This window comes from Bubalus bubalis, chromosome 6, assembly GCF_019923935.1.
Source record: "Bubalus bubalis isolate 160015118507 breed Murrah chromosome 6, NDDB_SH_1, whole genome shotgun sequence".
Taxonomy (NCBI): Eukaryota; Metazoa; Chordata; class Mammalia; order Artiodactyla; family Bovidae; genus Bubalus; species Bubalus bubalis.
This window is the reverse complement of record NC_059162.1, coordinates 14,288,166-14,427,079: the sequence shown is the minus strand read 5'-3', so window position 1 is coordinate 14,427,079 and position 138,914 is coordinate 14,288,166. Positions and strand designations below refer to the sequence as shown.

The window sequence follows — 138,914 nt, the reverse complement described above, 5'->3', positions numbered from 1 at the left end:
GGTGCAGATTCCTAAGACAATTCATAAGACAAGGATATCATAGGCAGCTGGGTAGGATGGGGGAAATCAGCAAAAGGTTAATGGAAGGAAAATTGTAGGAGTAAAAGCTTGAATGATAGGAAAGTTTTCAAAGAAATAAGGATTGTAGAGCAGGGTTTTTTTTTTTCCTCCACAGAAACTCTTCTTACCCAAGTAAGCTCATCTATTTTCATGTCTTTACAGGTGGCAGTAATAAACATAACACTGACAGAGCACTTATTATGGATCAGAAACGGGTCTTAAGTGATTCATATGTAATATTTATTTAAATCTCACAGCAACCCATTTTACACATGAAGTGACTTGAGTCATGAAGAAGTTAAGGTACTCTTTAGGCTCATGTCTCACAGGCTTCTTTTGCCTCTGGCCTAGCCCTTGTCCTGAACCCTGGCTTCATCCATCCAGGTAGTTCCTTCTGAATATCCACTAGGTAGCTAGTAAAGAAGTGTCAAAAGAAAACCAATGACCTCTAGGGTTGCACTGGGTCTGCCACACCTGACCCCGCAGTTACCCCTGGGCGGTAAAACACTCCTCCCTAACTTCGATGCCCCAAAGAAGACACCAGTGAGCTTTCCCTTGTTCAAGGGTAGCAGAAGTGAGTCAAGGGACTTTCCTGATGGTCCAGTGGTTAAGACTCCACACTTCCACTGCTTCCACTGCAGGGGGCATGGGTTCAATCCCTGGTCAGGGAACTAAGATCCTGATGTGATATGGACACACACAAAAAGACTAGTGAGTCAAGCAGGCCTTTAGTGAAGTCAGGAGATCACAGATAGGCAATACATTTCTGGTTCACCTGATCTATACAATGCAAACCCTTAATGCTTCTTGAGGCCCCGTATGAGTCTCTCCTTGCCCTGCCCTCCAGTCTTCTTCCATGGTCCTTGGAGTTCCCATGTCCCAAGGACAGCTTCACGGGTGACCAACACTATGAATAGCTTCCCTCTTCATTTCTGTCAGAGGGAGCTGGTACTGCCAGGAAGCTTTATAAAATGCAAATCTGATTAAGTCCCTCCTCTACTTAAAATCCTTTGACCAAATATCTCCAGAATAAAATCCAAATTATGGCAATCAAGGCCCTTCAAAAGAAGTTTTCCGCCTCCCTCTTCTGCTTTATCTGCTACACCTTTGACCCATACCACAATATCTGATTTCCTGAATGCACCATTCTCCCTCCATAACTTACATGCTATTCCTGCAGCTGGGAATGCCTTCCCTGCCCTCATTTGTACATGTCTTCAAAATCCAGTTCAAATACCTCCTGTAGGAAGCTTCCTCTGATGCCACAGCCCAGTTACATCCTTCCTATATGCCATTTAGCACAGGCTGCTGACTCAGGTGTTAACTGTTGGTTCGCTTGTCTCTTGTTCCCATTTAACTGTGAGTTGAGAGGCAGGAGCACCTAACAAAGAGTTTCACACTGAGCAGGTGCTTAATAAACGTATGCTGCATTTCAGACAAAGGATAGCATGAGGGAAGACGCAAAAGGGTCTGTCAAGGAATGGACTGTGCTGCCTGGTTGGCCTAGAGTCCAAGGGATGTATGTGCTGTGGAGACGCATGGACTAACCCTGGAAAAGAGGTTGTGTCAGTTCTTTGAAGGCCCTGGGAGCCCTGCCCAGGAGTTTGGACTTATCTGGTGGGCAGTGGAGAACCATGAGATGTTGGATGATTGGTGTTGTGCCAAAGTTGGTAGGATGGGTTGGAGAAGATGAAGGCTGAGGTTAGAGAAGACAAGCAGCTATTAGCTCTATATTCCAGTCTATGACACTGTCGCTTGGGCAGAAGATGATTACTCAAGGCCACACAGCTGGTAAGCAGCTGAACTAGTGCTGGACTGTGCCACATCCAGAGATCTTTGTACCACCACACCATAGCAGGTATGCAGTAGAAGGGGCTTCAAGGTGGTCCCAGTGTGAATGGAGACTCCATTAATCAGGACAGGATAGGTTATATGGCAGACACAATAAAATCTGTGGCTTAATACAACACACTTATTTTTGATTAATGCCAAAGTCCACTGTGGTGCTGGACAACACCTTAAGGCAGCTGAGCCATCCAGGCTGCTTTGATGTGTTTCCACAGTTCCCACAATAGGCAAAGAGCACTCAGAGAATCACCTACCAGCTTGATTTTGGAAGTGACATACATTACTTCCAGTGTAATCCATTGGCCAAAACTAGTTTGATGACCTCACTTGACTACACAGGGACTGGGAAACAGTCTTCTAGTGCCTAGGGAGGGAAGAGGACAGGAGATACTGGTGAGCAACAGTAATGCCCACCCAGGCTTGTGACTATAGATGGGGCAGGCCAAATAGCCTAAGGAACAGACATGGGATATACAAAGTTTTGCTCAGGATTTGTCAAGGCTGTTCTTGTCACAGCCAGCCAGCAGGGGAGCCTCATCTCAAAGACAGTACCTTCTTACCCCTTTCCTGCTCAGCATGGTTCACCTCTGCCCCAGCTGAGGAAGAGAGGCAACATCTGTAATGACTCTGAGAGGGAGAGAGGACTGGTACAGATCACGTAGTTTTCAGATGAGGAGCCCAAGGAATGGAAGCATTCTGTGGTACCTGCATATACAGCAGCCAAAGCATGGAAACCATGGTTTGTGGATCTTAGGCATTTGCAGGCCTGTCTCCGCCATTATACGAGCCCTTCATACTCCATCTTTGCCTCTGCAGCACCTAGTGTGAGCCTGGTACAGAGGAGTGGCCAAACCCTGTTAGTAGTGAGCCAAGCCCTCCCTATGGCTTCCCTGGTGGCTCAGTGGTAAAGAACCTGCCTGCTAATACAGGAGATGTAGGTTCAATCCCTGGGTGGGAAAGATCCCCTGGTGAAGGAAATGGCAATCCACTCCAGTATTCTTGCCTGGGGAATCCCACAGACAGAGGAGCCTGGTGGGCCACAGTCCATGGGGTGGCAAACGACTTAGTAACGTAACAAGCCCTGCATATGCACTCTCCTCCACAGCCCCTGCACCTGCCCCACCGCTTGGCTGTGCAGGGCATGGGGCTGCGAGAGTATGAGCCACCAGCCTCTGCCAGCCTCTGCAGAAAGGCAGGTGGGGAAGCCCTTTGGGGTAGCGAGGAGGGCAGAGAGAGGCTCCACGGCACTGTTAAAAGCACTTCAAAAGGAAGGGGTGGGGCAGCTGCCCCTGCTGGAGGGAACTCTGGGTGCTGTGAACGCGGAATCCATCTGTGCCTAACGTAGTGCCTGGGCAAGTTGCTCCCGTGGAAGAATGTTCAGTAGGCGAAGGTCTCCCTCTACCCCACTCCTCCTCCACCACACACTCCAATCATTCCTGACTTGGCCTTGGGCAGTACTGGTTCTTCCCTTCCCTGCTTCTAACCAGACAACCCCCCTTAGTCCTTGGGCTGCCTCTGCTTCTGATAGAGCATCTGGAAGAAATTCTCACCTGAAACCCCCACCTCAGATATGCTGAGTATCTGGCAGGCTAACCACCTTCTTTCCTGCCAAGGTGAAGCTATGGTCTCTCACCGTAACAGGGCCACTCAGCCCTTCCTTCCCCTCCTCAGCCGACCGCACCAAAGAAACCAGAACCCAGGCCAAAGTATCAGAAACGTGTATTCTTTTTCTTTTAATAGTAAACCTCTTTACAACAAATATAGTGAAAGAGTTTTCAAACAAAACTCGTAAGAATCTCGAGGACTTTGTCTTTTCTTATTGTGTAGAATACTAAGAAAGCATCACCATACAGCACGAAAAGAAATATTGAAAACAAATCAACAGCCACACACTTGGACTCGCCCTGCCCAGGACCCAGGAGGAGCCCCAGGAGTGTGGGTGATTGTCGGGTTTGGGGGTGGGGCACCTCCACGGCCTGTCTCCCCCTCCCTCTGCCTCCCCGCCTTCCCTCTGGAACTTTAGTGGGGAAGACAGAGAGAATCCAGATTCTCCATATAACATTCCAGCCCCTCCTCCCCCCATACAAAGTCCCATTCCTTCTACCAATTGCTTAGGGGATGGAGAGAGGTGGTAAGAGGGGAGATGAGGCGTTCCCAGGCTCCATGTCGCCTCTCCTCCATGAAAGCCTAATTGCACCCCCCACCCCACCCCAGGGGATTCCAAAGAGTCAGTTAAAAATATATAGATATAGATATTTCTAGATACACTTTTACATCATTTCTGTCTCTCCAAACAAATAAATAATCAGCAAGAGAAGGTGCATTACTTCCTTCCTGTTCAAGGTGGGAAGGGCTGGATAAAGGTCAGGGGTCAGTCTCGCTGCATTGTGTGCACTGCTGGGGAGAGGAGAAATGGTGTGTTCCATTGTGGGGGGTGTGTGTCGGGGGGAGGGTCCTCTTGCCCACTATCCCTGAAAGCTGTGGGAAACCTGGGGAGGGGAGGGGCATTGGATGACTCCAGTGATTACTTTGGCAAATGCCCAGTTCTTTGGAGGAAGGAGTGGGTGGAGGCAAATTTGGCTTGTGAGAAGAAATGAAGTCTCTATTTGAGATCTGGGTTCTCAGGGACCAGCTCATTGGGCCGGCCAGGAGCCCGCTACCCCCAGGAGAAACTCTGGGATACTGACTTGCAGAAAGGTCACATATTCAATCACGGATCAGCTCCTGCCCCCAGGGATAGAAAGAAAAGGAAACATACACATCCACTCATGGTAATCGAAAGCCAGGTTTGCCGATACAAGGCAGAGGGCAAAACTGGTGAATATTGCACCGTGAACTGCAGGGGCCCTCACCCCCATCCTGGGTGGGCTGATGGCGGGAACAGCCTGAGAGGGAAGGCCAGCCATTCAGCGCTCACTGAGCACCTGTCATTCACCTTTCACCCACTCAGCACTTACCGAGCGCTGGCTATGTGCCAGGCACTGGGCAAGGCTCTGGGGACACACACATGCATGCACGAAACTACACCCTGGCTTCTTCCAAGGTCCTGATCGAGTCTCCTCTATTCCTGACACTCCCCCTAGGAACCTGCAGAAGACTGGGCATGCTGTGTGCGTGCCCAGCTGGCAGGGGCTGGGGGGGCAGGTAAGCTGTAAGGAAGATTGACTGCCCCAGCATGGAAAAAGCTTCAGAGAGGAAGAAGAACTTGAGTGTCATCCTAAGAGCAGGATGGGGGTGGGGGGAAGCAGGGACTCCAGGAGAGGGACCTGTGCATAGAGGTGTGGGCACTAGGTGGACAATTGTGCGTGGAGCTGCAGGAGAGGTAGGGCTACAGGGAGAAGCGAAGAGGGCCAATGCCAGATCCCCCCGAACTGAAGTACAAACATTAGAGTTGAGGGTGGGAACAGGTGATGGAGCAGAGAAAAGAGAGTGGGGCTCAGGAAGGAGGGTCACAGAGCAGGAAGCCAGGGCTGTATGGCTGCAAGAGCCATCTGTCCCTCTGTAAACACACACTCAGGCACACACGTGCACATACACAAACACAAGCACGCGCGTGCGCCCTCAGAGCTCAATTCACACGGAGACTCACATACATGCCCAGACGGGCTCAGAGACACAAAGGCACACCCATGCAATCATACACACACATAAATACAAAGGTACACTCAGACACATAAATACCAGGTGCCCTCATAAACACACTCAGGTACCTGTGCGGTCACACGAACCCCTCTGCTTCTGTTTCCTTCCCTGCATCAAGTGTCAGAATACTGCAAGCGGCTGGATCGCAGAGGCAGGCAGAGACTCACCTACCACAAAACCAACCGGGCCTTGTCTAACTCTACTTTCTCATCGGGATGAAACCCCAAGGGAGCACTGCAGCCCTTGGGCAGAGGAGCTGGGCTTCTGTGAAGGAGTGGGGCAGGCCCCAGTCTGCCTGCCCACGTCACCCCAGGCCAGGCCCTGGAGGGCAGGGGGTGGTGGTGGGTTGCGGGCCGGGGGCCTGCCCCCTCCAGTTTGATCTGTGATCCAGCCTGAGGTCCCTGGACCCCATGTTCTGGCCGCCCCCACTGGGGAGGCAGCAGAGAGGGTGGACTTGGGGGGAAGGGAGGGGAGCAAGAACAACAGCAGAAGAATCTCGTCTGTACAGTACGGGCCGTTTGAGTCATTATTATTACAATATACTTTGACAAAAATAGAATCTCATTTCATATCAATACAACAACAACAAAAAAACAGTTTCCTGGACTGTTACACTGCTAACGTTTTCCAAAGGTTGCTATTTACAATTACAGTAGCCAAGAGGGAAGGTGGGATGCGGCCTGGGGGTGGTGGGGCAGGAGGTAGCGAGACAATGAGGGCGCCAAGAGCAGGGAAGGGGGGCCAGGAGCGGAAGGAGCTGGGAGGCGGGCAGGAGAGGGGCAAGGAGGAAAGAAGGGAGGCAGGCCTTCTTCGGGCCTCCTCTGTTCCCTCTCCCAGCCTCGCACACCACCCCAGGTCCACTCCTCTGGGGATGTGTACGTGCAAGGAAGAGCGAGTCCCCTCACTCACTCTAGTCCCTGGATGCAAGGACCCCAGGGTGCCTGAGGCGTCTCCTGCGGAGCCACCTCCCTCTCCCGGTTCGCCCTGCACTTCGTGGCCAGCTTTGCTGGGCTGGTGTCAGCTGAGGGACAGGGAGCTATTGCACTGTATATCTTAGAGAAAACGCTGGGGAAGGGAGGGGGCCCAACTCACCCCCTGCCCCAGCCCCTCGGCCCCTCCTCAGCTCTCTCCTCATGGCTCTGTCTCTCTCCTACTGTGCTTCACAGGGGGCCCCACCTCAACCCCCTCCCCGACAGCCCCGGATTCCCAGGCAGCCTTCCAGCCCCAGTGCTCGCTAGGCCAGCACCTCCACACCTTGGAGGCGCAGCTCACACAAGAATGGGAGAGTGTGCGTGCGCGTGCACAGGGGTGTTTGGGACCCAGGCCTGGGTATTCTGCCCCATGTGCCCGTGGCCACAAGAACAGCCCGGAGGCAGAGACCCTTTTCAGAACCTCTGCCTCCCTTTCCCCCTAAAACACAACACCACTCATTGAGCCGACTTTGGGGTCTCAGTCTATTGTAAGGGGTTTTTGTTGTTTGGTAGTTTTTTTGGTTATTTCCCTCTATCTGGGGGATGGGGTGGGAGGGCTCCGCATGCAGGGCTCGGCGCCTGTCCTTTCCCAAGGCCTATCGGGCCCCCCACCCCCTCCTGCAGCATATGTGTACAACGTGCAAAGTGTCCCCCCCTTCCCACAAAAAAAGAGCCCCTCCCAGCCAGTGAAAATGGCGGGGGGTGCAGAAAGAGGGGATGGGCGCATCCCCTCTCCAAAGCGAGAATCCAAATTAAAAAAAATATAATAATAATAATAATAATATAATAATTATACACAAATGTAACCGTCAACAGGACACGGAGCACAAGAAAGGAAGTGGGGGGTCGAGCAGGAGGAGCCCAGGACAGGGAGGGGTGGGCGGTGAGATTGTCAACTCTTCATCAGGGAGGCAGAGAGGAGGGGAGTGGGGATCGTCACTTTAATGTCTGTGAAGAGAGGAGATGGAGAAGGGGGTGTGAGGGCGTGGCCCAGACTACGGGCTCTGTGCCCCCACGCCCCTCTCCCAGCAGGGCCAGGACTCTGGTGGCAGGGCCAGCTCTGAGGGGGAAGTCATCAAGCAGAAGGACTGATGCTGGAGGCAGGGGAGATGGGCCTCTGGCGGGGGGAAAAGGGTGCCAGTCCTGCCCTGTGAGGGCTGATGGAAGGGCTAGCTGGCCACAAGGCCTTGTGGGTGGGAGATGAGACAGGCTGGGGGGCTTATGGGGCAGTCCCTGGGTGGAGCAGACAACGGCAGACAGGAGGGGTGACGCTACAGTACCCAGGTGTCGAGTCGCATCCTCTTCACAGCTGAGCCCTCAGCCTCAGGCTCTGGGGCTGGGCGCAGCAGGCCCAGTGTGGGCCCGAAGTCCCCCCGTCCATCATCCCGGTCCCCCGTCTCGTAGGAGCCCCCAGCCGGGCTGCTGAGAGCGTCGCCAGGCTCAGGGCGGGTAGCCGGGAACACAGCTGGAGGCGGAGGCGCAGGGCTGCGCTCACGGCTGGGGGACACTGGTTCCGACTTGATGCTGATGTGGGGGTGGGTGGTGACTGTGAGGGCGGCACCCACGTGGGGCAAGGGGCTGCCCGGGCTGCAGACAGGCAATGGGCAGGGAATGCAGGGGGCAGAAGAGAGGACGTGAGTGACAGGAAAAGTGAGGGGCGGTCACAAGACAGAGAAAGGACAGAGAATGAGAAGATGGGAGGTGGGGTTGGGTTGGGGACAGGTGGATGGAGAAAGAGACAGAAAGGCAGGGGGGCCGGGGGTGGCGCCGAGAAGGGAAAAGAAGAAGATAAGTCGTGTTAGTTTTCTTTCTAACCCATGTCATCTTCTGCAGCCTGGGGGGGCCCCCACCCCTGGGCTGGCTAGGGGAGAGGCTCAGCTGGATCTCCCAGGCCCCACCAGGGATGCCAGGGCTGCCACTTGGTGGCTCGCATGCTGTCCACTGACAACAACCCTGAAGGGATCTCAGATCTCTGAAGGCCTCTCCTCTTCCCGCCCGTCCCTCTCCCACCACAGACACCGGCAGGGCGGCCCCCAGGACTCACATTAGGTTGCTGAGAGACACAGGGACCAGGTGGGGCTGCTGCTGAGGTGGCTGTTGTGGCTGCTGGGGTGGCTGGGGCGGCTGCGGCTGCGGCTGCTGCGGAGGCTGCGGCTGGGGCGGCTGCTGCGGCTGCTGCCAGGCAGTGACGTTGCTGAGCGACAGCCCCCCAGGTGAACTGAAGGCTGGTAAGGAGGAGAGCTCTGCACTGGTCAACTGGTAATCTGTACAGGGTAAGGGAGGAAAGTGAGGGGGAGTTTCCCACTGTGGGAAAGAGGATAGAGGCTCCCACGCCCTGGGGAGCCGCCTCCAGTTCTATCAAGGTAGGGGGAGTTGTTAATGATAGCTGTGAATAATTAAATCAGCCCATCTGAACTCAGTGAAGACGGCACTCAAAGAAACGCAAATCTTAACCACGAGGTGCTGCTTTTTAACAGGATGTAAAAGAGAGGTGGTTTTTTAAAACAAGTGTTGAACTTTTTTTTTTCCCCAGCCATGTGTAGGTATCACTTTTAGAATGCCAGTTTTAAAAAAGAAGGGGAAAAAGGTAGGTAGGGAAAGTCTAATATATGTCTAACTGTCATCTCTTCGACTGCCAAGTTCCAAGTGCCTTTCTGGGACAGAGGGGAGTCGAGGGAAAGGCTAGGTGAGTGGCGCCTCTGAAACGAACGACTGGAACCACCATTCCTCACCCCCAACACACAGGACAGGTGGCAGCAAGGGTTCCAGCTGCTGCACCCACAAACTCAAGAGGATGCACCTCTGCTGCCCAGGAGGGCTTGTGAGGGAAACGGGCCTGAGGGACAACCGCCCGGGGTCTGGTGATTTCCCCATGAGGTGGCGTGTCTTGTTTTCCAAAATGCCTGTCTCAGTGAAGAAACTGTGATGTTTGCACTGTCACAGAACAAACAGAACCGTGAAATGTTTCACAATTTACACAGCCCTGTTGTATTTCATGCCGCAGCCTGTTTGGGACTGTTTAGAAAATGTCTCCCCTGAGGAACAGGGCCGGCAGCACTGTGCTGTGGTTGGGGAGGGCGTGCCGACCAGCCGGCCCCCTGCCACACCTCCTGAGGGGCTGTCTGCTGCAGCCTCTGGAGCGGGGAAGACAGGATTATCTGTGCAATGGAACACATAGGAGCAGGATGCGAGCCATGGGGTCAGACTTCCTGGCCACCTCCACTCACAGGCCATGTGACTTTGGTGAACTCATTCTGTCTGTAAACTGGAGGCAATAAACCTGCCTGCCTCACACAGCTGCTTTGAGGACTGAGCGAGTTAATGCATATGAAGCTTAGAGAACAGTGTCTGGCACATAGTAAATATTCACAGGATTTACCTGCTGTTATTATTCATTCACCAACGAGGCAACTGCAGCCTCAAGTTTGAGGAACTCTCCCCAGGTCACAGTGAAAACCAATGGCAGAGCTCAGACAAGACCCCAGGCTTCTTTATTATCTTTGAATCTCACTCTATAGAAGGTCTATGCTTGCCTCTGGTCTTACAACAGTGTTAGCCAGGAGTGTTGAGACACTTAAATTTAAAAGGCAGACCAAGGGCAGACAGGAGCCCTGAGGACCAACTCTTTACAACGTTCATTTCAGAAACAAGGACACCAACTCTGAGGAGCGAGGTGCCTTGCCCGACGCCCCCAGCCAGTGACTGGTAGGGACTCAACCCCCAGTCCTGCACTTTCCCACCACACTCCCGCCCTGTCTACCTACAGATCTGACTCCCCACCGGCCCCTTGGTCTGCTCCTAGAAGGACCACAACCAGACCTCTGCAGCCACTGTCAACAAGGGGCCAGGCCTGTCCCTTACCCGTGGTATTTCCAGAGGCAGATCACCCCCAGCTGGAGTTTGGAAGGGGCCAGGGACTGTAAACAGTGAACAACTAAACAGCAACGTGTTCACTGGGGTTCTGTTTATATACAGAGGGTCACCTGAAAACACCTGCTGTTTAAACTGAGATCTACTTAACTACTGCAGCAGGAGGAACTGGAGCCCCTGGTTTTCGAGAGGATGTGAGAAAGCCCAAACACTTCCCAGCAGGGCTCCGAGGGCAGCCCAGGGTCAGAATCTCCTTTCTCACCAGCCTGACAAATAGAGTCTAAAGTCTGGCTTTGCTGAGTGTCTGTCCCAGGTTCAGGGACACTGACTAACCTCCCTCCTGCTCCACAGAGACCGGCGAAGGACCTGAGAAGACGGCAGAAAACCACCACCATGGGATTCTCCAGTCAACAGCAGCTCCTGAGCGCTGCCCTCTACCAACCACCCCGGCTGCCAGGGCCAAAAGGGCCTCAAAGACCCTGTCCACCCACAACTCACTGGAGAGAACTCCTGCTGGGCTCCAAGGGTGCAGCCATCTGAAGCAGTCCTCTCTAAAGCTGCCCAAGGACACGACAACTCAGGAGTGCACACACACAGGAGCACGTGCAAGGGACAACGGGCTGCACAGACACCCGGTGGTACACTCTGGACCCCCAACACACACGCCGAGTCTGCCCCTCAACATGGGGCAGTCCCTCCAGCTCTTCCACCTGCCTTAAGGGCCTTTCCTACACACAGGGCTGGGTTCTGGATTTCTACATACAGGGAAGAGGTGGGATTCTGTGGCTCTCTCTACTGGTGTCTGGGACCTACGTAGCATGATTCAACTCTGGAATGGGGGCTTAGAGAGTGGGGAGAAGTTTAGCGGTCTCTGGTCTAGTCTGATTTCACTGCAGAACAGCCCTGATGCAAGTCACTCACAGCTGAGAGAAGCTGGGGAACATAAGAGGCTCGCCTCAGTGAGAAAAACAGACCAGGGTCACAGCCACATAGATGCTCTGAAGCAAGGTGACAAGGCATTTCTGCACTGGGAAGTCCTTCTTGACACAGCAGCTTGGAATGCAGGCAAGGATGTTCCATCACAGACTGTTCCTGGGAGGGTGTGAGTGGGTGACAGAGGCCGGGACAGCCCTGGGGACCCAAGACAGTCCAAACACTGGGTGTCCTTTCTGAATTCTTCTACCCAGAGACCTCCCTCACGTCACCAAGTGACAAGTCACCTTCAGATCCCCTCCCCCACCTTCATCGGATTTCCTCCTCCCTTCCCCCATCATCATTCCACCAAGCCAACAACAGGGTGAGAGCCTGCTTCTTCCTCCTCCACCTTGCCCTGGAGTCCCTACTTGGCTTTCCCAGGAAGCTGGATACACCTTCCTAACCATGCTTTCTCTCGGGCCTCCACTGCCTCCCTCTCTCTCATTTCTTCATCCTCCTCCTTCCGGACCTGGACATGCTTCCCTCCCCACTCCCCGACCTGGTCAGCCTGAGTCACCCAGCTGCTCAGCCCACCTCAGACGGGAGCTGCCCAAGGACAGGGCTCTCCATCTCCATCAGATCCTATGTAAAAATAAGGGATACTCACACTCACTCAAATTTGATTTTTCAGACGAAACAATGAATAATTCCTCCGTAACTATGTCTTGGAGACAGTTCCAGGAACACCAGCACCGTGTGAACGGCATCTGATGCTGCGATCTGCTAAACCTGGCACCCTTAATTAGGCAGTGTGCTGTGTGTGTGCCCATTCATGTCCGGCTCTGCGACCCCATGGACTATGCAGCCCACCAGGCTCCTCTGTCCATGGGATTTCCAGGCAAGAATACTGGAATGGGGTACCACTTCCTGGGGGCTCCCCCAAATCAATGGCCTTCCTCAGATTGGGGCAGCCCCCAGAGAATACATTGTGTTTCCTCTGTGGTCCCACCCCTGCCCCGAGGTCAACTGCACCCGGCTACATGTAACATGGACACTCACCTGTATTGTAGGCAGTGGGCATGGAAGAGAAGGGGAGGCCCTGGCTGAGTAAACTCGGTGTTGCCACGGAAACCACTGGGGTGGTGAGCGAGTGGGTGGACTGGGAGACCCCAAGGCGCTGGGCGTTGTTCTGCAGGAGAAAACAGTCTGTTAGAGGTGGCAGACGGGTGGGCTGCTTTACCCAGGGCCCCACTCCAAAGCCCACCTGGGCAACTCAAGGCCCAGGTGGGCTGCCTCAACATGGGAGGCCCCAGAGACACACACAGGTGCATACAGGGGCGCTGAAATCCACGGGAGAAACGTGCACGCACAGATGTGCCCCCACCTGCACATGTTCAAAGGGGAAGGTGCACATGCGGCCCTGTAGCCCCAGCACCAGCCGGGGCGCCACCCCCGCTCTCCTCCCGGCTGGCCCCTCCGTCCGCCACACCGCAGCACACAGCCTGCTCGAAGCGCGCTGGCATGTGTGATGGGAACGCGGGGCCGGCGTGGCGTGTGCCTGCGTGTACGCACGCACGTGTGTGGGGCTGTCAGCTCCATCTGCCGCTGAGTCACTTGTTTATTCCAACTCCACACTGGGGCCGAAACTGCCGCCGTGTTGGCCGCCAAAGCCTGCCTGCCTTTTCCAGCCTCTCTGGCCTCCCGTCAGGGAGATGGGCGGGGAGGGGTGGGGAGGAGCCCCCGCCCCACTCCGGCTGAGGGTGAGTATGTACGTGTGTGTGCGTGTGAGAGAGAAAGAGTGGCTGTGTGCGCCTCTGAGTGCCTGTAAGACAGGCTGTATGCAGGAAGGAGCACACGGAGACGGGGGAGGCAGGGAAACCCACAGCCAAGGACAACTCTGGCCTTGCCTGGCCTCAGCTTCCCCAGAAAGCCGATTTTCCTGTCTGGCTGGCACTCCGCTGGAGGGCCCTGTCCTGGGTGGGCCTGAGTGGAGTCAGAGGGCAGGGGCCTAATGCAGGCACGCTGGACACAACGAGATGGGACCCCTGAGGCCTGGGGCAGGCCTGCGCCCCTCTTACGCACATGTGCACGCACACGCAGAGATGAGTCTGCACGAAAGCAACATCACAGGAAGACGTCCACAGACACTCAGGTACACACACGTGCGTGTGTAACACCCCCACTGCATTCACTTCTGTACCCCACCTGGCACCAAGCACAACTCCTGGCAGCTAACCGAACACCACGCGCACACACAGGTAAAAGGACAGGGCACACACAGCACTCCATGCTGGGGCCACAGAGCAATGGGTTGGCCCGGGATTCAAAGCCACAGCAAACACCTCACAGCCTCACTTACCAGATCTAAATGGTCCTCAGTCTGGGAGCAGAAATAAAACCAAGGGAATGGTTCAGTCTCTGGCCTCTGCCCTTCCCTCACACCCCTGCCCCCATGGCCATCCCATCTACCTCTGCATCAGAGCAGGGCAGCTCTCTGGCCCAGAATGAGAGAGCTCTTCACTGATCTCCAAAGGTGCTATCTCCCAGAGCCCACCAGGGAGGAAATCCTCACAGGCTAACCCGCGTCCCTCTGCTGTGACGGCAAGTCCTCCTCTCATCCTCCTGTTATCACCAGGAAACCTTCTCTCCACCTTGTGTCCCGTTTCACCCCCTGTGAGGCTGGTAATTCTGTGTTCCAACCTCTCGTAAGGCCCTTTGGGAGACAAAGAGCTCATAAAAAGCCACGATTCCCCATTCTCTCGGGAAGCCCTGGCTGCTGGTTAACTTTCATCTCTTCCGCTGGAGGTCAGCTTTGTCCTCCCTCCCCACTCTCCCATTCCTCGGCCCCTGCCCTTGGTCCAAACACCCCACTCACCAAGTGATGCATTAACCCCTTTCCTCCCTGGGAAGTGATGACCCTCAGGTCAGGCTTGCGGCTGGGGGCTCCAAGCTGGGCGCTGTGGGCGGGTGGGGGTGGAGACTTGGCAGGGATGACCTTGTTTAGGCTGTTGCCGTTGGCCACGGGGAGGAGGCCAGGGGAAGCCCGAGCACTGACATAGCCATTCCCTGGAGAGGTGAAGAGAAAGGGATAAAAGGAAAAACATGGACCTACCACTTATCCTTATTAGCTGTGCCAGAACGCCTGTCACCCAGAACTTCTCAGAATCATGCTCAGGTTTTGAGTAGGGGCTGAGTTCTCTAATTTTCCCCTAAAACCACCTTGTCTTGGCAATAGGGGGAGAACACCCCTTACTCCTCAATCATCAGGTTCATCCCCATGCCTCCAAGCTACATGTGATGGGGCTAGGTGATAGGAGCTGGTCACTGATGACAGGAAGTCTACCACTTGCCCCCAACCAGGCCCATAAAGACACAGGTTGTGCAAAGGTGGCAGCCTGAAAGCTAAGACTCAGTGCGGATCCTGGTCACAAGATCAAATCAATACTCAGACTGCTCCCCTTGCCTTGAGCTGGGAATGCCGGGAAAGACGCACCATGAACTTGTCGTGGTGGTGTTACTGGAACTAGCGGGCTGGTGACACAGCTCCCCCATAATTAGACTGGTAATAAGCAGAATAACCATCTTTTACACTTGTTCCACACTCCATAACCAACACAGGGCCTTCACATACATCTCAGCGTATTTAATCCTCACACTAACCCTGCAAGATGGACAGGACACGTATCATTAGCCACATTTACAGAAGCAGAAACAAAGCCCACTTGGCAGAGGTGTGATGTGTCCAGAGCCACACAACCACTTTCTACTGCTGTGCTTGAGGGTCTACAAGGATCATTGTTCCTTAAGGTCTGCAGACATTTCTCTGGCCCTTTCTCTGCGGGGGGAGGGGTATTCACCCATTCCATGCCCCATATATAGCTCTTGCCAAGGAGGTAGTAGGACATGGTGCCTGGGGAGTTCTAAATCCCAGAGATGTGGGAGTGGCCACAATCAGAGGTGTCACCTTGCTCTGTCTCCTGAGAGCACACTGCTTCCCTGGAAGTGTGTGGCTGCCTCCATCCCAATTCCCGGATCACTCCGGGAATGGCAAGAATGTCAGGGTGACGTCAATGGTGACATTCGAAGTCACAGTCACCAGCGGACAACGGCACAGGCAGGAGGGGCTGTCAGCTGCTGGGGTTGGGGGTGGGGGGCGCACGGAGGGAGCAGCCTTTCTTCTGTGGTTCACAGATGTGTGCTCACAAGTACACATCTATTGTCTGGATATTCCCGTACAAGTGAGAATGTCTGTGTGTGAGAGTGTATGTGAGTCCATGCCTCTATCGTCGGCAATGTCAGATATTCATGTCCTCCAGACCCCAACCAGACACACCTAACTCAACTGAAGACCCTGGAACCCCTCCTCCCACTGGAAATGTTGGTGAGTTCTCAGTTTGCCCTGAATTCCCAAAGCCTACATCTTTGTTGATCATCCGCACCAATCACTGCTACAGACAAAAAAATCCAGGGGCTTAAAAGTCCTCAGACTCTGTATACCACCAACTCAGGTCCTGGGATCTTTCTCTCCTCTGACCTAGGTCCCTCCTGGTCCCTGGACACCTGAAGCCACTGAGCAGGCAGACTCTGGCCCACTCCCAGACAGAAGAGCAGCTTGACTCACCAACAGGGCTGGGGCAGGCTCCGTTAGCACTGCTGAGGTCTCCCCCCAGCATGGCCCCTGCAGGAAAAAGAACCATTAGCTGACAGGATGCCCCCTTCCAGGGGGAGGCCTGGGAACTGAACAGGGAGAGGAGTTGCAGCCCCTTCCCTCAGGAGCCCCGCACATGGGACAGCGCTGCAGTGGGGGACGTGGGACAGTCGCTGTGGAGACAGAGTCCCCACGTCCTCACCACACCTCACTGCCGCCTCCCCCAGCCTGTCGGCTCACTCACCTGCACTGGCTGGCCGCTGGGGCAGGCCGGGAGACACGCTGCTCCTCTGCAGTGCTGGCTGCTGGGGGGACAGGAGCCGTGGGTCCGTGAGGGACGACGTCACCAGGGAAGGGGTGGCCAGGGAGCCGCTGGGATTGCTGAACTGCAGGGAGCTCTGACTGGACACGGGCACCGTGACGGGCATGGCAAAGTTGGGGGCCGGGACAGCTGACTAGACAGAAGAAGGAGAGGCAGGGTCAGGCCAGGGTGACCCCTTAGCCTGGACCCACTCTGCCTGGGAGGGCAGGCCGGGGCTCCTCTATAGTCTCTGGGCTGTGTGTCCTGCGGCCAGCAGCAGCTCGATCTCTCTGCTCTGGGCCCCCCTGGAATCATGCCTGCCCCTCCCACCAAGAAGTACGTAGGCTGGAGTGCTTTGGGATCCAGTTCTGGCCCAGAGAATGAGAAGAAGACTCTGCTCACTGCAGATGGACCCGGGACACCTAGAACCCCCCTAGTGGAGGTGGGTTAGTCCTCAGCCAGGCAGGACACACAGAGAGCAGGTTAGAGGCCCTGAGTATAGACCCCAACTCACACACAGAGCTGTTAAGGCTGAGCGCATGGGTCGGGGTGTCACCTCACTAGTCGTCTCTCATCCGCCCGCCTGCTATAGAGGGTGTTCACCCACCTCACTTTCTTCCCCTTCAGCAGTCTCTGCCTCCCCTCAGCAGTGCGACTGAGTATCTTGGGCTGGGGTGTCAGAGCAGGCTGAGAGGGGCCTCTCCCCAAAACAGATCTGGACAAAGAGCACATTCTCTACTTTCTAGTCATCTAAGGATCTCAGGCCATCTACACACTTCTTGCTGGTGAGGGGGACACTCCAGGACTCTCCCAGCTTATGCTCCATGACAAGGGTCACGGGTTTATCACAACCAAGGTCAGAGGGTCCTCAGTGGTCACCAACAGCCCCACGCGGCTCAGAGCAGAACATCCACCAGAGGCCGCCGAGGGCCGGGGCGGGGCGCAAAGCCACACCATGCACCACAGGGAGGCGCTCCTCCATGCGACTACTCACGGCCAGTCTATAACTCTGCATCATTTTATCAAATTCCTCGTCTATCTTTTTATATTTCTCCTCCGTCTGGGGGGTCAGGGCAAACACCTCGTCCACCTCAGGGCTCTCACATTCCCTGTGCTTCTTGTGCAGCGCCTGGGGGGGAAGGGGCCGGGAGGGGGGCCAACAGAGAAGAGAGTGAGTGGGGCTCACCCCGTAGCGCCGGAAGAGCCCGTCCAGCTCCTCGCTGGCGCGCCGGTACTTGTCCTCCAGCAGGGGGCTCTGTTCCAGCGAGTCCTCCCCGTCGGGCTCCGGGCTGTCGCAGCCGTTGAAGCCCTTCTTCCTCAGGGTCTGTAACCGCACCACCACCGTCAGCAGGGGTGAGGGTCCTCCCCTGCCTGCCCTCTGGCGCTCCTTCCAGCCCCTCCCCAAGACTCCCCTACTGTCTCCCCACGTCAGGGTTCTCAGCCCCCTCCCCTCACAGTGGCCCACCCCTCCTGGGGCACCGTGTGGCTCTGTGGTTAGTGGCAGGGCAGGGCATTTCTGGGGGATGGGTTGAGGGGCCAGCCCTGAGCTGGCGGTGCCTGTGCAGCCTTAGGCGAGCCCCGGCCAGAGGCACAGAAGGTCCTCAGGAGAAGGCAGCTCTAGGGCTGACTGCCTGACTCCACCCCTGGGCTCTATTTAAAAAAAGAACGGAAGAGAGAAGTAGAGACTGAGACAGAAAGGGAGAAGAATAAGAGGGAGAAAGGCAAAATCGTTCCTTGCATTTACTGAGTTCCTAGCATGCACCACCTTGTGCGCTGTCCCTGACCGAAGGCTCATGCTTTTCTCGTGCATTCATACAGAGCAGGGCACGCACGCCTGGTGCGTCTAGAGGAGACCCCCAGGCCGCCCTCTCCACGCTCAGAACATCTTCACAGATACTTGCTTTGTCTTGGAAATGAATGTAAATTTTACTTTCTAGTCTAGAGTAAATCTGTTTTCTCTAATATAAAAATAAAGGAATTTCCTCCGTATCTGTTGAAATCAAGTCTTGCTCCCAGAAGGCAGGCCTGTGGCTTCCCAGGCGCCCTCTTCATCGGCACAGGTCCTGAACCCCCAGTGAGAGAAGCAGACACTGCGCTGCCTCATTCAATTCACAACACTCTTCAAAGCAGGCACTGGCCCCATTTCATGGGGGTGGGCACCAAGGCTTGCGGAAGCTAAACCACCTGCCCTAGGCCACACAGCCAGTAAAGGCCAGAGCTGGATTCCAAAGCCCATGTTCTTTAATGGTTCATCAGGTCGGCTCTCTCTGAAACAGAAAACAGAGCCACGGGGACCCACAAAGGGACAAAGACAGAGCAAAGATGGAAACAAAGAACGAGACAGAGAAAGAAAGAGTCAGATGCAGGAGCACATCAAAAGATGGAGAAGGAAGAAAAAAGAGAGAGAGAATCTGAGAGAAGACAGAGCAGAGATGTCATGTTATACCTGACAGATGTGAAGAAAATGGCTCAGAGAGTGCTGGGTGGGCGTGGGCTGAGTGGGCAGCCCCAGCTGACAGCTACCTTGCTGCCCTCCTTCCTTCTCGGGCCCGGGGTTTGTGTGAGAGGATGTGGGTTTATACGCGTGTGCACATGGGTGAGGGGGCTTCACGGGGCAGGTGTACACGTGTGTGTGCGTGGGCGTGGGGTGTGCAGTTGCAGGCGGGGGCGGGGTCTGCGCGCGGCCCACCTCGATGATGTCAGCATTGGTGCGGCTCTCATGGGGCTCGTTGTACTCCGTGTACTTGAGCAGCACCTTGTCCATGTCCGTGCTGGCGTACTGGAACAGCTTGTTGGAGTGGTTGAAGATGATGAGCGCGATCTCGCAGTCACAGAGCACGCTCAGCTCGTACGCCTTCTTCATCAGCCCGAACTTCCGCTTGGTGAACGTCACCTGTAGATGGGTGGGTGGGCAGCGAGGTATGGCTCAGTCAAAGGCTGCCCAGAAGTCCCACCCACAGGCAGCTGGACATAGCCCCTACCTCAGGGTAACACAGCCCTGTTCTTAGGAGCCCCTGTCTGGGGAAGGAACAGGTCAGCACCTCTCTGCCAACACATGGCCAAGACACAGCCCGGAGCCAATTCACTGAAGGCAAAGAAGTCAGATGGACAGAACTCCACACCTCTGGGCTGTAGGCTATGAAGAGGTTAGGGAAGGAGAAAACAAGAGCTTCCAGGCTCTTCCCTTGGGATAGGAGGAGGGGAGGGATTCATCCTGTGAAAGGGGAAGTGCCTGGGCATGTTCTGAGGCCTGCACGCTGAACATGGGAGGGACACAGGTCTGCCTGGCCGCAGCAGCAGGTGAGTCCTAGGGTTCTAGGACACAAGACTCTTAAGAGATGCAGGGAGATGGGGGTTCCTCTTCTCCCAATTCAGCCCTTACCCTTCCATAATAGACTCCAGAGCCCCCTTATTCCAGGAAGCCTTCTTGGAGTGGCTAGAAGGATTGGAGGCAGAGGCCAGCTCCCTACCCACAACCACTCTGTGGGGCTCCAGGATCCCCTCACCTGTCGGTTCCGCTCATCGGTGATTCGCTGGATCTGAATCTTTTTCCTCCCCATCTTTTCTGGGGATCCTCAGTGCCAGGAAAGGGAGGGGACTGCTGGGTGGCGGGTCTTGGCACACCTTACACTGTGCTCATGAACGGTCTTGGACCAGCGCTCAGTTCATGGTCTGCAGGACACCTTCTGCACAGCCTCCTAGGTGGGGAGGATTACAAGAGGACTGTCAGCCATGGCAACCCGCAGCCCAGCTCCCTGGGCACACCAGCCAGGCTCACAGCACCCCTGTGAGAGGCTGGCAGCATCTGAGCCCCATCCACAAACCGAGGAGATGGTGGTGAAGAGGTGATGGTACGCCACAGCCAAGCACGAGCTAGAATTCACTCAGGCCCAGGACTCTGCTAAAGGCTTTCCCCACACTATCACAGCTGCCCTCAGGCTTCAGGTCAGACAATATACACTCAGGAAGCTCCCTGACTTCCAAGGGTCTGGGTCCTAGAGAATGCCTCAGGCCCTCCTTTCTTCCCAGAGCTCACCCAGAGCAGAGACACCTGGGCTCCCCGGCTGCCCCACTGGCCGAGGATGGCGGTTCCCGTACGGAGCCTGGTGCAGAGAATGGGCCGAGTGAACACACTCCAAGAGTGTGAACAGCTCACACGGGGTACCTGCTACCAGAATGCCAGTGTGTCTGTGCCCCTGGCTCAAGAACATACCAGTGCAGGTCCAGAGCAGTGGGTCTCACACCTGACTCGGAGCCCTGGAGCCTGCAGACCCAGAGCAGGGCTCAGGCTGCAGAAGCCCTCTCTCCCTTCAACCAGGGCTCCTGGACACCAATCTGTTCTACTCAGTGGGCCTTGGCCTAAATTTCAGGCTTGAAGAAAGGATTCTGCTGCTTTAAACAAACAAACAAACCCTCTAGACCAGAGGTCTGTGAATTTTTTCTTTAAAAAGCTAAATCGTAAGTATTTCAGGCTTCGCAGGCCATACACTACTCAACTCTGCCACTGCAGCGTGAATGCAGCTGTGGACAATACAATTAAAGGAATGAGTGTGGCTGTGCCCCCAATAAAACTACATTTTTAAGAACAGGCGGCATGGCCAGATTTGGCCCAGGGGTCATAGTGTGCACACTCCTGCTCTAGAGGAATGGGCCATGTCTAGAGCCCAAGTTCAGACTAAGAGCAGTGCCCCCCAACCTTGCTCAACTCCAAGCAGCAGATAAAATATAAGATCAGTGCCATACAGGAAAGAGGCTGCTGGCAGCCAGGGGACACAGGCACCAGGTAGAGGGACCCCCGTCTCAGGACACCTACAAACCCATCACGGCCCGCTGCTCAAAGAGCTCCAGTTCCAGAGCCGGGAGGGGAAACGGAGCCCCACACTGAACAACATGAGGTAATGGAATGGAGGGAGGCACAGAGATGGCAGCCATGCTCGAGCCAGAAAAGGTGCATGCTCGGGGTGGACAGCGCTCTAACAGGCCGGGCGGGGTTGGGGGAGGGGGCAGGAAGGGCCCGGGATGGAGGCACAAGATGACCCCAGGGCCCTTCCAGCTCTGATTCCAGAGATGAAGCAGTAGGGAATGGTGGCAGGGGGCCCATACCTCCTAAAGCCACTCTGAAAGGGTCCTGGGAGGAGTTCCGGCCACATGCCAGCCCTCCTCCCGAGTTCCCCTTCCGCAGAGTCCCTGCAGGAGAGCCCACCAGTGTCCAGGGGGGCGGGCTCTCACCTCTCCCACCCAACTCAGACAGAGGTGTCACTGGAACCCCCTCCCCAGCCCCCATTTCAGTGGTTGCTGAGTTTCTCTGGAGCCTTTACATATCCAATCAACTGTGGCCCCCTGGGTTCCACAGCAGGTGCCCAAGTTCTGCCTTGGCCACAGAGGGGAGCAGAGAGGGCCGGCAGGGACTCTGTGGACTTGGAAGGAGCCAGGAATATCCCTCCCCACTCTCTCCCACTACCAGGACTTTCCCTCAGGCCTTCCCTAGCTCAGTTAGCTGGGAAGAGCACTTCTGCTGAGTCCAGGTATCTCTGGAAAACAATGTAGCTCCCTCTCCAATCCAGGAGGGACCTTCCACCTCTCCCTCTCTCTTCCCAGGGAGAAATCCCCAAACATTCCTCCCCGCTTTCCTACCCTCAGGGTGCTCCATCAACCCTGGGCCTTCTACGGTCCACCTTCACGCATGCCCTAGGACATCACCAAACACAGCCCAGTCAACCCTGAGCTGGCTGAGCCGACATCTGGACCCAGAACCAGCTCCAGCCATCCCATCCCTTGCCTGTGACCCCAACCTCTGCCAAACACTGGAAAGGCTCTACTCCAAGGATTTCAGCTCCTCTGCCTTCCAGTGCAACCCAAAGCCTGTATTTTCCAGAGTTTCAGTGGTATGGGCTTGGCAGTGAAATACTGAGGGCAAGGGAGGGCTTTCTTAAAATTTAATTATTCGAGAAGAGGGCTTTTAAAACAGGATTCTCTGATCTAGCCTTGAAAACCCCAATCCAGACTGGTAAATTCAGTCACGATAACCCTCCTCTGGCTTGTAGCATCCACCTGTCCCTCTCTCCTATTTTACTACCTCATTCTTGTCACCTTTTGTTCACCAGCAAATTTTTGCTGAGATATAACCACTTTCAGCTTATGGCCCATGCTCTCTTTGCTCTCATGATCCTCAGAAAAGTCATTCCTACAATCTAACTTCTTTCCTTAGGTCCTCCCCAAATTACTGACTCTCGTAGTATTCTAATCTTTTCTTTTTAGCACTTATCGTGAATATGTGTGTTTGTGTGTGTGTGTGAGAGTCACTCAGTCGTGTACGACTCTTTGCGACCCCATGGACTATACAGTCCATGGAATTCTCCAGGCCAGAATACTGGAGTGAGGAGCCGTTCCCTCCTCCAGGAGATCTTCCCAACCCAGGGATGGAACCCAGGTCTTCCCCATTGCAAGCAGATTCTTTACCAGCTGACCCCCCAGGGAGGACCAAGAATGCTGCAGTGGGCAGCCTATCCGTTCTCCAGTGGATCCCGACCCAGGGATCAAACGGGGTCTCCCGCATTGCAAGTGCAGTCTTCACCCGCTGAGCCACCAGGGAACCCTATCATGAATGTAAATAATCATCATTCCGTGCTTCTGTTTAATGCCTGGCTCCCCTATAGGACTGAAGCTTTATGAGGGCAGGAACCACGTCTATATTCTTCACCACTCTATCCCCTGTGAAGAGGAGCTCAAGAGATGTCTGTTGAAAGGAAGGAAGGGCTGTTTTATTGCCATGACCCTGTGAGAAGTTCTTCCTGGGGTCTAACTTCTGTTAGTCCTGCTGCAGGACCAGGTCCCCTTACGCTGTGCTCTGTGGAAACACAACTCTTCCTCTCCCAGCTGCACCAATAGCCTGCCTGTTTGGACACCATCTACCCTCCAACCACTCCTGCCACTTCAGTCCTCAACCCTCCCTACCCTCAGGTTGGTTGGTACAGAGGGTGAGACTCTGAAGTCTTCTAAGGAGCAGCCCTGAACACATGGAGATGGAAAGGATGGGGTTGCTCAGGCAACTGTCGCCTGGCAACCAGCTCCCTGGCTGATCTCCTACACTGCCCCCCCCCCCACCCCCGCCTCATGCTGGGGGAGCTGGGATGCAAGAGGGAGCAGGACTGAGAAGACAGGGAAGGCACCGAGGCCCACTGAGCCTTGGCTGACAGAGGAGAGCCGGGTAAACAGGCCAGGCCTCAGCCACCCCCAGTCCCTGCTAAGGCCCCAAAGCACTTTCGTGACTCCAGGTTCCCATGGCCCCTTCCCCATTGCCACTCTCACCTCTGTGCTAACCGCCCAAGGAGAAGATGCCCCTCCCACGGGCAGTCCTTCTTCCTATCTCACCAGGAGGCTCCCATAAAGCAGGCTCAGTCTGTACTCCTTTCCCCTTCTGCTATCCATCCATTCTCTGTTGCTGCAGAGTCTTGGAAAGCTTGGGGGCAAGAAAATGAATTCAGCCCTTACTTTGGTAAAAGGGCTGGCTGGGGCCTGGGTGGGCATGATGAACCCTAAACTGACCCTCCATATCCAAGGTATGGAGGCCTACCTTGTCCAAGCTTCCCTCCTAGCCAATTAGGGAAATTTTAATGAACACCTGGATCTCCTTAATTAGCCCTCTGCCTAATTACCTAACCAACTGCCAGGAGCCGGAGGCCTGCGCATCTGTTATCCAGATGTGAGCCTTTTCTTCCTCGCCCAGCCCAGCCCCACTCCTCTTCCCCTCGCTAGTCACTGCTCCTCCAGGAAGCCCTCCCAGATGACTGGCTTTTGGCTGCTTCTCCTGGAGGCCAAAGGCTTGGGAGGGTGGAGAGCTGCTATGCAGACAGGGGGCTGTCCAGGATGGCCTTTCTGCTCCGATGGCCCCAGGGCCGAATCATTCCTGACCTCAGGCCACAGCTATGACTCGGGCTGGCAGCTGTCACTGAAAGTCTCCCCTCAAAGGCTCCAGCTGACTCTGATTCACCTACTCTGGGTAGTGCTGGGAGGACAGGACTGGAGGGTAAGTGGGAGCAGACAGAGAGAGGGCCTCACCCCACGGAGACAGAGGAGTGAAGGACGAGGGGGATGGCAGCTGAGCTGAGCCCCAGGGAGGCAGGCGAGGACCCACTGTGGAGAAGGGTGGCTGTAGAGAAGCCTTTGCTAGTGGAGTGAGTGCAAAGAGGCCAGGAGGCTTCTCTCACAACACTCTTGACAAGGAGGAGAGGCTGAGTGAGGGGACCAGACACGGTGGGGTTCCAGGAGGACCCCACGGACGACCAGTTTTCTCTGCTGGGCCACAGACCCAACAGGAACATGTGGGTTGTACTGACAAGCAAAGGAGCTGCAAATAATACATGAAGTGTACCCTAAAGGGGGTCTTGGTTTGGAGGGGGCATGGGAGAAGTAACAGGCCCCTGCCTCCCCCAATGTAACACCTCTTGGTACCTGAGCAATATTCAAACCATTCTCGGGTTTCAGAATGATGCTATCTCAGTTCCTGTGTGAGGGTGGCCTGGGGCCAGCTGGAGGAGTGGGGGGAGCGGTCAGGGCAGCCTCTCGGAGCTGCCGTTGCAGCAGGGCTGCCATTCCTGGGGGAGCTGCGGGACAGGCACCTTCCAAAGGTAACCCCCACCTCCTCTCTCCTGTTGCTGTCAGGGGACCACCTACCTCCCCGCTCCCCTTCCACCCAGATCCATCCTCTGTCCCAGTGGCCCAGAGGCTCGGAGGCACTGCAGAGCATCCGCTTTCAGAGCTGCCACACCAGCGCAAGTCAAAATGGAGCAGCTGCCCAGAGAGGCTGAGTGAGCAGCCCCCGTCACAGAGCAACGGGCTTCAAACCCCTGCTCTTCCACAGTGAGAAAGGCAACTCTCATTAAGCAGGCCCTTCATCCCTTCCTCCCAGGCTGCTCAGGGCTGCAGGCTGTGGACTGGAGGGGAAGGCAAGAGGCGCTGGAGACAGCTGTCGTCCCTCCTCCCGCCCCTTCCCTGTGGCTGGGCTGCAGGGCATGAAATAAGCAGCAGGCGCTGGGGGAGGGGGTGACAATCCAATCCACCTGTCACCCCCACAGTCAGGCGGCCTCAAGCAGCCTGCTCACTAACAAGGGAGGAGGCGTGGGTGAGCCAGACACAGAGGGAGGTGGCAAAGGGGGACAGACGCACAGACACAGGAAAAGAGACACAGAAAAAGAAGTAGAGTCCAAGAGGAAGGCAGAGTGAGGGGCAGAGGTGGACAGAGACAGAGAGAGCCAGAGGAGAAAGCAAGAGGCAGGAGACCAGAGACAAAGATTCAGAGAGAGGCGGGTAGAGAACAAGAGGCAGGTTCAACAACTGCTCGCAGCGCCCTGATGGAGGCTGGGCATGGGGGCATAACTCCACAGGACTCCATCCCCGCCCCAAAAACCTGCAGTCCCGCCAAGAGACAGACAAGGGCAGGGCAGGGAGAGCCAGGGAGACCTTCAGGGGCCAGGACTGGGCCCAGACCTGGCCTGGGACAGAGCATCTCGGCTCTTGGGGCTCTGGCTAGGTCTAGGCTTGAGGGCAGGCAGGCTGTGAGAGCAGGTGGATGGAGGTAAGCGTAAGGCCCAGGAGCCCTCTCAACACCCTGGGCACTGCCTCTATTCCCGCCCCACTCCAGGGCTCACAACCTTCCAAGCCACTCTCTCTAAGCACAGACACAGGCTGGGTGGGGGCTCTGGAAGATGGGTGGGAAGGTGAGCTCAGGGACCACTGACAGGTGGGGCCCAGGCAGGAGTCCTGGGGTTTGCAGCCTCAGGGGTATGCAGAGCCCTTTCTTCACAAATGCTGCACTAGTCCTCGAGTTGGGGGCATTCCCCTCCCCTCAAAGTCTGGGCCAAGGCAGGGCCCCTCTCCCTGACCCTGCACAGTCCAATTCTCACACGCCCAGCCAGCTCCCCACCCACTGCTCCCTGGCTCCTCTCTGCTCTCCATTCTCTGCCCCCTCCCACGCACTTGCCCTGGAGTTCTAGGGTCTGCTCTCAAAGGCACAGGCCGGACCCATCCCCATCCTCCTCCTCCTCTCTTCAACGTACTGTTTGGCAGGCTCACTCCCCAAACCCCTGGTTCCCACCATCGTCCCCTCCCTCGGGGACTCCCCTCCCCCAGCCCAGCAGCCTCAGGGCTGGGCAGGGGCTATTTTTAGTCTGGGCACTGAGCTAATTTTAACTCACCGACAGGGGACCTGGGGGCGGGCTGTCGGGCTGGGGGGAGGGAGAGAAGGACCAGTCCAAGAAAGCTGGACGTGGGGCAGCAGGGGCGGGGTGGGGGGGGGTCTTAGGTCCCAGGCGCCCTAAGTGGAGGCAGGCACTGCAGCCCCAGTTGAAGGCACAGGAATTGACCTGCCAAGAGGAGCACCCAGTGTGGAGAGCAGGGCTAGGGGCCCTCCCTCCAGCTTCCGCTGGACAACTCTCCACCCTGGGCTTCCCGCCCTCTTCTCCTTGGCAAGTCTCCTGGGATGGGTCATCCTGTTCTCTGCCCAGGAGATGCCTCTCTCGTGAGGGTCTGTCTCCTGAGCCTCCTCCACTGCTTCCCCACCCCAGCCTGTCCTTCCTGTAGTCTAGCTCTCATCCTTCCTGTAGCAGCTCAGAGGCCCAATGGCTCCCTAAAGAGGCAGCTGCCGACCCCCACTCCCAACCTCTAGCACTTCCCACCCAGCTCTGGCCTTCCATTAGTGGCCTCTGGGCTGGCTCCCAGGACCCACCCTAGTCCCTACAGGTTCGTGAGCCATGCTGCTGACCTCAGAAATAACTGGGGGGGGGGGGGGGGGGGGGGGGGAAGTGGTAACAGGAGATGGAGTCCTCGTAGAAAAGGGAGAGGTGAGGAAGGGCAGTGAACAGCCCAGGGAAATACTGGGACTGTGGGGAGGGATTCTGGGTGCTTGGGTTCAAGTCCCTGCCCTGGCCCTAACTCACTGTGTGAACCTGAGTAAGTCATTGCCCCCTCCAGGGTTCACCCCCCTCCCCTGGCCAGTACAATGAGTAGGTGGCATGGACCAGGTACCCTGGTGCCCTTCCAGCCTAGACATTCTGTTCCTATGCTCTTTATAGAGCCCCAAAAAGAAAGGGAGATCAGGTCTCTCGTGACACCATGGAGAGGTGACAGGGGAGGTGGTCCGCTTATGTGCCGTCCTCCAGCTTAGGAGGGGAGGGCAACGTGGAGGCCAGGAGAGAGGAGGCACAGGCCTGACGAAGAGGGGGTGCTTTCGGAACGACACCTCCACAACAGATGGCCAAGGCTTGACAGAGGCTCATGGTAGGTCAGGGCAGGTGCCAGGCAGGGCACACGAGCCCCGGCGGCAGAGGTTCTGCCAAACAAATCCCCTCACACACACAGAATGCTATCCACCCAGGGCTGGGGCACCTGCTTCTGGTTAGAGCAGTGACTGACCCAAGGTCGCTGTCATGGTCATTAGGGGGGCCAGCTCTGGAAGCCAAGCTGGAGCCTCGCTTCATGCTCTAGCTAGCAGGCTGATCAGTCATGACTCACTACTGCTCATCTGCATGGGCATTTGCATAGTGTATCTGATCTTATTCCATCAACTTCTACTTCCCACTCCAGGGCCTGGGACACCCCCATCCAGCATCCCTAGGCACTCAGGGACCCCAGGTGGAGTTCTTGGCACCTCAGGTCTCCCATCTCATCCTTCTCCAGAAAACATCCCTCACTTGATCCAGTGGTACCGTCTAGAGCTCTCAATCCAACAGGGTCCTCCCCTCTTGTCCAGGCCCCCTGTCCAGGAAGGGATGAGAGGGGAGAAGGTGTAATTACGAGGAGCAACTGAGCACTGGAGCTAGAGGAATTTTACAAGATTCATGAGGTGAAGTGTGATCTTTCCACAACGGCCTGGGGTTCCTCCAGAGAAAAGCCCTAGTCCCCTCTTTAGTGACAAGGCTGGGGCAGCGGGAGGCTAGGGGTGGACTGTCCTTTACTTCTATTTCTGTCTCCATGTCTAAATTCCACTCTCAAGAGTGCAAAGTGAGAGGAAACAGCCTAGTGCAGTGTGCAAGACAGATGTGAAGACTACAGAGAGGACTTCCCAGGGCTGTCTGTGAACTCACAGTCATCTCTGGGGCTAAAATTTGCTTTGTTAGACGTTACTTGACCAAGCATGGGCAGCTGGTTAACTCTTGGGAGGGGATGATGGCCACAGCATTACAGTCCAACCACGGGACCTAGAAGACAGCCGATCCCTTGCCTACCTTGAAGAGGTCAAACTGACCTCTGTTTGTCCAGTTATAATACCTACGCTTCCAGCCATACCCCCTGAAAGAATGAAGTCAAGCAGTGGTCTCCTATCCCAGGAAGTTCTTCCTGCTATCTAACCACCATGCCTCCCACTGCAGCCAACCCTTCCCTGGCAACCTAAGCTCACTCCACTCATCTCCATCAGAGCGATGGCCGGGGGCCCGGCCAGCGGAGCCTGGGCTGAGGAGGTGGAGCGGTTGGGACGGTTAGCGTGTCACCTTCCACCTCCCCACCCAACTTCCCTCTGGGGTCTCAGGAGACAGAAGTGAAAGTGGCAGCTGGGGCCTTGGGGGCGGGTCAGCTTGAGAGCCGTTGGGGTGAGCTTAATGCCACCAGTGCTGGGTCTGGGCTGCCTGCCATTGCAGCAGGTGGGCTGATGGTTAGATCAGGAGAGGGACTGCCCATGGAAATGAGGGCTTGGGAAAACTATGATGTGTGGGCCCCTGGCCAAAGGAAGAGCAAGCTGAAGAGAAAAAAGTGGAGAAAAGCAGGCAGTAGTCTCAGAAGGGCACTCTCTTCCACGGCTGTGGTTTGTTCCCTTGTTTAAAGCAGCAGGGTCCTTTTTTCCCCATCCACAGAACAGGGGCAAGACTGCTCAGGCTGAAGCAGGTGAAGGGACTGCATGTCCTGACTGCTGGGACACGACAGCAAGGAGAGAAGGGAGGGGCCTGAGGCCGGGCCCTCACACTGGACAGCACCAATTCCAATGGAAGGGAAGGCAGTGGAGGAGAATGCAAAGTGTTCACCTACTATTACCGCCAGCACCCCCACCCCAAAGAGGCCAATCCAATCAGGGAGAGCAAATCCTCCTAGAGACATCATGACCTCGGGAAGCCACCGAGGATTTAAAGGGGCCGCTCCGGGTGGCAGCTGGATCTCCTTCTGACTCGAAGGACAGTCCTCTAAGCCCCTGGCAAGGGAGGGCAGGCAGTGCGGCTGCGTGGGCCTGCCGAGGCGGGCAGCCAGGCAGCTCTTACAGGATTACCTTGCTGCTTTCAGGAAAGGTGCCAGGTGAGGTTAAGATGCCCAGCCAGATGGAGCACCCCCCCACCCCCATGGGCAGACAGTGGGGGGGGGGGCGGTGGGGGGGGAAGTACCTGCACAGATCTATGCAAACACTTGCCCCCAAATTTGATCCACGCCCTTCACCGACATGCAGTTTCTCACCCTTTCTTGAAGATATTGTACAAAGACCCCTCTGATTACTGACAGTGAGGATCCCTGTGTACCCAGCTTTCTCTGCCACTTCTATCATCAAGAGTTACCCTCCGTCTAAGGAGGAAGTCCAGTCTATCGTCTGCTCTCAATCCTTCTGCTATACTTTACAACCAGGGCCCCACCCCAGCAAGCAGGTGAGGAGGCCAAGAGGTTCCTCCTCTCTGCTCCCTGTCAGCTCCCCACCCTCTGGGCTGACAGGTGGGGGAGACAAGAGGGAACAGCTGGGCCAGGACACCTGTCCCCACCCAGTCAGCCTGGGCCTCACAGGCCACCATGGGGTATGCACAGGGGAGTCAGCAGAGAGGGGCAGGCAGCTGTGGGGGGTGGAGGGAAGGGGCTCCGAGGCCCAGAGATGTGACTGGGAAGGCCTGAGGCAACACTCTCAAAAGCAGCCCTCCCTCCAGGTCTGCCCCCAACCATCAATACACATAGGCTCTAAAGGTTGAGGTCATCTGCCCCATCCCCTTGCCTCTGTGCTACTTGATCCAGCTGGAGCAGGGAGACTCCACAAAGAGACCAACCCTCCTCTCCCCACCCACACCCACTCCTGCTGTCGGTCTTCCCTTGAGGTCTGAGCATCAGCTCTCTCTTACTCCTCCTTGTTCTCCCAACCCTCACTCCCAAGTATTTGCTGGCAGGGGTGGGGGCAGGGAAATCATGAGAGATAAGTAAGCAGCCAGAGGGATCTGCTAACACTCTGGGGTGAAATGAGGAGGGGACAATTCTGAGACAAGGAGATGTCTGGATGGGGAGGGCAGAGGTGGGCTCAGCTTCCCAAGCCCACCCCTGGGTCTTCTCGAGGCCCTCCTCAGCCCCCCTCACATCAAGTTCCTGCCTGGGACACAGTGTGCCCCTGCCCCACCTTCAGGACCACGGCCTTAGCAGGCAAGTCCAGGGCCAGGCTGGAGCTGACGTCTGGAAGAAAGGATACAGCCACTTTCCAAGCACTGTGTTGAGTACCACAAATTTTCCCATGGAACCTTTTAACCTTTTTTTCCCCCAGGGGAGGCATCTCTGTTTCATAGAGATGGAAACCAACTCAGAGATGGGCAGAGACTTGCCCAAGGTCACCAGGAGTAAGCGGCAGAGGTGGGCTGACTGGTGGGCACAGCGCTTCCCTGCACAACTTGGAGTGAGAGCAGGCAGGGTCTCCCTTCCCGGGAGCAACAACACATTCCTTCCGGGGCAGATTCCCTACCATCAGGCTCAAGTCAGCCATGCCTCTCACCCTTCGCACAAGCCCAGGACTCTTGTGGCTCAAATCTTTCCTGATCCTCAGTCATCTCACATGGCAGCTTTAGAGGGTACTAACCAGTACCCAGGAGGGGTCTGAGTGTCACCTGTTCCTGCTTACATATCCCTGCTTTGGGAACCTTACCCCATGACAGTCAATCAGAAGACCTTCTCAGGGAACAAAGCATGCCCCCCCCCCGCCCCGCCCCCAACCTGCCACCAGACCCTAATCCTCTGTCTTCCTGTCAGGGAATCCTACTGGGTTGGTCCTTCCCTTCAGTGTATCTTCCTTTTACCCCCAGGTCTCCCTGGGCCTTCCTTTCCACTGCCCTTCCTGTGGGCACGATCCTTCCCTTAATCTTAGACAAAAGCCCTTAGCAACTCCTAACTAGGAAAACTTGAGCAAGTCACTTAAATCTCTTACTCAGTCTCCCTAATTACAAAGGAAAAAACAAATGAAATAGTGTATGAGAAATAAATGAATCTTCCCATGTTTCCATGCCCAGCACAGAGCTTGGCACACAGGGACACAATAAATGGAGGTTTCCTTCCTCCAGTCCCCAGGGATCTCAAAAGTTTTAGTTTTTGGTCTCCAAAGCATATTGGAAAACAGGGTGAGTGGGGTCCTGCCCGAGGGTGAAGTGCTCATGACCACGGAGCAAAATAAGCTCCCTCTCTATATGCTTCCTGGGCCTTTCTAACTCCTCAGGGAGTGGCCAGAGCACCAAGCCAAGGTCAGTGACCAGGCCTAGAGCCTGGAGCCTCCTGGGAGGCTGGGAGGGTGAGTTTAAGTGAGTAAATATGGTCCCGCCTGGGTGAGGCCAGCAACAGGCCAGAGCTCCAGACAAGTCCCCCTCCTCCCAGCCTGCAACAGAGGGAGGGACCAGACAGGAGGCGCAACTGTCACCCCCAGTCCCAAGCCCTCAGGGTCTCGTGCAGAGTCAGCAAACGCATTGCCGCCTCCACCCTAGAGAGGATCAGCCAGAAGCATGGCTGGGCTCCCAGGAAGGGGAGCTTGTGGACACAGCCTCAAGAAAAGGGAAAATCAGATGCAAAGGGCCTAGGGGATCGCCCAGGCTAGGGGTCAGCCCCGAGATGCCTGAGGGCTCAGATGTAACCTTGATACCTCGGACTGGCCTTGTTTATCTGGGTGAGTGGGGAGTGCGACAGAGACCAGTGACAAACCACCCAAAGACCCAGGTGCTCTGCTCACCACAAAGCTAGGTGAAACTCCTGTACATCTGCAAAGTGGACTCACCCAAAGACATGCGGGTAGCATGAGGGGCCAAGGCAGGCTGAGCCAGGGCCACAGAGGGACAGATGGTGGCGGGGATGGAGTGGTGGGCAAAGGGCAGTGATGGAAGTCAGCCAGGCCTCCCCAACTCACACGCCATGCTCTAGCTCTAGACTCAATTCCTCGAGCTCCCTTCAACACTCCTCTCTTTAGGGTTCTCCATGCCTCTGCCTTCTTGCCTCCAGTCCCCTCACCCTGTTCTCAGTCTCTGATCTTCTTATTATCTTTGCCTTTCAGTACCCCCACCCCCTACAGGACGCAGTGGCTCCAGCGTGTGACACACCATGTGTATGTGCTGCACACCTCCATGCACGTGTGCCACTAAACGCTATGGACCTGCCAGATGTACCCAGGCATGCTGGTTTCCATAGGACCCCCACTCACCCGCCCTTGCCAGGGGAAAGGGGCCCAAAGGCGAGCCATCCCACAAGTCCAGGACAAACTCTCCTCAGGATACTTGCAGTCCCAGACAGCGCAGGAGAGGAGAAGATAAATATTCCAGGAGCCAAAGAGCACCATCCATACTAGGCCAAAGTTCAAGGCCTTTCAGCAGAGCCACCAAGAGCCACTGGAGAAGAAAGTACTCTGAGATCCGTCTTTCTCCGGCCAAGCTGGAGCGCGCTCTCTCTCCCTCATCCACCTCCACTGTTAAGTCCTTCCTGAAGTCTAAGCTCCATTCTGCCTGCTGAAGCTGTGGGCAGACGGGGACATCAACCGCCACACAGAAAGGGGTTCAGCTCCCAGAAGAGAACTACCTGCGCCCGACGCCTCCCCCTCATCCCATGAGTAAGTCACCAAACTGGGACCGAAGGACAGATGGCTGGCCGGACTCCGGCCCCATGACTGGCTCGTAAAAGCCACTAGCGATTACAGTGATGCTAAGGCTACGCTGGCCCCGCCACCATCTCTTCCTTCCCTCTAAAAGGCAGATAATTGCCTCAAACCAGTTGGCTTGAGAGCCTGGAGAGCCCCAGCCCTGATCCCAAGGGGTGGGGCACGCCTGTCAGCACAGTGCCTCAAGACCCAGAACCTGAGCTGAGGTTCGAGGGCCAGGTCTGATCCTCAGACCCACTTCCAGAACCCAGGTGAACACCAGCTATGACTTGTTCCCGAGAGCTGAGGTCTCCATTACCCATCCCCCCCAACTCCCCTTCTCCAGTAAGGCCACCATGCTCTGGACTAGAGAGACACGGAGGCAGGAGGCCTGGCTCTCAACACAGCTAGGGGAGAAATGCTGGGCCCACCATTCGTTTCTGGCACCTCCCGCCCACAGAGGCACATGAGTGGGAGGCAAAGTGTCCAACACAGGGTCCCATCCACACCAGGCCAGGGCGAGCACTGAGAGTCTGGGCCAAAGCCAAACGGGGAGGGTGGGGGCCTGGCTGGCCAGAAGACGGTTGACAGGAGGAGTAGAGAGGCAGGCCTCTCTGGGGGCACAAGGGCCAGGAAAATCCAAGGCACAGAGACATTCCCAGGAAGTCAGGGGAGGAGGAGGGGCTAGGCCACAATCAGTGAGGGCCTAACCCCAAGGCCTCTTCTTTCCTGTCCTTCTCGGAGGCCAGGAGGCCTCCTCCAGCCTCCTGACTATCGGTTCTCCAGCCCCAACCTTGAGAGTCTACCCTCTGCCTTCTCCCCTCATCACACCTCCCAGGAAAAACCCAGGAAAGATTAAAAAAAAAAGAAAAAAAAAACACCTTCTGGAGAGATTATGTAACAAGCAGCCAGAGAGACGATCATATCTCCCAGCCTATGAGAAGAGCCAGGAGCCAAGAGAGGCAGAGTGGGGAAGCCCAGGCTCCTCCAGCGCAGGGACAGCGGGTACAGAGTAGGGGGGAACGGGCACCCCCGTCACACTCCCAAGTCCTCCACTACTGTGTTCCAGGCACTGGGTACAGCAGACAGAACCTCCCATGCCTATGCCCCATTACAAGGGCCCTGCTTCTCCCCTTGGACCAGGGCCTCCATGGGGAAGGACCGAGTCCTCCTTCCTGTGGTCTCTCCCTGCTATGAAGCCATGCCTGAAAGAGTGGTGGCTGGACTAAAGCACTGACACAGACTTGCTGTGTGACCTCAAATTTAAAAAACAACCTCTCTGGCCTCTAAAGGAGTGTAAGTAAAAGCTCCCCATTCCCACAGAGAAACCAGAAACCCTTCCCTTTACAAATGTACACACACACAAATTTACAAACACCTACCAGTAGTGTTGGGAGAGGGGTGGCATGGAAGTTACAACAAAGAGAATATGACCACTGAGACCCAAGGGTCCATATGTCTGCTGGGCAAAGTGGGGAAAGACTTACACATGAACTCCAGTGATTCCCCAGTCACTCTATCTAAACGGGTACTCAGCCACCTTCACACTGATCCCACCCCACCCCCATCTTCTGCCCAACACACTGGGAAACCACAGGAAGGAAATTCATTCCCAGGCATGCCGTGGGAGCTGGGACAGCCAGGCTAAGTCCTGGGGCGGGTGTGACCCGGCGGCCACAGGAGGGTGGACATCTGTGAATACTGACATGTGCTTTTTTCAACACTCTCCTTGACTACTAAGACTTCCCTGTTGGGGGTTTGGAGGGGAGTGGGAGGTGGACAGCTCCCTAACTTCAAAACACCCAATCTCCTGCTGGCCTGGGCTCCCCTGCTATCTGGAGGCCAGAGCAGCCCAAGGTCACCGCCCCAGACGTTAAACTTCCCATAGTCCAGGCTGGGCCCTGAATTGCCTAGACGACCCACAGAGGGAATGGGGGGAAGGGGTGGGGAGGACCACTCACCCAAACCAAAGAAACCAAGGCTACAGAGACCTCAAAAGGGGGCTGGGCACTGAAAAGGGGGACACAGGATCCACCCACTGTACCCTCCCCCAACCCACCAACAATGAGCTGCTTAAAAGGAGGCAGAGAAAGCCTCCCACTCAAAGGACAAACCTGGGATAACCTAGTCAGTGGTTCCAAGGGTGCCCACACTCAGGAGCCCTCCTTTCATTAGGGAGAGACCTCAGGAGGCCTTTGAGAGATTAGCTTGAATCACTAGGGGAAAGGAGACCCTGCCTGTAAGACCAAACCAGACAGGAAAGGGGCTGGCACTGGAGTGAAAGACTAGATGCATCTCAGTCTCCTTGGCTCTCCGTCCCCAAAAGCCCCTCAACACTCACTAGACCCCCACTCCCAGCCCAGCTCAGCCTGCCATAGGTGAAGAAAGCGACTGGAGAACTCTCGCCCAGATGTTGAACAGCTGCAAACTTCTGGCCGGGGGTTCTCCAGTTGGGTCTACTGACAAACCAGATCAGGGGTCTCGGGAGGAGAGGGCGAGGAGGTCCCAAGGAAAGGCCCTGCGTGGCCACCTCCGCGGTGATTCCGCGTCCCAACTCCACAGGCACCGGGCAAGCCCGGGCCCCGGACACACACACACACACACTCACACACACACACACTCACACACCCCAACCCACCACCCTGGTGTCATCTGAACAACATCCCCCCTCCCTCCCCCGCTTCCCAAACAGCTGCGGCTCCCCCCGCCCCCACCCTCCCGCCGCCCTCCCAGGCCCCCTTCTGCACCATTTCGGGCCAAGGAGGAGGGAACAGGCGGCGCGAGGAGGGAGAGGGAGGGAGGGCCGGCTGTTAAAATGTCAGTCGCTCCCGGCTGTCACCGGAGACCCCTTCTGAGGATGGCGCCCCTTCCCAGACCACTGGGGGGTCCGCCGTAACCCCGGGACACCAACAGACCGGCGCGCCCCCAAGCCGTCCGTCCCCACCCCGATCCCAACACCCAAGGGAATTACAGCCCACTCCACTTGTCCCCGTCAGCCGACTCCCTCACCCAAACAGTCCCCCACGTAATCTCCCATCAACGCCACACGAAAAGAGCCCGCTCCGCGAGTTCCTCCCAGCCCAGGAGGCCACCCCATCCCACCTCTCAGGGGGACGGTCTAGACCACCCTCCACCCCAACCTCAGGACGGGGTGGGGGAGGGGGCCTCTTAAAGCGGCAGGCGCATTATTTTTCTTTACTCACCGGCCCCGCTGGGGGAAGGGAGGATGTCACGGCTGGGAGGGGGTAGCTCTCGCCCCCTAGTCCCGGGGCTCTTCAGCACCTGAAGCCGCAGCTCCGGGCGGGGGGAATAATTAGTGAGGACGGCGTCCGCGCGGGCCCTGGGCGGCGCCGGGGGGCCTGGGCCCCCGTCGTGGGCGCGCGGGCGGGCAGGCAGACGGGGGACCGGGGCCGACCGCCCGAGCCGCCTCGGCTGTTGTTGATATTTTGCTTCCTTCCTCCTTTCGGGCTCCAAAGGTAACTCCTCCAGCCCCCGGGAGTCGAGGCCGACGTAGGCACAGCTCAGCCTAGCTTGAGGGGTGGGAGAACGGGGGTGATGGACAGGCGGGGGGGCCAATGGGAGGAACCCGTGGGGGCGGAGGGGCGGGGCCGGAGTAGGGGCGGTCCCGGAGACGCGGCCCCGCCCCTCGCTTCCCTCGGGCCGGCCGGGCCGGGCAGGGTCGGCCCCCACCCCACCGCCCTTCCAAGCTAGGCTGCGGCGCCGGCAGCGGCAGATCCCTCCGCCTGCCGGGAGGGAGGGAGGGAGGAAGCGACAGAGCGAGGCAAAGTGGAGAGGCAAGACCCAGAGGCCTCTAAAGGGATCAGCCCGTGCCCGTGGTGCCGCTTTAGCCGGCGGGACGGCTGCCTAGCACTGCTGCCACCATGCGCTTGAGGAGGTCCTTTCCGGGGAGGTTCAGCGGTCTGCGCGTATACTCTCCCATGCTCTGAAGCTATATCGACAACTCCCCCAACCCCCAAGCTCCGAGAGAGTTGGAGGTGGGAGTCTTAGTAGATAAATTAAGGGTAGATGCTAGGTGTTGAGAAGATTCCATCTCTCTCACTTAGGGTGTGCCGAAGCCCCACTTAAAGAGACAGGTGCATTTCTAGGGAGTTACCTGGCGAGCTCGTTTGCTCCCTCTACCTGTGACAGGCCCCCTCCCTTCCCGGGACCCGGTTCGGCTGACGCCCAGCAATTTAAAGCGACAGCTCATAGTTCCTGGGTGACCTAATCCGGGGTGCCTGCGGCCCCAGAGCACTTACAGCCGAGGGGGCAATTTAAAGGGGTGTGACCTTAATTTCCCCCAGCACAGGAAACGCCCAAAAGCATCTTATTAAAGAAGCAGTAGTAGCTGTTTTAAAAAGTTAATAATTCCTGTTTGCTCCAGGGTGTGGTGAATCCTCTCCTGCCTTGCAACAGGAGTGTGGGTGCCATGTGTACTGGACAACTGACCCTGTCAGACTTACTCCCCGTTACTCCAATGTCAGCTTCCTACCTTGAGCTTGACGAAATGATGGAATCTGGCTTAGATCTCAAAGAACCTTGCAGAACAGAAGGGCACTCAGTTCTTCACATACTCGGATTTCTACTGGGTCTGATTTACTGGACAAAGAGTCAATTCTAGGTTAAGGGTTGCTAAGACAAATATATCCCTGAAAGGGGCTGCATGTTATGGTGATTAGAGGCATCAACTTTGGGGGAGTCAAGCTATCTTGGTTCAAATCCTTCTTCCACCATTTATTAACTGGAATACAGGCACATTACTTAACTTCCCTGTACCCCATGGGTAAAATAGAGATGATGATAATAGTACCTAACTCATAAATTGGTGTGAAGATTAAATTAGTTCATACAAGTAGATTGCTTTGAATGATAGCCCATGCTGCTTTATAATAAACTCAAGGGCAAGACCCCTTTAGGCCCATTATCCCACAGGAGCCTCAGAGGAGGCAAGTTCAGTGGAATTGCTTTGCAAATAGGTTGGAGGCTTGTCTATGTTTTAAGACAAGAAGCCAGCAGGCTATTTCCTTGGCCTTGGTTTCCGTCTCTTCCACCTGACCACTCCTGGAAACCTGATTTAAACTGTCCCACTTTGTTCCCAAAAGTGGCTTCTTAGTTCCCCATTAGATTTAGGAGTTGGGGCCCCAGCACCAGAAGATGTCTGTCTTCCCTATCAGGCACAGCTGGCTTACCTGAAGGACCTCAGGGTAAGCAGGGGGAGCCCATCTGCCTGGTCCCCAAGGACTGTGAGAAGAACAGAGCCTTGTGCCAGGTTTGGGGCTGTGGCAATAGCACGATGGGAAAGTGCCCCCCCACCCCTCAACTGGGGAACCTCCCCTCACTTGTGGCCTCTATTTTTAGTGCTTCCCCAGGCTCTAGCTGGAGAAACCGTTTAGTCATCAGGGTGTTTATTTTCCGGCTGTTTCCGACGTCGGGAAAGCAGAATGTTGAGACTGGAGAGATCCAGGGCTGCTGGAAAAAGACTTCTTAGGGACGGGCCTGGGAACTAAGCCTTCAGACTATTGGGTCCCAGATCATAGGAAAAAATTAAAGTGGGGAGGGGGGCATCCAGGTCCCAGGAGACCAAGAGAGCTGGGTCAATCAGCCTGCCTTCAGTTTCGAGGCTCTCCCAGCTGAAGACCCTTCTGGCCCCAGATCTAGTTGAAGGATTCTCTCCCAAAACATCAACGGTCCTGGTACAAATTCTTTCCCAGAGCTGATTCCCAGAAGCCCCCTCCACAGTATCCTATATATCTGCGTGGTGAGCCTCCCGCCAGCCGAAGCTCAGCCAATCTCAAGCCTGAGGCAGGCTTGTCAGGGCTGTGATTGGCCAGCTGGTCCTCCCCACCTTGGAATGTTGGGTCCTTAACAAAGGAATGAGGAAGGAAGGTAGGTGAGTCACCTGGGAGGGTGATAAAGGGCCAGGAAGAGCAGGAGCGAGAAAGGAAGGGAGGTATAAGCTCAGCAGAGGAGATGGAGTATCCTGGACCCTGAGACGCTGAAATGATAATCCAGTAGAAAACAGAGTAGGAAAGAGTAGAACAGGCTGACATTACAAGTGGAATAGAATTTACATATACACTTATTTATAGAGAGAACTTCATAGGAAAGGAAAAGTAACAAACATGAGGTCTTGATTTCCATGGAGAACTAAGAAAGGATCTAGGGAGTACTGCTGCAAGTTATACTATAACAAAGACTTCCGGAAAATGACTCACTATATCTTTTTCTTCTAGCCCCTGGACGACCCATCCCAGGATGCACTAAGTGAAAAATGCCTAGACAGGCTCAGACGCCGGGGTCTCCCTTATCTTTCTCTCCCTTTACCAACTCATCTTTCTTAGAGAAAAGTCACCTAATGTTGCCATAAAATCCCCTAGGAGTTAGACAAATGCCCACCAAGGTTCTAAAAAGTGTGTAAACTCCTCTGTACAGTATCATCTTCATCTATTTGTATGGCAAAGGGACCTCAGCAGCTCCCTTGATTCGTGCTTCCCCAAACACCCCTGTACAACTTAATTTGGAAAGGTCTGCCTCATTCACAAGGGCTGCTGCTCTCCTGACTGTTGTCCTGACTATGGAACTCTGGGACACCATTACCACCGTTTCAGCCTCCGGCTGGCTGTTTGGTTAACCCCTCTTGCCTTCTCCACAGCCATCTGGACAATCTCCATCCTCACCTCCATCCATGTCATCCTTTCCATTGGGCTGATCATTCTTCCTCCCAGTTTTCCAGTAATCCCAACAAAGGCCCCCAATCTCTCCCCACATCTTCCACCTTGTTTGTGCCATCAGCACACGTAATATACTGGTGATTCTTCTGTGTACACATTTTCCATGTGAACTTGTGTTTTCCTTTACCTCTGTATAGTGTATTATTTGTATCTACCTCATTAGTACACAATGCATTCATTGTACTGGCATTCTTGGTTTCTAATTTACTGTCTTTCGCTAATTTTGAGCTCCTTGAGGGCAGCAGTTTAACTCAACTTTGAGCTTTGTAGGGGCTGGCATGGTATGCGCTCAGCATTCTGTTGCATGAATTTCTGTGTCTGTAGCTGTGTAACTGAGTTAAGATTACAAAAAACTTTATTGAACACCTCTATTTGTCTATTGATAACTGTGCTAGGCCAGGGATGGGGCTCTGATCTGGGACCGAACAAGTCCCATTCTGAGCTGGGGGTAGGGCGCGAGGAGGAGTCAGGCAGAGAGATGTCCAAGACCGTTGGCAGAGCTGTCCTCCAAGCTCAGTGCCAGGGTGCCTGGGGCCAGGCCCGGGGCAAAGGGCAGATGCCCCACCCTGGAACTGAAGGGGGCAGGGACGGGGTGCCTAAGCCGGGTCCCGGGTCAGTGCCCCCCAACACGAGTTCCCTGCCCCCGGCTGGGCAGGATGTGGTGGCAGCTGCAGGAGGGTGGGCAGGATGTGGGGGTGGGGGCAGCTGAAACCAAGCCTGACAGTCGACTCCCCAGCTCCTCCCTTTTTCCCTCTCCCCACCCCCCAACCGCCCCCTCCAGGTCACGTGGTTCCAGCCCCGGCACCGAGGGACTATTTCCCCCTTTCCGCGGAAGGACATAATCGACATCGCAAAGTCTAGTCACTACAGATTTTAGCTGTACCACGCCTTTTTCTTGTCCCCTAGCGCAAGACGGAAAGTTTTCCAAATACACAAATCTTTAATGCCTTGAGCGCCAACCCTGGAGTGGCCCCTTTAAATGCAAATAAACCGCCCTCCGGTTTTCGCCCCCCCACCCCCATCCCAACTTTGCTCCTCGTGCCCAGACTCCGCCAGCTGCCATTGACGTCACGCGTGCGTCAGCGTCGCCAGCCCAACCAGACGGCACGTGGGGGGAAGAAGGTGGCCTTAAAGGGCCAGACGCTTTCGTCCTGCCGGGTTAGTGCTGTGAGGTTTGGCCTTGAAAAAGAGAAATGAAATGCGAGGTGGGGAAATCTATTGGAACAGAAAGAAATGCAGGATAGACGTTAGGAAGGACTTCCCAGAGTAGGACGGCCGGGCCTTTCCTCTAGATTACCCAGAAATTTGGGTATTTGTCCCTGGGAGAGAACAGAACAACTCTGAGGGTAAAGGCAACTTGGCTTTACGATTCGCCCAATTATAACTTCAGCCTTTCTTCTATCCTTGAAGAGCATGTCCACAGCGCAAGGACTTCGGTCACTTCAGGATCCTCGGCACCAAGAGCAAAGGACGGAGTATCTAGATATTCAGTTTAAGAATTTGTAGAATGAATGAAGTACAGGGCAAAACCACATCTTTCCCTGATTGCCCCCACCCAACCACGCATAGCACATACCCAAAGCTAAAGACAGTCTCGCTCTCTTTTGAATATCCACGGCATTTAATGAACTTACATCTTTCTTTCCTGTGTTAGCCACCACAACGGCACTGGTTAAGAGCACAGAACTTGGAATCACGTGCACACAGGTTCCAATTCCGTTTACAAGCTTTGTGACTTTGGACAGATCTCTTCTCGGTTCTACTAACTGTCAAATGGGGGCTAATGCTGCTTAGACCACAGACTTGTTATGAGGATTAAATGGGACAGTTGCTGCGAAGTTCCTATATGGTATCTAATTCATACTAAGCGCTCAAAAATGGTGGAGAGTAGGTTTTAAGATGGCCATCTTCCTTACTAAACTTAAGGTTTCTTGAGAGTAAGGAGCTTGCCATACTAATTTATTCCCAGCACCAACACAAGGCAAGACTTAGAGTTGTGCTTTTGAAATGTTTGTTGAATGAATAAACACGAATGAATGAGTATAAGTATTTCAGTATTTCCTGAAATCTGACCTCCAAACCCACCCCTGAAATTGTTATCTAAAGGAGAAAACATGACAAGTGCCCCCTCTGTGCCCCAGGTTTTTAAAGCCTCGGGGTAGAGTTGGGGTGAGGCCCTAATCTCTGCGGTTGAACCAAAAGTATTATGCAAACAAGCCACAAATGATTGGTCTGCAATGGAGAACTGAGGGGGCCCTCCCCACCGCTCCCCATTCCCAGCTCAGCTGCTAAAGCTCTGTCCCAGCAAACCCAGGCTGAGCATATGCCAGGAACACAGGACACCAGGGAGCTAGAAGAGGAGAGCTTCTTGCCCCTTCAGAGTTTCTCAGCCCTGACACTAATCCAGCTTTGGTCTTTTCTTCTCTGGAGCCTAGTTCGCCACCCCGTCCCCCAACATACACCCTCAATTCTTCTCTCCCGCTCTGCCTCCCATCCTCCACGCCAGTCCTCATCCCCCCCACGGCTTCCCAACAGATATATGGGGAGTGGGGGTGGAGAGGGACACAAAACCTCCTATCACCTGATTCCAGCTCCTTGGCCAGAGGAGCTGTAGCCACCTCCTCCTGATTCAGTCTGTCTTGAAGCTGCTTATCGATTTGATTTTCAATATCTGTCACCATCTCTGAAGTAGAAGGGCTGACAGACAACAGAAGGGACTTCCTGCCAGGGGTGGAGCTATGAGCAGAAGGCCGAGAGAGCCCTCTCCTTCCTTGAAGACCAGGAAGAAGCGGTGAGACCCTCCTCTGGCTGACAGCAAACCTGTCACCCCAAGGAACCCTGGGGGATGCGGGTGGGTTTCCCCCACAGGAATCTCCCATCGCCGTCATGCTCGCTCCACCCCCTACAGGGGTGGGGTGCCGCCCAGGAGCACTCTGTGTTCTAGAAAACCCGAAAATAACCCACCTTAGCTGTCCGGCTGCTATTTCTGTCCATCTTGTTTAATTATTCAAACCCAAGTTGGGGAGTGAACTATAAAAAGCTCTCCCACTTGGGGACCCAGGAGAGCTGGGAGACTCGCCAGGTTGCAATAGCAGCAGACCACAGGGTTTGGGTGAGGTCACTCGGTCCGGCCTCCTGCCTGAAAGTTCCATCTGCTGTTTGCTGGCTTCCTCTGCTAGAAGGCAGAATCCAGGCCTCCCTCCCTAAATCTCTCTCATGCCCTCATTTCAGCATCCCTCCAACCCAACCCTGCCTAGGAGCTGGGCTCCACCCCATCTTCCTTTACTCTGGAAGTATTTTCTCAGCCATCTCTTTGCTGACTGCTCCCTAGTCCTGGTTTTTAATCCACAGATGATATTGTCAGACCCGAGCCTCAGGGACTGAGGGAGATGGGGTAGGTAAAGAGATCAGGCCAGGTGACACAGACAGGGGGATCGTCGCTATGCCCTGGGAAGGCACTCTTGTCAGCTGGGGCAGTGCTAGGCAGCACTGTTCTGGGTGGGCGGGTTCCTGCCCACTGCAGGTGCTGAGCCTTTGCAAGGGCTTCTCTTTGGGACTCTGACATTATAGCTGATGAGATGGAGGGAGAGCAGCAGAGAGGACTTGCTTTTCTGGAGCCAGTCCTCTTCTGGTTAGCCAGAAGTTCAATGTCAGTTTCCATTGAACCTGAAATGGGGGCTGGCTGAGTGCAGAAAGCCTGGGGGTCATTTCTGTGAGGCACCTCCCACCAAAGACTTTTCCTGAAAAGGTGGAAACAAGGGGTGTGGTCATGGTTGCTAAGGCAACATGGGGTCATCACAGTGATCAGTTTTTGGAGGTGGGGAGTGAGGGGATAAGTGTTAGGGAAGGGGAGACAGACAGTTACTCATTCTAAGCAGGAGGGGCCTAAAGAGAGCCTGGGACAACCACAGAGACCCCAGAGATAGACACCCGTGGACGTGGAGTTACAGGATTACAAGGAATTACCAGGGGCCTTGAACCTCAAAAGAGGAACAGATCACATGGGACAGATCCAGAGACCCAGGGCAGAGAGAGCACAGCAGTGGGGCGAGATGTCCAGTTGGGAGGGGGAATCATCGGCCTGGCAGAAGCTGGGGACAAGGGAGGGTGGCAGGACTTTCTGAGAGTCAGTGTGGAACATAAATGTTAAAAAAGAACCTGGGCCTATTTGGGGACTTTTCCCCACACATTCCCTAGCAGCAGCAGCAGCTCCTGTCAGGTCCAGCCTGGCTCTCCCTGCTGTGGCTGATACTAAAGCTACGGAGAGGTTGCTGAGACAGGGAGGAGAGGCACGCCATTGCTAAGCAACCAGAGGCTGTGTACCTGGCAGCATAGGAGGGGGCCCTGGCACCGTTTGTAGGGGGCAGGGCAGGCAGGGAGACAGTAAGGGAACAGAGTGGCCGAGACTCAAGGCTCCCTCTCCTCATGGGTTACAGAGGAGAAAGGTACTTGTCAATCCGCGTGTTAATGAGTATGTAAGTGTGTGGTCCTTCTCCAGGGTGCTGTGACTGTATGTGCACTTGCCTGTGATATACTCCTCAGACTACCTCTTGAGAGCAGTCAGCGGTGGGGATGCGAGCTAGGGGACAAAGGACCAGGTTAAGCATTTTTCATCAGGTGACAGAAGGGGTCAAATGCCCCATCCGCTTAAAGGAGTTTCTGCAGAAATGCATAGGCCAGAGGGTAGAAATTTGGCAGGAGTTGGAATGGAGAGTCTGGTTGACCCTGCGTTGGCCTCCCAAGTCTGATGAAGGCTCCATAAAGGAGAGGCAGTGTGGTAGTGGGAGTCGCTCACTCGTTCCAGAAAACTGAAGATCTCCAAACTGTTCTCAAAACTGAAGACTCCACTGTATTTCATTATTTTCATTCTGTTACTTAAAATTTGTTTTCAGGTTGGCTGGAGTTTGACAGAAGCAACCATCAATAGGAAAGAGTATATTCTTTCTCCTTTGAGCCCTGTCGCTCATTCAGCCGCACCTCTAACAAGTCTGTCAGGAAGTAGCTCAGGCCTTCATGCAGGGTGGTCTAAGGGCCATCACTCTTCTGCCGCTTCCTCCATCGGTTCAGCCAGCCCCTGTCCCCAAAGAGCACCTTCCTTTAACAATTGTTTATTGAGCACCTGTGACAGGGCACTGGGGAAGCAACAGGGGGTGGGCACCATGGTGGTTCATGCTCAGCAGCCCCTCTGGAGTGCCAGCCTGCCCGCTGGTGTCTTGCCAAACTCTGGTTCTCCCCCTTGCCCTCCACTCACACATGTTGCACATACTGGTTAATAACTTCTGGAGGTCAGTCTGGGTATGGTCCCCAAATTCCATAGGGAACAGGGTGTGCTTCAGCCCCCTCTTGCTCTCAGTTATTATTTATTATTGTTGTGTGCGTATTCTGTGTCTGACTCTCTGCAACCCCATGGACTGTAGCCCGCCAGGCTCCCCTGTCTATGGGATTCTCCAGGCAAGAATACTCGAGTGGATTGCCATGCCCTCCTCCAGGGGATCTTCCCAACCTAGAGATCAAACCCATGTCTCCTGCATCTCCTGAATTGGCAGGCAGATTCTTTACCACTGCTCCCCCTGGGAAGACACCCCCCCCACCCCCAAACATCCACTCCCCCACGCCCGCCACCCCCGCTCTCAGTAAGAGCTGGGAAATCGCTTCATCTCACACACTCCCCACTTGCCCCGGGGAGGCTGTGTTGCTGGGAAGACTCAGAGGCCAATAAGAGGCTGTCTTAGTCCTGATCCATGAAAAAGTTTAAAAATCAAGGATAGAAAAGGTATAAGCTTTGTTTTGTTTTCATTCCTGCCTGATGCCAGGCACTCTGAAAGGCATTAGATGCCCTCTTCTCATCATCCTACAATAGCTCAGCTGACATACAATTATCATCCTTATTTTACAGAGGATGAAACTGAAGCTCAGAGAGTTTAAGGAATGTGTGCATATTCATCCAAGAGGTGGCTGTGGGATTCCAACCCAGGCCCATCTGTGGCCAGTCAAGGATCAGAGAGAAAATGGTTTCACTGTTTCCAAAAGAAGAAACACTGGAGGGGCCCAGGACTCCACACAGAGGAGAGACCTCAGTGGGTAATTGGAACTGTACTCTCGTGAATTCAGTGCTGCAGCTGCTAATGAGGAAGAAAAGCACACTGAGAGACCCAGCATGGTCACAAGGGACCTCGGAATTGCTCAGATTTCTAGGGAGAAAACCTGGGGAGAAGGCTGAGTCAGGCAGATCTGAGATCCAATCCCAGCTAGTCATTTCTAGCAGTGTGGCCTTAGATGAGTCACTGACCCTCTTTGAGCTTCAGTTTCCTCAGTGATGACGTGAGGGTGATACTCATAAACTACTGCAAAGATTACAATAAGTAATGTAAATGTGCCTTGCTACAAAGCCCCTCTCCTTCCATCCCCTACAGAAGGAGAGGATCGTGTGTAACTGAGCCCAGATGCCAGAGTGGTGCAAATCTGTTGGTATAGTACCAGGATGCTCAAAGCATGGCAGAGGTTTCTCTCTCTCTCTCTCACACGGCAGGGTGGAGGAAGGTCATGTTTAGAGCAAAAGTGTCAATAAAGGGCCAAAAAAGAGTCCTCTACTGGAACAGACGGAATAATGATGACAGATGACAGAGGGAACACAATTCCCAACACCCGTTCTCTACCCATTTCTCTCCTAAAGCAGATATTTAAAGTGGAAATGAAAGCACTGAAGTTCTGGAAAAGTGAGAATCACATCTATAGCCCATTCATTCAGTGACTTCTGGTCTCCACCCCATGAAGTTCAGCATCGAGGGACCTTGCACAGATGGTTGTGGTAGCATTTTCCCCGGTCTGTGAAGAATCCTGGAGAACAGAAGGGAAGTAAAGACTGGAGGTGAGAATAGGAGCTTCCAGTCTTTAGGAGGAGGGAAAGATCAGTTTTCAAAACTCCAGGCCTGAACCCCACCCCCACACCATTTTGGAAGGTGAGCAAGGAAAGCAAGGGTCATCAACAGCTAGCTGAGGTTTGGTAACCCCTGACTCAGCGGGCATGGGCATCACCTGGGAGACGGTCAGCACTGCTGAGAAGGTCAGCCCACTCCAGAACTACTCATCACAGCATTCATTTTAACAAGATTTCAGGGGTGATTCGAATGTACATTCAAGACTGCAAAAAACTTCACAAGAGAAAATTGGAACTACATGTGATCGTGGATTGTGCTGGTCATTTCACAATATATACAAATATTGAATCATCATTATGTTGTACACCTGAAACTAATACAATGTTATATGTCCATTGTACCTTAAAAAGAGAGGGAGAGAATTAAAAAACAAACAAACTAAAAAACAACAGATGCCTGTATGGGAAAGGAATCTAAAAAAAAAAAGTGGATATATGTGTGTGTATAACTGATTCATTTGTTGTACCACTTGAAACTAACCATTTTATATCAATGCTATGCTAATCAAAGTTATGCTATGCTTAGTGGTGTCCAACTCTTTGGCCCCCATGGACTGTAGCCTGCCAAGCTCCTCTGTGCATGGGATATTTTCCAAGCAAGAATACTGGAGTGGGTTGCCATTTCCTTCTCCAGGGGGTCTTCCCAACCCAGGGATTGAACCCAGGTCTCCCTCATTGCAGGCAGATTCTTTACCATCTGAGCCACCAGAGAAGCCCAAGAATACCAGAGTGAGTAGCCTGTCCCTTCAGGGGATCTTCCTGACCCAGGAGTCAAACTGGGCTCTCCTGCATTGCAGGAAGATTCTTTACCCACTGAGCTACCCGGGAAGCCCGGATCAACTATACTCCAATATAAATTAAAGCAAAACAAAACAAACAGATAGAGAAGCACTGCTTGACCTGTCCTTAGACCCTCTACAAGGTGATTGATTTGTAAATGTCATCTAAAGCTAGGAGTCTCTTCAGAGGCCTCTCCCTGTATGGAGGTTAGTGAGGAGAGGCACTGGCTTGGACCAGCAGCTTATTTGACTTGTTTTGAACTGTGAGTTTCCAGGAACTCTTTTCCTTTGAAGAGGCAGTTCAGTTCAGTTCAGTCGCTCAGTCGTGTCTGACTCTTTGCAACCCCATGAATGGGGTCAATGGGACCCCATGAATGACTCTTTGCGACCTCCCTGTCCATCACCAACTCCCGGAGTTCACCCAAACTCATGTTCATCGAGTCAGTGATGCCATCCAGCCATCTCATCCTCTGTCGTCCCCTTCTCCTCCTGCCTCCAATCCCTCCCAGCATCAGAGTCTTTTCCAATGAGTCAACTCTTTGCATGAAGTGACCAAAATATTGGAGTTTCAGCTTTAGCATCAGTCCTTCCAAAGAACACCCAGGACTGATCTCCTTTAGAAGGGACTGGTTGGATCTCCTTGCAGTCCAAGGGACTCTCAAGAGTCTTCTCCAACACCACAGTTCAAAAGCATCAGTTCTTCAGCGCTCAGCTTTCTTCACAGTCCAACGCTCACATCCATACATGACCACTGGAAAAACCATAGCCTTGACTAGACGGACCTTTGTTGGCAAAGTAATGTCTCTGCTTTTGAATGTGCTATCTAAGTTGGTCATAACTTTCCTTTCAATGAGTAAGTGTCTTTTAATTCATGGCTGCAGTCACCATCTGCAGTGATTTTGGAGCCCCAAAAAATAAAGTCTGACACTGTTTCCACTGTTTCCCCATCTATTTCCCATGAAGTGATGGGACCAGATGCCATGATCTTAGTTTTCTGAATGTTGAGCTTTAAGCCAACTTTTTCCACTCTCCTCTTTCACTTTCATCAAGAGGCTTTTTAGTTCCTCTTCACTTTCTGCCATAAGGGAGGACACAGCTAAAGATGTTCGAAAATTCTCTATGCTCTGTTATGCAATATCTATGCTATGGAATACTGCACAGCCTTACAAAATATTGAGTGGATCTGAGCCCACTGACACACAGCAGTCTCAGAAATTGCTCAGTGAAAAAAGCAAACCTTGGACCTCCCTGGTGGTCCAGTGGTTAAGACTCTGCCCTTCCATTGCATGGGGCACAGCTTCAGTGGATCCCTGGTTGGGGAACTAAGATCCCACAAAAAACAAGTCTCACTTATGGTGGCAGGGGAGGAAGGAGAGGGTGAGATATACTGAGTAACAAAGAAACATACATTACCATATGTAAGATAGATAACCAATGGGAATTTGGTGTATGACTCAGGAAACTCAACCGGGCTCTGTAACAGCCTAGAGGCATGGGATGGGGAGGGAAGTGGGGGAGAAGTTCAAGAGGGAGGGGTCATATGTATACCTGCAGTGGATTCATGTTGATATTGGCGGAAACCAGCATGATACTGTAAAGCAATTATCCTTCAGTTAAAAGTAAATTAAAAAAAAAAACAAGTCTCAGAGACATCTATGTAATAGCAGGTCATTTATGCAAATAAGCATGTATAGGTGTATATATATATTAATCAATTACCCAATGGTTAGTGGCTTTTTCATTCAGGTCTCACGCTGTCCCACTCTGACAGGGGTTAACATGAAAGCTTCCTCACCTGTCTGGCACTGGGGGTGGGAACATTCAAGCAGGTGGGGTTCTAGTCTGTCTTTGTGATCTCCCTGGCATGGGGGCTTCAGGGTAGCCAGACTTCTTACAGTGTGGCTTACAGCTCTAGAAGTATGAGTCCTAACACAGACAGCCAAGGGGAGTCAATACTGTTTCTTATGACAAGCCTTGGGTGTCAGCTCACATCACTTTTGTCACACCTTAGTGAGGCAGGCAGAGAGGCGTGCTCAGGCGGACAGAGGACAGAACCTCCGCCTGATGGGGTGTGGAGGACAGAACCCCTGCCTGATGGGGTGTGGAGGACAGAACCTCCGCCTGATGGGGTGTGGAGGACAGAACCTCCGCCTGATGGGGTGTGGAGGACAGAATCCCTGCCTGATGGGGTGTGGAGGACAGAACCTCCGCCTGATGGGGTGTGGCAAGGTTTTGAAAGAGCACGTGGGATGGGAAATGTTGTCACGGCCATTTTTGGAAAATACATTCTGCCACAAAAAGTTCATATCCAGGAATGCAAATATATAGAAAGAAGATCTGGAAGAATCCATACCAAACTATCAGTAAACCTTATCTCTAGGGAAAATGGGATGCAAATATATTTTAGCTTACCTTCACACATATCGTGCTTGTTGTTTAGTCACTAAGTCTTGTCCAACTCTCTGCGACCCCATGGACTGTAGCCCACCAGGCTCCCCTGTCCATGGGATTTCCCAGGCAAGAATACTGGAGTGGGTTGCCATTTTCTTCGCCAGGGGATCTTCCTGACCCAGCATCAAACCCGAGGCTCTGGCATCTCCTGCCCACTCCAGTATTCTTGCCTGGAGAATCTCATGGTCAGAGGAATCTGGTAGGTTACAATCCATAGGGTTGAAAAGAGTCAGACACGACTGAGTGACTGAGCATCCATGCAATATACATTATTTTATTCATTTAACGTAAAGGAAACTAAAGAGAAGGAAAAGGTAAAACTTTGCTGTAAGCCTTTTAAAATAAAATTATTTAACAGTTTGGTATTTCTAGGGAATGTTGTATAATGCATCTGAATTTCATGAAAACACTGAATTAGATTGATTATAATATATTTAAACAAGGTACAGAAATATGGGCATTATTATTATTCTCTTTATTGAGCTATAATGACATATAATATTGTATAAGTTTAAGGTGTACAGTGCGATGGTTTGATAATTATGTATTGCAAAATGATTATCCAATAAGGTTAGTTAACGCCACCAACAACCTCACATAATTATCATTTGTGTGTGTGTGTTTTGTGAGAAAAAACAGACACTTTTCTTCATCTTTGCTAGGAGAAAAGTCTCCTAGCAACTCTCAGGTATAAGAATACAGTGTTGTTAAATATAGTCACCATGCTATACATTAGATCCAAGATTTATTCCTCTTATTTCTAGGTCTTTACCCTTTGACCAATATCTCCCCATCTCCCCACCTTCTATGGATAAGATTATTAATTTAACAAGTATTTATTGAGTACCTATGTGTGTTAATTGAACAGATATTCTGAGAACATTTTTGTTCTGAGTCCATTCTGAGCGACATCTCTGGCAGTTTCATCCATTGCCTCATCCTTTTTTTTTTTTTTTTTAAAATATTTATTCATTTATTTGGTTGCACCAGGTCTTAGTTGCAGCATGTGGGATCTAGTTCCCTGACCAGGGAACGAACCTGGGCCCCCTGCTTTGGGAGCTGAGAGAGTTAACCACTGGACCAGCAGGGAAGTCCCTGCCTCATCCTTTTTCACATGGCTATCTGGAAAGAGAAAAGGTAGGCTTGGTATCTTTGTGTAAAAAGACTTCAATATATTAGATAAGAATAATGAAAATGTTCAGCCTCACTCTTGTAGTTATCTATTGTTATATAACAAACCACCTTGAAACTTAGTGGCTTTGAGGGACTTCCCTGGTGGTCCAGTGGCTAAGAGATTGTGCGTCAAATGCAGAGGGCCCAGGTTCGATCCCTAGTTGGGGAACTAGATCCCACATGCTCCAGCTGCTTCCATGCTGCAACCAGGATCGAAGATCTCACGTGCCACAATAAGACCCAGCAGAGCAAAATTTTCAAAACAACTTAGTGGCTTGTAGAGCAGATTATGGACACCAAGGGAGGAAAGGGGGGTGGGATGGATTGGGAGACTGAGACTGACATACACACCACTGCTAAGTATAAAATAGATGACTAATGAGAACCTAATGTTTAGCACAAAGAACTCTACTCAATTCTCTGCGGTGACCTAAATGAGAAGAAAATCCAAAAAAGAGGGAATATGTGTATATGTATAGCTGATTCACTTCTCTGTACAGTGGAAACTAATACCACATTGTAAAGCAACTATATTCCAATAAAATTTTTTTGAAAAAAGAAGAGAGAAAGGAAAGATAAAAAGAAAATAAATACAGAAAGTCAATAAACATTTGAGCTGAGCAACCTAATAAACTGTATTAGTCAGGATTCTCCAGAGAAGCAGAACTGATGGGATGTGTGTATACAGAGACTGAGTTTCATTTGTTTCAGAACATCATGTAGAGTGTGGTCTCATTTGTATACACAATTGAAGAAGTAAACTGCTATGTTTCCTGGAAAGGACATTTACCAGAATCTTAATTGTAATTTTCTCTGAGAGGTGAAATTTCAGGTAATTTTTGTAACATTTATTGGAGGCATATTATGTGTCAGGCATTCTTTCAAATATCTTACATGGATTAAGTTCATTCAATAATCTGAAAAAAACAAAAACAAATCTTAATGGCTTAAAACTTCCTCCTCCTCCTCCTCCTCATCACCGTCATATGGTCCTGGGCTTGACTGAGCTCAGCCCAGCAGTTCTGTCCTAGGGTCTCTCATGAGGTTGCAGACAGACAATGGCAGGAGTCCTCCCAAAGGCCTCCTCACGTGTGTAGCTGTCAGCTAGGACCTCCTCTGGGAGCGTGAACTGGAACACGCTCGCCTGACTCCTCTGGGTCACCTCGGCTTCCTCACAACATGGCAGTGGGCTTCCACGAGCAAATGTTCCATCGAGACAGGATGCAAGCCATGGCATTTGTTATGACCTAGATTTAGACGTCACGTAGCTTCATCTTGAGTGTAGCGCTAGGCCTGCCCCTTGAAGGTAAGGGAACACAGAGGCCACCTCTCAATGGGTGGAGTGTCAATGCCATGGTAAGAAGAGCACGGGGGATGGGAGAATTTGTTATGCCCATGTTAGAAGATACAATCTGCCATCAGTTCAGTTTAGTTTAGTTGCTCAGTCATGTCTGACTCTTTGTGACCCCATGGACTGCAGCACGCCAGGCTTCCCTGTCCTTCACCATCTCCTGAAGTTTGCTCAAACTCATGTCTCTCGAGTTTAAGATGCCATCCAACCATCTCATCCTCTGTCTTCCCTTTCTCCTCCTGCCTTCAATCTTTCCCAGCATCAGGGTCTTTTTTAATGAGTCAGTTCTTCGCATCAGGTGGCCAAAGTATTGGAGCTTCAGCGTCAGTCCTTTCAATGAATATTCAGGATTGATTTCCTTTAGAATTGACTGGTTTGATCTCCTTTCACTCCAGGGACTCTCAAGAGTCTTTTCCAACACAGAAGTCCAAAAGCCATATTCAGTAATTATCAAAGAAATGAAGACTGAACAATCATGCTTGAATTTTTAAAGAAACAATGGAGTCAGTTAACCCAAAGCCAAGTCCTTCCATGTCAGGCCAGACGGGCTAAGATGTGGTGTGGTGACGACTACTCCCCGAATCTCAGTAGCTTAACATAAGTCTCGGTGCCTGTGCCCGGCTATCTCTCCAGGGTGCCACCAACTGGTGACTCAGCTCATGACACTCGTCAAACTGGTTAGTTAGTAGGGGGAGGTTCTGCTCTATGCAGTCACTCAGGAGTGACCCAGGCTGATGAAGGCTCTATCATCTTGTCGCGGCACTATCTGGACTGCAGACACCAACGAGGGAAAGAAAGACCAGAGAATCACAGGTGGGATTTTTATTGCCTCAACCTGGAAGTGACACCTTACACGTCCACTCATGTTTCATCGGTCCAAACTGTTCTTACAGTCCCGTCTAGCTGCAAGGGGCTGGGGAATGCAGCAGAGGAGTTGAGGATTGGGGTGAGCTTGGTCCCTGTCACATCTTGTACAGCCCCCAACAAGGCCACATGTGATCCGTCCTTCCACTGTATCTCTCAGACCCTTCCTCCAGACATCCACATGGCTCACCTCTTCACCTCCTTCAGGTCATTGCTGTGACATCATCTCCTCAATGAAGCCTCTCTAGATCACCCTATTGAAAATTGTAGCCCACCCCTTATTCTCTCTTCACCTGTGTTGTTCCTTATTCTACTTTTTCCAAAGTAGAATTACTTCTTTTTCTCTCTTTTCTAAAAAAAAAATCTATTTAATTTAATTTATTTATTTGAAGTGCGCTGGGTCTTACTTGCAGCATGTGGGACCTTCAATCTTGGTTGCAGCTTGTGAACTCTTAGTTATGATGTGAGATCTAGTTCCCTGACCAGGGATCAAACCTGGGCCCCCTACGTTGGGAACTTGGAGTTCTAGTCATTGGACCACCAGGGAAGTCCTTACTTCTTCTTTTTTTTTTTTTTTAACAAGTATAGCTGATTTACGTATTTTGTTAGTTTCAGATGTACAGCAAATTACTCGGTTTTATATATGTATTTTATTTTTTTAATTCTTTTCCATTATAGTTTATCACAAGCAACCGAGTATAGTTCCCTGTGCTATACAGTAAATCCTTGTTCAAAGCACTTTTTGCTTCTAACAGACTAAAATATCTGTCTTTTTTGCTACAATGTCAACACCATGAGGGCATCAATCTATGTCTGCTTTGTTTAAAGATGTCCTGAGAACCTAGGATAGTGCCTGGCACATAGACGGTACTTAATAAATATTTGCTGAAAGACTGAATTTTTAAAAATACTTGCTGTTGGCAAGGTTGTGGTAAGACTAACATTTCTATGCCCTCTTAGTGGGACTCTAAATTGGTGTGATACAGTTTTAAATAAACTTTTAATTTTGGAATAGTTTTAAATGTACAGAAAAGTTGCAGAAACAGTACAGAGAGTTCCTGTCTATCCCTACGGTTAACAGTTTACATTGCTATGGTACATTTGTTAAAACTAAGAAACCAATATTAACATATTATTATTAACTGAACTCTAGACTTTATTCAGTTTCACCCGTTTTCCCATTAATGTCTTATTTTCTATTCCCGGATCCAGTCCAGGGTACCACACTGCATTTGGAAATCTGTATTTTTTATTTTCATTTATTTTTTTAAGTTCTTTTATTTATTTGTTTCCCTCAGGTTGAAGCACACAGGCTTAGTTGCTGGGAGGCATGTGGGGATCTTAGTTCCCCAAACCAGGGTTCAAACCTGCATTCCCTGCAATGCAAGGCAGATTCTCAACCCCTGGACCAACAGGGAAGTCTTGGCAACCTGTATTTTTTAAATGTGTGTTCCTTGCAGAGGAAGGGGCCACCTATGCTGCATTGAAGGTGGTAGAAGTGCAACTGAGAGGTCTCACAGTCCCGTGAGGGCAGGTTTAGGTTGACTGGCAAGTCATGCTGGGCTTCATGCTGGACCCAGGGCTCCTGGCCCCAGCAAGCTGCACCAGTTTGCTCTCACGTTCTGTGCCCCCTTTCTTTATTAACTGATACTGATTTTCTGGAAGTCGTTAGGTCACATACAAAAAGTACCTACCCTTCAACACGGCATCTTTTTTTCTAGGAATATAGTCTGAGAAAATAAATCCAGGCATAAAGATTAGGTACCAAGATGAATCAGGAAGGAATCTTTGTAAATAATAAAACATGGCACTGAAGAACTTGAGCAAGCAGGGATTGGCTGGGAGATGCCGAGGGGCACTCAGGGTTGTAAGGGGTTAGGTGACTTGTGCTGGGAAAGGTGACACTCTGACCCTTCTGGGGACCTCAGTGCCAGAAACTGGTGGCTGTCTCTCCACCGTGCTGCCAGCTGGTGACTCAGCTACCTCTGGCTTCCCTTCCTGGGTGCCGCCCTCAGAATTCAAATTCTCGTGGCAGACGGGAAGAGAGTCTGTGTCTATTCTAGAACCTGGAGTCCAGTGTCCTGGTCAGTGGGAGGCAGATTCTGCAAATCATTAACCCCATCAGTCATTTGGAGGAAGGGAGGATCAGTTCACTAAAGGAAAAGATCCAGGACTTCTGTGCTAGTCCAGTAGTTAAGACTCTGTGTTTCCACTGCAGGGGACACAGGTTTAATCCTTGGTGAGGTAACTAAGATACTAAAAAAAGGAAAAAAAAGACCCAGAGAGAACAATGTCAACAGAGCCCCTTACAAGGAATTTGCAACATAGCATTCTTTTATATATCAAAACTTAACCCTCTAAATGGTTATTTAATAGTGGGTGGATTAAGTAAATTAGGGTATATCCCGTTTAATATGGTGATATGTTTACAGTGTTAAATGGAACAAGCAGTTAATGAAATAAGATGCATAGTGTGATTCTAATTACAAATATGATGCATCAAAATGTTACAAGTAGCTAACATTTAGTGATGGTATCATGAATTATTTTAAACTTTGTTTCTTTTTAAAAAAGATTTATGTATTTATTTTATTTTTTGTCTCTGGTGGGTCTTTGTTGTTGCTCTTTCTATAGTCGCAGCCCAGGGGCTACTCTCCAGGTGCAGTGCGCCAGCTTCTGACTGCAACGGCTTCTCCTGCTGGGGAGCACAGGCTGCAGGGGCCGGCTTCAGGAGTCATGGCCCACGGCTTCTCCTGCTGGGGAGCGCAGGCTGCAGGGGCCGGCTTCAGTAGTCACGGCACGTGGGCGGAGTGGGTTCAGTAGTGGAGGTGCGTGGGCTCAGATGCTCTGTGGCAGGTGGGATCCTCTCAGACCAAGGTCTGAACTAGTGTCTCCTACTTTGCAAGGAGGACTCTTAACCGCTGGACCACCAAGGAAGCCCCCCTTTTGTTTTTTGCCTTTTAAATCTTTTCTAAATTTTCCAGAAGAACTATATAAAAAAAGATTTTCATAACCCAGATAACCACGATGGTGTGATCACTCACCTAGAGCCAGACAGCCTGGAATGCGAAGTCAAGTGGGCCTTAGTAAGCATCACTACGAACAAAGCCAGTGGAGGTGATGGAATTCCAGTTGAGCTTTTTCAAATCCTAAAAGATGATGCTGTGAAAGTGCTGCACTCAACATGCCAACAAATTTGGAAAACTCAGCAGTGGCCACAGGACTAGAAAAGGTCAGTTTTCATTCCAATCCCAAAGAAAGGCAGTGCCAAAGAATGTTCAAACTACACAACTGCACTCATCTCACACGCTAGCTAAGTAATGCTCAAAATTCTGCAAGGCAGGCTTCAATAGTACGTGAACCATGCACTTCCAGTTGTTCAAGCTGGATTTAGAAAAGGCAAGGAAACCAGAGATCAAATTGCCAACACCCGTTGGATCATCAAAAAAGCAAGAGAGTTTCAGAAAAACATCTTCAGTTCAGTTCAATTCAGTCGCTCAGTTTTTGTCCAACTCTTTGCAACCACATGAATCGCAGCACGCCAAGTCTCCCTGTCCATTACCAACTCCCGGAGTTCACTAAAATCATGTCCATCGAGTCGGTGATGCTATCCAGCCATCTCATCCTCTGTTGTCCCCTTCTCCTGCCCCCAATCCCTCCCAGCATCAGAGTCTTTTCCAATGAGTCAACTCTTCGCATGAGGTGGCCAAAGTACTGGAGTTTCAGCCTCAACATCAGTCCCTCCAATGAACACCCAATACTGATTTCCTTTAGAATGGACTGGTTGGATCTCCTTGCAGTCCAAGGGACTCTCAAGAGTCTTCTCCAACACCACAGTTCAAAAGCATCAATTCTTTGGCACTCAGCTTTCTTCACAGTCCAACGCTCACATCCATACATGACCAGTGGAAAAACCATAGCCTTGACTAGATGGACCTTTGTTGGCAAAGTAATGTCTCTGCTTTTTAATATGCTATCTAGGTTGGTCATAACTTTCCTTCCAAGGAGTAAGCGTCTTTTAATTTCATGGCTGCAATCACCATCTGCAGTGATTTTGGAGCACAAAAAAATAAAGTCTGACACTGTTTCCATTGTTTCCCCATCTATTTCCCATGAAGTGGTGGGACCAGATACCATGATCTTAGTTTTCTGAATGTTGAGCTTTAAAGCCAACTTTCTCACTCTCCTCTTTCACTTTCATCAAGAGGCTTTTGAGTTCCTCTTCACTTTCTGCCATAAGGGTGGTGTCATCTGCATATCTGAGGTTATTGATATTTCTCCCGGCAATCTGGATTCCAGCTTGTGCTTCTTCCAGCTCAGTGTTTCTCATGATGTACTCTGCATAGAAGTTAAATATGTGAACCGTGAACTTCCTGATGTTCAAGCTGGTTTTAGAAAAGGCAGAGGAACCAGAGATCAAATTGCCAACATCCGCTGGATCATGGAAAAAGCAAGAGAGTTCCAGAAAAACATCTATTTCTGCTTTATTGACTATGCCGAAGCCTTTGACTGTGTGGATCACAATAAACTGTGGAAAATTCTGAAAGAGATGGGAATATCAAACCACCTGATCTGCCTCTTGAGAAATTTGTATGCAGGTCAGGAAGCAACAGTTAGAACTGGACATGGAACAACAGACTGGTTCCAAATAGGAAAAGGAGTACATTAAGGCTGTATATTGTCACCCTGTTTATTTAACTCATATACAGAGTACATCATGAGAAACACTGAGCTGGAAGAAGCACAAGCTGGAATCAAGATTGCCGGGAGAAATATCAATAACCTCAGATATGCAGATGACACCACCCTTATGGCAGAAAGTGAGGAGGAACTGAAGAGCCTCTTGATGAAAGTGAAAGAGGAGAGTGAGAAAGTTGGCTTAAAGCTCAACATTCAGAAAACAAAGATCATGGCATCCAGTCCCATCACTTCATGGGAAATAGATGGGGAAACAGTGGAAACAGTGTCAGACTTTATTCTTCTGGGCTCCAAAATCACTGCAGATGGTGACTGCAGCCATGAAATTAAGAATCGCTTACTCCTTGGAAGGAAGGTTATGACCAACCTAGATAGCATATTAAAAAGCAGAGACATTACTTTGCCAACAAAGGTCCATCTAGTCAAGGCTATGGTTTTTCCACTGGTCATGTATGGATGTGAGAGTTGGACTGTGAAGAAGGCTGAGCGCCAAAGAATTGTTGCTTTTGAACTGTGGTGTTGGAGAAGACTCTTGAGAGTCCCTTGGACTGCAAGGAGATCCAACCAGTCCATTTTGAAGGAGATCAGCCCTGGGATTTCTTTGAAAGGAATGATGCTAAAGCTGAAACTCCAGTACTTTGGCCACCTCATGCGAAGAGTTGACTCATTGGAAAAGACTGATGCTGGGAGGGATTGGGGGCAGGAGGAGAAGGGGACAACAGAGGATGAGATGGCTGGATGGCATCACTGACTCGATGGACGTGAGTCTCAGTGAACTCCAGGAGTTGGTGATGGACAGGGAGGCCTGGCGTGCTGCGATTCATGGGGTCGCAAAGAGTTGGACATGACTGAGCAACTTATCTGATCTGATCTGATCTGAAGCAGGGTGACAGCCTTGACGTACTCCTTTTCCTATTTGGAACCAGTCTGTTGTTCCATGTCCAGTTCTAACTGTTGCTTCCTGACCTGCATATAGGTTTCTCAAGAGGCAGGTCAGGTGGTCTGGGATTCCCATCTCCTTCAGAATTTTCCACAGTTTATTGTGGTCCACACAGTCAAAGGCTTTGGCATAGTCAATAAAGTAGAAATAAATGTTTTTCTGGAACTCTCTTGTTTTTTTGATGATCCAGCAGTTGTTGACAATTTGATCTCTGGTTCCTCTGCCTTTTCTAAAACCAGCTTGAACATCTGGAAGTTCACGGTTCATGTATTGCTGAAGCCTGGCTTGGAGATTTTTGAGCATTACTTTACTAGTGTGTGAGATGAGTGCAATTGTGTGGTAGTTTGAGCATTCTTTGGCATTGCCCTTCTTTGGGATTGGAATGAAAGGAGCTGACTGTGGCTCAGATCATGAACTCCTTATTGCCAAATTCAGACTTAAATTGAAGAAAGTAGGGAAAACCACTAGACCATTCAGGTATGACCTAAATCAAATCCCTTATGATTATTCAGTGGAGGTGAGAAATAGATTTAAGGGACTAGATCTGCTAGATACAGTGCCTGATGAACTATGGACGGAGGTTCGTGACATTGTACAGGAGACAGGGATCAAGACCATCCCCATGGAAAAGAAACACAAAAAAGTAAAATGGCTGTCTTGGGAAGCCTTACAAATAGTGGAGAAAAGAAGAGAAGTGAAAAGCAAAGGAGAAAAGGAAAGATATAAGCATCTGAGTGCAGAGTTCCAAAGAATAGCAAGGAGAGATAAGAAAGGCTTCCTCAGAGATCAATGCAAAGAAATAGAGGAAAACAACAGAATGGGAAAGACTAGAGAAAAACATCTACTTCTGCTTTATTGACTATGCCGAAGCCTTTGACTGTGTGGATCACAACAAACTGTGAAAAATTCTTCAAGAGATAGGAATACCAGACCACCTTACCTGCCTCCTGAGAAATCTGTATGCAGGTCAAGAAACAACAGTTAGAACTGGACATGGAACAAAAGACTGGTTCCAAATTGGGAAAGGAGTATGTCAAGGCTATATATTGTCACTCTGCTTATTTAACTTCTATGCAGAGAACATCATGCGAAATGCAGGGCTGGATGAAGCACAAGCTGGAATTAGGTTTGCTGGGAGAAATATCAATAACTTCAGATACACAGATGACACCACCCTTATGGCAGAAATGAAAGAAGAACTAAAGAACCTCTTGATGAAAGTGAAAGAGGAGAGAGAAAAAGCTGACTTAAAACTCAAGATTCAAAAAACTAAGGTCATGGCATCTGGTCCCATCACTTCATGGCAAATAAATGGGGAAACAATGGAAATAGTGAGAGACTATTTTTTGGGCTCCAAAATACTGCACATGGTGATTGCAGCCATGAAATTAAAAGACACTTGCTCCTTGAAAGTAAAGCTATGACCAACCTAGACAGCATATTAAAAAGCAGAGACATTATTTTGCCAACAAAGGTCCATCTAGCCAAAGCTATGGTTTTTCCAGTAGTCATGTATGGATGTGAGAGTTGGACAGTAAAGAAAACTGAGTGCCGAAGAATTGATGCACTTGAACTGTGGTGCTGGAGAAGACTCCTGAGAGTCCCTGGAGTGCAAGGAGATCAAACCAGTCAATTCTAAAGGAAATCAATCCTGAATATTCATTGAAAGGACTGATGCTGAAGCTGAAACTCCAATACTTTGGCCACCTGATGCGAAGAACTGACTCATTGGAAAAGACCCTGATGCTGGGAGGGGTTGGGTGCAGGAGGAGAAGGGGAAGACAGAGGATGAGATGGTTGGATGGCATCCCGGACTCGATGGACATGAGTTTGAGTAAGCTCCGGGAGTTGGTGATGGACAGGGAAGCCTGGCGTGCTGCAGTCTATGTGGTAGCAAAGAGTCGGACACGACTGAGCAGCTGAACTGAACTGAAATTTTCTACAATGAATATGTATTATAATATGGAAAAACCTAATTTTTAAAAATGTTCATACTCTTTGATCTAGCAATTTCTGTCTTAGTATTCTAGGGAGATATTTAGAAATATAAATAAAGATCTTATATTCAAAAACATCCTGGAATGTGAAGTCAAGTGGGCCTTAGGAAGCATCACTACAAACAAAGCTAGTGGAGGTGATCACATTCCAGTGGAGCTATTTCAAATCCTGAAAGATGATGCTGTGAAAGTGATGCACTCAATATGCCAGCACATTTGGAAAACTCAGCAGTGGCCACAGGACTAGAAAAGGTCAGTTTTCATTCCAATCCCAAAGAAAGACAATGCCAAAGAATACTCAATCTACCACACAATTGCACTCATCTCACATGCTAGTAAAGTAATGCTCAAAATTCTCCAAGCCAGGCTTCAGCAATATGTGAACCGTGAACTGCCTGATGTTCAAGCTGGTTTTAGAAAAGGCAGAGGAACCAGAGATCAAATTGCCAACATCCGCTGGATCATGGAAAAAGCAAGAGAGTTCCAGAAAAACATCTATTTCTGCTTTATTGACTATGCCGAAGCCTTTGACTGTGTGGATCACAATAAACTGTGGAAAATTCTGAAAGAGATGGGAATATCAAACCACCTGATCTGCCTCTTGAGAAATTTGTATGCAGGTCAGGAAGCAACAGTTAGAACTGGACATGGAACAACAGACTGGTTCCAAATAGGAAAAGAAGTACGTCAAGGCTGTATATTGTCACCCTGTTTATTTAACTCATATGCAGAGTACATCATGAGAAACACTGAGCTGGAAGAAGCACAAGCTGGAATCAAGATTGCCGGGAGAAATATCAATAACCTCAGATATGCAGATGACACCACCCTTATGGCAGAAAGTGAGGAGGAACTGAAGAGCCTCTTGATGAAAGTGAAAGAGGAGAGTGAGAAAGTTGGCTTAAAACTCAACATTCAGAAAACTAAGATCATGGCATCCAGTCCCATTGCTTCATGGCAGATAGATGGGGAAACAGTGTCAGACTTTGTTTTTGAGGGCTCCAAAAATTACTGCAGATGGTGACTGCAGCCATGAAATTAAGAGATGCTTACTCCTTGGAAGGAAAGTTATGACCAACCTGCTGCTGCTGCTGCTGCTGCTAAGTCACTTCAGTCGTGTCCGACTCTGTGAAACCCCATAGAAGGCAGCCCACCAGGCTTCACCGTCCCTGGGATTCTCCAGGCAAGAACACTGGAGCGGGTTGCCATTTCCTTCTCCAATGCATGAAAGTGAAAGTGAAAGTGAAGTCGCTCAGTCATGTCCGACTCTTAGCGACCCCATAGACGGCAGCCCACCAGGCTCCTCCGTCCATGGGATTTTCCAGGCAAGAGTACTGGAGTGGGGTGCCATTGCCTTCTCCGATGACCAACCTAGATAGCATATTAAAAAGCAGAGACATTACTTTGTCCACAAAGGTCCATCTAGTCAAGGCTATGGTTTTTCCAGTCGTCATTTATGGATGTGCGAGTTGAGCTATAAAGAAAGCTGAGTGCTGAAGAATTGATGCTTTTGAACTGTGGTGTTGGAGAAGACCCTTCAGAGTCCCTTGGACTGCAAGGAGATCAGTCTTGGGTGTTTATTGGAAGGTCTGATGTTGAAGTTGAAACTGCAGTACTTTGGCCACCTGATGCAAAGAGCTGACTCATTTGAAAAGACGCTGATGCTGGGAAAGATTGAGGGCAGGAGGAGAAGGGGACGACAGAGGATGAGATGATTGGATGGCATCACGGACTCAGTGCACATGGGTTTGGGTGGACTCTGGCAGTTGATCATGGACAGGGAGGCCTGGCGTGCTGTGGTTCATGGGGTCGCAAAGAGTTGGACACAACTGAGTGACTGAACTGAACTCAAAAATATTCATTGCAGAATTATATGTTATTGATAATGGAAAACTAACCTATATTGTAGGAATGTTAAATACATGAACTATATGGCCTACATAATGTTTTGAAGAAATTTTAAAGAAATGGAGAACGTTTTTCATGGCTCAAGGAATATAGCAGAATCCAAAATTGCATATATAGTGTGATCTCATTCAGTCCATTCAGTCCCTCTGGTTTAATTCATCAGTGCTAATGCATTCTATGTCGGTTGACTAGAAGTATGCCCTGTAGAACAGTTCTTCTCAAACAGTCTGTAGTAAAGGGCAACTCCTTAAAATTTTCAATCTGTAATCGACTGATATTTTCGTGAAATATGAAAAAACCTAGTTACTAGAAAAATGAAATGAAGAGACCTATAAAATATAATCTCAGTTTTTTATCATTAGAATCATGGGTCAAACTGCAAGCTGTGAGTTTCCAAGTGCTTGCTGTCGATTTCTGCATGTGTCCTAGTAGCTGACCAGGCACAGACTGTGGCACCTAGTTGGAGCATCACTGCTCTAGAACAAGGGCCACGCCACTCCTCTGTGTTGCTCACCCCTCAGTTCTAGACGTATAATGTGTGCTGGCCTTCTTTTCTATAAGACTAGGATACTGCCGAGTCGCTTCAGTCATGTCCGACTCTGTGCGACCCCATAGACGGCAGCCCACCAGGCTCTGCCGTCCCTGGGATTCTCCAGGCAAGAACACTGAAGTGGGTTGCCATTGCCTACTCCATTGTGTGAAAGTGAAAAGTGAAAGTGAAGTCGCTCAGTCGCTTCCGACTTGTAGCGACCCCATGGACTGCAGCCTACTAGGCTCCTCTATCCATGGGATTTTCTAGGCAAGAGTACTGGAGTGGCTTGCCATTGCCTTCTCCGAAGACTAGGATAAGCTCACTCTAATAACAGCACAGAAAGATAATTCCTACTCCCCAAAGGTGGACCACTGCCACGTTTCTCATGTCTCATTCCAAATTACATATGTAGCATTGACAGCTTTTTACATGAGTACACTCAGATCTAGCGCAACCTTTGTTTTCCTTCTTTTAAAAAAATGTAATTATTTTTACCTGTGCAGGATCTTCATTGCTGCACATGGACCTTGCCTAGCTGCAGCGGGCAGGGCTACCCTCCAGTTGCAGTGTGTGGGCTACTTGTTGCAGTGTCTTCTTTTGCTGCAGAGCAGGGGCTCTAGCACACGGGCCTCAGTGGTTGAGGCTCGTGGGCTCTAGGGCGCGGGCTCAGTAGTTGTGCTGCATAAACTTAGGTGCCCCCACGGCATGTGGAATCATCCTGGACCAGGGATCAAACTGGAGTCTCCCGCATTGGCAGGCAGATTCTTTACCACTGAGCCACCAAGAAAGCCTGTGTTTGACTTCCACTTAGCATGTTTTCAAGATTCTTCCATGTTGTAGCTTATTTCAGTATTTCATTCTGATGGCTGAATATTCCATTGTATGGATATATCACCTTTTGTTTATCCACTTGTTAGCTGATGAGCAATGTGATTATTTCCACTTTTTGGCTATTAAGAATCATGATGCTATAAACATTTGTATACAGATTTTTGTGCGGACATATGCTCTCAATTTTCTTGGGATTTATACCTAGGAGTGCAATTGCTGACTCATATGGTAGCAAGGAACTGCCAAATTGTTTTCCGAAGTGGCTCCACGATTTTATAGACTCCTTAGCAATACATGACTTGTAATTTGTCCACAGCCTCACCAACACTTGTTATTCCCTATTGTACTTTAGCTATCCTAGTGGGGGTGAAGTGGTATCTCATGATTTTGATTTGCATTTTTATAATGACTAATGATGTTGAATACCATTTTTTTCTAATGATCTTGGGACTTTACAGCCTTTTTTCTATAAAAAGATTTTGTTTCTGGGTGTGCTGGGCCTCCGCTGTTACACGGGGGCTCTCCAGGTGTGGCGAGCGGGGGCTGCTCCAGTCGCAGTGCCTGGCCTCTCACTGCAGTGGTTTCTCTCGTCGTGGAGCAGGCTTAGTAATTGTGGTCCAGGAGCGTAGTCGCCTCAGGGCATGTGGGGTCTTTCCAGACCAGGGATCGAGCCCACGTTTATTGGCAGGCAGATTCTTAACCACTGGACCACCAGGGGAGCCCTGAGCATCACTTCATGTGCTTATTAGCCTTCCATGTATCTTCTTTGGAGAAATGGATTTTCAAGTTCTTTGCCCATTTAATTGGGCTATCTTTTTGAGTTGTGTAAGAGTTCTTTATACATTGCAGATATAAATCCTTTGTCAGATATATGATTTGAAAACGTCTCCCACTTTTGTGGGTTGTTTTTTTTATTTCCTTGAAGATGTCCTTTGAAGCACAAGAGTTTTGAATTTTGATGAAGTTCAATTTATCTACTTTTGTGGCTTGTGCTTTCAGTATCTAAAGAAACCACTGCCGAATCCAAAGTCATGAAAATTTATATCTATGCTTCTTCTACGAGTTTTATAGTTTTAGCTTTTATATCTAGGTCTGTGATGTTTTAATTTTTGTTTATGGTGTGAGGTACAGGTCCAACTTCATTCTTTTGAATGTGGATATCCAGCGTCCCGGCACCATTTGTTGAAAAGACTACTCTTTCCCCATTGAATTGTCCTGGTACCCTGCACTTAAATATGCATATATTTAAACTATTTATTTGGCTGCACCAGGTCTTAATTGCAGCATGCAGAATCTAATTCTCTGACTAGGGATCAAACCCAGGCCCCCCGCACTGGGAGCACAGAGTCTCAGCCACCGGACCACCAGAGAAGTCCCTGCTCTTGTTATTTCTGATGCTGCCAAATTGTCCACTGAAGAGGTTGTACTGGTATCTAGTCCCACCCATTGGAACTAAGTGCCCGTATCTCAGATTGGGCACCAATAGTTAGGAAAAGAGGAACTGAAGCGCCTCAGGGACCAACACCAGGGTGGAGTGGGGCGGGCTTGAAAGACAAGAGTGGCATGAGAGTGTGGGGTGATGGAAGTGGAAATGTTTCAGAGAAGAGAAAGGTACAGGGGAATATAAATCCGAGCAGATGGACCTGAATTTAAAGACTTTCTTCCCCTTATGGCGGTGGAGCTTGGTGCAGTTATCTGACCCTTTGAACTGCGGTTTCATCATCTATTAAATCAATAGTTGTAGTTGTGGTTGTCCCTCTGTAGTTGTTGTGAGTAGTGCGTATGTGTAAATATCCCAGCAGGCACAGTAGCTATTGGGACTTTTCTATACGTGGTGTATGTGGCGGACATCCTGTGACTGTGGGGGAGCGTCACAGTGGGATAGTGTTGGAATCATTTGGTGAATCTAAGTCTTTTAATGATGACCGATCATGTGTGGAAACTTGGATCCACTGGTACATGTCACTGTCACCCAGAGCGAGGCGGTACTTGAAGTCTTTGCTGTGACATGTTAAGCGGCGGGGGGAGGATGTGACTGAGGCTGAATGTGACAGCAAGACAGATCCTGAGCGACAGAATGGAAAGGGGTGCAGGGAGACAGGCTGCACTGCGCAGACCTGTGTGTGCCTGCCCAGCAGGAGCTGCTCGGGAGTTCCGAGGGCAGGATAGGTGTCCACCTAGACTGTCCCCTCCTCCCAGCTTCCTGAAACCCAGGGGGAAAAGAGTGGGGGCTTTCCTCCTGGACAGGGGATTTGGGTCCGAGTGTAGAGCCCACGATACCAAGAAGCTGTGGCTCAGGCGCCTTTGGTGTTGTCATCCAAGGCTCAGGCAAAGAACCTGCTGCAAACGTGTGCAAGAGTGGAGTAGAGCCTGGACTGGTTTCCCCTCCTCTTGGCTTTAGTCTTCAGAGTGGCCAATAAAAATGGAATCGAAATCTAAGCATTTCTTCCTCCTCTCTGTCCCCTGGGGGAGGGAAGACAGGAATAAACGCCACATCTCATTAAGAACCAATGAGCTCAGGTAGGCAGGGTCCACAGCAGACGCCTGCAGAAAGGTGAGGGGGGCGCTGCAGGAAAGACTCCCCCGCTCACCAGGGCGGATTTATCCCAGAACTCAGGGTCCTGCTCTGCAGGAGATGAAATAAGGCATTAACAACAGATGCGGAGTTAAAAGCTGTTTATATTAAAGTGAAATCAGAGGGGCCACAAGGACAGGAAGTTAGCTCTCAGATACAAGAATCCTGTTGGGTGAGAGAGAAAAGGGAAAGACTGCTTTTTGTACCGTATGAGGCTGAAATAATGAGATTTTAAACACGAGGGACCCAAGGTGACTTTATATACGAGGTATAAAAGATTGGCATGAGTATTAGTTTGAATAGGGAAATGGGAACTCTTTCTCTGAGTTCAGGAAGAAAGAATAAAAACCATGATTAAGGTTGCACAGGAGAGAATAAATACCCTGGTGACCCACATGTAAAACAGACTGTAAACAAGAGAGTGAGATTTGAGGCTAATGGAGGGTCATCTGGCCCAGGCCACCGTGTGTCACAAGGCCGAGCGGGCATTAACGAGCGCTGTCCACCCAGGGTGAGGGTCAGGGGTGGGAGGGTGGGAGGCGTCGCTGCAGCGGAGTGGCCTGGGCCTCAGCAGGACAGAACACAAGCTGCTGCTGCAGTGGGGGTGGGACAGGGAGCCAGCCCTGGCTTGGGTCTGCAGAGAGAAGGGAGGCAGCAGGAATCAGGCCGCTGGGACAGTGTTTGTCGTACAGGGAGGGCAGCAGCAGACACTAGAGCAGTAGCCTTCGCGGGGCAGGCCCTGGGTTCATTCCTTCCCATCAGACTGGAAAATCATGGGATTCTGTGGCTTATAAGCTACATGGCCGGACTGAAGCCAATTAGAGACCCTGCCTGTGGGCCAGGGAGCCAGACTCCTCCCAGCTGGGGAAAGGGCGAGACTCCTCGAGCCTTGCCTGGGCCTGAGTTCTGGGTGTCTGCAGGAAAGTGGAGCAGTGCATTAGTGTTAAGAAAAGCATCCAGTGAGGTAAGAAGGGCTTGGGGAGCACCGCCTGCCTCAGTCACTTCCGCAAGAATTTCTTGTTGAGAAGGAAAATGAGAAGGTTGACGTTGACCTTGGCCTTGTTGAAGAGTTTCATGACAGCCACACCCTCGTACTGGAGCTGCAGGAGGTCCTAGGAGGGAGGGAAGGGGCAGGGAGGGGAGTTGGAGGGGCTCACTGTGGCCCACAGAGTCTACAAAACACTAACATCTTGGAGCCATCCACAGTCATCCAGTGGCACTGGCCGCTAAAGCGGGCGTGGAAACCCCCTTCACAGATGAGGAAACCACGACCAAGAGACAGGTGCAGTGACCTGACCAAATGTCAGCTCAAGCAGAGCCAGGGCTTGAAATCATTTAAAAGGCAAAGCAGCAGAGCGGCAAGATGTGGATTTAAAATCACTGCTTTCCTGAACACTGGCCTATGACTTAGGCCAGCTTCTTAACCTTTTAGCCTCAGAGTCTATAAAACAGGGATAATGCTGGAGAGCTTTGGAGAGGATTAAATGAGGTAATGTGTAAAGCCCCTGACATGGGATAGGGCATCAAGTATTAATCTGCTCTGACACCGCCAGCCCACTCCACTCTCCTGTTGCTTGGCTGTGGGGTCTGTGTCAGGGCAGACTTGGTGGGGAGGCTTGGGCTACATAGACCATCACTCTTGTCTTCAGGAACAGACAATGTAGACCGGATAGGGAACAAAGCTGATACCATCCAAGGCCCAGGGAAGCCAGGCTGGCCTTCCGTCTTCAGGCTAGCACCTAAAGCCCGCCGGGTATCTGGAGGGCTCACGGGAGTGTCCCCTCACCTGGTAGTGGAGCTGAAACCGTTCCATGTCCACACCCAGGAACTTGGCGTTTACTTCAAACCTTCCCGCCTCCTCTCCAGGGGTGATGTCAAAGATCACATTTCTGAAACTATCAAGAACAGGATTCAAAACAGGGACCCCCTGCCTCTTACCAGGGCCACACCTGACTCTTCCACCCAGGGCTGCTCAACCCAGGCAGTGCTGTGCGCCACCCAGAGCCAGGCTTCCCTTGTGTCACGCCCCCTCTCTCTTTTCCTCCTTCCAATTTTACTTCTGCTCAGCACACCTCAGCCTTTTTCTCTGGCTGTTTTCTCTTCCAGGATGCTTTCCCAGCATCCTGTGCCTTGGGGTGTCTAGAACTGTGCCAGGCCACGCCCACTGCCCTTCGCTCTCCGTCTGGAGCTGCCTGTCTTCCCCGTCATAATAGCTCCTTCAGGGCAGGGACCACGCTTCTTCCCTCCCACCCAGTGCCCAGCCCAGAGATCCCCCATCCGCCTCCCAGGTTAGGGCCTGATATTCTGCCCTCCAAAGACACATACTGAGAGGTGGGAAGATCTTCAATTTCCACCAAGACACCCTTCTCCAGGAGCTGGGCAGCCGTGTAGTGGAGAGATACCTGCTTCTTCCCTTTCCCAGAACTCCTGATGAAGAAAAGGCCCAGACAGTTCATTTAACAAACTCTTCAACACCAAAGACACTAATTCTCTCGGTGGCTAGTAGAAGGAAATTAGAGCCTGAGGAAGACTTCTCACTGGTGGAAGACACTAGAGCCCAAGACTTTACAAGGGAGACTCAAAGACAGTGTCGGGAAGGGACCACGCTGTGCTGAGGGGAGATGTCTGTTCCAAAGCTGGTAAACAGTGGGGCAAAGGTCGATATGGGTAAGAGGAGAGGTCACAGGTCACCTTCAGAGTGCAGGAAGGGAGCACCTACTTGGAGCTGGGGGCCAGGTGGTCCAGGCAGGCCCGGATGTACTGACTATAGTAATCGCCCTGCTCCTCATAAAAGGTGGTCTTGGTGCTGAGGCCCTGGAGCGTGGCCTGGAGCTTCAGCAGCTCTGCTTTCCTCCGTTGCCGGCGCTTGCGCTGGTTGCGGATGTCCTGGGGTGGGGGGACCAAGGCAGGGGTGAGTCGACCCTTCCTGGCAGGAGAGCCTCAGGGCCTGACTCAGGCCCAAGAACAACTTACTGTGAGGATCTTCAGGACAAGCCGGAAGAGGAAGACTTCAAGGCAGTTTCTCTAGGAGGCGAACAACCTCAAGGACCCCACCCCAAACCCTCAAAGGATGTTTCAGGGCCTCCCTCCTACTGAGCAGTAACAGGATCAAAGCTTGCTTTTTAGTAAAAGGGCGTTTTAAGAATACTCCCTTCCCTGACTAATTTTGAGACCTTTCCTTCAAAAAGGCCCTTGGAGGTCGCTTGGCCTTCCCCTGGCCGGTGACAATTTTGGGTGGGCACTTCCCAGGGAGAGGCCTGCCCTTGAAGTGTCAACACTATGAACATGTTTACACACACATACAATCTCTCCCTCCCTCCAGACCGTTACCTTGGCCAGTTCGTCCACCAGCCCCTGGTAGCCGTCCCTGGCACTGACCAACCCCAGGCCCTCGAGTCGGCGCAGGTTCCGCAGGACACGCCGCTGTTTGTCTGCCAGCGGCAGGAGGGAGTGGGCCGTCAGTGAGCGGTGTCGTCGCAGCGGCTCCGGGGTCTGGGCTTCACAGGCCTGGCGTCGGCACATCAGCCGCTTGTGGGCTGCTTCCTGGGGGGCAGAGAGGCTAGAGGGGTCTAGCGGGTGCTGACATGCTGCCCCATCCATGGGTCCCCACCCCAGGGTGGTGAAGAACATCACAGTGTACAACTTCATAGACACTGAAGGGCCCCGTGGGCCAGGACAGAGGACGAGTGGCCCAGGAGACCTAGCAGGAGGATGGCATAAAAAGTCCGGTGGACACTGGCTGCGACTCCCCAACGGTGGAGATTTGTGATGGCTTCAGGGGACCTGGGGGCATCTCCCTCCTTCTGTCTCATGTTTTGGGTCAGGCCTCTACTGGCTGTCCCCACCTGTGCTCTGGGAAGACCCTGGCTGAGCCTGTGATCCAGCTGGTCCAGCTTGCCCCTGGCCTCCCACACTTAACCACCTTCTCCTGCCTTCAGGCCCTCAAGCGGCCCATTCCCTATGCTGAGCGCCGGCTCCTTGGTGCTCTTCAAGGGAGTCTGCCCAGTCTGCCTCTCTGCACCCCCGACCCCTCCTCCCACTGACATCAGGGCTGCAGCAGGACTGGTTTTCCTGCAGGGCTCACTCTTGTTTCAGTGGGGAGTAGGGAGGAGCTGCAGTCTTAGGACTCTGCAGCCTGAGGGTCTCTGGGGGTTAAGGGCAGAGGCCTTAGCCCTCCAGAGCTCGCATGACTGGTGAGCAAGGTGTCTGCTTGGAGCCGACTGTGGACAGGGCCCCAGGAAAGGAGCCAGCCATGCTGGAGTGGGGTGGACGAGACAGGACCTGGGAGCCAGGATGCCACTCACCTCCTCCCTGGAAGCCGAAAGGGATAGGATCTCCTGGAGGGAGTCTCCCGAGTGGAACTGCATGATGTCAGCCAGCATCTGCTTGGTGCTGCAGAAGGAGGGGAGCGATGGGGGAGAGGTGAAGGACGGGGGAGGGTCTGGACTGGGGCTGGCGAGGGAGCTGCCAGTAAGTAGCCCTGCCCTGCATGATGGCTGCCCGGCATGGCTGGAGGTAAGGAAAGAGAGCGATGCAGGGAGGTGTTATGCAGAGGACGTAACAAGGAGGAAGACCCAGGGGGACCGATGGCCTGTGACACCGAACTACCATGTCTGAACACACTGTACTCTCTTATGCCTCTGTGTCCTCTGCCTACAACGCCTCCCACAAATGGCCTTCTTTTGGGTCCTTTGGCTGAAGGATGCAGTTCCTCCTCTGTGAAACGCTTTCCCATCCAGGGGCCCCTCTGAGCTCTCAAGCACCCGATGCCTGCCTCCCTCTCGGTGTCCTGACATGTGTTGGCCTCTAGCCTGGCCCAGCTGTGAGGCCTTCCATGGCAAGACAGAGCTGAACACCCAGCTCATTGGTTTATTCAGTGAATGGATGAGTGGAGAGGCCGTCTTGTTGGCAGGGGGGTCAAAGTGGTGACCTGGCTCCTCTCTTGCCTAGATGACCAGCCCAGGCCTGCTGGGGGTCCTGCCTCACATTTGCAGACTTGGGGATGAAGAGGTCCACACCCATCTCCTGACCACGGTTCACAAGGCCAGGGGATTGATTAGAACACGAGTTCCTTCACCTCCTGGCTGTGGGACTTCAGGCAAGTCACTTAGCTTGAGTTTCTTTCCTCCACTGGAAGGCAGGGAAACCATCATCTATCTCATTGGTTGTCCCTTACATTAAATGACGTGTAAGAAAGCATTTGGGGGACTTCCCTGATGGTGCAGTGGCTAAGACTCTGTGCTCCCGATGCAGGTGGACCAGGTTCAATCCCTGGTCGGGGAACTAGATCTTGCACGCCACAACTAAAGATCCCACATGCCACAAAGAAGATTTCGCATGGTGCAGCTAAGATCTGGCACAGCCAGATAAACAATAAAAAAGGCAAGCATTTGGTAGACAGCACAACAACATGCAAACAACCATGCTGCCAATGTCCTAACTAGTCCTTTGCCTTCGGCCACAACACGGAGCCAAAAGCTGAGGCCGCCAGAAGGAAAACAGCTGAGGCTGCAGGAAGGGGAAGGCCAGTTAGGCTTGGGGGAGAACTTCGGGAGGGTAAGAGAGTCTGGGAGGAAGGCGGGATGGCCACTCCAGAGCAGCCAGCTTGCTGGCCCGGGGAGTCCTAGGGGGCCAAGGCTGTGCTCCCACCTCAGGAGCAGGCTCTGGCTGTTGGTGTCGTCAGCGTCTGTCTCCAGTCCTTCAAACTTGTTGGTGAGAGTCAGGGACACTTCTAGCTTGCTTAGATCCACATTCCCATCCGTAGCTACATTCTCCCCTGAGGCAGGTGAGGAAGGAGAGAGACTAGCACACGCACAGATGGGGCCATGGTGAACATGCTGCTCCACGTGCCCCTCTTCCTCTTCCCACACTGTCCCTCTGACCACCCTGTACCCTCAAGCCCTGAGCACCAACAGAAGGGCTGTCACCTGCATAGCTAACCCTCATGTCTTTGGGGCTGTGCCTGTCTAGGCCAGGAGCTCTTCCTGGCTTTCTTCTATCTGTCCCCCGCCCTGCCCTGCCCTTCTGCCTCTGGAAGCCAACTTCCTTCCATTTCACAGCTCCTGAAATCTACCCTCATCAGAGATGCATTTTGGGACCCAAAACAGGCCATTATCCCTCTGTCCTATCTCATGTGATTTAACATCACATTTATATGATGGTATAGGGTTCCATCAGTCTGTGTCCATCTCAGGACCAGAGGGAAAGAGGGAGTGTGTAGCCAGCCTCCTGGCACATGTCCCAGACTGAACAAAAACTCGAGAGGGCACGTTCCAAGGCCCTGCTCACCTGCCGACCCGCCCCTCCTGCAGGCCCCACCGCCCGCCCCAGTGTCAAGGAGGGCACGCACCGATGAGGTCAGGGACAGTGGGCAGCTCCCCAAGGTCCTCCAGGAGCTCGTGCAGGGGGTCTTGGTGATCAGGGGCGATCCAGTCCTGGTGTTCCAGCAACAGCTGCAGGATGGGGGAAGTAAAGGAGACACAGAGTTTGAGCCAGGCCTTCCTTTCAGGGCCAGCCCACCCACCCATTTCCCCAAGCTTGCACAGGCCCTCACCCTGTGCGTGTTGACGAGCTCCCCCATGGTGATGTACACCATGGGTTTGGCCACAGCCACCATGTCCGAGTACTCATCCACTGCAAAACGCTCCTCTGGCTCCAGCACCTGGCAGGCTCGGCAGATGAACCTCCTAGCTCCAGAGGAAAAGCACGTGAGAGGGTGGGGCGGTCCGGCACGCCCCTTACTGTTCTGTGTTCATCGGCCTTTCTCCCGCCTTGCCGGTGACTGCTCAGCCAACTCTGCCTCTCTGCCCCCGTCCACCGCCTCACCTCTGCCAGTGGCCCCCTCAAACCAGCTTCCCTCTATAGCCCTCTCTCCTCTTCACTGGGGGTCCCTCCAACAATCTGTCCTCCAGCCCACTAACTATCCTCCCTGCCTCTTTTCCTCACGGATTTGAGAAAGTAAGTTGTGCGTGATAGGAAGTGGTCTGTGAAAAGAAGATGGGAAGAGGAGGAGAAGAAGGAAACAGAGAGGAACAGGAAGCCGGGGCCAAGACCTGAACTTGAGGTGCGTCTCTTCCAGATAGTCATTCAAGACGCGCAGGTGCTGGCTCTCCCTGGAGAAGGCCTTGCCGGCCGCAGCGTGCTGCAGGACCTGAGCCACAGCCCCCAGGGCGTGGCGCTGGGGGGCCGCCAGCGCGCCACCCGCTGCCATGGCCACAATGTCGAAGGCGTCGGGGGCCACCACAGCCGGGTTCAGGAAGCGGTAGTATAGGAGGTTCCCCACCACCTGAGGGCAGAGGAGACTGTCATAGAAGCGCCTGTGGCCCACCTCCACAGCCCCAGCCCCGCTCTCCCAGCTCAGCTGCTTGGAAGGACGCCCTGGGTCAATCCCATCCTTGTATAGAAAAGAGACCCAGAGCACAGCAGCAACTTGCTCAAGGTCACGCAGCAAACGTTAGCCATAGCTGGGACTAGAACCCGCTCTGATAAGCCCAGCGTTGTGTACTGGGAACTGCTGTCCTGGATGCCTTCCCACCTGCCACCTGAGCCCTGTTGGTGAGCCAGGCTTGACTGACAGGGTGGAGAACATTCGCCTTCTTGGCTTTTTATAGCATAGGTTTTGTTTTTTTTTTTGGTCCTTTGGTCTCATTCTGGGGGTTCACAGCACCATCAGGGCAAAGCAGAGCTCTCAGGGTGGGGATGGGCAACAACACTTGCCTTATGGATCTCGCTCTCTGTGGTGTCGGGGAACTTCTCTGCCAGAGTTGTCTTCAGGACCTTGGCCACATATCGCATCCCGTACCTGGGGCCAAGCAATAGGTGCACTATGGCCCTGCCCCTACCCCAGCGCGAGGGCCTGAGTGCCTGCCTCTCCTTCCCTGGGCATAGCCACACCAGAGCTGACCCTCCACTTCCCACAGCCAGCTCCCTGCGGCTCCTTCAAACATCTCTGGGCCTTGTCCCTCCCTCATGCCCTTGTGTCAGCACCGAGGACCAGGGCCCAGCCAGCTCTCCCGGAGCCTCCAGCCTGTCCCCAGAGCCTCTTCTTTGGCTCCTTTAGTCTCCCCTGGGGACACCCCAGATCCCAGTGTCCATCCTGCCTTCCCCACAGAAGCACCTTGAGCCTGTACATTAGGTGTCTGACACCTACAGCCAGAACCCCATCCCAGGACAGCCCGGGAGGCTCTGTTACCACAGAGCATCTGTGCGGGCCTGGTCTGGGCTAGAGGCAGGCCCAGGAGGACAATGAACTGGAGTAGAAGCATCTGGTCCTGACTCCGCCACTAACCAGAGATGTCAGCTCAGGCTATTGCACTCCCCTTACAAGTTTGTTCCCTGGTCTGGAAAATGGGACTGCTCATTCTTGCCCTGTCTATCTCCTAGGGCTTTTGTGAGGATCCAGTAAAATTATTTTTGTGAAAGTAATGGTAGAGTGCAATTCAAACGGCCTCCCTGGTGGCTCAGATGGTAAAGAATCTGCCTGCAAGGTGGGAGACCTGGGTTCGATCCCTGGGACCTTATTATTATTATTCCTATTATGGATGTGCCACCTACAAATTTAATTAAATACTTCAAAAAGCTATTGCCTCCTCCTGGGGTACCAGGGAGAGAAGTTCACAGCTCACTGTGTGCTTTCCTTTATCAGTCCTAGGACAATCTTTTCTGAATCCTAACTGTAAATCCTTAATCCAGTCTTCCAGGTCTGGGGAGCAGGGACATGAGCTCTGTGGGCTCCCCTCTCCTGCATCCCCACCTTGCCCCGGGCACCACTGAGCACCAGGAAGGCTGGTTGGCTGAGTGAAGATCTAGAGGAGACCCACCTTGTCAATATTTTCAATCATTTGCTTTTCAGAAAATAATTATTGACTAAATTTTAAGAAAGGAAAGGACTTTTATAATGTGCTTTACTGGTGTGAAGTTTTCTTATTTTTGACTTTATAGACTGAAGAATTTTATATTTTCCACCACTTACATTCAGACAATCATATGTCCCCATAATCACTTGAGGTACTTTTCTCTGGCCCAGGGATGTCTTGACTGCCCACTAGATCCGTGTGTGCTATAATCCAGCAAGTCTCTAGCAGGGGCTTCGCACCTTCTCCACCCACCTCCTGGAAGCCCGCGAGCACCCCCAGCCCAGTTTCCCTTCCTGCCTGCCACCCTTCAGGACTGCTCTGCTCTCCCCACCATGCCCGAGCCCTCCGGAGATCCATGCCTAGGCTGTTGCACATACGGAATTTGGTCCACAGATGACATGATGGCTGCAAGAAACTTATCAGTCACGGTGAGGAGGTTGCGGAGGGAGATGTCCAGGCGTCTTTGGACCTCAGGGTGGCTCAAAGCCTGCTCTGGGGTGACATCATAGGGGAGGTGGCTGTGGGCAGAGAGAGACAAACTATCAGCCAGAAACCCCTCCCAAGGCCTCCCCTCCCTGAGGCTCCACCCCTTAAACTTATCTCACAACAAGATCTCATACATACATGCTGAGGGCAGCCCAGGGTTTAGGCCAGAATAAGAGAAAGGACTCAGAGAGGACTAGAGTGATGTGGGTGGAAGAAGAGATGAAGCACCTATGGGGAGGTGGAGGAGTGTAGGAGGAAATAGAGGGCCTGGGTCTGTGGAAAGATCCCAGGGGGAACCAGAGGAGACCAGGGCTGCCCTGCAAGTCTCTGGTAGTTGTGGGATGCTGAAGGCTGGGCCAGGGCCCTGCAGTCCCCCCACCTGGATGCCTGTGCGCCATCCAGAGAGGCCACTAGCAGTGCCTACCCTCCTCTGTGGCTCCATCTCCCTAGTACCTATGCACCTCAGTTAATGCCTCCAATCTAGAAGGCCAATTTATTTCTTCCACTACCTCATTTGCCTATTCATCTATAAATCTGAATATTCAGCTATATGCCTATCAATAAGGAGTCCGATCCCAACTCCCAGTATATCTGACAAATCATTTGCAAGCACTGACACAGCAATTATACACATTTGCATATTCATCTGGGCTCACTCTATGTTAAGCGCACCAGGTCCGGTGTCATGTACATCAGTTCCATGTTAATTACCAGAGGGGGTCTAAAAGGCTACCTTATTTCATCCTATAGGGCTGGTGTCATATTTACATAAATCAGCAAGCTCATTTATATGCCACCTTCAAAGCACACTCAAGCTTCCCCAGTGAGGCCCAAGACCAAGCTGATCAAAGAGAGCTCTCCCTCTGCCCATCTGCCCACCTGCGCTGCCCTGTCTGGGCCTCAGTCTGGTTGATCCAGCTCTTGTAGAGGTGGACAGGGTCTGTGTGGACGCTGAGCATCTTGTCCTCCAGCACGTCCTGGATCACCTTGCCCAGGATCTCCCGCAGGGCACTCTGCCCCCGCCCGTTCCGATAGAATCTCACCACCAGCCTCACCACAGTCGGGTTGCCTGTCACCATATCCTGGGGCTGCTCCACCTTTGACCTGTGGATTAGGAGGTTATTGAAGCTGGTCTCCTGCCTTGGTATAGAAGAGCTGCTTTTCCTTTTGAGATTTTCTTTAAAGCCTGTGCTGGCATCCCTCCTCTTAAGGACAGTCCTGTTAGGTCTGTCTCAGCTGTGATGTTAACATGTCAGCACATGTCCTCCCCCCAGGCTGTCCCAAGAGATGCCTTGCCTCCCTGGGAGGTAGAGAAAAGAGGTCTTCTGAGTCCATTTCTACCTTCAGACCTCAATAAATTGTCACCTTGTGAAGGAGCCAACACTGGCATCTTCTAACCCGTTCTCTTCCCATTCTTTTTGCTTCTGGAAAACCTACTTGATCTCCTCCTGGAGTGCTGCCTTGAACAGCTGGAGCAGGAGATAGGCCTCTCGGCTGTTGGAGGCATAGTTGTACAGACTGAAAATCACTGACTCCATGAATTTGGTGGTTTTATTCTGAGGCATCTGAAAGATCAGCTTGGCCAGGTAGGTGGGTTGAGTCTGAAAGCAATGGGGAGATAGGAATGGCTGATAACATACCTCAAGGACTAGTGATCAGATAAAGGCTTTGCTGACTGGAACTAGGAATAGAGAGCGCTGCTACACTTTCTCAAGGGTCCTAGGAACATTCCAGACAAATGAAAGGAGGCAGTCTCTTTCCCTGGGTACAGGATGTTAGGATGGCAGGAAAGGACTCCTGGTACGCAGGTGAGGGCTTAGACATGAAGGCCTCAGGTCCCAGGCCCTCAGGAGAGAATAGAGATGTCTCCTCCCAAAGCCCTCTGCTCACCTGCAGCAGGTAGAAGAGGTGTTGGTAAGCTTCTAGTTTCTGCCGTTTCTCTTTGCTCAGTGACTTTAATCCCTTCTGCTTATCCAGAACCATCATATCCGACAGCTGTTCCTTATTCTTCTTGGTCAGCTTCTTGCAGTGGGAGACCACTTCCTGCCGGGGCGGGGGAGCAGGTGATACAACCCATCCAGGCCAGCACAGAGTGCAGAACATATGGTCTAGAATCAGTGCTTTGAAGAGCCTGGGCTTTCTGCTGTGCAAGGTATTCAAGCCATGAGCCAGGGCAGACAAATGGTTCTAGGATGAGGAAGGGCCTCCTGCTGTCCTGAGACTCCACCTGGCACCTCTGCTCTCACCAGGTGAGTCTCCAAAGAGAGCTGGGTTGCGGGACTGAGGCACCAGGTCTGTCCATTTCTGCTCTGACTTCTCATTAGTCTGTTGTACAGAGTTGAGGTGGAGATGCTGCTGCATCACTTCTACCTCATCACAGCATATATGTATGGTAACTGACAGGTTAAGGAGCTCTCATATCTATTTTCACATCTGCCCTGGTGAGCACTCTCATTATTCCCACTTTACTAATGAGGAAACAGACTGAGAAGTTAAACAACCAGCCTCTAGTCCCATCATTAGGAGTCAGCAGAGCCGGGCATTACAATTTTATGTCCAGTGCTCTTTCCATTATATCATGTGCCCCCAACAAATGACTAGAAGGGCAGAGGACCGCTGGAACAAGGAACTGAACCAGATGATAAAATCTAGATATTGAGAAAATACCTATTAGCAACCAGAGAATGGCCAGCATCACCTCTCCAGAGGCCACTAGCTAGATTTCGGGTGGGCTCCTCACCTGCAGGGTGATTCGATTCTTCACCAGCAGGCCAATCTTAATATCCATGAGATTGAGGTCCTGTTCCAGCTGCTGATTGGACCGGATCTTCCTGACCACCTCCTCCTGGAGCTTCAGCAGCTCTGCCTCAGCCAAGAAGTCCTCCTGGCTTTGATTCAAGAGGTGGACAAATCTGCGTACCACACTGAGTGGGGGGTGGGGTGTGTAGACTGGCAGGAAGAGACGAGGTGCCAGGATTAGACATGTCCTCACCTCCTCGCTGCCCTCTTCCCCAGTAACCCCACCCTCAGTGTCCATGCTGCTTGAAGCCAGCAGGTACCCAACTCCAGTTCTTTTCTAATGGTTCTGCCTGCAGCTGGAGGGCAGTGGGCAGCCTCCCAGCCAGTCCTTTCTCTGAACTCCTTGTCTTATAACCAGGGATGACACAAAAGCTGCTTTCCTCTGCCTGGGTTCCCCCTCACCTGGGCCTATCTCAGTGTCATCCCGCCCTAAAGTCAGAGCCCTAGCAGCCTCTGATGATCCCCTAGGGCCCCCCCATTCTGATTCATTCCCCCCTCGTGCCAGGTCAACTTACTCATCCTTCATCCCGAGTCTACTTCCACCTAACAGCCTCCACGCGGCCCTGCCTGACCCTCATACAACAATGGGTTTTATAATATAGGGAGATCAGAGCTAGATGGATTCTCCTTGAATCTCTTTTGGAATGAGCATTTGAGCAAAGAAGAGTCTCAGGGCTGAGCTACAGGGAATAACAAGAAATATCCTGAATATTTATTGGAAGGACTGATGCTGAAGCTGAAATTCCAATACTTTGGCCACCTGATGAAAAGAACTGACTCATTGGAAAAGATCCTGATGCTGGGAAAGACTGAGGGCAGGAGGAGAAGGGGACGACAGAGGATGAGATAGTTGGATGGCATCACCAACTTAATGGACATGAGTTTGGGTAAACTCTGGGAGTTGGTAATGGACTGGGAGGCCTGGCATGCTGCAGGCCATGGGAGTCGCAAAGAGTTGGACATGACTGAGCGACTGAACTGAACTGACTGAACTGAAGACATATAATTTTCACTATGGAACAGAAATTGCTCCAAGTGCTTTACATACTTTATACACTGTAACTTACTGATGAGATCACTCAGGCACAGAGAGAGTAAGTAACTTGCCCTAGGCTACACAGCTAGTAAGAAATAAAAGGGTCAGTTATGGAAGATGAACAAAACTAGGCCTGGTCCTTAAAGGCTATTCAGTAAAGGAAGCAGACAATCAAACAACTCACTACAGTGTGGTTTAGTGCTCTGAGAGGGGCAAGCATGGGGACCTTTGGGGAAGTAAAAGCGTGCCACCAAAGGCCGTGTCTGGAGCATGGAGTGGAGGGTGCAGATGGTGAGGGACAGGGCGGGGGCTAGTGAGGCCAGAGCTGCAGGAGAGGCTGGGTCAGAGAGTTTCGGAAGCTGCACTTAGGAGGCTGGACTTTATCCCCAGGGCAGTGAGGCATCCTGACATGTTTTAAGAAGGAGAGTGATAAGATCACAAGGTTTAATAAACTAATTTGGCTACTGCATGGAGGACAGATCTTTGAGGAGTGAAGAGTTGTGGAACCAAAGACAACTGATGGCATCTTGGATTCAACAAGATACAGCACTTAACTCATTTGATCCTCACAACAACTTGACCTGATCCTTATCTCCATTTTATAAGTGAGAAAGTGGAGGCAATAAAGAAATTCAGTAACTTGCCTAGGGCCACATGGCTAGTAAGTGGCAGCTCCCTACGTGGAGTGGGACTAATGAAGTTGGAACAGACCAGGGAAAAAACAAATTCTTCCAGAAAAACTATAAACTAAAGAAGAAAAAGAAGATAAAGGATGCCCCAGGGCACTGGTGTTAATGTAACAGCAAGAAAGAAAACAGAAATGGCCAAGCTGGGGAGAGGTAAGGAGGGAAAAGCAGCTAGTTGCCCAGAAGCAAATGGGCTGAGTTTCTGTGGTCAGAGAGGGGCAGGGGCACCCCTGCCACAGGACAGGGTGGGAAGAGGGACTGAGGAGGTGAAGGAGACGATTCCTGGGCAGTGTACTCAACCTTGAAGCCCAGAAGCATGGTCTCGGGCCCGGCAAGGAGAGGGGCCTACCTCTTCAGGAAACCCAGGGCTGGAGGCCAAGCTGGAGATGGGCCGCTAGTCCACTTCACCAAAAGGAGGCAGACTGCCAAGGCTGGGTTTCTGGGCTTTGACACAGGAATCAAGAGGGCCCTGAAGGACCTCTGTAAGCCTTTAGGGGGATGTTCAACTATTGGGAACCATGGGGCAGGAAGATGGAACCCCCTCAAGTTCCCCAGGACTGCAGAAAGGACTCCAGGTCTGCCTTCCTGTGGGTTGGGCCACTAATGGGGGAAGAGTCATGGGTCAGGGAAGAGGCAGAGGGGGAAGGCTGGAACTGTAGGGAAAAGAGCCTTTCCTTCCCTTTTTCCTTCCCTTTCTGCTTCTCTCTCTCTCTCTTTTTTTTTTTTTTTGCTTTTTTGACTTGTGTCATAGTAAGAGGAAGAAAATCAAAGCCCGGTACAGACAGCAGCTGGTTGAGGGACCTTTCCTGTGATGAGGTTATCTGCTGCTGGGGTGGGGCGGGGGGCTTTTGTCACCAGCCCTGTCCCACATTCCTGCACTAGTACCTTCCCCTAACCTGCTGTGTGGCTCCAGGAGGGATACCTAGACCTGCCTGACTCTCAGGGGACTCCTATCACTCCCACCAAACCGGGGGATTGGCAAAGGCAGGAGCACACCTCCTCACTCCTCAGCCCACTTTGGGTCCTATGGTGCATGCTCAAGGTTGTAGGCGTTAGCTGTTGGTGAGAGAAAGGCTCAGGAAGGTCAGACCACTTCTCCAAGGCTCCAGTTTACGGGGTGGTATGGCTTTCTGCCTCGTTCACTGTTGAAAGCCAGGAAGCTCACAAGGACAGTCACTTGCACAGACAGAGGAGGGGAAACCAGGCACTTTACCTAACATCCTGTAGTCATCCCGGGCTTTCCTGGCTCGGAAAAATGCCTGGATCTTCACAATGGAGTTAACCTGTCATGAATGCAGATGGAAAAAGGACTGTTGGTGGCCCCTGCCCTGGTCTCATGGATAAAGGTGGGGTATGGGGACAAGGGGAGCAGAATGACACTCACATTCTTCTGGAAGTAGCCCAGACGCTTCCGGTATTGCCTCCGAGCTGCCCACATCCGGGCCCAAGTCTGGATCTGGGGGCAGACACAGACTGACTCAGAGCTCCAGGCTCAGGGCCCACCCTTAGACCCACGCCAATTCAGCCTTCTCCAGAGGTCATGGGAGGTGAGAAGACTACAAATGGCTTTCAGAGTGTCCTTTAAGAGAGCCAGGAACCCACCCAAATCATGGGAGCTACCTTGATTATGGCATTTGTGTTCGCTTTTAAATACTGCAACCGTTCCAGGTAAATCTTCCGCTGTCTGTAACCACGCCAATGAGCCTGCCGATCAGAAGAGGGAGAAAGATGACCTCAGCTGGTCCCAATTGCCCTGAAAAGCTTGCGGGAAAAGCCTCGTTCTGGACTCTCCAGAAAAGGGTGGTGGGGAGGCAGGAAAGGAGAGTGGAGAGGCAAATTTGGCTCTGTCCTCAAAGAACTGCCAACTTCATGGGGAGGACTAAACATCTGCATGTAGTCACTCAGGCCCTCTGCCACACTCCCTGGACCCAGCAAACACATACTCGTGCACACAATCTCTGACGCATGCACTATGCAATCAAACATACATTCATAACCAACACCTCCTCACAGAAACAAGTGTTAAGACACAAGCTTAAAAGATATTAGTAAAGCATACACTTACCGACTTCACCACAGCATGTACCATATCCCCTACAACATACTCATCCACCCATAAAACCACTACCCATAGGACTTCCCTGGTGGTCCAGTAGTTAAGAATTTGCCTTGCAATGCAGGGAATGTGGGTTTGATCCCTGGTCAGGCAACTAACATCTCACATGCCATGGAGCAACTAAGCCTTCGTGCTACAACTAGAGAGCCTGTGATCCGCAATGAAAGACCTTGCGTGACACAGCAAAGATCCTGCATGCTGCAATTAAGATCCAATGTAGCCAAACAGATACATATTAAAAAAAAAAAAAACTACCCACACACCATCACACAATCCAAAGTCTGGAGACGTGCATGGTGCAATGGCTGGAAAGTGTGTGCAGGCACAGAGCTGTGTGCCCACCATCTCTGCCAACGGCCCTCTGGGCAGCAGGTCATTCATGTTCTCATAACTCACACTTCTCTTTACAACTCTCCCACTTAGCTCTGAACCTCAGCTCTGAGCAAATCTTCCCTCCAAGGTCCCCAGTAATTCAGCTGTCAGGCTGATGGCCTTTCCTCACTGACTAGTCTGCTGCAAAGGCATCTAAATGACCCTCTCCTTAATAATCACACCCGCTTTGGTCTCTAAGACACAAATCTCATGACTCCCTTCTGTTTTGGTGTCCTTCCTGTGGGCCTTTCCCCTTTCACCCCAAGCTTGTGTGAATTTTCCTAAAACACTACTTGGATCATGCTTCTCATAGCCCCAGTTTCCAGGACATCTCAACCATCTAACCCCACACTCCTATCTGACTGTCTGCTGGCCCTACACCCTTAAGAAGTCTAGCCACCTCAGACATTTCACTTTCTTTCAAACATGCTTTATGATCTGCTGCCCCAAACCTTTGTCTATCTATGCCCTTACCCCAGCCCTATCTCTACCCACTGATACCTGTCTTTTAGGGCACATATTAAACTTCTCCTGGGCACACAGACCCTGGAGGACACTCTGCTGCTGATGATGTCATGGTTTAGTGTGTTAAGTGCATTGACTTTCAGGGACTTCCCTGGTGGTCCCGTGGTTAAGACTCTGTGCTTCCAGTGCAGGGGGAATGTGTTCAATCTCTGGTCAAGGAACAAAGATCCCAGGTGCCACGCGGCACAGCCAAAACATTTTTTAAAAGAGCATCCCCTTTCAGCCAACTGCTCTCCCAGCCTTTCCTAAAGCCAACTCTCCTGGGCAGGCTTTCCACCTAAGACTCACACCATCCTTCTGTTGGGAAAGATATAAAATAGGCAGGTTGGTCCCATGGTACCAGCTGTCTATTTTGGAGCCTAGAGGCCAGGGAGCCCCAAGTCTATGTCCCTTCTCAGCACCCCTTCCCTTCCCACTCCAGGTACTGCCTGACACACTGTTCTTTGTTATAGGAAAAGGCGGAGGGGTCTCCTCTCTGCTCTTACCACCCACCCATCCCCACATGGCTTCTCCTTCAAGAGAGAAGGCCTCTCAGTCTGGATTGGTGAGAATTTGGACCCTGACTGGAGTCCCGGCCAGGGTTAGAACTCTCAGGAGACCCAAGCTGCTTCATTTCTGACTCTCACTCTCCCTAGCTGGAGGGCAGGTGGCCTGGGGTTCCAGCCTCCTCTCCCTTCTCTGCCTCCCAGACCCAGGCCAGTGTCAGGACAACTCTAGGATGGGTGGCGAACTCACCTTCTGACTCTGTCCCCTCTCCCACTGTTGGTGTGGCTTCTCTGCTCCTTAGCTGGTGTGAAATTCCAGGCTGCGTTCAGGAGGATTGATTGAGACACTAAATGCTGATGGCTAAGGTTCTGAGTTCTGGGATCAATGCCCCCAAATTTAACATCTTGTAACGGCTTTCACCAATAGAGCATGTCCCCACACTAAGTGCTACATGTAATTTTCCTGCTTTACCCTCACAACCAGCATGAGGCAAGCACCATATGAATAAGGAAACCGAGGGCTGGCAAGGGCTCGGTAGGCGCCCAGAAGTAACAGGACCAAATTGCAAACTGCAGCCTCAGGGTCTAAAGCCTGCACGCTCAGTGACCACGTATCCCGTATCAGCATCGAGGGCATTTGCCCGTCTCTGTGCCTCTGGCTCCCTCAGGGTTCTCTGCTGTTATTTGTGTGTCCCCACTACCACAACGTCTAACACCCACTGTATTCCAGTTCCTGCGATGGAAGACACGTGAGCATGCATCTGTGTCTCACACACCATCTCTCACCCTTGCCCAATGCCAAGTGGTATCCTTTGCAGATACTGGGCATTTGGAGGTGTTCATTAAATAAAGTCTCTTTACACTGCCCACCTTGCCATGAGACCCTCCAGATCATGTCTGCCTGAGGAGGCCTCTGTTTGCTCAGCTCCCACTGTTCCTGGCTTGGAAAGCGCCTCAGTCCAAGGCCTCGTGCCTGAGTGACTTATGGGTCGGTCTCAGAGGCCATCCTGAACCACCCAAAGGTTGGAAGAATAAAAATGGAAAGGGCTGGCTGGAGAGAAAGGTAGAAGTTCTTTCCCTAAGGGATTCCATCCCTTTTCTGTTTAACAATCACCACTTCTTCACTACTCCTTTCTAGTCCTCCTGGTGTCTAAACCCTGATGTCACGCTAAATCTTGTTCCACTCTCTCTGTGGAGAAGCTAAAAAGCAGCTCTCATACCCTCTGGATGGTGATGATGATGCTAACAGTAACTGGCATTTGCCCGTGTTCTTGCCTGTCCGCCAGGTACTGTTTAAATGTACTTTAGATATCACCTCATAACACCCTAGAAGAGGGGTGCTACAACTTTCAGTTTTCAGATGAGGAAACTGGGAGAGAGTAAGTAATTAGTTAACATGGTGGAGAGGGGATTCAAACCCAAGTAGTCTGGGCTCCAGCATCCATGCCCTTACTACTACTGCACAGAGGCCAAAAGATCACCCCAACTCCACTCAGCAAAGAGGAAGCAGGAGGAACCTCTGAACCTCAGGGAAGCCCAGCTCTGCCACCCCAGAAGGCCAGAGTCTGCTACCTGGATCTTGATGACAGCTGGAAGCCAGGTCCTCAGAAAGTGGGAATGTTTCGCAAACTTCTGCCGGACCAGGAAGCCGCGGAGGCGGGCCTGGAGCCGGATGATGAAGCCCACGTTGGCCTTCCAGAGCTGCTGGCGGTCATGGGCAGTGGTGACCGTGGTGACAGCTGACTGCAGAAGTGGAAGAAGAGAGGGCCTGTGGTGTCCTGTGGGTGGGAGCCTCTCCCACAGGAAACCTCCCATCCACGAGCCCCCTCTCTCACAGGGGCTCCACCAACCTGGATCTCCTTCCGAGTTAGGTGGGAGGTGTTGAGGCGGCAGCCAGGGGGTCGCTCCCAGGTCCCCTGGAAGGTCTGCAGGTGAAAGTAGTAGGCAGTGCCATCCTTCATGGCATGTTGAACCCAGAGTGCTGTATCTCCTAAGCAGAAGCCAAATAGGCAAAGAAGGCTCAGAGGCGGTGAGAGGTAGCTGGGGCCGGCCAAGAAGGGGAGAGGCAAGGTGAGGCCACTACCTGGGCGCTGCTTCTTTGCCATGGCATCTTCCAGGAGCCGCTGGTAGCCATCGGCACAGTCGGGAACCACTCCTCGGAGGCCCACGGAAGGGTTCCTTAATACCCGTTCTGTCTGGGCTGCTTTGCCCTCCTTGATGGCTTGATTGATGGCAGCCACACCAAGAGCCACTAACAGGGGTATAGAGAGGAAGTGGTCAACTTTTCCTTGAGCCCCTTGCACAGGCTCTGTCCTGTCTATTGTGAAGGAATCCAGAGAAGGAGGACTCAAAATCACGCTGTGTGATGGAAGGGACAAGGACATCCCAGGATGGACAGATGAAAAGCAGCAGCATGCAGCTGTGCTTAAAGGGAAAGGTAGCAGTCAAGGAAGGCTTCCTGGGAGAAAGCAGTGTAGGGCTGGGCTGTTGTTTAGTCACTACTCGTGTCTGACTCTTTTGCAACCCCATGGACTGTAGCCTATCAAGCTCCTCTGTCTATGGAATTTCCAAGGTAAGAATACTAGAGTGGGTTGCCATTTCCTCCTCCAGGGGATTTTCCCAACCCAGGGATCAGACCTGGGTCCCCTGTATTGACAGGCGGATTCTTTACCACTGAGCCACCAGGGAAGGCAGGGCTGGACTAGGGCTTGGTAAAAGGAAGGCTTGTACAGAAGTTCTGGGGCAAGACATGGTCAGAGACACCACAGGACAGTTTCATAGGAGGAGAATAAAGTCCAAGGAGTGGGGGGAACTGATGTACCCCTTGCCTTCCAGTCACTAACAGACATACAGATGGATTCCAGACACTGAGAACTAACATCTTCAGCATCCCACACAAGAAGGCCAGTGTCTGTGCTGACTTGGCCTTTACTTTTCTTCAAAGCCAACCCCTCTTTGCCAACTTCGAGACTAAACATTCTCTAACCAGAGCTAACTGTTGAAACCCAAACTCAAGCTACCAGTAGAAAATGGGATGAGTTTTCGGCCCCCACCTGTTTCACATGCTCACGCTGGAGGAGGAACATGCACACAGGAAGGCATAGAAGGAGGCAGTGGGTGGACCAGGGGCTCTCGACTCCAGAGGATTTCCTGCCCAGCTGACTGCTAGGAAATCCATCCTATGGTCAAAGCAGCAGCCCTCCTGTTCTCTTTCTGGCCTGCCTTCCCAATCAGTTGAAATGGAGAAGGAGGTGACTGGGGAGGCTACCTGACTGTCTGGGCTCCCACTGAGCCCACATCTCCTCGCCTCTCCCAAACCCTCTTCCCTCCAGTACTGCCCCCCACCCCCACCCCGGCCCGTTTACTTCTCTGAGCTGCATCTGTATCCTGGTTGGCTCTAACCACTTCCTGGCGGATCTCTTCCAGCCACAGCACAGCCTCAGGATCCCCTGTCACCTGATAAATTGAGAACAATGGGATATGATGGGAGTTCAGGCTGGTCTCCCCAGGTTCCCAAGCCCAGGTGCCCAGGGGAGCCAAACTGCAGGCTGACTTGGGGAGCCACAGGGATAAGCAGTCTCTGTGCCCCTCTGCCCACCCTGCATGGGCACAGCCTTGTGGCTCCCTTGGATTGCTGCCAGGCTCACAGGGTTCTTTCCCACCCTGCTTTCAGGACATGTATCAACTCGCCTGGGCCGTAGCACCCCAGAACCCTCTGAAACCTTCAGCATCCACCACGCTCTCAAGAGTTCCCTTTCCTGCCCTTGTGCCTCAGCCATGTCCAGGGAGAGCCCACATCGGAGGGTGACGGGCTCTCCCCACTCCTCCTCCCTGTTCCCTTATGCCCCAACGCACAGCTTCTCAGGCCAGCGCTGACCCTGACCTCCACCTTCCCCTTCCTCCCCAGGCTCCTCTGCCGCACAGGTCAAGGTAGCCTGTGCGCACCTCACTGTCAGGCTTGTTCCCTCCCTAGATTTACCCAACCCCAACCCCAGAATCCGCCCCCTCCCCACTCTCCTCATTCATAGACGAACTTTCTGAACTAACATGTTATTGAGCCCTGGTGTTCCAGGAAGTGTTCTAAAGCACTTATGAACTAACATTTTTAAAGCACATAAGACAATATTCGGCACAGGGTGAGAACTTGATCAACATTACCTGGTGTCCCTGTCTTATTATTTCACTTAAACCCTGTATCTCTGAGGTAAGTTTATTATTATAACAAACTTGTAGGTGAGGAAACTGAGGCCCAGAGATGGTGAGTAACATGTGCAGGGTCAGATGCCAGGATCCAAACTCAGCTAGTGTGGCTCAGGACTAGTAGCCCTAGCCGCTCTCAATGCTGCCACCGACTCCGGGCATTACAGGCTCAAAACCCTGCCACATTCGTCAGCTCACTTGGTTTTTTACCCCCATTCCAGTAGGGAGATAGGACCAGGGCATGTAGTGTTTTACAGATGTATAAGGAGAGCTCAGGGACGTTAGGGATTTGCTGTAAGTCACATGGTCACTGAGCATCAGAGCAGGGAATGCAGCCTGGGTTCTCAGCCCCCGAGACCTGTGCTCTTCCCACACACAAGGTGCCCACAGGCCACTCTGTGGTGTCAACTGGACCTCTGCCCTTCTTCCCCAAGGCCATATCAGAAGCCCCCTGCCTCCCACGCCCAGAAGGGACCATGTCCATCAGACTGGCTTTCCCAGGGTGCATACTGGGCACAGCTCTACGCACAGGGGATATTCTTCCTGTGCTGGTGACCAACCCAGCCAGCCCAAACCTCACCTGGGCCTTTCGCCTTTTGGCCGCCATGAGGAGGAGATGGTACCGAGGGGCAACGGGAAGGCTGATATCATCCAGGCTGGCAGCAGGAAGCAGAAGGGAGGAGAGGGTCTTCTCAGGGTTGTCCTGGTCCAGAGCCTCGTTGATGAGGCTGACCACAAGGACCTCTGGGAAAGGGAGATGGAGGTGGGCGGAGGGCACAGGCTTATGGCTAAAGGGCGGGGCTGTCCGAGTTGGGCCGTCATCCCCCTGTCCTGGACTCCACTCACGATCAGTCTCTTCCTGGACCTGGGCGTTGACCTGGCTCACTGCAGCCTGTAGGTCATTCCAGCTCAGGAAGGCCCCATCCACTCCACGTATCTGTCGCAGCTTCACCAGAGCATCAAAGTACCTGGCAGCCAGGTGAGTGAGGATGAGGGGGGAGCGTGCGCATCACCAGCCAGAGGTCAGGGGAAACTTCTGGACTTTCCGCGCTTGACCTCCAGGACATCACATCAACCTCACAGGTTGTCCCTTCTGAGTTTCCTCTGCCAGTTCCTCCTTCACCTCTAAGCACAGAGCACCCCAAGACTCAGTCTTCAAGCCTTTCTCTCTCCATGCGCACATTCTAAGTGATCTCACCTAACCTCATGGCTTGACGCACCATGTGCGAATGACTCCCCAAAGCACACCTGCAACCCATTCATGAATGCCAGCTGCCAGCTCAGCATCTCCACATGAATGTCTGACACTCACCTCATGTTGAACTCACATCTTAACTCCTGATTCCCCCACTTGCTCTGCATCTTCCACAGTCTTCTCCATCTTGGTAAATATCCACTCCAACTTCCCAGGCCAAAAATCTTGAGGTCACACCAGACTCTCTCTCATACTCCATATCCACCACATAACCAAATCCTGTCAGTTCAGCTTTCAGAATATATCCAAAATATGGCTCCTTTTCACCACCTCCACTGCCGTGGCCCTAGGCCAAGCCTCCATCATCTTGTGCCTGGATTACTCTGACATTTAACAAGTCTCCTTGCTTTTCCCTTCTAACCTATAGTCGAGATTCTTGGCACAGCAGCCAGAGTGATCCTGTTAAAAGTAGATCGCATCACCTCCCTCCTCACTCAGATCCCTCCCATGGCTTCCTCCTCACCTGGAGTAAAAGCCAGAGGCCTACATGGTCAGGTCTCTGAGACTTCACCTCCCATTATTCTCCTCCCCTCCTTCCACCCCAACTCATGGTCTCCCAGTGTTCTCTGAACACACCAAGGACACTTCTTTTTCAGAGTCTGTGCTACAGATAGCTCATGGCAATCACTTATACCATTTAGGTCTCCCTCAAAATGACACTCTTACCAAAGAGGCCGTCTATAATCATGCCATGTAGCAGACACAAACTACGCTTACCAGGCCCACATCCTTTATCCTCTCTGCCCTGTTTTATTTATCACCCTGTATGCTGTGCTTAGTCGCTTTGTTGTCTGACTTTTTGCAACCTCATGAACTGCAGCCCACCAGGCTCCTCCGTCCATGGGATTCTCCAGGCAAAAATACTGGAGCGGGTTGCTATGCCCTCCTCCAGGGGATCTTCCCAACCCAGGGATCAAACCCAGGTCTCCCCAATTACAGGAGGATTCTTAACCGACTGAGCCACCAGGGAAGCCCATTTATCACCATAGCTCTCCTAATCATTTAACGTATTTGTTTTTTGCCTCTCTTCCTCTGCTAGCACAAAGTCAGAAGACGGCAGAGTCTGTGTTTTGTTCGCTATTGTCCCCAGCACCTAGATTAGTATCTGGCACGTCAGTGGGTACTCAAACATTAGAATGAAAGATTAAATAAATGGAGGGAAGGGGAATGACTGTGAACCCAACCACTCCCAGAAGAAACACAGGTCAGGAAACTGCAAAAAGACCCAGAGACCGGGCCTGGGCCCAGAAACAGGACATCATGCAGAAGGCTAGCCTCTGAGCACAAGAACTTGGAGTCTTGGCTGCACTCTCTCCATCACCCATCCCCTCCCTCAGTATGGTGCTACACCTTTCTTACCGCTGAGCGTTCTCCCTGTCCACCTCGGCCAGGCCCGTGGCGGGGTTCATCAGACTGCTCCAGAAGCCGCTAGCATCCTTGGCTTCCAGAGCCCGGTTGATCAGGACCACGGCTGAGAGCATCTCCACAGCCACAAAGAGCTCCTCCTGGGCCAGCTCCTGCAACATAGGGAGGGCTGAATCTCCACGGGCTGGAGAAGGGCTGGGGGCCCAGCTGCCCTCCTGCCCCCAAGCCTCTCCCACATCCCAGAGTCTACATCTCAAAACCCTTATGGCCTAATCCACTCATGAATAATTAAACTTAATAATGCTTACTATGTATTCAATGTATAAGTACTTTGCTCACACTATCACTTAATTTTTCTAACAAGCCAAAGAGGTAAGTACCATTGATATCCTCATTTCACAGATGAGACCATAGTTAAGTAATATAAGTTAAACCTAACTGCCAGACACCAGAGCCCACACTCAACCAGTGAGTTCTACCGGTCCCTACCACATACTAAGAACTGCAGTCAGCCCTGGGCACACAGAGAGGAAGAAAAAGTAGGCCCCTCTGTGCTATACCACACACCAAAGGGCCCCTTTCCTGCCCAGTCTTCACCCTGTGCTCAGCCCTGTCTGGAGCACCCTTCCTGTCCTCTACAAACAGAATGCTGCAAATAATAATAATAATGGCTAAAACTTTCAGGCCAGGCTCATTTCTAAGCACAGATGATAACTGTTTTAATCCTTACAACAATCCTATGAGATAAACATATTATTGTTCCGATTTTATACATGAGTTGAGGGGCAGAGGAGGTAAATAGTTGGCTCAAGTTCACATAGCTGGGAAGTAGCAGAGCTGAAATTTAACTCAGGCGGTCTGGCTCTAAAGTCCGCATTAGTGGCTATATCTTACTTCTTAGGACTTATTTTTTGCTTCCCTGTCATAGACTTCCTCACATTCACTGAGACCAGCCCCTTCCCAGGTGCTGTGCCTGGATTTGAGGCTCTATAAATGCCTGCTGTGGGGAGGATTCTCCGTTGAGTCTCCTCTCTTCCAAGAAGACTTCCCAGGTTTACCCCAAGCTCTGCCCGCTCCATTCTCCTACTGTGAAACTGTCTTCCATTCGCATCATCTACACCTCTCTCCCTGTCTCTGCTTGGACCCTCGGATGTGTTCTAACTTCTCCAGCAGGCTGGGAAGGCCCTATCACTTCACTGTCAGAGAAGCTGTATGGACGAGGGGAGGCGGGATAGCAGAGTGGTAAAAAGCATAGGCTTCAAGTATACTCGGCTTTGCATGCACTCCCAGCACTGCCAGCTATAGCCATTTGGGGCAAATTACTTAACCTCAGCATCTGTTTCTTCATCTCTAAAATGGAAATAATACTTATCCTATAGAGTTCTTTTAGCATTAAATGAGTGTTTAAAGCAGCGTTTGCTCAAAGGTATTTGCTATTATAATGTACCCAGGATGGCAGCCCACCTCCCACCCCTAGTCACTTGCCAGCATTTAACCGTGCTCTCATGGGTGCTCTGGACTGACTGCTCTGATCCCTCCAGCTCCAGGGAACCCGAGAGCTGGACCCTCACTTCTAGGGCTTACCCCCTGCTGCTGCTGCTGGAGCACTGCCAGCTCCTGCTGGTACACAGCCGAGGCAAAGGGGTGCACTGGAGGCAGCTGGGCTTCTGGGCACATCAGCTCCTTCACAGTGTCAGCTGCCACTCCCCTCCGGATAGCTCTGTTGATCCTCTGCACAGCCCGGAGCACTGCAGGGGAGGAGAGAGAGGCCGTGGAGGCTGGGCATCCAGTGCCATTTCCATTCTCCTAGCTAAATAGATTCTGCTGGCAATCTCTGAGTGGAAATGGCTTTGAACCTCTGCTAGGTTCCAAATGTATTTCTAAATGTTCAGGAGGAAAAGGGGCTGGGTCGCTTTAAGAAGAGGTTCTGGAAGAAGCAATTTGTCAGGCCTGGAAGTGGAGTAGCTCAGCAGGTAACAAGGAGTGGCTGTCATAGCCGAGGTGAGTTCCTAAGGTGGTGAGTGCAAGACTGACAGGAGGTTATGGGGCGCAGCTAAGATGAGGTTGGTCAACCTCCAGAGACCAAATCTTGATGATAGTGCAGAGGAATAGGGAACCAGCTTCAGGGCGGAGCCATTTGGGTTGCAAAGGGGCCATGGTGCATCAATGTAGTTTTAGTTTTCAAATGCCGGGGCTTATAAAATGCCAGGCAGATATGGGCATTGCCATCAAGGAGCACAAAATCTACTGGAAAAAAATAAGGATACAGAATTACTACACGGCATTGCTGTCACGGCTATGAAAGGTACTTCCCTTCCCCACTAGTACCCTGGCAGTGCAGGGGAGGAGAGACTTCGGGGGAGAGAGGAGGAAGATTTCACAGAGGAGGAAGCTGTGAGGCAGCTCTGCAGGACAGTTTCATCTGGTCTCCACCGGTGACAATGTGGGGGAACTGTAATCTAGAGGACAGAGGCCTAGCAGTGGGCAAGGCTGGGGCCATCAAGCAAGAACAAGCTGTCTGACCCGGCTAGGCTGGTGGGATGTGAAGAGAAGGGTCGGAGAGATATTCGGAAGGTCTCACATACCAGGAGGAGGAGGAAAAGGGACTCAAGTCTTGGAGAAATATGGAAGAACCCGTGAAGGTCTGAAGGTGTGCAACAAAGAAGATCAGATCAGATTTGTCAGATTACGTTGGCACGAGGAAAGAACTGAGTGATAAGGCAGACTATTAGCCAAGAGTGACCTGGAGGCTCCGCAGAGCCTGCCAGACAAAGGTGAAAGGTGACCGAGCAAGTCCAGACAGAGGCAAGCATTCGCGCCAGGTATGGTGACCACAGGCCTCTGCAGGACGCTTGGGGCTCTGTTTTCCTTCATGCTTGCTCTCCAGGTTGATCCCCTGAGAGGGAGATAATCACTAACTCACATTCTTTTACTGAAGAATTCTATCTGTATAGCATAATTTTAAGGGAAACTTAGCTGCATCACGAGTTTCTCTCTCATCTGGGCCATCACTATATTTTGGAAGCCAAAGGAACCCAAGCAGGTTGAAACGGTCAAAATACAGGGCAAGTGCTTACAAGGAAACTGCCTGCCCCAGGAGTTCAGCCTGGTGCAGAACTGACTGTCATTATCTCCAAGGCCTTAATGAATTTAACTGTAGCATCCCTCTAGGGAGCCAAGAATAGGGCATACTAGGTGGCGGCCGGGATATGGAGCAGCAGTCTGCACTGCTCTGTACAGAAGCCAGCCAAGGAATTACACTCTTCCAAGAACCAGGGATACAGCCAGACCAGGTCTCAGCCTGGAGGTGACTCACTGGCTTGTTCTTGATCACCCTTTATGTTGGCAGCAGCCACACCAGCTTGGACCTCCTCCTTTTCCAGAAGCTCCATCAGGCCCAGCTCCTGGAAGAGGGAAGAGATGCAGTAGAAGAGAGTCCTCCTGGGGCCGTGAATGTGCTTCAGGAGCAGCCAGCGAGCGCCCCAGGTCCACCCAGTCGCCTACCCTCAAGCCCACTTCCCCCCTCTTTTGGCAGACTAGCCTGGCCCGCCCAGCCCTAGGAACTCATCTCTAACCTCTGGCTTTTTCTTACCCAGCAAACATCGGAAGTAACAACACAGGCAACACAAATATAGTGTCTGGGAGAAAGTCAACAGCATTGAAAATAATATTGCTAACTTCAAGCCGCAACTCAGCAATGGTGGAGCATATCACTGCCTATCAGGCTGCCCGCTGGGGCCCCCTGGTCAGTATGAGAGATGCTCAGAGGGCAGAAGCTGACCAATCTGGTCCATTAGACTCTGGGGTAATTTAACCATTTAAATAGGCTTCCCTGGTGGCTCAGATGGTAAAAAATCTGCCTGCGATGCAGGAGATGCAGAGTTCGATTCCTAGGTGGGAAAAGATACCCTGGAGAAGGGAATGGCTACCCACTCCAGTATTCTTGACCGGGAAATCTCATGAATAGAGGAGCCTGGCTACAGTCCATGGGGTTGCAAACAATTGGACACAGCTGAGCAACTAACACACACACACAGCATGTAGTCAGCACGTACTAGATACAAAGAATTGACAGTGGTGAGGCTCTCCACCATCCCATAGTCAGATAGAGAAGGTAGCAAGTCATAAACAAGCCTGACCTGTGCTTTCTGCTCTCTGTCTGAGCTCAGCTGTTCCAGGTACCAGTCCGCAAAGTCTCTCCTCACTCCTTGCAGGGTCAGGACAGGGTCTTGAAGGGCCTCAAGCAAGGCCTCTGGGCTCTGTCTTTCCAGGGCATCATCAACAACTTCTAGGGCCCCATGGACTGAAAAGACCAAGACTCCATAATGGACAGTGTGAGAAAGCCAACCCCTCATCATTCCCAGCTCAGCCTGCTTCTTTTCTGCCCAGGGTTCCCCCCACCCCTGCCCCCTGGGCTCCTAGGGCCCAACCTAAATTCTTTAGCTTGATCCTCATGGTCTTCCCAGCTCATCACTCCAGACCCTGAGAATACCTTACACAAACAGGCAGGTGCACACTCCATCCTGGGCCTTCAAGCAGCCTCTCCTGCCCTGATCCCCCATCCCCATCCATCCATCCATCCTCCAAACTCACTTCTTGAAGGACCCCAGACCAACGGCCCCCAGCGCCAAGGGCTGAATGGCCTTCCCTTTTGTCTCTGTCCTCTCCATGGCTCTCCATTCAAACAGAAGCCCCCTTGACAGAGATTGCTTCTCCAGACACTGACAGATGTAAACACATATGGCCTTGACTTCGAAATAAAGGTTGACCCAAGTGAGGTCATGGGCCTTCTGGCCTGAGAGAAGCTAACCTCAAAACTCCCTGGGTGGGGGCTAATCCCTCAAACCTGTCCTGGCCTATCCCTCTTACCAGTGACATGGTTGATGTTGCCTTGGATTTCCGCTTGAGTTAGGTAGCAGTCATAGATGTCCTGGCTTTCTCCATCATTCTGCAAAAACTACATTGAGAGGGGAACCTGGGAAAACCAGTTCAATCTTTTTTACTCCTCCCTCCCTGTATAACTATTTGGACTTCTGGGGGTCTTCTCAAAGCCAAAGATCAGTCTGGTTAGAAGGAATCTCGGGAAATTGTGTGACCTAACCCCCTCCCCCCTCAGCCAGTACTAACACAGTTAAGCTGAACTAACCTTGGGAATCTCCAGTCTAGTCTCATCCAGTTCTACATTCCAATCTCTCAGCCCTGCCCCAGAACCTTTTCCCCCATTGTCTCTTCTGAATTCTCATCATTCTCCTCAGTTCCTCTCCTATTTCTCTATAGTAACTGACAAGTTAGTTTCTCCAAGCTACTCTACTCAGAGACAAGACAGACAGGAGTCCTGGTTTCACTAGAGACTTTCCAGGCCACCCAGCTTTTCGGCCCTTGCCAGCCAAGTCTCCTTACGCGGTTCCTGGCGTTGGCAGCCTTTTCCATCTTGGCCTGAGCCAGAAGCTCCTGGTAGATGGCTGCCAGAGGCTCTCGAAGATTCTCCAGCAGAGCATTGGGATTCTGCAAGGCCACTAGGGTGTCTTTGACCACGCCTCGCTCCACTGCCTCATTGATGGCAAGAACAGCCGCATGGACTATGAGGGGACATGAAAACAAGGTCAGGAGGCCAGAGCAAACCCCAGTCCAGCTACAGCATAATCAGCTGCAGACCACTCTGACATTACCCTTTTTTCTATCCACAAGGCCAGGCAAGTCAGGTAGCCTAATGGCCCTGCCTATGATGAGAGGTAACCCAAGTTTATGTGGGGGCATAAGGCTCAGAGTCCTCCCATACCCACTGAGTGACACCAACAGGTGAGCCTGATCTCTACCTGCAGCCTCATCCACTGAGAGTTCATTGGCCAGGATGCCCCCGATCTTGCTGAAGGCAGGCAGCTGGAGGTCATACTTAGCCAGTTCAGAGGCCATGTTGCTGAGTTCCTCAGCTGCAATGATAGGACAGGTGCCCTTCATCAGGCCCCGAACCCCCAAGACCCCGCCCAGGCTGTGGAGGTTGGGGGAGGAGCTGGGCTTACCTGTGAATTTCACCTTCCCATATAGATCATGTATCTGAGGAGCCAATCCCAGCCGGAAGAGGAAGAGACTGGGAAAGAATGGAAGGCATTGGGGCCTATTCATTTTGACAGGCTGCCTAGAATAGGTTTGCAGGAGATACTACGGGAATTTAGAGATGAAGACCATTCAGCACCTGCCCACAACTCATCCCCCATTTACAGGGAGATAGGCAATGTAAGTCAGCCTAAGGCAATGCTGGAGCAGATAAGTAAGATGCTATAGGAGGTCTGTGGGGATTGGGAAGGCTTTACAGAGAAGGACACACTGCAGCAGCAGGTCATTGGATGGAGATGGAGGATGCAAAGGGCATAGCAAGCAGAGACCCGCTGAGCTAAGGCATGGCCACGTGAAAGGATGCGGGAAATGAAGCCAGGAGGAGATGACGTGGTGGACACAGGAACAGGTCAATCACTTTCTGTGATTTAGCCAACTGGTTGCTGATGGCTGGCTGTAAGCAGGACTAAACAGCCTTCTCTCTTCACACTGACTGTGAGAGCACGTGCCCCTCCTGATACATCCTAATCAGACTTCTCTGCACCCCAGTCACAAGCTGAAGACTCTTCGCTGCCTGCCCTTTCCCTTCACCCACAGAGGTCACACGTAAAGGTGCCCTCCCCACACACATAAATCTAAACAAAACTAGGCAGATGGAAAACGTCACTCCGAGGAGTGCTCCCCGTGGTCCACCCTCCGTCCTTCCTGTGTCAGTGTTGGTTGCTGTTGACTGTTGGTTGCATCCACCCAAGGAACCCAGGTGACAAAGTCTTGGTCTCTCACCTGAGTGCATGGATGCAGTAGACCACCCGTGGCATGTTCTTCTTGTCATAAATGTCCGTGGTCTCTGGGAAGAAGGTCTGGAGGGGAAACCACCCAATTACTGCCACTGGAGACTTCTAAGCAGCACCAGATATGGAAAGAGGGGCTGAGGAATGGGTCTTCCTATCTGACCTGGGGTGTGTGTTCCTTTGTTGCCTGGGGCTTCTGGGTCAATCTCCCCAACTCTTTACAGCCAGCACTCATCCACATACTCAGTGTAAAAGAAAGGCACAGGGACACACTCCAGCTGAGGCCCAGCCACAGACACACAGCCAAACCAAACATTAACCCAACATCAGACGAGACTATCAAGTCTACAGGATGCAGGCCACACGCTCCAGGAGAAATAGGTGCCTCCATTCATCCTACAGACACAGCCAGCCTCTATCCCTCACCTTGGACTCTCACCAGAAAGGTGGCATGCTGGGAGCTGGCCATGACCCCAAAAAGGGCCCAGTGAGACACACACTGCCAAGGACCACACAGGATCAGGACGTGCCATCACTGTGTCCAAGCCAGAGGTCTCTAACCAGCGGGGACCCCTCTAAGAGCTAAGTCACCCCTGGCATGATTTTGCATGCCACCTGATGACAGTAATGAGCTTTAACCTCAATACATCTTGGTTACCTTAGATACATAAGAAAGGACCAAATCTCGGGATTTAAAAGCATTCTAGCCTCATCAAGGACACAGGTTTCTATTGTTTCTGCCTCTCACTAAAGCTTCTTTCTTAACTGCCATTTCCTTGTCTTATAGTTCTCTCCTATAGTGCAGAAAAACACAGCATAGTCTTACCATGCCTTAATATGTATAGTCTTTACAATCTACAAAAAGAGATCAAACAGATCATGTGATCTCCCTAACAACCTTGTATGGTAGATAGGGAGGGATCATTATCCCCATTTTACAGGTGAGAGACAGACTGGGAGTCAAAGAGCCGGAGGACACACGGCATGTGTCCAGCTGGGGTCCTGGCCCAGGCTTCCAAGCCTGTCACCTAGGGGTGTGGTGCGTCCTCGCTTCACACTATGAAATTCTGGTGGAAAGACGGCCCGTCAACACAAGGCCCACCTCCTGCATTATACAGGGGCCTCACTGACTAATGGAAACAATGCATCCTGGGCCAGGGAGCCTCCACCTCCTTTCACTTGACATACCCACAGGGAAACAGAGGCAGAGACCAAGTAACAAGGTTCAAAGACACATGGAGATGAACACTGAAGGGTCCCAGGGAGATAAAGCATGTGTATGGTGGGGGTACTGGTAAAGAGCAAAGATGAACCCCAATCTTAAGGCCCAGTGTTACCGAAGGCAGACCGATGTGGGCTATTGCAGACAGCCAAAAGTTGATGTTGTCCGTGTGACGGAAATGCAAGCCAGTTGCCTGAAAGGGAAGGAAAGAGAAGAGAATCTATTTCCACAGTTCTTGGGGTTTGCTATGGGTAGAGTCCAGACCAGAACTTGCAGATTCAAGGGGTGAGGGCAGAGGACCCCGCCCTGTGGACTTCCCACGCCCCCAGGAGGGAGACACACAGACAGACAGAAGCCACCGGGTATGGATGCCCCAGCGGGGCGTTTGGGAAGGGTGGCACGGGGATGCGATTAGCAAGCTAGTACGGCTTCTGAGAAAAGGGGAGTCCAGAGCTGGGATGGGAAGGAGAGGCAGGCTGGGCTGCTAGAACACAGGGAAGGGGAAGCGTGCCCTGGAAGTACCTTCAAGGTAGTAGAGCCCACAGCCTCTGCGTGTAGACTGTAGGTAGAAAAGCCTGCTTGGAGGTTCTCATATTAGGGCCTCTCAAAACCCACCTAGCAAATGCCTGTTAAGGGTGATACACATTGCCTGGCTGGCAGATACCCATTGAAACCTGTTGTTCTGGTGCAAAGATTAACAGCATCCTTTTCATCCTCAATAGTAGCCAGGTCTGAACAATAAATTGTATGGTCTTCCCACTCGCACAGCTTTGAGAAGAGGGAGTTTGAGAGGAAGAATGTAGAGGGTAGAGACCTCTGCTCCCCACCTGGTACCGCAGCTGCTCCGCGTCATAGATCTTCTTCAAGGGAACCACAGAGGGTGCGAAACAGTGGCCCAGCTTGGCCAGCAGCACTCCGTTCCGGAGGCTCTCCTCCAGCTCCACTGGGGAAGGCAGCTCCTCCTTCAGGCAGGCCTCCATCCAGCTGAGAGCGTGAGAGCAGCTGTGACCCGCTCGGGCAGGCCACAGCACTACATCCAATCCCAGGACCTTCCTCCCTCCCTCGCTCCCTTTAAGCAGCCTCACTCTCTCCTGACTCCTGCTCCTGCCCTGCCCCCAACACCCACCTCTGCCCACTGCCTGGCTGTTTCCACAGTCTTCCAAGCTGCCTCAAACACCTGGAATGGCCAGTCCTCAGCCCCCACGTGCCCCATACATCTTCCATGACAGATACTGAAGCTGCCCATCTTCAGTGAGGCTTAAACAGTCTCTTACCTGTTACATGATATAACCTCTCACTCAGTCTGGTTATGCATTTGAGTGCTGAACCAAACTTGCTCACTTCTCTTATTCTGCATGTTCTCAGAACCCAGGCACACAAAGGTCATGTCTACACAGCCCAAAACCCAGTTTTGATGGTTTTGATGACGAAGAGGGGAGTAGGATTGAAGCAAGGGGAGCAGCACAAACAGACAAAAAGGAATCAGGAGACCTGCTTTCCACACCGTCTCCTAAATTCACCTCTCTGAGCCTCCAGTTGCATAATCTGCAAAATGAAGATACCACCTGTACTTCCCACTTCAGCGGGCAGCTGCCATGATTAAATGAGATAATGAATGTGAAAATACCTTGAATGTAAATATTAAGCATTATTATGGTTGATGAGTATATAAGGGAGAGAATAAGGGCTCCCATCTGAGAGGCCCAATATGTGGGCTCCTCCTCCACATTTTGGGACCTATAGGAAAGTATCTGTTTTCAAAGAAAGAGCAAGTCACACTTCATTTTATGCTTTCTCTACCACAGACACCTGATTTCCTATCTACCCCATCCTACCTACTTTTTGGGAGAACATTAAAATTACACTATTGATTGTAAGGAAAAAATTAAGCATTTATCCTTCCTTTAGAGCCAACATCCATTCATAGGAAATATGGGGTAGAGTGGAACAAGTTGAGTGAGACAGGAAGTGAATAGAAAAAGCCAGAATGTAGGATGTTCTAAAGGACAAATGACTTGGTTTCTTCAACAAGTCAGTGACATAAAGAACTGAAAAGTGGAGGTGAGCTGTTCTAGATGAAAGAAGACTTAATAGTACATAACAACCAAATGTAATACATGAATTCTTTCAGATCCTTAACTGGATAAGTCAAGTGTAAAAATATGTGATTTTCAAATCAAGAAAATTTGAAAATGGCCTGAGTCTTGATCTTTCAAGGATTAATGGATAACTTAGGTAGATATTATAATGGCATTGTGGTTATGAAGGCAAATGTCCATATACAGAGATATATATTTAAGTATATAGGGGGATAAAAGGATGCGATGTCGTCTTTGTTCACAGATGGCACACTCGTCTTTGCAGAAAATCTGAAAGCATGACACCAAAAAACTCCTGGAGATAATAAGTGATTATAGCAAGGTTGTAGGAGACCAGGTTAATATATAAAATTCCACTGCTTTCCTATATACCAGCAGTGAGCAAGTGGAATTTGAAATTAAAAACACAATACGGTTTATATTAGCACCCCCCTCCAAATGAAATTAGGTATAAATCTACATAAGGAAATCTACAAAACTGATGATGAAATCAAAGAACTAAATAAATGGAGAAACATTCCATATTCATGGATAGGAAGATTCAATATTGTCAAGACGTTAGTTCCTCCCAACTTGAGCTATAAGTCAATTCAATCCTAATCAAAACCTCAGCAAGTTATTTTGTGGTCGTCCATACAACGATTCTAAAGTTCACAAAAGGTGCGCCCAGCTAGCTTAGTTGGTAGAGCATGAGACTCTTAAAGTTTACACGGAGAGACAAAATACCCACACTAGCCAACATGATATTGAAGAACAACAAGTTGGAATACTAACACCACCTGACTTAGCCACAGTAATCAAGACAGTACAGTACTGGTGAATGAACAGACAAATAGATGAGTGGAACCGAACAGAACCCATGTAAATACAGTCACTTGATCTTTGACAAAGGAGCAAAGACATTCTTTTCAACAAATGGCGCTGGAATAACTAGATATCCACATGCAGAAAATGAATCTAGACACAGACCTTACACCCTGCACAAAAATCAACTCAAAATGGAGCATCCACTCCAAAGTAAAATGCAAAACTGTAATAAATATCCTAGAAGTCAACATAGGAGGAAACCTAGATGACCTTGGGTATGGCAATGACTTTTTAGATACAACACCAAAGGCACAGTCCTTGAAAGAAATAATAAGCTAAATTTCACTAAAATTAAAACCTTCTGCTCGACAAAAGGCAATGTCAAGAAAATAATATGACAGTCACAGATTGGGATAAAATATTTGCAAAAGGAAACATTTACAAAATGTTTACACATTTACACATCTGAGGAAATTTCCTGGCGGTTCGGTGATTAAGACTCGGTGCTTTCACTGCCAGGGCCCAGGTTCAATCCCTGGTCAGGAAATTAAGATCCCTTAACCAAAAATAAATAAATTAAATTAAATAATTATTTTTTAAAAAGACATATCTGATAAAAGACTGCTACCCAAGATATACAAAAACTCTTAAAACTCAACAGTAAGAAAACAAACAACCTGACTGACAAATGGGATAAAGATCTTAACAGACACCTTACCAAGAAAGATGTACAGGTCTGGCTCTCCCTTGAGCCGGCCTGCTGTTCTAACAGCATCTCCCACTCTAATAAACTTTATTCTCCTCTCATAAGAAAAAAGAAAAGAAAGAAAGATGTACAAAGAAAATAAACATATGGCAAATAAGAATCTGAAGAGATGCTTCACATCATATGTCATCAGGGAAATGCAAATTAAACCAATGATTAGATAGCAATATACACCTATTAGAATGGTCAAAGTCTGGAACACTGACAATATCAGTGCTGCTGAGGCAATGGAACAACAGGAACTCTCCTTCATTGATGGGAAACCACTTTGGGAAGCCATTTGGTGGTTAATGTACTCTTACCATGTGATCCAGCCATTGTGCTCTTTGGTATTTAACCAAAGGAGTTGAAAACTTATATCTGCAAAACATATTGCCAAAACTTGGAAGCAACCAAGATGACCTTCAATAGGTGAATAGATTAATAAACTGTGGTACATCTAGATAATGGAATATTATTCAGCACTAGTAACGAATGAGCTATGAGACCATGAAAAGACATGGAGGAAACTTAGATGTATATTACTAAGTAAAAAGAAATCGATCCTAAAAGGCTACATATTGCATTATTCCAGGTAAGTAAAATTCTGGAAAAGGCAAAACTATGGAGACAGTAAAAAGATGAGTCAGTGCCAGGAATTGGGGGTGGGGTGGGAGAGAAGGGGTGAATACGTGAAACAGAGACTTTTTAGGGCAGTGAAACTAATACTATAATTATGGAAGGATACATGTCATTATATATTTGTTCAAACTTATAGAACGCCTAGAATTCAAAGAGTGAACTCTCAAACTATGGGCTTTGAGAGATTATGTGTCAAAGTAGGTTCATCAATTGTAACAAATGTACTACTCTTGTGGGGGATGTTGATGGTGGGGAAGCTATGTATGTTACTAGGAGGGGGATATATGAAAAATCTCTGCATCTTTATCTTAACTTTGCTGTGAACCTAAATAGGCTCTATAAAGTCTTTAAAAAAATAAAAGCTGCTATTTCAACTCTCCCTTTCCCACAGAATGGACTCTTGTCTTTTTCCGTTTGCTTTGGGGGCAGATGCCTGGGGTGGGCAAGATGGGAAAAGGAGGCCAGAAAGAGGCAGCCCCTCTGCTCACCGCTTGGCTTCCTCCAGCCGGCACAGGTATTGATAGGCGATGTTCTGCCGCCTCTGCTCATCCATTTCCTCCGCTGTGAGGCGTTCATCTGAGGAGTCAAAGGGAGCATTAGACAGAGGGCCGTAGCCCTCTTAGTAGATTTTCTTAGGCAACTCTGCTCAGAGACTGGAGGCAGCTCCCACATGCCTGTCCCCCTATTCCCAGGACACTGGCTCCAATCTTCTGCTCCCATTCAGTAAAGATATCCTAGTCAGCACCCTGCTAGAGGGAGGATCCTTCCTCTACTGGAGGCATTCCTTCCCTTTCCAGCCATCTTCCAGACCTCCTCCTTCCCGAAACTTCATAGCCCTTCCCTCAGTTACCTCCTTTCAGGGATGTCCAGATCCCTCCTTGGCTGGGAACTTAGCTCCTCATTTTATCCCTAATTAGGCTCTGAGTTCTCCAAGAACTGGACTTCTGTCATCCTCCTCATGTACTCTCCCAGAGACTAGGTTAACAGAACAGCTAAGACGCATCAATCAGCAACCATTCATTCATTCAATACCTCCCTCCTGTATGTCGCACTAGACTAGTGGACCCCTACTCTCAAGAAGTTGTTGTTTAGATGCTCAGTCCTGTCTGACTCTTTTTGACCCCCAGGGACTGTAGCCCGCCAGCTCCTCTGTTCATGGGATTTTCCAGGCAAGAACACTGGAGTGGGTAGCCATTCCCTTCTCCAGGGGATCCCTGGGATCCCACCCAGGGATTGAACTCAGGTCTCCTGCTTTGCAAGTGGATTCTTTACCATCTTAGCCACCAGGGAAATCCAAGCAGAAAGGAAGGAAAAGCAACTCAACAGAGAGTACCATGGGAAAAAAAAGCCACTCAATTTGGGATTAAATGGAATGACAGAGAATTTTAAAAGATCACAATGGTGTATTTATTCTCCCTTTTGGTATAGGTCACCTGAGGAAGAAAATAATCTCCAAGCTAAATAAAATGCAGACAGTAATTTGACTCCCAAACTCAAGAACAGGAAATCCCTTAAATGAGGCAGCATTCATATTTTGCCCTAGGCACAACCTCCTTTTATCCTTCCCCTAACTCTTCTCTCCCATCCGTCAGTCTCCTTAGGGAAGACAATACAAAATCAGACAAAATGAGAGAAAGCTACATATACACACCAAGAAAATAAAGTCAGAGAACTTAAAAAGAGAGTTTAGCAAATCTGTCTTTGACTCAGCACTTAATGCCATTCCGACTCTTTATCTCTTTTCCTTATATTGCTTATCCTATGATATGACTTGGGGCAGGGGCAGGGCTTCTTTGAATTGATAGTTAAGCAAGTTAAAACACACACACACCCCTCCATGTTCAGATTTGAAACCACTGGCCAACAGCAGGAAATCCACCAGTTCCTCTGAGGGGGTGTACAAGGAACAAGTGTTGGTTGCTAAGCATGGAAAATAAACCGGTAAGTGAATGACATCACTTCAGAATTATGAACTGAGGACTGTGAGAGATGGGCGGGACTTGGTACATACACAGAGTCTTAAAAAAAAAAAAAATCAGTTTTCCTGTTCTTTTCAGGTCTGAAACTAGCTTTCCTTCAACTGATTGGTAGACATGGACTTTGCTTTTTGAATCCAAATGGAGAAGAAGGGAAAGGAGTAGAAGATTTTGCTTTCACTCAGGTCATATGAAAACCTTTCTGCACTTCCATTTTTCCGACCCCACTCTAAAGGACTGTTTTTGAAAATGTGGTACATGGACTAGTCGCATCACAATTAGGTGGGGTTATGGAAGAAGCCCAGTGGTGCATGTTATAAATGCAGATTATGGACACAAGTTGAGACCTACTGTTGCTAACGCTCTGGGATAGAACAGACACCATAAAGTTTAAGAGGCATTATCTCAAAGAAGCACCAAAAAGTCAGGGAAGTCCCTCATGTCTTGTTAGGCGTTTCGTCCCCTGACAGTGCTTGGAAAGTATGAACTGCTGAATTTTTAAGGAGCCAACCAGACCCAGCCCCGGAGCCCCAGAATTTGGGAATAAGGGAGAAAACTCTTTGTAAGCTTTGGCACAGAAAGTTTTGTAAGCTTTGACACAGAAGTCAGAGCATTTCGCAGCTCACAGCTTTACTCCTGCCCGCCAGAGTCCGAAGTGGGTGCTCCCTGTCCACTGAACACAGTCCGGCCGCCCCTTGTCCAGAGGGTACCGCGCCCAGCCCCAGCCCCAACCTCTCCCAGGACCGCCGTGTCCCCAACCAGGGGCACCACAACCGGATCCTACTCGGCCCCTTCTAGCACTCACAGATCGCCCGGCCTGGGCCCGCTCCTCTCCGCTCCATGTTCCTCCTTCTTCCAGGTTTGAATCTCCCGCCGCCCAGCCACCGCCCCTCACCGTTGCCACAGGCGGACAGGATACTTCCGGTCTATGCCGCAGGGGCCTCTGGGATTTGTAGTACCAGGTTTCGGAGGCGTGACACCAGGTAGAAGGAAGGATACCACTCAAGGCTGGGAGGACCCTTCTTGCGATACTTTGGGTCGCTATTTCTCTAGGGCTTCTTCGCTGCTAAATCGTCTTATTTCGAGTAGCCTCTGCTCCTGCCCCTGCCACTTTCATTTCCCCCTAATAGTCCCATTAACCTCACTCCCGTTCCTGTAGTGTTCTTTGGTCTAGCTAATTTGAGGGCCTATTTTGTGCTATGCGCTGATCAAGGTGGTGCTGATGCAGAGATGCGTGCGTGCTAAGTCGCTTTAGTCGTGTCCAACTCTTGGCGACCCTATGGACTGTAGCCCGCCAGGCTCCTCTGTCCATGGGATTCTCCAGGCAGAAATACTAGAGTGGTTGTCATGCCCTCCTCCAGGGAATCTTCCCGACCCAGGGATCTAACCTGCATCTTTTATGTCTCCTGCATTGGCAGACGGGTTCTTTACCACTAGCACCACCAGGGAAGCCCAATGTAGAGATAAACAAACATAGCTAATGCCCTAAAGAAACTTGCTTGAGTGATAAACACATAATCAAGTAACTCAGAGGTCAGTGATACACAGAGGGAGCAGATAATTGCTGTTGTTAAGAGCAGTGAAATAATAATGCTTTGTGAAATAAGTCAAATAGAAAAAGGCAAAAACTATATGATATCACTTATATGTGGAATATAAAAAATAATACAATGAATGTATATACAAAGCAGAAACAGACTGACAGACACGGAAAACCGACTTGTGGTTACCAAAGAGGAGAGGGACAAATAAAGTGTATGAGAGAAACAGATATAAGCTACTATACATAAAATAGAAAAGCAACAAGGATTTACTGTATAGCACAGGAAATTATACCCAATATCTTATAATAGCCTATAATAGGATACATCCCCTGGAGGAGGCATAACCCACTCCAGTATTCTTGCCTGGAGAATCCCCATGGATAGAGGAGCCTGGTGGGCTACAGTCCAAAGGATCTCAAAGAGTCAGACATGACTGAGCCGCTAAGCACAGCACATAATAGGTAATAATCTGCAAAAATACTGAATCACAATGCTGTACACCTGAAACTAACATAGGTTTATAAATAAATGATACTTCAGTTAAAAAAATTCAGACGACTGGATGAAGTAAGTGTTTGAGGAAGAGTATGTAAAATAAGAAAGGAGCAAAGGGCAGAGTGTTGGGGAACACTGGTATTTTAGAGGTGGACAGCCTGGTGGTTCAGTGGCTAAGACTCCATGCTCTCAAAGTAGGGGCCCGGGGGTTCCATCCCTGGTCAAGGAACTAGATCCCACATGCTGCAACTAAAGAGTCTGCATATTGCGACGAAAGGTCCCACATGCCACAACAAAGATTGAAGATCCTGCATGCCACAACTGAGACCTGGTGCAGCCAAATAAATAAAAATTAAAAAAAAAAAAGTGGACAGAAGGCAAGCAAAGGAGATGGAGAAGGAGTTGTCAGCACAGGAGAAAGACAGCCAGGACACAGTGGCTCATGGAGCCATGTAAGCAGAGATTTGCAAGGATATGTCAGATACAGCAGGGAATCAAACAAGAAAAATGATCCAGAAATGATCACTAGATTATTAAGATGTCATTGGAACCTTGGTGAGATCAGTGTCAGTCCCTTCCCCCTTCCCAAATCATTTTTATTCCTTTAAGAGAGGCTGCTCAGTGAGCAACAGACTGAGCAGCATATTTGACTCTGGTTATGCTGTGGTAGCATCCTGAAGGCCCAGCCCATGGGCAGAAGCCGCAGGCAGCTAGGAGAGCCCGCCTCGGGCATGGGCACTATCTGCGGCACACAGCACTAGGCTTGCACACAGCAGGCATTCAACCAAGTCTGCCTGGCAAATGCAGGTGAGCCCAACTACTTCCTTATAATTGTGTTTCTGGCCATGGCCTCTCTACTTAAAAGAGGCCTTTCTCCCAGATAAATGAGGACATTTGCTTTCTGATGCAGGCCACCCTTGGTGAGTTAGGGCAGGAGGTGCCGGTTTTCCTGGGTCCTGCTGTTCTCTCATTAAGCAGAACCTGGAGGTTGCAGATCAGTGGAGCTGGGAAAAGGAGTCCGGGGGCAGAGAGGCTCCTCTGATCTCCAGGCTTCCTGACCATCAACTTTTCACCCTCTTCCCAAATGTAAAACTACCACACAGAAGCACAGTGTATGAGTGTGTTCGTGTGTGTGTGAAAGGGTTCATTGCTGGGACAACCCACACCTCATTAAAACTTGCAATCACGGTTAGTGGAAGGGACCTTAGGCTAGTTAGCCCAGAATCAGAAAACCTGGGCTCTAATCTCAGCCTCATGACTGCTTTGTGACCTCAGGCACACCTGCTCTTATGATGTCCCTTCCTCTGTGAAATGAGGGAATGTGATAGATGATCTTTGAAGCTATAACTAGCAACAAGCCCTTGCTGCTTTGATTCTTGCTTGAAGTGAAGGACTTGAAGCATGTGTCTGCAAGAGTGGGGAGAGGTGAGGCAGGAAGGGCAAAGAAATCCAAGTATTCTATGCCCAAGCACCAGCAGAGTTCAGCACTAAGATAGGATACTTGAGCTGTCAATCAAAGAATTCCCTAGGCATTGAGGGCGGTACCTGGTTGTCTGGTAACCCCAGGGGCTCTGAGCTAAGAGCTGAGAGAGGTAACCCTAGCCAGAGGGACCATTCCAGAAAGTCAGCTACAGAGAAGATCAAAGAAGGTAAGGCGCCTGTGCCTGGGGCCCCAAGGTCTGGTGTGGGTGTAGCCAGGAATGCCCAGGAAGGAGGGCCTCAAAGAGACAGAATTTCTGGATGCTCTTAGGAGCAGAAGTAGTTTCTTTAAAAAGAGAATGTATCACCTTTGCTTGCTTCTCCTTAAAAAAAAAAAAAAAAAAAAGCAGCAGGGAAGAAGAAGAAAATGGGAGGGACTGAGAACTCAGCTCTTGGGCCTTTTCCATTCCTTTTCCCATCTCTTGGGAGACGAATTCAGGAAAAAGGCTTTGCCTTTCTTGGGGAGAGATACTAACGAGAAACACATGCTGATGCGAGAAATATATTTGGGTTTAACGGTGCCCCAGAGACAACAGCAGGATGTTAGGCGACCAAAACTAGCAAGCAGACAGAAAGTCAAGGAGGTAGCGGGGAGAGAGGTTCCCCTTGAGATAGGGAGTAGGCAATAAACGGAGACACAGAAGCCTTGCTCCTGAAAGTTGGCTCCTCGCCAATTACATGGCCTAGTCAGCTTTGTGCCCCTAGTGCCTTGTATGGCTCCTGGCACACAGCAGGAGCGCACTGAGCTTTTGTCGAACTGACTTGAACTCTACCTTGAGATTAGATAGCAGGAGTATGTAGATTATGAGTGGATGTCTTTGGATGCACCGAGTGAAGGAGATGGTGGAGCAGAGGCCCTGTATGTGCTCTATTCATTCATTCATTTATTCGTTCAGTATACCTTTTTTATTGTGGCAAAAATCTATATATAACATGAAATTCACCATTTTAAACCTTTTCTAAGCTTACAGTTCAGCAGCATTAAGTATACTCCCATTTTTGTGCAGCCTTCACCTCTATCCATCTCCACAACTTTTTCATCTCGTTCGGGAAACATATTTTGAGAATCTACTGTTTTAGAACATTCAAGTTGCTCCAAATCTCGTAGGAGAAATGGTCAAGAAAGTCCACAACCCTAACCCGGTGTGAAAAATGCCATAAAAGACCTAAGGACAGATAAGCACTATGGGAGTACAGAAGAAGGATCCAGTTGGTTGAGGGGAGGGCCTTTCTGAAGGAAGCTGTTACTTGAAATTGTTGCAAGAAAGAGAGTGGTTAGAGAGAGGATGGTCACATCCCAGGTCTGAGTCCCTGGGGTGGATGCCAAGTATGTGTTCTTAGCCTCATGCAGGAAAGAATTCAATGTTGAGCCATAGTAAAGAGAAAGAAGGTTTATTCAGGGAAGAAACACACTCCATAGACAGAGTGTGTGGGGTTGTCAATTTTTACATAGGCTCTTGGTGGGTATCGTCAGTATTGAGGTTATTACACAGGCTAATGATTGGGAGGAGTATTTCGGTTGTTTTGGAAAAGGGGTGGGGATTTCAAGGAATTGGGCCACACCCACTTTTTGACATTTTGTGGTCATCCTTAGAACCATCATGGCACCCGGGGTGTGTTACATTGAGAGTATACTGAGCCTCGAGGTCAAGTGGAAGTTGAGTCCGCCATCTTGGACCCAGTTGGTTCTAATCAGTTTATGTTGTGTCCTCAGGCTAAGTCACTTTTTTAAAGACTGTGCCCTGCCCCCTCCTTGTCTTAAAATGAGTCTTGGAGGATGAGCAATTAGTCAGGACATTGGAGTGAGAGTTGATGTGGTGTCCAATGGGATAGGTGGAGCAAAGTGAGATGGCAGAGAGAAATCCTTGAAACCCTGAGGGTCACACCAGGGCAGAAGTAGAGCTGAATTGCTGTAGAGGGACAGTGGTCCTTTGGAAGACCAAAGATAACATACTGACCCCTCTGCTCCCTATTGTCAGCCCTATGTCTTCCCTCAACACTGAGGATACCCCCCAAGAACCCTCGCTCTCGTCCTCAAGCTCCAAGAAGAAAAAGAAGAAAAGAAAGTGGCCTCAGCAAGAGGCCACCATCCAAGCCCTCACCAGGGCTGGCCACAGGGCCCTATTGGCTGGCTGGAACCATGAGGCCTTGACCAGCTTCCAGAGGGCCTTCCTCCTGGCTTCCAAGTCACCACAAACCAGAGACACCCCTGTTCTCCGGGCCTGTGCCTTCAACCTGGGGGCTGCCTATGTGGAGACTGGGGACCCAGCCAGAGGCCTTGAGCTGCTCCTATGTGCTCAACCTCAAGAGACGGCCCAGGGCGGGTGTCGTGGCGACCAGTGTTTCAATGTGGCTTTGGCCTACCATGCCCTGGGTGACCTGCCTCAAGCTTTGGCCTGGTACCACAAGGCCCTGTGCCACTACCAGCCACTAGGTGACCAGGGACAAGCCCAGGCAAAAATGGGAGCCTGCTACCGAGCTCTGGGACAGCCTGGGCTAGCAGCCCACTGCCTGCAAGAAGCGGGCCGGGCCTTTGCCCAAGCAGGGCAGCCCCAGGCTGCAGCCCTGACACTGGGGGCTGCAGCGGGGTGTATGCTGAAGAGCGGGCAGCATGGGGTGGGTGAAGTCATGCAGGTGCTGGAGGAAAGTCGGAGGCTTGCTGAGAGAAGCACTGAGCGGGGACTGCTGGGTGAGGCCTTGGGGCTGAGAAGGTGTGGGATCTGGGGGATTTCTGACCGGGTGATACTCTGAGACATGGGGTGGAAGCAGAGGCCTTTCTGAGGGCTGGGAGGGGCTGGGGGACCCTGGGAGAGTGGGACAGAGGCTGCACCAGTACAGCTTCAGCAGCATCTGGCCAGTGACCTTGGCCATGCCCTCTAGGGCAACTCTATAACGATCTAGGCCTGGGCTACTCCCAGCTCCAGCTGTTCCCGCTAGCAGTAGAGGCCTTCCTGCAAGCCCTGCCCCTGTGCCGGGAGCCAGGAGAGGAGGCCACGGTGCTAAGGAACCTTGGGATGGCCCACAATGCCCTCGGCAACTATCAGGAAGCCCGGGAGTTCCACCAGAAGGCTGCCGACCTGCACGGTGGGTACCAGGGACTGGGGAGTGAGACTGAGACCAATTTAGAACTAATTACACTGGGAAGTCCTGAACCAGGGAAGAGAGAGTGGGGGTGGGAGGGTGCAGGAGATGGGATAGCCAGGCAGGACAGAGGGTTATGGGCCCAGAGGCTGAAGCCTGGGGTTGGGAAGGCAGCAATGGACAGAGAGAAGAACCTAGCTGGAAGGGGAGGCCTGAAGTGGAGCCCAGTGCTTCTTCTAAATGATTGTGTGACTTTCAGCACATTACTTTTGCTTTCTGAGCTTCAGGTTGCACGTGTATAAAAATGAAGCTATTAATACCTGCCTTGCCTGCCTCCCTGGGTTTTTATGTGGCTCAAAGTAGCCTGCGGAGGCATTCAGACCAAAACTCAGGCTGGGTTTCAAGAGTTCAAGCCTTCATGGTGCCTCCAGAGGTGTGCCAGGGTGGCACACCAGGACTCCTGGCAACCCTCCCTTCCTCGTTGTGGGGCAGGGTTCTGATGCCCCAGCAGGCCAAGTCCTCTCTTAGGATGGGGCGGGCTCTGTCCCCAGGCTCTGTGGGGCAGCGGAGGGAGCAGGGCTGGAGCTTTGGCAGCCTGGCATTTGCAGTGAGCCAGCTGGGAGACCACAAGGCCGCCAGAGACAACTACCTACATGCTCTGCAGGCTGCCCGGGACACTGGTGAGGGGAGCGGCTTGCAGGCGGCTTGGGGTGGGGCAAAGCCTGAGGATCCTTGGGGCTGGTGGGAGGACCTCTAGAGGGGAGGGTCGGTGGGGTTGGGAGCCATGGGAGGACCTCTCAGACTGTCTTCCCCAGGGGACGTGAAGGGGCAATGGCAGGCCTGTGAGGGTCTGGGGGCTGCTGCAGCCAGACTGGGACAGCATGACCAGGCTCTGAAGTACTATAAGGAAGCGCTGGCCCGGTGTCCGGTGAGACCCTCCATCCCAGAATTGAACTGTTTCCCAATAGCCCTCCAGCTGCTCTCCTGACATGCTTTGTCCAGCTGATATTCCTGTCTCTCCCCACCATCCATTCACCCATCAAATGTGCATCAGGCACACGATGTGCTGGGTCCTGGGACACTATTGTGAGGAAGAACCCACCTCTGCCCACGGTTCTGGGTAGGCAGTGGCAGGATGCTGGCAAAGGCACTGGAATGGGCTAGAGAAGAGAGGAGACAAAGGCCCCTCCCCTCCTCCTCTTCTATTTCCTTCCTGGTCCCGAAGCCCAGGCTTTCCCCACTACCTCATTATCCACTCTCTCCCCAGAAGGAGTCAGATTCTGTGCGAGAGCGGCTGGTGGCCAAGCTGACAGATGCCATAAGGACCCACTTGGCCCGGGGTGGGCTGCTTCCGACTCACACCCTGGTGAGATGACACCCGAGACAAGCAGTAGGGGGTGGGGGGAGGTTACCCAGAGAAAGGGGTGGTGATGAGTGGAGCTGATGTTAAGGATGCTGCACTTGACTGCTCGTCTGTGGTCATCTGCCCCAGGGCCTGCGTGTGGGGCACATACCACTTTCCAGAGGCCACCTGGGGATGGGGAGGTGGGTGGGGGATTGTGGCACGTCCCCAACACCAGGGCTGTGCCAGGGCTTTGGCTGACTGGTAACTAGCCCAGGGGGTGAAGGCCAAAGGCTGCCATTGAAGATGGGGCTTCCCAGGTGGCTCAGTGGTAAGCAATCCACCTACCAATGCAGGAGCCCCATGAGACCTGGTTCCATCCCTGGGTTTGGAAGATCCCTTGGAGGAGAAAATAGCAACCCATTCAGTATTCTTGCTGGGATAATCCCATGGACAGAAGGAGCCTGGTGGGCTACAGTCCATCGAATCCCAAAGAGTCAGACATGACTGAGCACACTTGCACACACGCACACCATCAAAGGTAACTGAGCCAGACCTGCAGGACGTGGTTTTGTCTCTAGCTGCAGTTCCCCAAAGAGCCACAGGATGGGAGCAGTGCTCCAAGGATGTGCTCTCTCTCCTCATTCTCTAGGGGACAGTTCTCTGTGGGTCTCTACCCGTGCCCCTCGTTCTCTGAACTCCTCCTCCCTCCCTGTCTACCTCCCATCCTCTCTCAACAGGTCAATGTCTCTTCAACTGCCTCTTCCCTCACACTTTGAGATTTCTCAGGCAACCTACTTACCCGAGGAATTGAAATTATGGTTGAATATTTGTTATATTTATTTGCTGGGTTTTATGTCTCCACCACACGATTGCACTCATCTCACATGCCAGCAAAGTAATGCTCAAAATTCTCCAAGCCAGGCTTCAGCAGTGCATGAACTTCTAGATGTTCAAGCTGGATTTAGAAAAGGCAGAGGAACCAGAGATCAAATTGCCAACATCCACTGGATCATCAAAAAAGCAAGAGAGTTCCAGAAAAACATCCACTTTTGCTTTATTTATTACGCCAAAGCCTTTGACTGCCAAAGCCTTTGTTTGATTATGTCAAAGCCTTTGACAGTTTGTTGTGTCGATCACAACAAACTGTGGAAAATTCTTCAAGAGATGGGAATACCAGACCACCTTACCTGCCTTCTGAGAAATCTGTATTCAGATCAAGAAGCAACAGTTAGAACCAGACATGGAACAACAGACTGGTTTCAAATTGGGAAAGGATTACGTTAAGGCTGTATATTGTCACCCTGCTTATTTGACTTCTGTGCAGAATACATCATGCGAAATGCCAGGCTGGATGAAGCACAAGCTGGAATCTAGATTGCTGGGATAAATATCAATAACCTCAGATACACAGATGACACAACCCTTATGGCAGAAAGTGAAGAGGAACTAAAGAGCCTTTTGATGAAAGTGAAAGAGGAGAGTGAAAAAACTGACTTAAAACTCAACAAAAAAACTAAGATCATCTGGTCCCATTACTCCATGGCAAATAGATGGAGAAACAATGGAAACAGTGAGAGACTTTATTTTCTGGGCTCCAAAATCACTGCAGATGGTGACTGCAGCCATGAAATTAAAAGATGCTTGCTCCTTGGAAGAAAAGTTATGACCAACCTAGACAGCATTTTAAAGAACAGAGATGTTACTTTGCTGACAAAGGTCTGTCTAGCCAAAGCTATGGTTTTTCCAGTAGTTATGTATGGATGTGAGAGCTGGACTATAAAGAAAGCTGAGCGCTGAAGAATTGATGCTTTTGAACTGTGTTGGAGAAGAAAGGCTCTTGAGAGTCCCTTGGACTGCAAGGAGATCCAACCAGTCAATCCTAAAGGAAATCTGTCCTGAATAGTCATTGGAAGGATTGATGCTAAAGCTGAAGCTCCAATACTTTGGCCACCTGATGCAAAGAACTGACTCATTGGAAAATACCCTGATGCTGGGAAAGATTGAAGGAAGGAGAAGGGGACGACAGAGGATGAGATGGTTGGATGGCATCACAGACTTGATGGACATGAGTTTGAGTAAGCTTCAGGAGTTAGTGATTGACAGGGAAGCCTGGTGTGCTGCAGTCCATGGGGTCTCAAAGAGTCAGATACGACTGAGTGACTGAACTGAACTGATGTCCTCTCTTGGGAAGATCCCCTGGAGAAGGGAATGGCTACCCACTCCAGTATTCTTGCCTGGAGAATTCCATGGACAAAGGAACCTAGTGGGTTACAGTCCACGGGATTGCAAAGAGTTGGACACAACTGAGTGATTAACACTTGCACTTTTTCATCTATGTCCTCTCTTATTTGAAAGACTAGGACATCATATTTATAGTTTGCAGGTAAAATTATCTTGGTATAAGCAGTTGACTGGATTAGGCATCAGAAAACCTGGGTTCTATCTGAAGTTGGCCACCAACTTTCTATGACTTTGTCCCTGGAGGCCCCAGGAAGGATGAGGTGGTCATCAAGCTCTGGCCGGGTCTGATAGTCCATGAGCTTGAGTTCTAACTTGAGAGTTACTGCTGGGGACCTTAACAGAACAAAGGGCCTTGCCCTGTAGTTTCATCCTTAGACACAAGGCACAGCCCAGCTGTCTCTAGCACTTCTCTGTCTCTCTGGGGCCATTGTGTGTGGAAGAAACGTACATTCACACCACAACCACAGCTGGGATAGCCATTTTTCTCAAACTGATCCCGTTTACCCCTCTTTATTCCTAGACCTCAGCTCCAGAGAGATCCCTGGCTCCAGGTGGAGGTGGCCTGGTGGAAGGGACCCCAGCCAGGGTAGGCAGGGGCACACCAGGAGTGCAGCAGAGGTAAGCAGGGTGGGAGCAGAGCTTCAGGGACAGATGTGGTCTCAGGGGTGTGTTGGGAGATGTCACAGCCTGGCACAGTGGGTAGGAGGGGAGCTGGCCAGAGTACCACTCTGCCCCCTGTTTCCTGCCTCTACAGATCTTCTGGTGGGTGGGAAGATGAGTTAGAGGAAGGCCACGAGGGGAAAGAGGAAGAGTCAGCGAATGTTCCCACGACATCTCGGGCACCAAGGCTGGAGGGTGAGTCTAAGGAAGCTGCTTCTAGCATTGCCGCCCCCCAAATGCGAGTGCTCTTACTTCCTTTACCCCACCCTCCCACTCGTCATATTCCCAAGGCCAGGACCAGCCCTCCCCGCTTTCTGCTCCTCTCTCAAGGCCCTGGGCCATTTTGCCTAAACCCTTTCCTGAATCTGCCTCTTCCTGCCTGCTCCTGAGGCTTTTCTAACATCTAGAACTCTGTATCTTGGAGCACCAAGCTTTCCACACCTACCACATGCCAGGCACTGGATGCTTTTCTCACTTTAGCTTACTAGGCTCTTCCCCCAAAGGCTTTGCACTCTGAGGACAGAGTTCCTTGCTTTTTGGTGACTTGAATTCACTGATGTCTTCTTTTCAGTGTGTTTTCTTCCAGGCACCAGGCACACTGGTGAATCATTCCCATCCAGTCAGTCCAAGTTTGCCAAGCACCTGCCCTATACAGGGGGACCCTCTGCATACAGTGACCAAAACATCCCCTGACACCCACCCTCCTGGTTCTTCTCCCAAAGATGTCTCTTTCCCCCCGTGATGGTTCTTGGGGCAGCGAGGCCCGTGATGAATGTGTTTGTCTCTCCATCCAGGCCCAACACCCAAGGCCCATCTCTCATTTGGAGGCCAAGGCCCCCTCAGAATGGAGAACCCTGGCCTTCTGGTACCCAACGTGCCCCGTGGCAATAGGTAGGTACTTGGGAGGAGGGATGAAGCCTGGAGAATGGATAAAAGAAGTAGGAGAGGATGTGACTTTGGATGACTTTAATGGAACATGATCACTGTTAAAGTTGGGGGAAGAGGTGGTCTGTTGCTTGGGGACATGGTGCTTTGAGCCTCTCTGACTTTGCCTTTTAGCAGTCTGCACAACCTTCACCCGGCTCTGGAGGTCCGGAGTGTCCCCCGCGTCCTGCATGGCCTGAGTGTAGGCCTCGGTGAAAGGGAGAATCCTGCTGAATGGGGGAACGCATGGCTTCAGCGTACTCCCCACTGCCCTGGAGCCCACCAGCAGAGGTAGGGCCAGAGAGGGTTACAGAAGTTGGAGCCAGAGCAAGCTCCCTTCTCTTCTCTCCTTAGTCACTCCCACTGGCAAGCCCCTTTCTGCCTCCTTCAGGTCATTCAAACAGCCCAGGGAACCCCCTGGCAGGAACCCTCAGAGGAGATCCATGGAGTCTGGCTTCTGCATAATCATGTGACCATCCCCGGCTAGCCACAGCATGGCCTCTGCAGTACCCTCCCAACATGCACACTTCAGGGACTTCTGGGGCTGAACCCCTTCCCCGTCGTTTCTGGTGAGCACTGCATGGGCATGGAATGCAATGTCTGCAAGTGGGCCCCCAAGCAGGCTGCACAAGGGCTTGCCAGTCTTAGCACCAAGGCGTTCTGGGTGCTTCTCATTGGGATTTTTGGATTCAATAGGGAAAAGAAAAAAGGAAAACGGATGATACATTTCTCCCCTTTCTTTCTGGCATCAAACCTCACAATCTGGCCTTGCCAGTTCTTAAAAGCATGACATCTTGTTTAGGACACTTCAGGGTCACTGACTTCATTTTCTCATATGGGAAATGTGTATCTCATGCTACAGAAGATACACCTTAACAGAGCTTTTGATGCATTCCTCTTCCTCCACAAAATAAAAGCAGATGCTGGATGCAGGGCCCCTCGGGCCTATAGCAGCTTTACTGCTGCTAGCTGCTGCAACAACAGTATTTTGTAACATTGCTCACTTGCACACGCCACACCCTGTTGTGCTTCACAAGTGTCTTCTCCTTTAATCCTCACAGCACATGAATCCCCTTTCACACGTGAGGAAAAGTAGGCACAAATGTTAAGTGGTCTACCTACCAGGTCACACAACTAGTAAGTGAAGCTGAGATTCATACCTAGGCAGTGAGCACCCTTTAGGATGCCGTGCAGTTCAATTCCCCCAGTTAAGCCATTGCTTACCAACAGTTGTTCGTGTTTGATACCAAATGTGTTTATTCCAATTGTATGTGTTATCGTTGTTTGTAATTAAACTGATGAACTAAGAGTGTGAAAACAAGCTGTTTCTATGACAACTAAGTTGAATCTTTAGAAGACACAATTCAGGTGAGTGACTTTAAAAACTGCTGTCGAAGTAGATGTGAGCGGAGAGACTATTACAAATTGGGGGAAATCATAAAAATCTAGGTGAATTTTGCACTCAGATTGCTTTAAATATACCATCAATTTTTTGTTCCACCTTAAGGAAGCAAACTTCAAACTGTTAGGTGATATGTAAGTGGTGAAGTTTATGCAAGAAAGAAGATGGATAACTACAATCTTTGGCCTTATCCTCAAAGGCAAGACCCTGGTCACACTTTGACAGATGGCAAATGAATGTTTGTTGAAATAAAATAATCTAGTCCCAGTCGTGTCAGATAAGAGGCATTCTACTGCACTGTGAATTACTTCACAGTGAGATTTTAAGGATTCATTAAAATACTTGTAGATAGAGGACCTACTAGGTTTCAGGCACAAAACCAGGTTTTGTTAATCTTCCTTATCTCAATGGAGCTTATTATCTTGTCAGGCATTGGAGATGTCTTGACTGAGATGTAGATTACATGACTGTAACAAAGCCAATCAAACTGCCTTTAAATGAAGAAAGAAGAAAGGAGAATGATTTTGAGGGACAAGTAGCAGCATCTGCCACACAAGAGTATTGGTCCTAGGTCAGGATCAAGCATCACTGGCTCTACCATTTTATAGCTATATTACCTTAGGGAAATTACATAACTTCTCTCTGCTACTCAACTTCTCATCTATAACATAAGGACAAAAATACATCATAGGATGGACAGGATCAAATTACATAATATAGGCAGAGCATCTGGAACTTAGCAAATACTCAATCCTCATGCGCCCTTTCTTTAAAAATTTTTCATTTATTTTTTTACTGTGCTGGGTCTTCATTGCTGCACAGGCTTTTCTCTAGTTGCGGTGAGCAGGGGCTGCTCTCTAGTTGCGGTACTCAGGCTTCTTATGGCAATGGATTCTCCTCTTGGCGCAGAGCATGGGTTGTCTAGGCACATGGGCTTCAGTAGTTGCAGCCCCTGGGCTCTAGAGCACAGGCTCAGTAGTTGCGGCACACGGACTTAGTTGCTCCTCTGCACGTGGAATCTTCCCAGATCAGGAATTGAACCTGTGTCTCCCACACTGGAGATAGATTCTTTACCACTGAGCACCAGGGAAGCCCGACATGCCCTTCTTAAATTGATTTGGAAGGCATTTTCTAGAGTACACTCCAAAATGTGAAAGGCAGCAAGGTGGAATAGGTTGGGCACTGCCTTCCTGAAGATAGCCTTCATTGGTTGTTTCATAAATTCTAAGTGTGTATGGTGGGATATGTTTTGTGTTATTATTTTATAGTTACATCTCATCTGAATGAAGTCAGCAGTTGATAACTGCTGACTTCAGATATATAGCTTCAGATATATAGCTCTGCATTTGGAGAGGCATTTCAGCATAGAATAATGCTTAAGACTTCAGACTTTAGGTCAAGCTGCTTGGGTCCTATCTCCACTGATAGCTATCAGTGTATCACTGGACATATCATTAAACATCTTTGAGCCTCAGTTTCCTAATCCGCCTTCAGTGCAGGAGACCCAGGCTTAATTCCTGGGTCAGGAAGATCCCCTGGGGAGGGGAACGGCACCTACTCCAATATTCTTGCCTGGAGAATTCCATGGACAGAGGAACCTGGCCGGCTACAGTCCATGGGGTTGCAAAGAATCAGACACTACTGAGTGACTAACACTCTCACTTCCTCATCTGTGAAATAGGGATAATAACAGTTGTTGTAAGGATAAAATGAGAAGACTCACGTCAGCACTGGGTACATATACTCAAAATGTTATCTATGTCAAAGAAACATTCTTCACATTATGTTTTGGAAATGAATCTTCAGAATTGACTAATTTTCTCAAGTAGGCCTGTAGGGAGTCTTGTTGTTTAGTCACTAAGTCATGACTAATATATAAAAGTGAAGCTACTTATATACTGGTGAAGCTATAAAACAAAATTAGTGAAGTCTTAGATAAGATTATGCAATTGTAATGTAAACTCTATTTCAATTAAGATGAATAAACTAAAAAACAAGGATGAGTGAACCACAAACATAGTCTAACCAAAGCAATTTTCCATCACAATCACAGTCTGATACATTCAATTTTCCACATCAGACATGTAAAATAAACATAGATGAAGGCAAAGTACAACCCACAGACGATCATAAGCCTCTTATAATAAAAAAAGGAGACTATCAGAGGAATGGGCTTCCCAGATGGCTCAGTGGATAACTAAATAATCTGCTTGTGATGCAGGAGACACAGGAGACACTGGTTCCATCCCTGGGTTGGGAAGAGCCCCTGGAGAAGGAAAATGGCCTCCCATTCCAGTATTCTTGCCTGAAAAATCCCATTGACAGAGGAGCCTGGTGGGCTACAATCCATGGGGTTGCAGTCAGACACGACTGAGCACAGCACTACACAGCATCAGAGGAATACTTAAAAGTAAGAGGGGTTCTGGCTTCTCTTGTGGCTCAGTGGTAAAGAATCTGCCTGCCAATGCAGAAGACATGGGTTCGATCCCTGGTCCAGAAAGATCCCACATGGTGCAGAGTAACTCAGCCCACGTGCCAAAACTACTGAGCCTGTGCTCTAGAGCTGGGGAACCACAACTACTGAGCCCAGGAACCGCAAACTACTGAAACCTGCGTGCCCTAAAGCCCGGACTCTGAAACAAGAGAAGCAACTGCAATGAAAAGTCCAAGCGTTGCAACTAGAGTAGCTCCCCCCCTCCCCAGCCCCTCGCTGTGAATAAGGAAAAACCCGTATTCAGACTCAGCAATAAAGACTCAGCACAGCCGAAATAAATAATTTTTTCTTTTAAAGTAGGAGGGGTTTTTGCTTTTCTCAGTGAACTAGCCAGGAATGGAATTCATGTTACAGAAAAAGAATAAACTAGCATAAAAACACCCGCCTCGATCCTGTTGTTGTTTAGTCGCTAAGTCGTATCTGACTCTGTGACCCCATGGACTGTGGCCTGCCAGGCTCCTCTGTCCGTGGGATTCAAGAATACTGAAGTAGGTTGCCATTTCCTTCTCCAGGAGATCTTCCCCATCCAGGGATCCAACTCGCCTCTCTTACTTCTCCTGCATTGGCAGGCGGGTTCTTTACCTGGGAAGCCAGGTAAGCAGAGATAGGCGAGGCTAATTTAGTGGGGAGAGGAGTCCCAAGTTATATGAAACGCTTAGTAGTGTTAATAAGAACATTCACTTATTGAGCCCTATGTGCCTGACACTGTCTACGGCTTTGCATAGAATACAGCCCCATATGTACTCGTATCCCATTTTATAGACAGGCAACAAATCTAGAGAGCCAAGTTCACTCAGTAGGTGGTAGGGCAGGAACCCGGGTTAACTGCTGTGCTATACAGCTTAGTAGTAACAGAACTGCTACACAAAAACATGAAGAAATGAAGAATTATTATCGACGGGCGCTTAAGAGCAAAGCACTTCGGGTCATTTGTGAGGCAATATGAAAATGCTCCGGCGATGGGCAGGGACCCAGACCGTAAGACCGGACGCCCTGACGGAGGAGGGGCCGGGGTGGGAAGGCACCCGGGCGTTGGCGCGCACGGTAACAAGGGGAGAAGCGGCGGAGTTGCCAGTCCTAGGACCGCTTCCGGCAAGGGTGCGTGCGGGCCCGGCCCCTCGGGGGCAGGGCTAAGTGCTGCGCATGCGCCGGGCGGGCCAGCGGGCTCCCTCCTGGCTAGCTGGATGTCCGGTTTGCGGGCGCTTCTGGGGCTCGGGCTGCTGGTTGCAGGCTCGCGCCTGTCACGCGTCAGAGTCCAGGCCGGCTCCTGTCGCGCAGGAGCCACTTGGTGGGTGCCGCAGCGACCGATCTCGGGTGGCCGCGGGGACTCAGAAGTCATGGCGAGTTCAGCAGTGAAGTACCTGAGGTAGGCGAGGTTCTGAGCGGGCAAGCGGGGCGTAGGACTTGGGTGGAACCCAAGGGGGCGGGACCTGGGGCGGCCATGCCGCCCGCGTGAGGGAGCACCTGAGGGGTGGGGACTCAGGCCGTGGGTTTCCTCAGCCAGGAGGAGGCCCAAGCCGTGGACCAGGAGCTGTTTAATGAGTACCAGTTCAGCGTGGACCAACTTATGGAGCTGGCCGGTCTGAGCTGTGCCACAGCCATTGCCAAGGTCAGTGGCACAACTCTCGACCTTTGGGGCAAGCCAATGTACAAGCCCCCCTGGCCTAGGCACAACGAAGTGAGGGGAGGGACGGCCAGGCCAAGCCTGGTCTGTCACTGCCCAAAGCCCCCTCTGAATCCCCTTTGTCTCTGCCTCCAGGCATATCCCCCCACGTCCTTGTCCAGGAGCCCCCCTACCGTCCTGGTCATCTGTGGCCCTGGGAATAACGGAGGAGATGGCCTGGTCTGTGCTCGACACCTCAAACTCTTTGTGAGTACGCAGGGAAGGGCTGTGGGGGAGAGGTTTCCAAGACCTGGGCTTGACTTAACCCCCTTCCTTTCCTCATAGGGCTACCAGCCAACCATCTATTACCCTAAAAGGCCTAACAAGCCACTTTTCACTGCACTGGTGACCCAGTGCCAGAAAATGGACATCCCCTTCCTTGGTGAAATGCCCCCAGAGGTAGGTGGCTCCTGTTCACTGCCCTCCTCACTACTGCTGCCTGCATCCTGCTCTTCCCTCGCCTTTCCAGGCTGAGCTCACTTAGGACTCTTCCTCTCTAGATTAACTCTTAGAGGGCAGGGAGAGTGCCTGACACAGGGGCCTAAAGTATGCTACCTGAATGAAATTGGTGTCATAGGGTGTGCTCCATTTATGAGTTGCCAGGGGAAATAAATAAAGCTTTATTTCCCCTTCATCTCCCCTGGTCACTCTTTCCACACTGTAGCCAATTCCTCTTCCCCTAGCATGTGGTAAATACATTATGTGCCTGTCTTGGGAACTGAAGTGACTACCTTATCCTTATCCTAAACCCTTTCTTCAGATGATGGATTTAGGAATGGGTAACTTGAGAACGTTTTAAAATTCCTTAGCACATTTTACAGATGAAGAGACTGAGATGCAAAAGAAGGTTAAGTGATTTGTCCAAAGTCACACATCAGTTCACAGCAGAGGCAAGGCCAGAGCCTGTCCCTCCTGACTCCAGGTCTTGGGCTGTCCTACACTGTAGCCTCTCCAGTGGTTGGCAGACACTCAGAGCGGAAAATGTGACTGGACTCAGCTTGACCTCAATCAGTGACTTGCACTGAACTCCAGGCCTCAGAATGCCATTTGAATGAGATTAAAATTCTCCCTGTGCCTATGGCCTTTGGGTACAGAGGACAGCCCTTTGCTGTTAAGGGTTCTTTATGAAGCTGCTAGCTCTGACATCTTCTCCTTCTCCTGCTCTACCACAGCCGATGCTGATTGATGAACTGTATGAGCTGGTGGTGGATGCCATCTTTGGCTTCAGCTTCACGGGTGAGGTTCGGGAGCCATTCCGCAGCATCCTGAGCGTCCTGAATGGACTCACTGTGCCCATTGCAAGCATCGACATTCCATCAGGTGCTGGGTCCAAGGAGGTTGGGGGGATCAGGGCCCTGCCCTGTCTTGAGGTAGGTAGGTACCTAGGAGTTCTTGTTTCTGATTCAAGGTTCAGAGTCTAGAGGTGCAGAACAGAGCCAAAGTAGGGCTGAAGAACAAAGAGTTTAGGAATGCCCTTTACATGTTGACTGTGAGACCAGAGCCCAGGAGTACGTGCAGCTCCAAGGACATGATTTCCTCATGGAGTGACCCAGGGGGCTTCCCACTCCTTTAAGATTAGACCAGAGCAAGGTGTGGAAGGGGACTGGACATCTTGGTCCCTTCTGCTCTGACTACTACCACCTTTTCAGGATGGGACGTGGAGAAGGGAAGCTCTGGAGGGATCCAGCCAGACTTGCTCATCTCCCTGACAGCACCCAAAAAGTCTGCAACCCAGTTTACTGGTCGTTACCACTACCTGGGGGGTCGCTTCGTGCCACCTGCTCTGGAAAAGAAGTACCAGCTGAACCTGCCACCCTACCCTGACACCGAATGTGTCTATCGTCTGCAGTGAGAGAAGGTGGGGGGGCATTCTTTTCAATAAAGACTTAGTACCTCTCTCCCAGAACTGTGGAGTCCTAGGAGCTCTTCTGACAATAACGATTAAGAGATGGCACAGCCAGAGAGCAACTCTGGAGAGATAGCGCACTCTTTCTGGGAGAAATATATGCATGAGAGGTTTCTATGGCATTTGCGGGCAATGACAGTTGACTTTAAGATGCTGAAAAAGGCTCCCAGCTGAGGTGTGCGTCCTTTACACACACAGAGTTCTTATTAGGGATGCAGACAGGGAGCTGAGTGAGGTTCTGTGAACTCTCTCTTTCCACTTAACAGCATAGCAAGACTACCAGACTTAGAAGGAATTTCTTCAGAGGCCTCTAAGGAAACTAATTTGTATTTAAGACCTTCCCGGGCTGAGAATGGAGATGACAGTCACAACTTATCTACAGGCTAGAAGACCAAGCTGATGTTTATTCAATTTGGTATAGTTAGAAACTGGCAATCTATGGGCTGAATTTACATGTTTTTCTTAGCCTTCAAAATAAAAAATCAGTATATTTTCCATAGATCTACATTTTCAGCTTCTTTTAGCCAAGATGTCTCTTCAGATGTCTGCATTCCCATTGCCACAGCTCCCTGCATCCTGGTCCCTTAGCTGCCTGGCCCGTGCAGGTGCCTGAGTGCACCATTTCTGGGTTAGATGCTGTAAGGGGGACTTGCCTCTCCCTCGACTCAGACACGGCACTACCACTCTCCTCTCAGCGGACTGTTGCTCCACAGCTGATTCCTCCTCAGGAGGAATGTTCAGTGTTCAGGAGGGACTCCTCGCTGAGAGGGTGCCTAAGACTGCGTCAGCTCAGGCCCCTGAGGCCTCAGCTCCTGCAGGGGCATCAGTCGGGCCCCGCCGTGGCCTGGCCTTCAGTCTCTCTTCTTCTGTTTCTTCTTTTTTGCCTTCTGCGCAGTGTTGACTCCAGGTCCATCCAAGACTTCCTCCTCCTGATACTGCCGTCTTTTCTTCTTGCTTCTCCCCCTTTTCTGATCACTGCACGATCTGCTTTCTGCTTCTCTGGTCCCACTATCTATGAGAGCCTCTTCAACTTCTTCATCCTCTGTGTTCAAGTCTTCTTCCTCATGCTGCCGCCTCTTCTTGCTTCTGCCGCATGGGTGAGTGTATACTCTCCTCTCTGCTTCCTCTGTCTCGACTCCACTGACAGCCACCTTGCCTCCCTCACTATCTAAGATCGCCAGCTCCGCCTTCTCCTCTTCATGGTGCTGCCCCCTCCTCTTCTTTTTCCTGAGGGACCGGTCGACGTGCTCTCTGTTTTTCAATTCCCCAAGCCCACCTGTTCTTGTGGTCTCTTCCTCATTTTCTGTAGCTGTGCCCTCTCTCTGATCTGTGACTCTTTCTTCTTGATGCCGTCTTTTCTTCTTCTTGCTTTTTCTGATGCTCTTGTCAGTGTGTTCTGAGTACTCTTCTGCACTCCTTTCAGTTGCTGTAGCCTCTTCCTCCTCTTTCTGCTTCCTTTTCTTTTTCTTTTTTTTGGAGGGCTTGCTCTCAGACTGCAGTTGAGGGACCCCAGGGTCCTGGCCTTTGAGCCGAGCCAGGAAGGCCTGCTCCTGGGCCTCTAAGCGAGCAAGCTTAGCTTTCATTGTGATCCCAAGACGGGCAGCCCTGAAATAGATGGGGCCCAAGTCAGAGGGAGACTATCAGGGAAAAGAGGTTTAATCTTTGAGACTGCAGGAAAAGTTGGTAAGGAGGAGCTACCTATCTTCAGGCAGCTTCAGAAATGGGCAAAGAGTAGGAATCATTTCCTCTGGGGTGAAAAGAGTGGCACAGGCCACCCTCAATGGTGGGCTTGTGATGGGAGAACAGAAGGGAGCCCAAGAAGCCAACCACTACTTACTTGTGTGCTGTTCGTCCCTCGCAGGCCTGGAGTAGCATCTCATCGGTCAGACTGTTGGAGAGGGGTGGGAATCAGGAATTACAAGTGGTGGAAAGGCTTGACCTCTCCTCCCCTCTAAAACATTCACCAATGAATTCCTATTCAGGACCTGGAAGTGCCAAAGATTAGTACAACAGTTCCACCCCCCAAGAAGACCACAGTCAAGCATTATACTGGTCCTTTCTTCTGAGATTTGAAGGCATCTCCTCCCATATGCCCCAGCACTAGAAAGAAGTCTCACACATTTGGAGGCTTGGGCTCCTGGCTGTCGTCATCACTGCAGCTTTCCCAGTCCTTGTCTGGCTTCTCCCCACTTGAAGTCAGTGTGGCCGTCTAGAAGGAGGAATCGTGGGGATGGACAAGGCCCACTCAACACCACCGTCATCCCACCTCCCTCTGGAAACCACTCCCAACCACCATCTTAAGTAGCCAGAGGCATAAATCTGTCAGCCCTCGACATCACTCCTTACAGACCTCCACAGAGGTGTGCCAACCTGCATATGTCAACTTGGGCAGGAAGTGGGCTGCAGTTGGGATTGGGTGGGGCAGGGCAGTCCTGGCTCCCTGGCCCACAGCCAGCCAGCTAGTGGGCAAAACAAGGAGAAGGGAGGGACAAGTGCTTGGGTCATCAGGTCTTCACAGTGGGACAAGTGCCCCCTGGCAGTCATCTCATGGTTCTAGCAACAGACAATAAAGATGGTTCTTTTCACAACCTGTGCGCCCCCCGGCTCTGCCCCAATACCTACGCACAGTTCTTTATTTAACCAGGTTAAGAACCTACTATGGATTAAAAGGCTGGGGATACAGAGTGGAATAAGAATGAGATGGGTGCAGCCAACATAGATCCTACGTGGTTAACAGGGAAGGAGATGTGGCAGAATGTAGGCAATTATGAAGAAAATACTGGCGGACTACAGTCCATAGTGTCCCCAAAAAGTCCGACATGACTTAGTGACTAAACAACAATTATCTCTGCTAGAGGAGGGGTACCTGACTCAGGCTTCAGGCTTTGGGGAATAGTTCCTACAACTAACTCGGCTTTGAAAGACAAGGAAAAGGTCAGCAGGTATGTCCCAGACAGCAGAATGTCCCAGACAGAGGGAGCATATGCAAAAATCTGAAGGTGAAAAAACATGGTACCTGAAAAAGAATCAGAATCAATCTGGCTAAAGTGTAGATAGAGGTCCTGAGAAGTGGCAAGAAACAGGCTAGGGAAGAAGGCGAGGACAAGGCCTGAAGGGCCATCCGAGTCAGTCTGACACCTGCAGACTGTGTCATCCTAGGTCGAGGAGGAGCCAGTGACACAGTGAAACTTGTGTTTTACAGAGAACACTCTGGATGCTTTGTGGAGGATGAACTGATTGGCATGGGGATTGAGACTAGAGTGAGGAGCCTAGCTAGTTATGAGGCTGTGAAAGAAATCATGCAGGAGATGATGGTCTGAACTGGGGCCGAAGATGGCCACAGGATGAATGGGAGAGATCTGCTGGATAACATGCAGAGCCCTTAAGCAGGTAATGGAAGATGGTTAAATGTCAGCTCTCTTCCATTGGCACGCCAGAAAAGGGAAGTCTGAACACCTGGGTTCTAGTCCTAGGCTAGAACAGGCTTTTATTGTCACTAGCCGCCTGTGGGCTCTTCAGTGAGCCACCTCGCCCCTTCTGGCCACATCTGCAAAAAGACAATGGGTCCAATAATCTCTCAGGTCTCCTCTGGCTTCTCAGTCCTTTGAAATAGATGTCCCCGCCCTGCTGTCCTCTGGCAGCTCCTGACTGTCCCCCACCTCCCACTCCCTGTTGCAGCCCCCTCAGCAGATGGCAGGGATCCATGCAGCCTGAAGATTTCAATTCTTGCTGAGGATCTGGGCAGTCTGGGTCAGCAACAGCGAGGTTAGTCCCAGGACCCCACTTAGGACAGTCCTGAGAACAGGTAGGGCATGCAAGGCAATTGTTCAGACCCCAAGAGACCAGGGAAGGGGAAAGGGTGAGCCCTCTCACCCCCAGCCTCTAATACCTTCACAAACTTCTGATACAGCAAGTTGGGCTTGGCGTGATCCTGGCGGGTGGTCTCCTTAGATAGGCGTCTTATCTGTACTCCGTCCTGGGGGAAGTATGTGTGAGTGGGTGCCACGTCTCCCTCATCCCGTGTCCCAGGCCCTCGTGTTTTACATGCCTACTATTAGATCTTATACCTGTCGAGTTTCCACCACCAAGTTGGCTGCAGTCTTGTTGAACAGATCATTCCACCAGTGATTTGTGAACTCCTTGGCAGGGTCGTGTCCCACCTGCCAGAGAAATGTGAACTCAGGGCTTGTCATTCCCCTCCCTCACCCTATTTTCAAGGCCCCCATCTCCCATCCCCACTGACCTCCCGCAGTCTGTCCAGTCTTACCCCATAAGTGTCCTGCTTCAGCGTCACCCTGAGGGCCTGGGTGATACCATTCTCCTTCCGGCCCAGGCCTTTGCCTGCAGAAGACAGCGAACGACCTGGCTTATTCCACTGCCTGCCCTAAGCCCTCACAAAGCAACCCTGGCACATGTCACTCCTTGTCATTCCACACACCTAGCATTGGGCGTGCCCTGTCCCTCTCAGAAACCCTCCCAGTTCCACTCTTTCTAGTACCTCTCCATACGGTCTGCATGTCTTTGAGCCCAAACTCTCTTTTCCCATAATTCTCTCAGGACAGAGGTCATCTCTTTCCCACTCCCAGTTCTCTAAGCCACTTCCTTTTCACTATCCACAGTCATATTTCTTCCCTTTTCTGGAAATGTCAGCAATTTTCTTCTGCAAATTTTCTCTTTAACTTTTCCTCTTCCATTGAACAGACTACATAGAGGTTAATCCAGGATAATGCCTCTCCCCTGGGCACAGGGTAGTGAGGGAGTTGGGGATGTGGAAGGGGCCCCAGGGGAATCACCTTGAGTCCATCCATGCTTTAGCAACTGCTCCTCAGCAAACTTCATCCCCCGACTCTTGACCTCGGGGGTGATACTCATGGTGAGAAAAGTCACTGTCTTCAGGCTCTCACTGGAGAAGAAGCAGTCACTGTCATCCCTTTAAGAGCAGAGGAGAAAGTGCTCAAATCATGTACCAAATCCGTCCTGACTGCTCTTAGAAGAATTCTTTCCTGGAGCTGAAGCCGAGACCGAGCTGGGAGGCCTGGTCCTTAGGGAGCTCCCTGACCACTGAGAGGTCAACATGCTGAGAGTCAAGGAGGACCGATATTAACGACAATACCTAAATTTATGGAGAGCGCACCACACGCTGGGCTTTGCTGAGGCTTTGCATGGATCATTTCATGTAATCGTCCCAGTCCAGGAAGATTTCCTAAACTTTGCATTCAGGAAAGTATTACTACCCTTTTGTACAGATGAGGAAACTAAAGCCTAAAGAGGTTAGGTGACTTGCTCAAGGTCACACAGCTGATGCATGTAGAATTCAAACTCAGGCAGCTGGTCTGCAGAATTCCCACTCTTTACTGCTACCTGACAACATCTCCCATGATTTATTACCATGTTAAAAACAAAGCAAAGCAATGAGATGTTTGTTAACCTGAGTGATGTCTGTCTGTGCTCAGCTGTGTGATTCTTTGTGACCCTTTGGTCTGTAGCCCGCGAGGTTCCTCTGCCCATGGGGTTCTCCCAGCAAGAATACTGGAGTGGGTTGCCATCTCCTCCTCCAGTTATAAGACAGCAGTGCTTAATAGAGCCTGTATCCTATACCTGTGCCCAGCATTTACACTGTCCTCTTACTTGGTGTGGGGGCTTCACCACCACGGTCTTTCTGTCATGTTGGAGCACCCTTTTTGAAACTGTCCAGCTTGGAAAGGTGCTCTTATATTTAACAGGAGGATTACACATACTATTATACTGTCTCATTTAACCCTGACAGTTCTGTAAGACAGATATCTGTCTTACAGATATAGATAATATATCCTTATTTTATAGAGGAGAAAAATAAAGTCTCGGTTTCTTGCCTGGTTTCTTATACAGCTGGTAAGAGATGCAGCTAGAAATATGAGCCCAGGATGCATGACTGTATAGTAGCCCTGCTTCTATTACATTCCCAGCTACAGTCATCCCTTAGTTATCAGCGGGGGACTTGTTTTAGGACCTGCCATTGATACCACAACCCAAATTCTATATTCAGCCTTCCACATGCCCTAACCACGATGATACTACTGTAGTATTTATTGAAAAAAATCCACATATAAGTGGACCCATGCAGTTCAAACTCATGCTGTTCAAGGGCCCACTGTAGCTGCATTTCTTTTTAGTCATTCAGGTGTTCCTCCTTTTTGGACTCCACAATGCCATTATCCAACTTCATTGGAGGGACTGATGTTGAAGCTGAACCCACCTGATGCGGAAAGCTGACTCATTTGAAAAGACCCTGATGCTGGGAAAGACTGAGGGCCAGAGGAGAAGGGGAGGACAGAGGATGAGATGGTTGGATGGCATCACCGACACAATGGACATGGGTTTGGGTGGACTCCGGGAGTTGGTGCCTGGAGTGCTTCAGTTCATGGGGTCACAAAGAGTCAGACACGACTGAGCGACTGAACTGAACTGAACTTATATATCAAAATTTGCCTTGAAATGGTTAAGATGGCTTATTACACAGACATTCAAAACTAAGACAATCACTGCTGCTTTGAGTTACTAAAGTTAACTTTTGTATTAAGATCACTTATTAGAGGCATTGCAGAACCATTTTAAAAGTTGATTAATGGCAAAACTGGGGCTTCCCTGATGGCTCAGTGGTAAAGAATCAGATTGCCAATACAAGAGACGCAGGTTTGCTCCCTTGTCTGGGAAGATCCCTTGGAGAAGGAAATGGCAACCCATTCCAGTATTCTTGCCTAGAAAATCCCATGGACAGAGGAACCTGTTGGGTTCCAGTCCATGGGGTTACAGAGAGTCAGACACAACTCAGCAACTGAACAACAGCAACGGCACCACTGGAGTAAGCCTCTAGCCTCCCCAAGTGAGGACTTTGAAGGCTAAAATTTTCATTTGTGTTTAAGAAGGTTTACTAAGTACGCTAGTAAAAAAATCAGACACATCGTTAAGTTACCTACCCCTCCTAAACATTACATATTAAGCTTAAGAATGATGACTAGTCTGGTTAGATATGAAAAGTAGCAAATTTAGGGTGACTCATATTTCTGTTCACACTTCTACGTTGAAGGATGATTACCTGAAAACATAACTTTCACCCTGAGAGTCCCAACAGAGAAGCATTGAGTGAAGAAATTACCCTATCCTGCTTCTTGATACTGCAAGAGAAATAAAATTCAAACACTGAGGGCTTTAAGGACACTTCAAAACTCTGCCTCTTCTCAGAAGTTATTTCTGATCTATTATAACAAAAACAACTAACACTTATGCATTTACTCAGTGCCAGCATGTTGCCGTTTCACGCATATTATCTCATTTAATCCTTCCAACAACCCCACAGGGTGGTGTTTTGGGTTTTTGTTTTGGCTGCCCCAGGTTCCTTGCAGGATCCTAGTTCCCCAACCACGGACTGAACTCTAGCCCTCCGCAGTGAAGGTGCAGAGTCCCAACCACTGGACCACCAGGGAATTCCCAGGAGGTGTTTTTACTGTAACTTACAACTGAAGAAATGGCACTGAGAAGTTTAGCTACTTGCACAAATCAAATAGCTGGTTAAGTAGCGGATCTAGGATCTCAGGCACTCCAGAACTGGTGTTCTCAATCACTACACACAGGCTCATAGCCATTTACGCTTTAAACTCTAAGACTTACCACAGCCTATGCCTTGTCGCATTAATTCGAAATTATATTATATACCACAGCCTATGCTTAGTCTTATTCCGCAATCCCTGATGCACTTAATGCAGCTCCTGAGTGCGTTCAGTCCTTAATTGTTGAACTGAATGACACAGGTAGGAATTTCCTTAACCGACCTAGAACAGGTAACTGTGGACAGAAGCTAGATCCCAGGCTGTGCTCCGCAGTCTTTGCGAAGGCTGGGAGCACATTTTCAGGAACTGTCTTCTTTCCAGTCAACGTGAGTTTTCTGGAGAAGGGGCCCTGGGCTACCATTCTTACAGAGGTTCTTAAGAGCTGGCTCCTTTCCCTAGGGTTCCTTTCTGTGGAGGTTAAAACTCCAGCCCTCCGACCGCAGCTTCACTTGAGTAGAACTATTCTCTTTCTGTCACATTTGCCCCTGAACCCGGGCTATGACAGTCACCATTCGGGGGACTGTAGCCACTTACCGTCATGGCGAGATCCTCTCCGCAGAAACATGTAACAAACGTGACTTGTGCGCGGCCATCTTCCCGGAAGTGCTGTTTCGACCCTTCTAGGCTGTGGAAACCATAGAGATGCACGCTGGAACTGAGTCTCTGGTTCCCAGAGAAACTATATCGGAGAGGCAGGCTAGCCATATGGTTGCCATAGAAACTCCGCCGCAGAGCGAGCCCTTTTCTGGAGATTCGAGTGGTATTCTACTTATTGCCTCCCAGCAGGCCCTGAGCAGCTAAGGGACTTCAGTCCAACCTGGCTCTGTTGGGGTTCGGAGAATAGCTTTGGGTCCGACATTGACTAGTCCCAGGCACAAATACGAGAAAGGAAAAATTTAGGTGAAAGCATTGAGAATGGCCTGAGAGATTCGTGGAGGCAGAGAAGGAGGTAGTACCTCTGAGGTGATTAATAATTCAGGGGATGAATACTCAGCCTACGGGGACAGTTTTTTTTTTTTTTTAAATAAAATCCTAGAGGTAAGAGGTTTCAATAGGTTCATCGAACACATTTTGATTCACCACTGTGTGCCAGGACCTGTTCTTTGGTACTGGTGATACAAAAATGCATAAGAGACGAGTCCTGACTTCGAGGAGCACTTTGTCTAGCCCAAGCAAAGTTGGAAGCTCGAGTGGGACTGGAGAGGCAAAATCCCGGAATGCATGATAGGTTGAGGAGTTCAGACTTGCCTTGTAAGTATGAGAATCCATTGAGCAGGAGAGGGAAAGAACATATTGCAAAGAGGTCAGCAAGAGAAGTTGCACATCCTCTCTTAGGGTTCTTAGGGTCCACTGAGCCACCCAGGAACTAAAATCTGAAGGGAAAAAAAGTTTTCCCTTATTTGCGTCCCTATATCAATATTTACGGTAACTTAGCGCCCCCTAGGATCTTCAAAGAGAAAAGCTGCCATTTCACTCAAGCTTTGTCACAATTGCCCAGTATGTCATACTACCTCATTCCAGTGAGTTTTTTTTTTTTACATGAAATTAATTTTACTTTAAAAATATGCTACATGGGAACAATACCTTAAACAATGGATCTTGGTTAGTGGGCTTTTAGATGCTTTCATAAGTGATGTGGAATGCTTCAAACATACTGTTCAGAGGTTGGATTCAATAGAGGGACATTTCGTGAATGGCAGTCAGATCTGAGTCCTTTTCCTGCTCAAGAGCAACCTTTCCCTGGTCCATAAAATTAGAATGTTGGACTAGTGCAGTCATCTTTACAAACTCGGTTTTATTGTAGTGTCTCAGGAGCCACTGAGAAAATTCCATAGATAGGGTTTCACTTTCCACCATTTCCTCACTCTATCTCCCCTGTCTATCTAATATTACATATTATACTGTGGTCATAAAAGAAGTTTGAAAACTCATGAACAGGGCAAGGGCCCTTTTCAGCCCACAATTTCTGTTCAGCATACTCTTTGTTGGCCATTCTGAAAACCTAATGGCCATAATTTGTTGAATTGAACATTCAGAAAACTAAGATCATGGCATCCAGTCCCATCAGTTAATGGCAAATAGATGGGGGGGGGGTGGGGAATGGAAATAGTGACAGACTTCGTTTTCTTGGACTCCAAAATGACTGCAAACAATGACTGCAGCCATGAAATTAAAAGACACTTGCTACTTGGAAGAAAAGCTATGACAAAACTAGACTGCATATTAAAAAGCAGAGACATCGCTTTCCTGTAAAGGTCTATATACTCAAAGCTATGGTTTTTCCAGTAGTCATGTATGGATGTGAGAGTTGGACTATAAAGAAAGCTGAGTACCAAAGAATTGATGCTTTCAAACTGTGGTGTTGGAGAAGGCTCTTGAGAGTCCCTTGGACTGCAAGGAGATCCAACCAGTCCATCCTAAAGGAGATCAGCCCTGGGTATTCATTATAAGGACTAATGCTGAAACTGAAGCTCCAGTACTTTGGCCACCTGATGAGAAGAACCAACTCTTGGAAAAGACCCTGATGCTGGGAAAGATTGAGGGCAGGAGGAGAAGGGGGCAACAGAGAATGAAATGGTTGGACGGTACCATCCACTTGACAGACATGAGTTTGAACAAACGCCGGGAGATAGTGAAGGACAGGGAAGCCTGGCATGCTGCGGTCCATGGGGTCGCAAAGAGTCAGAGATGACTTGTTCAGTCGGAGCAACTGAACAGCAACAACAACAACATAACTTGTTGACTCAAGATTCCGAGTCTGGCCTAGGAACTTGAACTCCTGCTCTGCCTGGCTCACTCAGTTGATAAACATTTATTAAGGGTCTTCTATAGACCAAGGACTAAAGGTCCAGCCCTTGTTCTGTTGGGCTTCTCGATCATGTGGGGGTGTAACAAGTTACCGTGAACTAATATCAGTGAGTGATGAGAGCTGTGGCAAGGTCGGAACACAGTGCTGGGGGTAAGAGGAGAAGTCAGGGCCCCTGCAGGCCTGTCCCTGGGGGCTATGTGAGGTTGCCAAAGAAGAAATGGGCCTCCAGGAGTTCGAAATTTCAGGGGATTCAAACTTATCACAAGAGTTGTACAAAATAAAAGCCATTATGAGAGAGCAAGAATACATGACTATTTATAAGGTAAGCTTGGGGGTCTTTCTACTCCTCCATCTTGGCCCCTCCAAGTTCTGAATGCTGGGAAGTCCAAGATCAAGACACCAGGTTGATGACCTTCTGGTGAGGGCCCTTTTCCTGATTCATATCTGGCAACTTCTTGCTGTGTTCTTTCGTAGTGGAAGGGGCCATGACTACTTATAAGAAAACAATCTGAAATGCAGACATAGAAAGCTCAGCAGAAATATTTATTACAGGAATATTTATAAAATGGGGGGGGGGGGAATGTAAAGAACCTAAATATCCCACAACAGGAGAATGGCTAAATAACTTACAATGGAACCACTGTTGCTTACTGCCCAGTCACTGAGTCATGTCTGACTCTGTGACCCCTTGAACTGCAGCACACCAGGTTCCCCATCCTTCACTATCTCCCAGAGTTTGCTCAAAGAGTGGAACTATACAGTGCACTAATACATAGTCTTAAAAAATGAATTTGAAGAAGGATTCTTAATAATTTGGGGGAAATGTCTATGATATGATTGAAGTGAAAAAAGCAGGTACAAACTGGTCCCTAAATAGTAAGAGCCATCTATGTTAAAAAATTAATCGACTATGGCATCAAAAATAAATAAAACACTTAGTAATTTACAAAATATAGCAAAAAAAAGTACGATAATTATACACTGAAAATTCCAAAATGGCATTGAAAGAAGCAAAAGAAGACCTACATAAATGGAAAAATACCTGTGTTTATGGACTGTCAGACTTAATAAGATCACAGTACTCTCCAAATTACTTTGCCAAAAAAATGTCCGTCTAGTCAAGGCTATGGTTTTTCCAATGGTCATGTATGGATGTGAGAGTTGGACTGTGAAGAAAGCTGAGCACCGAAGAATTGATGCTTTTGAACTGTGGTGTTGGAGAAGACTCTTGAGAGTCCCTTGGACTGCAAGCAGATCCAACCAGTCCATTCTGAAGGAGATCAGTCCTGGGTGTTCATTGGAAGGACTGATGCTAAAGCTGAAACTCCAGTACTTTGGCCGCCTCATGCGAAGAGTTGAGTCAGTGGAAAAGACTGTGATGCTGGGAGGGATTGGGGGCAGGAGGAGAAGGGGACGACAGAGGATGAGATGGCTGGATGGCATCACCGACTCGATGGACGTGAGTCTGAGTGAACTCCGGGAGTTTGGGATGGACAGGGAGGCCTGGCCTGCTGCAGTTGCAATTTTGTCACAAAGAGTCGGACACGACTGAGCGACTGAACTGAACTGACTCTCCAAATTGGTCTACAGATTCAGCACAATCTCCATCAAAATCCTAGTCGGATTTTTGCATCACTCGACAAGCTGATTTGAAAATTCAAGTGGAAATGCCAGGGATCCTTTTTCTTGAAAATGAGCAAAGTTGAAGGACTAACACTTCCTAATTTCCAAACTTACGACAAAGTTATAATCATCAAGACTGTGGTTCTGGCACAGGCTTGATATAAAGATCAACAGAATAGAAATGAGGGTCCAGAAATAAACCCATACATTTACAGACAATTAATTTTCCACAAGAATGCAAAGATGATTTAATGAGGAGAGAAAAGTCTTTTCAACAAATGGTACTAAGACAATGGGATAGCCACATGCCAAAAAATGAAGATGGACCCCTACCTCACATCATGTGAAAAAATTAACTCAAAATGAATCAAAAACCTAAAGTTAGAGTGAAACCTCTAAAACTCTTAAAGTACAGATATAAATTTTCATAACTTTGGATTAAACAATAGTTTCTTAGATATGAATCCAAAGGTACAAGCAACCAAAGAAAAAAACAGATAAATTGGACTTCATCAAAGTTAAAACATTTGTGCTCCAAAAGACACCATAAAGAAGTAAAAAGAAGGAGTTTCCCCAGTGGCCTAGGGGTTAGGATTCCACCATGGCCTGGGGTTCAATCCCTGGTCAGGGAAGTAAGATCCTACAAGTGTTGCAGCGCAGCTGGGAAAAAAAAAAGAAAGAAAGAAAGAAAAAAAGTAAAAAATTTCTCTACAGAATGGAAGAAAATATTTGTAAATTTAAAAATGGGTAAAAGATTTGGATACACATTTCTCCAAAGAAGATTTGTAAATGGCTAATAAGCTCGTGTAAAGATACCCAGCATCACTAGTTATCAGAGAAAGACAAGTGAAAACCACGATGCGCTGTCATTTCACACATGCTTGTATAATTGTAATTTAAGACTTTTTTTTAAAAAAATGTGGACCATCTTTAAAATCTTTACTGAATTTTCTGCAGTATTCCTTCTGTTTTATGTTTTGGTATTTTGGCCATGAGGCATGTGGGATCTTCGTTCCCCAACCAAGGACTGAACCTGTGCCCCCTGCCTTGGGAGCACAGAGTCTTAACTACTAGATCATCAGGGAATTCCTGGATAATTGTCATTTTTAAAATAAGCAATAACAAGTGTTGGTGAGGATGTGAAGAAATTGGAACCCTCATACACTGCTGGTGGAGAGGTAAACCAATGCAACTGCCTTGGGAAACAGTTTGAAAGTTCCTCCAAAAGTTAAATGTAGAATTACTGTATGATCCAGCAATCCTGCTCTTAGGTATACACCCAAGAGAACTGGAGACATAAGTCTGTACAAAACTCGTACACAAATGTTCATAGAAGCACTATTTATTATAATAGTTTAAAAGTGGAAAAAATCCAAATCTCTCTCAACTGATGAACAGAAAAACAAAATATGGTAAATTCACAGTGGAATATCATTCAGTCATCAAAAGGAATAGGGTATTGCTACATTCTACAACATGGATAAACTATGAAAATACACTAAGTGAAAGAAACCAGATGGAAAAGGCCACATACTGTTTAATTCCATTTACGTGCCATGTCTGAGTCGGCAAATCCATTGACATAGGTCAACTGGGAAGAGGAAAATGGAGTGACCACTAAGGGATACCGGGTTTCTTTTGGGTTGATGACATGTTCTGGAATCAGTGGTGATGGCTAAACTTGGGAACATACTAAAACTCACTGAATTGCATACTTTAAAAGGGTAAATTTGATGGTATGTGAATTATCTTTAAAAAAAATTCATATATGCAGTAAAAGAACAAGAGAAGAATGCTAACATGTTATAGGCAGTCGTTCTGAGATGAAAGAGCTGTGGGTGTGTCCCTTTCTTTATAACTTTTTTCTAAATTTTAGTTTTACTATAATTAACCTATTTTATCAGGAAAAATAACTTTAAAACAGCAAATGGATACAAATCAGAGTTCCTTGGTGCTAAGAAACTTGGCATAAAAATAAGGAGAAATATCATTGGAGGAGGGAATGGCTACCCACTCCAATATTCTTGCCTGCAGAATTCCATGGACAGAGGAGCCTGGCAGGCTACTGTCCATGGGATCGCAAGAGTTGGACACAACTGAGCAACTTAACATTTTCACTTTTTTCATGATTGGTAACAGGGGGATCTTCAAGAGGAGGTAAGTGTGGCCCTGAGATGACCAACACTTGAATTCCTTTCTAAATTTCTGGAGCAGAATGAAATCCTAAAAACTAGGTATTAGGTTATTTTTCTTTACTCTAAGTCTGCACAATGTCATAAAAATCATACTCTGCTAACAA

At 50.5% G+C, this 138,914-nt stretch overlaps 5 protein-coding genes and 1 long non-coding RNA gene across 26 annotated transcripts; 2 read left to right on the top strand and 4 right to left on the bottom strand.

Moving 5' to 3' along the window:
* Window positions 1-3,615: 3,615 nt before the first annotated feature.
* Window positions 3,616-36,611, bottom strand: MEF2D (myocyte enhancer factor 2D). 6 transcript variants are annotated; one of them, XM_006051975.4, is made up of 12 exons: window positions 36,284-36,611; window positions 19,762-19,953; window positions 18,945-19,148; window positions 17,250-17,384; window positions 16,199-16,409; window positions 15,928-15,984; window positions 14,182-14,372; window positions 13,666-13,686; window positions 12,366-12,495; window positions 8,566-8,785; window positions 7,802-8,108; window positions 3,616-7,469 (listed from the first exon to the last, which is right to left on the bottom strand). In XM_006051975.4, exons 2-12 carry the CDS (start codon window positions 19,813-19,815, stop codon window positions 7,458-7,460), a joined length of 1,542 nt encoding a protein of 513 aa, XP_006052037.2. In that variant the 5' UTR covers window positions 19,816-19,953; window positions 36,284-36,611; the 3' UTR covers window positions 3,616-7,457. The 6 variants fall into 6 exon arrangements, with proteins under 6 accessions (XP_006052037.2, XP_006052036.2, XP_044800171.1 ...); XM_006051974.4 differs by lacking the exon at window positions 17,250-17,384 and adding an exon at window positions 17,442-17,579 and having other exon boundaries at window positions 36,284-36,609; XM_044944236.2 differs by lacking the exons at window positions 17,250-17,384; window positions 36,284-36,611 and adding exons at window positions 17,442-17,579; window positions 36,090-36,259.
* Window positions 36,612-41,012: 4,401 nt separating this feature from the next.
* LOC112585538 lies at window positions 41,013-42,530 on the bottom strand. The gene is made up of 2 exons (XR_003109930.2): window positions 42,393-42,530; window positions 41,013-41,290 (listed from the first exon to the last, which is right to left on the bottom strand). It is a non-coding gene; the product is annotated as an uncharacterized LOC112585538 (long non-coding RNA).
* A 24,401-nt stretch (window positions 42,531-66,931) lies between these two features.
* Window positions 66,932-106,318, bottom strand: IQGAP3 (IQ motif containing GTPase activating protein 3). Of its 4 annotated transcripts, none has more exons than XM_044944233.2 (38): window positions 106,169-106,318; window positions 103,876-103,963; window positions 99,922-100,078; window positions 99,210-99,287; window positions 97,865-97,941; window positions 97,048-97,115; window positions 96,844-96,957; window positions 96,428-96,606; window positions 95,897-95,975; window positions 95,167-95,330; window positions 94,344-94,431; window positions 92,612-92,775; window positions 91,022-91,179; window positions 89,254-89,375; window positions 88,988-89,151; window positions 87,573-87,663; window positions 86,291-86,458; window positions 86,058-86,197; window positions 85,780-85,950; window positions 82,330-82,413; window positions 82,094-82,165; window positions 81,923-81,992; window positions 78,929-79,137; window positions 78,079-78,231; window positions 77,626-77,789; window positions 77,068-77,292; window positions 76,080-76,220; window positions 74,564-74,648; window positions 73,900-74,132; window positions 73,401-73,533; window positions 73,197-73,299; window positions 72,497-72,623; window positions 71,152-71,239; window positions 70,178-70,390; window positions 69,567-69,733; window positions 69,173-69,274; window positions 68,634-68,742; window positions 66,932-67,959 (listed from the first exon to the last, which is right to left on the bottom strand). In XM_044944233.2, the coding sequence occupies exons 1-38, from the start codon at window positions 106,203-106,205 to the stop codon at window positions 67,846-67,848; spliced, it is 4,899 nt and encodes a 1,632-aa protein (XP_044800168.2). In that variant the 5' UTR covers window positions 106,206-106,318; the 3' UTR covers window positions 66,932-67,845. The 4 variants fall into 4 exon arrangements, with proteins under 4 accessions (XP_044800168.2, XP_006052034.4, XP_044800169.2 ...); XM_006051972.4 differs by having other exon boundaries at window positions 95,897-95,984; window positions 106,169-106,317; XM_044944234.2 differs by lacking the exons at window positions 103,876-103,963; window positions 106,169-106,318 and adding an exon at window positions 100,369-102,236 and having other exon boundaries at window positions 95,897-95,984.
* Window positions 106,319-108,306: 1,988 nt separating this feature from the next.
* On the top strand, window positions 108,307-118,441 carry TTC24 (tetratricopeptide repeat domain 24). 9 transcript variants are annotated; one of them, XM_044944227.2, is made up of 11 exons: window positions 108,307-109,051; window positions 110,861-111,570; window positions 111,762-111,965; window positions 112,514-112,642; window positions 112,778-112,890; window positions 113,230-113,328; window positions 116,069-116,166; window positions 116,303-116,403; window positions 117,003-117,099; window positions 117,271-117,423; window positions 117,504-118,441. In XM_044944227.2, the coding sequence occupies exons 2-11, from the start codon at window positions 110,865-110,867 to the stop codon at window positions 117,595-117,597; spliced, it is 1,794 nt and encodes a 597-aa protein (XP_044800162.2). In that variant the 5' UTR covers window positions 108,307-109,051; window positions 110,861-110,864; the 3' UTR covers window positions 117,598-118,441. The 9 variants fall into 9 exon arrangements, with proteins under 9 accessions (XP_044800162.2, XP_044800163.2, XP_044800164.2 ...); XM_044944228.2 differs by having other exon boundaries at window positions 108,308-109,051; window positions 111,783-111,965; window positions 117,268-117,423; XM_044944229.2 differs by having other exon boundaries at window positions 108,308-109,051; window positions 112,571-112,642; window positions 117,268-117,423.
* A 3,695-nt stretch (window positions 118,442-122,136) lies between these two features.
* NAXE (NAD(P)HX epimerase) lies at window positions 122,137-127,179 on the top strand. Of its 3 annotated transcripts, none has more exons than XM_025287659.3 (7): window positions 122,137-122,394; window positions 122,529-122,637; window positions 122,788-122,898; window positions 122,977-123,090; window positions 123,864-124,011; window positions 124,341-124,549; window positions 126,580-127,179. In XM_025287659.3, the coding sequence occupies exons 1-6, from the start codon at window positions 122,213-122,215 to the stop codon at window positions 124,541-124,543; spliced, it is 867 nt and encodes a 288-aa protein (XP_025143444.3). In that variant the 5' UTR covers window positions 122,137-122,212; the 3' UTR covers window positions 124,544-124,549; window positions 126,580-127,179. The 3 variants fall into 3 exon arrangements, with proteins under 3 accessions (XP_025143444.3, XP_006052031.3, XP_025143442.3); XM_006051969.4 differs by lacking the exon at window positions 126,580-127,179 and adding an exon at window positions 124,864-125,098; XM_025287657.3 differs by lacking the exon at window positions 126,580-127,179 and having other exon boundaries at window positions 122,138-122,394; window positions 124,341-124,597.
* Window positions 124,975-132,846, bottom strand: GPATCH4 (G-patch domain containing 4). 3 transcript variants are annotated; one of them, XM_006051970.4, is made up of 8 exons: window positions 132,718-132,846; window positions 129,391-129,527; window positions 128,865-128,938; window positions 128,665-128,757; window positions 128,487-128,573; window positions 126,715-126,806; window positions 126,435-126,485; window positions 124,975-126,202 (listed from the first exon to the last, which is right to left on the bottom strand). In XM_006051970.4, exons 2-8 carry the CDS (start codon window positions 129,467-129,469, stop codon window positions 125,449-125,451), a joined length of 1,230 nt encoding a protein of 409 aa, XP_006052032.2. In that variant the 5' UTR covers window positions 129,470-129,527; window positions 132,718-132,846; the 3' UTR covers window positions 124,975-125,448. The 3 variants fall into 3 exon arrangements, with proteins under 3 accessions (XP_006052032.2, XP_025143441.2, XP_044800158.2); XM_025287656.3 differs by having other exon boundaries at window positions 129,391-129,500; window positions 132,718-132,837; XM_044944223.2 differs by lacking the exon at window positions 132,718-132,846 and adding an exon at window positions 131,673-131,751.
* Between the last annotated feature and the right edge of the window lie 6,068 nt (window positions 132,847-138,914).

Excerpts from the sequence above, each read along its gene's own strand:
- MEF2D (XM_006051974.4), bottom strand. The coding sequence starts at position 19,815 with ATGGGGAGGAAAAAGATTCAGATCCAGCGAATCACCGATGAGCGGAAC. Across the intron at positions 15,985-16,198 it reads CCAGCGGCCAGCCAGTGCAG|GGGCCATGCTGGGGGGAGAC; the intron begins GTGAGTGAGCCG and ends TTTTTCCTGCAG. Across the intron at positions 8,786-12,365 it reads GCCCACTGCCTACAATACAG|ATTACCAGTTGACCAGTGCA; the intron begins GTGAGTGTCCAT and ends TACCCTGTACAG.
- IQGAP3 (XM_006051972.4), bottom strand. The coding sequence starts at position 106,205 with ATGGAGCGGAGAGGAGCGGGCCCAGGCCGGGCGATCT. Across the intron at positions 89,152-89,253 it reads GGTCCAGGAAGAGACTGATC|AGGTCCTTGTGGTCAGCCTC; the intron begins GTGAGTGGAGTC and ends TCCCTTTCCCAG. Across the intron at positions 69,734-70,177 it reads TGGTGGACGAACTGGCCAAG|GACATCCGCAACCAGCGCAA; the intron begins GTAACGGTCTGG and ends CCCCCACCCCAG.
- TTC24 (XM_044944225.2), top strand. The coding sequence starts at position 110,865 with ATGTCTTCCCTCAACACTGAGGATACCCCCCAAGAACCCTCGCTCTCG. Across the intron at positions 111,571-111,761 it reads CACTGAGCGGGGACTGCTGG|GGCAACTCTATAACGATCTA; the intron begins GTGAGGCCTTGG and ends CATGCCCTCTAG. Across the intron at positions 117,424-117,503 it reads CCTGGAGCCCACCAGCAGAG|CCCCTTTCTGCCTCCTTCAG; the intron begins GTAGGGCCAGAG and ends CCCACTGGCAAG.
- NAXE (XM_025287659.3), top strand. The coding sequence starts at position 122,213 with ATGTCCGGTTTGCGGGCGCTTCTGGGGCTCGGGCTGCTGGTTGCAGGC. Across the intron at positions 122,395-122,528 it reads TCAGCAGTGAAGTACCTGAG|CCAGGAGGAGGCCCAAGCCG; the intron begins GTAGGCGAGGTT and ends GGGTTTCCTCAG. Across the intron at positions 123,091-123,863 it reads TTGGTGAAATGCCCCCAGAG|CCGATGCTGATTGATGAACT; the intron begins GTAGGTGGCTCC and ends GCTCTACCACAG.
- GPATCH4 (XM_044944223.2), bottom strand. The coding sequence starts at position 131,716 with ATGCTTCTCTGTTGGGACTCTCAGGGTGAAAGTTATGTTTTCAG. Across the intron at positions 128,574-128,664 it reads TGGTGGTGGAAACTCGACAG|GACGGAGTACAGATAAGACG; the intron begins GTATAAGATCTA and ends TACTTCCCCCAG. Across the intron at positions 126,807-128,486 it reads TGTATCAGAAGTTTGTGAAG|ACGGCCACACTGACTTCAAG; the intron begins GTATTAGAGGCT and ends TCCTCCTTCTAG.